Source organism: Watersipora subatra, chromosome 3 (assembly GCF_963576615.1).
Source record: "Watersipora subatra chromosome 3, tzWatSuba1.1, whole genome shotgun sequence".
NCBI lineage: Eukaryota > Metazoa > Bryozoa > Gymnolaemata > Cheilostomatida > Watersiporidae > Watersipora > Watersipora subatra.
In genome coordinates this window covers 24,695,139-24,831,013 of record NC_088710.1, presented here as the reverse complement: position 1 = coordinate 24,831,013, position 135,875 = coordinate 24,695,139, and the positions used below count along the sequence as shown (strand labels likewise).

Below are 135,875 nucleotides of genomic sequence, written 5' to 3'. Positions count from 1 at the left end.
ACAGCTACGCTTTTATACTGCTGTAAGATTAGTATGCTACAAAATATCATTAATTTTTTGGTTAAAGTCAAGTTTCAATTTTTTTGCAGGATTCCCATTAGCCTAGACCTTTAAAATGCACATTTTTGAATCATAAGAAAAAAGCTCTACAAAAATTGTTCATGTAATCAAATAGTGTGGTTTGCAAATTTTCAGGTTGTTTATCCAAAACAAAGTTAAACAATTAGAGGGTATGTTGTGGTTACCACCAACAAGGTACAGTCCTTGAGAAAATAAAATCTTCTTACCACCTTTTTAGTTATAACATGTGCTAAAACCTGGCTTTGAAGTGGGACTTATCTTATATGATATTTCCCACGACCGAACGAGCGGAGCAAAGTTTGAAAGTTTTTATAATAAATGAATGTGCACCCAACTTACGAAGATGACTCATGAACAAAGTCGCAAACCCTTGTTTCAAAATCTCATCAACAAATTTTACCACTGCTTTGTAGAGTCGGTAAAGTATAATAACAATACAAAACACATATAAGCCAACTTAAATATGTTACCAAGTCTTTGTAAATTGTTAACAGTATCTTAAGACTTACCCATCTAATCGGATTATACACAAATAGACAGATTAATTTGACCAAAAAACGCTACAAAACGCTTGAAAAACTTGATTTAATATAAGTTAAGACTGGTCTACGACACGCCAATAAAGCCGTGCAACAGATAGTAGAACTATTTAGCAGTGTGCATTTCACGAGAAAACCGCGCTCATTTCGTCAGTCTATGGCATTGTTTACTTGTAATCAATTTTATTCGAAGGTTTCTGTAATAAACGTAGACCGTTTGAGGCGTAGACCGATTTACAGGTACAAAATTGTGGTACACAGTTTATTAGCCTATGTTTTTTGTCCAATCACCGAAGGTTTCCGTAAACTATTTAAACGTTAGCCAAAATTCTTTATAGCTTATGTACAAGCTAAGGCCGAACTACAATGCCCTTTATGACGAGAACATTTTTTATTTTGCTGCAGTTTGTAGAACACTTCCAGACACATGAACGCTCATACTTGCTTTCTGTTAAATATCGCTATCAAAACTATTCTACATTCAACACAACAAACGTTCAAACTGTGTATAGTACACATTAGCTTGCCATTTTACTTCTAATTTTGCATTTCAGAGTTACAATAAACATATTTATTTATTGTTGTTGTTAAATTACATACATTACAGTAGGTTAGGCCTACATCTTTAATTAATAGTCCTTCGATCAAAAACAAGTGAAGCAATTCTATACTATGCTACTTACTATAATACAGACTATACTCTGCCAATTCCTGCTGACAACTACTTTTTTAACAACCAGCACTGCCATTGCTTTTTTCCATATTCACTTATTCCATTATTAGGTCATGGGCTGTATGACAGGGAAATTTCTAGTTATATTAATAATATTTACATATCATTTATAATATATTCACATACATGTACATGTATATGTAAATCTTTTCTCTGTCATTGAACCTAAATACATATTATGGCTTTTATATATGAAACATTTAAATCACGGCACTACAGGGTAAATCTTATTAAATTTTGAATTAATTTTGTATGTAAATATATGTATATATATATATATGAATATATATATTTATATATATATATATATATATCAGGACAGATAGCGCAGTTGATAAGGTATCGGGACCGTGATCATTAGGTCCTCGGTTCAAACCCCAACAACTGCACTTTTCTGGTGATCCTTGGACAAGACCCTTGCTTGTATAATGTCTACAACCTCTATGATGAGTGCAATAATCAAAGCCATGCCGGCTCGGACGTCGCCCGGTCAAACAAGGTCCTGCCTGTAGCTGAACCAGGACAAGGCAGTGAAAAAAAAGGGCTACTGGTTCAAAACGGATGAAATAGACTCGGACTGATAACACGGACCTCATGCAGTGCTACTTTATGAGTGAACCTCAAAAGTGGGGCTATATGGGAAGGATGCATCAACTGTGGATAAACATGCGCCATGAATTGCCACTAACCGCTAAGCAACTTGTAGCTCAGAGGAGTAACATAATTAAGCGGCACCTCATATGGGAACTTGAGGTAGATGAAATTAGGGAACAGTTCACCCAAGTAACCTCAACCAACGAGGAGTGCATATCAACACACACTGTCACGCATACACGATCATGTGTTGACTCACGGGTTGAAGAACACATGCACTTGGACCTTGACCCAAGGGTGAGAGAGCTTGCGAAAAATATCATCAACAAGATGCCAGCTGCTAATGATTATGGGAGCAGGGTACAACTACGAAGAGTTAGCAAGGCCATTCCTAAGAAGCTGTTAGAAGACATTAACATGGCACTGGAGTCGATCTCAACTGGATCAATCAGTGAGACTAATGCCTTAATCTACAGTACAGCAACCGTCATCTTGGAGGAGATGGATATTAAGCCAATGTCAACAAGGCTTCAAGCCATTCCATCCTGGCAGCTGAGGCTACAAAATAAGATCAAGAACTTGCACAAGAAAGTTAGTAGGCTCAGTGAGAGATCTAACCACAGTTTGGAGCGTCCAAAAAGAGAAGCCACAATAGAAACTCTAGAATCTGCCAAACAGCAGCTAGTAGCACTCTTGGCACGACTGAAGCGGTACACCAAAGAGCGGGATAACAAGAGAATGAACAAACTGTTCATCAATAATCCATCTAGAGTGTATTCCCAGTTTAAAGGTGAACTGCAGAGGCCAATGTCTGAGCCTCCCCGATCTAGCACTTCAAAGTTCTGGAAGGACATCTGGGAGAAATAGACTACTCATAACACCACTGCAAATTGGCTGAAGAGGCTTAAAGAGAACCACCAACACACTGTGGCTCAGCAAGGACTCACCATCAGCAAAGAGGACATCAAGTGCAGAGTGCAGCGTATGAAAAACTTGGCAGCACCTGGCCATGACATGATTCAAGCCTTCTGGTTAAAGAAATTTACATCACTTCACACTAGAATGGCTAAACAGATGGAATGCCTAATAGAACACGGTGACCATCCAGAATGGCTGACCAAAGGACGAACTGTACTTCTGATAAAAGATCCAAAGCAGGGGCCGATTCCCAAAAACTATCGACCAATAACGTGCTTGCCCACCACTTGGAAACTGCTCTCAGGAATAGTTGCAGAAAAACTGAAAGAGCACATGAGTCACTATATGACCAGTGCTCAGAAAGGAATTGGGCGCAACACCCGAGGAGCTAAACATCAGTTACTGGTGGATCGGACGGTCTGTCAAGACAGCAGGAGAAGGCAAACCAATCTTGCCATGGCTTGGATTGACTACAAAAAGGCCTATGACTCAATTCTCCATAGTTGGATACTTGAGTGCCTCAGTATGTACAATGTTCACCCTGCTCTTGTGGCATTCATCAAGATGTCAATGACCAAATTGAAGACGGAACTGGAGGCTAATGACAAAAATTTGGCGAGTGTACAAATTAAGCGACGCATCTATCGAGGTGACTCCTTATCACCGCTGCTCTTCTGCATATGCCTAAACCATCTAAGCAATATGCTGGAGGAGACTCAATATGGGTACCAGTTTAAGAGTGGCACCAAGATAAACCACCTCTTCTACATGGATGACATCAAGCTGTACGCTAACAAAAAAAAGGACATTGATTCGCTAATACACCTCACTCAGGTATACAGCAAGGACATCGGAATGACCTTCGGTATTGAGAAATGTGGAAGGCTAATTCTTAAGAAAGGCCATTCTATGCTCACAGATGGCCTAAGAATGCAAAATGGTACCATCAAAGATATAGAAGGGTACACGTACTTGGGGATTATGCAAAGCAACATCAACCACGAAGCCGAGGTACGTCACAAAGCCATTATCGAATACAAGAAACGCCTTCGGCAGGTCTTACGGAGCCAGCTCAATGCCAAGAACCAAATCATGGCAATAAATACCTACGCACTGCCAGTAATAAGATATCCAGCAGGCATAATAAAGTGGACTGAGGAAGCCATCAAAGAAACAGATATAGCAACTCGTAAACTGCTGACCATGCATGGAGCACTCCACCAAAAATCTGATACTACTAGATTGTATCTTGATAGGAAAGATGGCGGTAGGGGACTCAAAAGTGTACAGCAGACAGTGAAAGAGGAGGAGAAAAGCATCAAAGCATATGCAGCCTCCATGGCCATCTCAGATAAGTTGCTAGCTGAATTTCAATCGGCTGCTCTTACAACGGACCTACGCCCTGATGATGAGGAAACTGACTGGCACACGAAACCTCTTCATGGTGCTTACCACCAGCAAATATCTAAGGTTGGCGATCTTCACCAGACATATATGTGGCTGAACAAAGGAAACCTAACGGCCATTACTGAGTCGCTAATCGTGGCAGCGCAGGAGCAAGTGCTCCCAACAAGGCAACTCCAAACAAAAATCTATCACACTAGAGACGATCCTAGATGCAGACTGTGCAAAGATGCACCTGAGACCATCCAACACATCATCAGTTGATGCAGGCAGCTAGCAGGGAATGCATACACTGAGCGGCATAAACATGTCACAGGTATTGTGTATAGAAGTCTCTGTGATGAGTATGGCCTTAATAAACCACAACACTGGTGGGAAGCTCCTGGTAAGGTGAATGAAAATGACCGCGCTAAGATCCTCTGGGACTTCTACATCCAAACTGACAAGCATGTCCTAGCAAACCAACCAGATATAGTGGTGGTAGACAAAGAGAACAAGAGGGCTACTATAATAGATATAGCAGTACCCAATGACTACAATATAGCCAGCAAAGAAAAAGAAAAAGGTAGAGAAATATCTCCCTCTTGGAGAAGAAATTGAAAAATGCTGGAATGTAAGAACAACTGTAATACCGGTAGTCATTGGGGCACTGGGCGCAAAAACGCCGGCACAAAAAATGTGGCTTGCCCAAATACCAACAACAATCAACTCAGGTGAGTTGCAGAAAAGTGCGCTATTGGGAACAGCTAAGATCTTGAGGCGAGTGCTCAAACTCCCAGGTCTCTGGTAGGAGACCCGAGTTAGAGCAGAATTTACCACCCATACGGGGTATCCGGGATGAGGAAACAATTATATATATATATATATATATATATATATATATATGTTATAACATATCTCTCCCAGTTTAATATATAAAGAGACAAGAGTATTCGGTGGTCTAAGAGTGTACAAGTAGAGTCATTATTAAAGATGGTTGCTGAAATTTCAGTTAAGAACTGAGCTTCAAAATTTCTATGGTTTGACCTATCACAAAAAATAGTTTTAAAGTAACTACAATTGAAATCATACTCTATGCCAACCAATGTCCTAACTCCATTCAACATTTATATTAAAAGTGATCCCTAGTTTATTGTGGTTGCTTGACAAAATTTAGGTGGTGATAAAAATCACCGATTAGTGAAACTGTATGGTGCATTTACTTCATGAGATAATAAAATAACATAAGAGTATGTGGTGCACTCCAACATACTATGCATTGATTGGATTGCTTGCATGCAGAGGCTACTGCATATCATTATTTTTGAGTGAAATAAAAATATTGTTTTATATGATTTCACAGATAATATTTAAAGAGTGAAATAGCGCGAATAGTCTATTGAACTGAAAAATAAAAGAAAAAGCATTTGAAAAGTTGAAGGGCAACTTTGACTTCCATGCGATTGCCTTTTAAAAACTGTGGGATAAGTACATGTAACACAAGCATAGTGTGATAGAACTTACCTTCAAGCTAAAAGTGTTCTTGCTGACAGACAGCTGTGTTTTTTTGAGAATGATATATATTTTTTTTAGGTTAGTCAAAGGTAACTATATTCTACATATGAAGGTACATGAATTATATATTAGTATATGTAAATACAATACATGTAATTATTGACTAGCGCCTAAATAAAAATGTTTAAGATATTTATCCATTTATTTACATATTGTTTTTGAGTGATTAAAAGGTCTTATTAGTCCTCCCATCAACATTCATAAAAATTAAAAGAAGTATTTAGTACAAAAAGAATTTAATTTGAGCAAGCTGTAGACATAAAAAGAACAACCTATCGAGATGACAGCGCGATTAGACTTTGCTAGATTTCCAATAGGCAATTTTTGAGTTTAGTGTTCATATTTTAGTGTTTCCTTTCCCTATAAATTTTCTAGCTTCCTTGAAAGTTGGCAAACAATTTCATTACCAATATTATTGGGTTTTCTCATTCTATGCTATCTATAGTGTAAACAGAGAACTTAGCTGTGAGATAGGTGTGGAAGGAGATTGAATATTGCTGTCAGAAGTTTAGAATAAGGTAGGACCAATGCTGTAGGAAAGTAAACATATTTTGGTCTGTTGCTATCAGAAAGTTTTATGGTGAGCATTAACATATTTAATATTATCAACTAACAATAATCAAATCTTTATAATAAAATCCAGCAGTTTTTTAAATCTTCGCAAGAAAAATTATCAGTTTTTTGTGGCTGCCAGTTACGGTTTGATTAGTTTAGAGAAGTACAATTTTAATAGCTAACAGCGGTTTTAATGAAAACCCGGTGCTCATTAAAATGGGTTCAGACCAGTCAAGAGTCAAGTAATCTGAATAATACAGCAAAAACTATACTAATACTTTAGATTAATAATAGTAATAATCTAAAATGTTAGACTAAGAAAGGTGCTCATCAGAAAAAGAATAAATTTCATAAAATCTTTTGATAATTACTACCCTTTGATTACATTTTAACACAACTTTAGGTTAAAGTAACCTTCGTATAATATTCAATGTTTAATCGCCAGCAATTTAACATGGCTGCTCATCAATAAGTAGTAAAAATTGTTCTTAAAATGAACAATATAATAATATATTACTTTAGATTAAGAAATTAATAGATTACTTATAAATTTAAAAAAATAGATTAATGCTCATCAATAGGTAGTAAAAGTTCATAGAAGGAGTTCATACAAATTATGTGTATATTTACCTCTCTGGGAGTTGGCTTATTTTACAATATGATAGGGCCAGATCTTCTAGTGAACTTAATGGAGTGATAGACTCAGGAAGCACTTTAATAGGAGTTCTACTGAGATTCAACTTTCTCAGCAATTTCAGAGAACCCAAGCTGCAAATAAATATTATAAACAGATTTATCTTTCATGAAATGTTCATATCCAAAAGATCGTTTTTATTAGAATTGCTGAAAGATACAAATTTGCTCTGAACACAGCAGTAATACCTAGCTATACAATAATAATCTTTAATTAACTTATCAATTCATGATCACCAACTTTTTTACTTAAAATTTCATACAAATGAGCTACTAATAATATGTCTACCAAATGCTAACATATCAAAGGTTGTAGACATTTTACTTTAACTTTTAACTGTGTTTGAGTACTAAAGGAACTTGAATTAAATTAGTATGTGAACCATGAACTAAAAGTGATGTCTCAAAATTAAATTAATTTCAGCACACTGGCAGATCCTTGTGCCATTAGAGATTGTCATGTCTACTAAATATTCCTACAAATAGTGTTACATGTAATAACTATTCTTACAATTATTCCTAGATATGGGGAGGTGGTTGAGTGGTGCAGATGGTACCGTGATTAGCTGGAATTCAAATATTCAGATTTCATTCCAGTGCCGAGCAAAACCTCTTTCTAAAGCTTTTAGCGAGGCGACCGACACAGCTCTCAATATATTAAAGCTAAAGAAAACCTTTTACTAAAATACTTTGCACAATTAATACTCCCCAAAGAACTCTTCACAATCAGGTCCTTTCTTATTCTGAGATGGAAAAATAACTCGATCCAATAAAAATATTGATTAACCTACATGTAACTAATAAAATTAGACCAAAGCATACAATAAAATGTTTCAAATTCTTTGATAGTGTGGACAAGACATAAGTTTCATTTCATGTAACAAAAACATTCCAGGAATGAGAATAGCGATGTACTCTACCTGATAATTCAGTAAGTTTCAACATTGCTTCGGAAAAAGCCAAAAATTATGAAAGACCACACATGGAAGTAAAATATTTCTATTTGACTGTTTATAACTATGCCTAATTATTTACATGTACATAAGTTGCCTAACTTCTATCAAACCAATAAAATTATTGACACTTTTAAATAAATAGAACAAGAACAAAGAAATAAGTTAATTTCCAAACAAATGAATCCTTACAACCAAAACTAAAGCTACTGATGCAGCTAGGGATTCGTCTCAATATAACCTGATAAAGTCATTTTTTTAATAGAGATAAACAGTCAACAAGCTAATAACTCTATGAGTCACTGAATACCAAAGATCTATAAAGTTAAGTATTATGGCTTAAGTCTTGCTATTCAATAATGATTGGTTTTAGTCAGTTTAAACAGTGGAATTCAGAACTAATCGTAGTCCTTTAGACGTCTCATGAGAGTTGGGTTCAAGTTGAAATTATTTGATTGTTAACAAGAAACACACGTTAAATGTAGAGTTTTGACAAATAGGTTTGCTTTAATTATGATAAAATTCACCTGTTTAATAACAGCCAATCGTCTTTGCCGTTTTATTCAGGACGATACTTTGCGATATTTTACTATAATACTGTAGCAGACAAGAGAGCAAGTTTGTGAAGGTACATTAACTACATATCAATAGAAAGGCAGTGGATAAAAATGATGGCTAATTTTTTCGATGGATTGAAAGTTTAACTAGCAATTCTGAGATTATTAAAAGTGGCGATATGGTAGAGTTTGCTTCAATTGTAACAGTTCATGCTTTTAAAACAGGGAATTGATAAATACTGCTATTTTAACACTCGGTTTCATGACAAAGTAAGTAAGTAAATAGGATAAAAAAGACTAAGGTATCAACGAAAAGTAATCAGGCAAAAAACCCTAGACGTAGTGAGAGACAAAGGGTACACTTTTGTTGTAGTTAAAATCTATGCTAGAAATAGCCCAAGACATTGTGGAACCAAAGCATGGATGTACATGTGGTATTGATAAGGGAAATGATTCTATGTAGTGAGCAAAGATTCAAGAGTATAGTAAAAATAAAAATGGCGAAAGGAGGTTTGGAAACAATGGTAAAGATGGCAATGTTTTTAGATATTGAGCAGGAAGCCGAGGATATTGTAAGATTGGAGATTGCCACAATTGCAAGGGTAGTAGAGTTGCCACCACCATTTGGAGTTTACCCACCATCTAAGAGTTTAATGGTTTCTAAAGAGATTATTTGCAGAGCTAGTGGAATAGGTACAAACTAAAATAATATTTATAGATACAGAAGCATTATGCAAATAGGCTAGCGATAACAGCAATTACGGAAAGTACAGGAGTTGAGAAGGCAAAAGTGAAAGGTTCAGTAGGGCGCTGGATGAAGAAGAAGCTATTGTGATGCAAATGACATAGATCAAATAACATGTTGTAGTTTGCATCGTATTATGTAATGTATTGTGCAACACCCTTTTTGTCATGTAGCTAGAACTAATCCTTCAAGCCAGCATTGGTGAAAGTACACGCATAGTGTCAAGGTGTATCTTTGTGATTGCTCTAATAAACCAAAAGCTATTTTGGCTCAAAAGCACACTAGAAATGTCAGTGAAGGTATCCGAGCTTATCAAGAAATATGAGGATGGAAAAAGCGGTGACTTCAGTGTCTGGGTGGACTAGCTAGATTTAGTAGCCAAGCTTCAAAAAGTGGACGATCGCACAAACTTTTTACCACTATTCTTGTCAGGAGCAGCATTTGCCATTTATAAACATTTACATAAAAGATGATATCGAGGAAGACTAACCTAAACTAAAGGCCGCTTTGTTGACAGCTTTTAGTGTAGACAGGTTCAGTGCTTATATTCAGCTGCAAAACCGAGCTTTAAGAGATGGTGAAGCTGTATATGTATATTTGGTAGATCTCAAGCGTTTAACAACTTTGATGGGACAATCAGAATCTGACCCATTTCTTAAATGTGCATTCATGGCAGGATTACCTACAGAAGTGGCTACACAACTAAAATCTATTGCTTCTGTAGAAGACATGGGTCATTCGGAATTAGTGAACAGGGCTCGCATGATGATAACTGCAGGAAATGGCAAAACGACCTCATGTGCTGCTGGGAAAAGGAGGCAGCATGGGCAACGCTTTGAGGTCAGGTGCTACCGGTGTAATAAACTTGGTCACATCCAGAAAAAAAACTGTTTTCAGATGCAGGGAAATGCCAGTGGGGAAGTGTATGCACCGGCTCTTCCCCCAATGTAAAAAACTCGGTGCTACCATTGGTTTATGTATGGATAAAAGGCACAAAGATAAAAGCATTGGTGGTTAATGGATGTGAGCAATCAATTATACAACAACAGTAGGCACAGTAGTTAGGATTGCTACCAAAAGTTCCTCAGCGACAAATAATGATGTTAAATGGACATATCAATACATGCAAGGGTGAGGCAACTCTTGACATAGAACTGGATCACTCTTTTAAAATTACGGTTCAGTGTATGATTGCTCTGAAGCTAGTAAGTGGTTGCCAGATGATACTAGGAATGGATGGCATTGCAAAGCTAGGCGGGGTATCTATAGATAAAAATAGAGGTGTACTCTATGGAGCAAAACAGTTAAGAATGGGTGGCGTGATGCTACGTAACAAAGCTAGTCCTGTCAGTCATAATAATGACCAGCAGCCGCCATTAGTTATAGATGATATAGAGTTTAAAGCACAATTTGATGGTCACAAGTGGACAGTTGCTTGGAATTGGTTAAGTAGAGAGCCTATATTGTCCAATAAATGTGGAGAATACGCTATAAATGATACCGTCAGAGAAGAAAATGAAAAACAGGTTATGCAATGGATAGACAACGGATGGCTGCAGCCACACTAAGAAGCGTTTCATGGACCTGTAACTGGCATTATTCCAATGTTGGCAGCTACACAACCTAATAAAAAGACAAAGGTACGACCTGTAATTGATTATAACAGAGAACTGAATGGGCATGTCAGCAGTCATCCTGGTTTGGACACCGCAGTATCCCAAGACAAACTCCGCAAGTGGCGTAAGTTAGGCAGTGATGCTTGCATGTTAGATTTAAAGAAAGCATATTTACAAATGCATGTTGATGCTAGTTTGCAGAGATTTCAAGCTTTTATGTTCAATGGAACATTGTATGTCATGACTAGACTAGATTTCGGTCTCAATGCAGCACCTAAGATTATGTCGAAAATACTGTCAACAGTGTTGTCACTTGATCCTACGGTTGTTGCTGGTACTGATCATTATATTGATGATATTTTGGTAAATAAGTCAGTAGTGTCAGTCAAAGTTGTGCGCAGCCATTTGTTAAAGTTTGGTCTAGTCACAAAAGAGCCTGTCGATTTACGTGAAGCGCGTGTTCTAGGGCTTCGCGTGACAATCAGTAAAAATGGTATATGTACATGGCAACGCGACTCAGCTGTGCCAACAGTAGAAAGCATTTGTACAAAAGGAGATTTGTTTACTGTGTGTGGTAAGCTGATTGGTCACTACCCAGTAGCACAAGACACATGCAACGAGACACATGCAGCTACATGAAGCGGTTTGCTGCTGATGGCAAGTGGGATGATGCAATAGCAAAAGAAGTGCTGCAGATGATAGATGAAACACTGAATAGGGTAACGAGACATGACCCAGTGCAAGGCAAATGGTCTGTGAATAGAGATGAGTTTTGCAAGGTCTGGTGTAATGCGAGCTCTATAGCTATTGGTGTGTGCATAGAAATGGAAGGTAGCATTGCAGAAGATGCATCATGGCTAAGGAAAATTGATGACATTATGTATATAAATGTATCTGAACTTGAATCAGTACTTAAAGAATTAAATCTTGCAATAGAGTGGGGAGTAAAACAAGCTACAATTGTCACAGACTCATTATCAGTGTATAACTGGGTTAATTCCATTATCACAGAAAGCCATCGTCCAAAAATCCGTGGATTTTCAGAAATGATAATCAAAAGGCGGCTTGGGGTTATTGCGCAATTGGTAGAAGAATATGGCATCACTCTACAAATGTCCTTGGTCAAGTCAGCGGACAACCGTGCTGATGTTTTAACGAGGGTGAACCAAAAGTGGCTGAAACCACTAGTATCATGTGTGGGCATAGCAGCGGAGGAAGTTTCAAGTATTGATGAAGAAATATATAACATGCATCAAGTTCACCGTTTAAGAGTTGACAAGATGAGTTACTTAGCTAATCAGAAGTTTGGTGACAGAGCCTCAAAATATGTAATTGAAAGGGTGCTGAAAGAGTGTCCAATCTGCCAACAAATTGATTCTTCACCTGTGAGATGTGAGAGAGGAAATTTGGAAATCGAAAAGGTGTGGCATAGACTTGCTGTTGACATCACACATGTTGGCCAAATAACTTATTTGACAATCTTGAATTGCGGCCCTAGCAGATTTGCAATATGGTTAAAACTGAGAGATGAGACAGCCAACTCTGTAATAGCACAGCTGGTATGCATATTTGAGGAGCGGGGTCTCCCACAAGAGTTGCTATCTGACAATGGTCCATGCTTTAAAAGCGCGCAGTTGTCTAGCATCTTAAAAACATGGAACGCAAATCATTTATTAAGTGGTGCTTACAGGCCATCTGGTAATGGCATTGTCGAACGTAACCATAGAACAATTAAAAGAATAGCTGCGCGTTCAGAAAATGATGTTAACAGAATGGTGTTTTGGTACAACAATCCCCCAAACAGGCAAGGTATTGTACCTTTGCAAATGCTATACTCCTACGCAGTAAGAAGTCCTGACGTTGTTGGAGAGCCACAAAGATTTTCATGTGGAGCCTTAAGAAACCCGTACAAAATTAGTGACATAGTATATGTTAAGCCAGTGCATGCTAAATGTACTACTGTATGAGCAAAAGGAACAGTAACTGCGTTGGTATCTGATGTAGTCTTAGAGGTTCATGGCAAAAACAGGCACATTTCAGAAATACGGTTAGCTGATTGTAATGGCGAGGATACGGGCAGTGATAGGGTGTCAAGTGACAATGCTGTGGAAGTTAAATTTGATTTTGATCATCTTAACATCTGTAAAAATGACAATAGTTCTCAGATACTGAGAGTGACAGTGATCACAACAATGAAAATACTGCAGTGGGTAATACCAGGCCAATTAGAAATAGGCGACCTCCAGAAAGACATGGAGAATTTTATGAACACTAGAGCCATGTTTGTGTTGCAACGATTTGTATTGTCAGTTCAGATATACATGTATGTTATGCTAGTATGTAATCTATTAATATTTTCTGATTACGCTGGTTGTGATTTATAAACCAAGGGGTGATGTAGTTGCATTGTATTATGTAATGTATTATACAACAACCTCTTTGTCATGTAGCTAGAACTAATCCTACAAGCCAGCATTGGTGAAAATACATGCATAGTGTCAAGGTGTACATTTGGGATTGCTCTAATAAACCACACATGTTACTATGATACTATCGATGCTAAGGACTACATAGTAACAAGGACTGAGAACGAGTTTTTTTGGAATGACTGGGCTGAGGCATCTATAATTATTAGCTGTTGTGAATGTTGCTGAACAAAAACAAGATTAAATGCAGGAGCAAAAACTAGTTTGGCTGTTTTTCCTGTAGCAAAAAGAGGCAGGATTAAGTCGCTAAGTTTTAAAGACTGTCAGCTCTCAAATGCACACACATAACTCTGAAATAACTCTTAAACTTTGGCATTTTGCATTCACTATTTACATAATATGTTCAAAAAGACCATACATGTTGAGAGTTGTTTAAAAGGGAAGTTGATGAAAGTAGAGGGACGAGCGATAAAATGTAAGCAATTGAAGACTATAGTAGAAACCGGCAAAAAAAAAGTTGTGGAAAAATAGTATTCTAAGAATGACAAAATAGTGTGCCAGCAAATTTAAATGCTTTATTGAATATGGCGAAAAGATTGTGTGCATTTCATTGCTTGCTTTTCTCTTGTCGTTAGTACATTTTTCTTTGTTGCCAGCCATAAAACCTGTATATTGTGCATATCGTGCAGCTAGTAATGCTCCTTAAAGGAACCCCGAAAAATGATAACTTTTTATGTGAGAAATGACAATCCAACCCATATGAAGTCGCAGACAATGGTATATTGAGTCAAGAATTCATGCATAAGCAAGCGAGGGTGCTAAAAAGTAACTTACAATTGTTCTTAACATAAAAAATGTGTTACTTTCAGTAGTGAAACTTTGAAAGGAACTGGTACTGAGATAAAGTTGCATGAGATTGAAAGATAAGGAAACAGTGTGAAATGAGATCGGCGTTAATATGTTAGAATAAAGGGAATGTTTAGTAGCTTTTGGTAGTTGGTTTAGCTTTTGCTTGTTGGTGGTTAAAATATTCAAATTGAGGTTCAAAAATAATAATGACGGTAACACCAGTAAAACAGAAAGTGGTTTAAACAGTGGTTTAAGGGCTAGAAGTACACCCCTTTATCACAACTTTAGTAGAGTCAAGTAACCTGACAAGTTGAGTGAATCATAAAAAGTAATGAACATCCTTGCTTTCAGCTCTGCAGGTATGTACGGTTCATTGAGGTTCCTCGTAGTTCTGGTACCATAAAAAAAGTTTATACTTTACTCATAAGAATAAAAATAATAGAAAAAGAGAAGGCATTTTGTGTGATATCATTTGTAGGTTCAAGCCTTTAATTAAAGCCTTTAAATTTAAACACCTCGTTCATGAAAATACTGATGAACATCATCCAGGTTTTAGGTTAAACATTGCAGACTGCAGGAAAAGACCTACAAGATTGTTAGCAAAATCAAATTGTGTTTTCGTACGCAGTATATTTACTCGCTGAACAAACAAAAACCTGATAAAAATGGTGCCATCATTTATATTCATACTGAAATTGTCTAATCAATGTTATTACAACAGTTTTTGTTCATTTCTTAATTGTTAGTTCTCTGAATAGTGAAAAATATCAATATTTCAGCTTTTTTGCCAAATCATGGTCTGAGAATGTAAATAAATAACTAAAGATCTGTCTAAAATAAGTGATTCACAACATCCTTTCAAAACTCTGTTCATTCAAACATCAAGTGAGTGAGCTCTCAACTTCAATAGCTTGGTGCGATCATCTTTTTGCAACCTAATTTGTTATTTAAATTTGGAAGATAAGCTAAACAAGCTGCGGTTTGAAGAGATCCCAAGCTGAACTGACTTTAAGTTTTAGCTTACAGCTGAACAGCTGAACAACGCTGTTCATTTAATTTTTTGTTGTCACGAAAAAGGTGATTTTAACTCTATGGCTGGGGAAAAGAACAAAGTGTTGTTTATTGGTTCTGTGGGGAAGCGACTTTTCTGTCGCGTTCTGTAGACCGTTACAATTCTGTCGCTTAGTAACAATAAACAAAGGATATTAACGCTAAAAAACCTGAAATATTACTGACAAGATGTTAGTAAATGAATTACACTATGAAACGATCATCTGAGAGGCGTTGCTTTGTGCTAAAAGCTTAAGATGTGTTCAAAATTGCGACCCTTTTGTAAAAAATGGAAGTTGAGAAAACAAGTCCAAATGTGGCTCAACTTGGAAAACAAAAAAATACAAATTTATTTAATCCTGCTATCGTTAGTGATGTTTGGTCTGATTAATATGATACTAAACCATATGATGGTAGTGATGTAAACCTTGAAGACTTTGAATAACATTAAAAGTGAAATAAAAGTTGCTTTGTGAAATAAAATTACTGATTTGAATGTATTTTCAAATATTGTATATAGATTAAAATAGCAAAAAATGTTTATAAAACTGTAGATTATTAATTGAAAATTTAAAAAAATTGAAGAGTAACTTATAGGTTCTTTATAGTTATCTTGGTGTAAATAATGTTTGCATAGTTTTACATAGCTACTACTCTCTTGTCACATGAGTATTATTCTGTATATTTGATTTATGTTTCTCACTCTATCTGGTTCTTTATTGATTTTCTCTCTCTTTGTTTCTCTCTCTCTCTCACTCTCAGTAGAGTTTAGCTAATATATGTTTCAAAGTTTTCTCAAGTGTTCTGAACTTACAAATCAAATCATATATATATGTTATGAATATATTCACATATATTATGAATGATGCATTATTAACATATAAATAATGTCCTGAAAACCTAATAACTAATAATTCATGCGTATAACTTTTGTATGCCATTGAATTATCATGATTTGTGTTCACAGAGACTAGAATATTTTTATCATATTGGTAGTGTATCTTCAACAAAGTTTCTATAGTAACTAAAATAGTTACTAAATGTTATGATAATTTATAATCATTACTCAAGGGCATAGTGTCTTCAGGCAGAATTTATTGTTAGTAGCAAAGTTTTGAAATCATGAATTTAATTTTGGCAGCATATCAAGTGTGTAGATAAACCGTTTGTCAATATTTTGTATATCACGACATAATAGTTATTTGCATCAAGATTGTCTAAGATATTTGTATTATGCTGCTAATTGATTCTCAACAAAGTTTTATAACAGAAAGTAATAGTATAAGTAAATACAACAGTAACTATTCAGAAGGTTTTTGTCAGTATTCAAGATAAAAGTTTCTTCCGTAATCTCAAAAAGTTATTTGAGTGCTTTAAGAAATAATGATTTCAGCATTGTCATGGGTTGTATACGCATACACATCTTTTAAATATTCTTTCTAACTAAATTGGTCTATTTATCCAAAAATTTTCTTTGTAATCTTTATAAGTACTATATAATCATAAATCTTACTAAACCTTCATACATACTATAAAATTATTTAGTTTGAACAATAACATAAGTAGAAAGTTTTGAGCAGAGGATCAATGAAAATACTTTCTATGAAGGAAAATCTTTTTTAAAAGTTTTGCTTTGTGTTCTGTATTGGAGGTTCTGTTAGATATTGTGTTCTGGATTTGTAGGTAGAGTGGATTGCAAGTAGACATATCTTTGTGTAGAATAATTAAGTCTTATTCTTAGGTTTTTACAAAATAATAACAAACATCAATTCCCATATTCCGACTGTAACGTTGGCGACTTTTGTAAAATACTGCATATATAAAATTTATATCGTCAGCTTCATGGTTTTTAGATTACCAACACAAACTATACTTATTTTCTTAAATATAATTATTAAGTTATAGGCATCTGTAGTAGATCTTCTCATGAAAAAACGAAAGCATAATAATTTTTCATGCTCTTTAATATTACCAGTTAGACTTTGATAGTAAATAATTGTATCACTGCCTTGAAATAACACACACAATTTTGATGTCTACTCTATTGCAGTACTATAAGATTAGTGTACTAAAAAAAGTCATAAATATTTTGGTTAAATCATGTTTAAAATTTTTTGCAAGATTCCCATTAGTCTAGACCTTTAAAATGCACAATTTTGAATCATAAACAAAAAGATCTACAATAATTGCTCATGTAATCAACTAGTGTGGTTTGCAAATTTTCAGGGTGTTTACAAAAAAACAACAAAAACTTAAACAAATAAACGGCATGTTGTGGTTACAACCAACAAGATACAGTTTTTAAGGAAAGCAAAAACTTTTACCACCTTCTCAGTTATAACATATGCTAAAACCTGGCTTTGAAGTGGGACGTAACATATGTAAATACTTTCTATGTCATTGATCCTAAATACAGATTATGGCTTTTATACAAGAAGTATTTCAATCACGGCACTACATGGTAAATCTTATTTGTCACTTGTCAGGGAGTTTATTGATATTGTTGTAGCATGTGTCAAGTACTTCTAATGAAGCCAATTTTTTCACTTTTTTTGGAACCTACCGAAGAGAAAAATGACCAAAAACCTTAAAACATTGAAGGGGGTCGCGTTGACCCCTGTACACTTGTTAACGCAACAATGTGGCAGCATTTTGCTTTTTGATGTGTAACGCTACATACACATGCAGACAAATTCAATTAAATGTGACATAACCTAATGACTAAGACATATTTTACTGGTGGTCAACTGACAAATTCTGCACTGGTCGTTACAGTTTTTTTTTATTGCAAACGCTAGACCATCATCTGCCTACATCAACAAGTAATATACAGTTTAGTGCATGATTCCTCTTAGGCTGGGTTTGGTTAGCTGGTAGAGTGTAGGAATTGGGGCAACTCTAAGTTTATCACTTTTGCCCGGATGCCCGAGTCAATGAAAAGGTGACCGAGGTTACCCCTTAACGGTTTCTGGCTGTGAAGGGCTAAATTTAGTCTTTACAGTTAACACTCCGCCACAGCATCTGAAGCTGTTGCGGTTTGTTTAGAATCTACCGTCCCATTTTTCCCTTTTAAATCTGGCAAATTTGCTGGCAAGACTTCAAGCCATACAATTTTTTTATGCAAATCTTTAACTGGAAAGCTTGGCCAAGAGACCATGGTTGCTAGGAAGTCAGTTACTGCGGCGTCTGCCACTGTGCTCTGTCATAATGCAACTGGCAAAATTTTCCTATTTTATCATAAGGTTAAAGTCTAATTTATTAGGTTATTGTAACTTTTTGTTAAAAATATGTATATAATGACTTCATGGTGAAGTAAAACCTTAGGATAAAATAATATTATCAATTGATGGTTTGGTGACAAAAAACATAATTGGGAGGCAAGCTCAAAGTTTCGTTTTCACTAAGTATTGAGTCAATTATTGATTGCTTCGGAAGATGAACAGCGTATAAGAATAAGGCTAGCAATAGCAAATTTAAAACTATAAAAAATTATTTGTTCTATGTAGTTATTTATTAAAAATACTGTCTTCAAACAATTTTAATCACTAAATCCACATTTGCCATTTTTATTCTACCTATATTTTAGAACATCACAGATAATTTGGCCAACAATATTGGCTCTGTTTAAACACCCTTCGTCTGTGTGATATGTTGAGTAAATGTAGTAACCACATGTGGCTGATACCATTGGAATCATTTTGAATTATTCTGTGGAAATAATTGTAGTTGAAAGGATTTTGTGATCTTGCATTGCTTAACTTTTAATACTAAATCATTTGAGCCCATGCAACATTTGGGAGTACTTTACGATTTGCAGAGTATAACTTTTTTAAATGTTAAAATAATTGAACTCAGCGTTCATATTGATTATTTAAGCAACCTTTTCCAATTTGAAGAACTGTTTGTCCTATTGTCAAAAACCACCCCAATTCCTTTCTTTGTAGTTTTATATTATAAATATGATATATTGTATACATCATATTAGAATATACGTCTACAAGACGAAATTATTATTGGTGCAAAGAACACAACCATTTATACACTACTATATTTCATTTATACACTACAGAAATTCATCATGCGAGGCATGAGTACTAGTAGTTCAAAAGTCCTATCAATGTCGCGAAATGATCCTGATTTCTAGTAGTTACTGATACAAATAAGCTACTTGAGCACAAGGTGTTAGAATCATCACAATGAGCTGCATAAATTTTATGAAATATACAGTAATATTTTTGTTTTTTCGGGTCTTTGCAAATTTATTCATAAAGAACTTTAATATGTGATCATAAATCATCACAGATGGGCTAGAAAACCCATTAAACGTATATAAGAAAATACATAGATATGTAGAGTTAAATAAGTATCTCTCTGATAGAGGCTATAATAGAAATACATATTATAATTTACTCTCACACAAACTACACAACATCTGAACTACTAAAGCTTATACATTATTTATCGGTATTTTATACCATCTTTTCAGATACTTTTTACATTATTCTCTTCATTGTAATACTATGATTCTTTTTAAAGCCTAAAAAATTCAATTTTAAAATAATATTTTATGTAAAATAACATGTATCTCCCAGTTTAATATGATTTGTTGGTCAAACTCAAATGATGAGACAAGAGTATTTGGTGGTCTAACAGTATACAAGTTGAGTCATTATTAAATATGGTTGCTGAAATTTTAATTAGGAACTGAGCTTCAACATTTCTATGGTTTTGACTTATCACAAAAAACATTAGCTTTAAGTTAACTATAATTGAAATAATACTCTGTGCAGACCGAATCCTAACTCCATTCAACATTTACATCAAAAATAATTCATATTTTGTTATGGCTGCTTGGCTAAAATTAGTTTGTATTAAATAGTAAACATTAGTGAAACTGTATGGGACATTTAGTTCATGAGATGATAAAATAACATAAGATTATACAGTGCACTCCAACATACTATGGATTGACTGCAATGCTTGCAGAGGCTACTGCACATCTTTAGTTTGGAGTGAAATAAAAATATTGTTTCATATGATTTCACAGATATTATTTAATGATCGAAATGGCACAAATAGTTTTTTAAACTGAAAAAAACCATTCAAAGAGTTGAAGAACAACGTTTAAGTTCCATCCGGTCATCTTTTGAAGTTCAATTGATAAATACATTTAAAATAAGCGTAGGGTTATAACTTGCCTTCAAGCTAAAAGTGTTGTAGCTGACAGACAGTTGTGTTTTTGAAGATAATATTTTTGTTTTTTGAGGTTGGCCGAAAGTTAATATATTCTACATGTGAAGGTATATGTATTATATATTAGTATATGGCAATACAATACAGGCAACTATTGATTAGCGCCTCCATGAAAATGTTTAAGATAATTATATATTTATTTACATATAATTTTCTGCATGAATGACAAGCTATTATTAGTTCTCCTAACCAACATTCAAGTAATTTAAAAAAGCAAATAGTTCAAGAGTTTAATTTCAGCATGCACTGGGCATAAAATGTTAATTATTTTGCTATTTTAAGACAGACAACATAATGAACTTTTAATGAACTTTGTCATAAAATGCTCTCATCATTTCCTATCCCTATCAATTTTCTAGCTCCCATGAAAATTGGCAAACAATTTCATTATTAATATTAATGGGTTCTGATGGTCCACTCTCTCTTTAGTTTGTATAAATAACTCAGCTGTGTGATAGGTTTGGAAGAACATTAAATATTGCTGTTAGAAAGGTAAAAAAAGGTTTGATCACTGCTGTAGGAAAGTAAACAAATTTTGGTCTGCTGCTATCAGAAAGTATAATGGTGAGCATTAACATATTCAAAGTTATTAACTAACAATAATTAAATCTTCGTTAAAAAAACTTTAGCACTTTTATGTGGCTGCCAGTTACAGTTTGATCAGTTTAGAGAAGCCCATCTTTAACCAATAACAGCGGTTTTGATGAAAACTCAGTGCAGGTTAAAATTGGTTCAGACTACACAAGGTTTAAGTAATCTGAATAATACAACAATAACTATACTACTACTTTAGATTAATAATAGTAATAATGTAATATGTTAGATTAGGAGAGGTGCTCATGAGAAAAATAATAAAACTTCATAAAAGTTGTCGATAATTACTACACTTTAATTCTATTTTAACAGTTTTAGAGTAAAGTCACCCACTTAAAAATTCAGTATTTAATCACCAGTAAGTTAACGTGGCTGTTTATCAATAAGTAGATAAAAGTTGTTCAAAGAATGAGTTCATACAAACTATGTGTATATTTACCTATCTGAGAGTTGGCTTATCTTGCAATATGACAAGTTCAGCTCTTCTAGTGAACTCAATGCAGTGATAGACTCAGGAAGCACTTCAATCGGATTACTAGAGAGATTCAACTTTCTCAGCGATGTCAGAGGGCCCATCCTGCAAAGAAATTATTTTAAACAGATTTTTCTCTTTTGATATGTTTATATTCTTAACCTCAGTTTTATTAATATTGCTGAAAGATAAAGATTTGATCTAAACACAGCAGTAATACACAGCTATACAGTAAGAATCTTTCTTCAACCTATCATTTCATAACCATCAACTTTTTATTTGAAATATCATATAATCGTGCTACGAATGTCTACCAGATGCTAAACTATCCAGGGTTTTAGACCTTTTGCTTTACTTGTTCACTGTGTTTGAGCACTGAAAAAAAGCTGAATTATATTTGTGTGTGAGCCGTGAAACAAATTTATGTCTTAGAATTATATTAAAACTAGTACACTGGCAGCCCCTTGTACCGTTAGAGATTGTCATGTGTAATAACAATTTCTACAATTGTTCTTAGATATAGAGAGGTGGTTGAATGGTGTAGATGGAATCATGCTTAGCTGGATCCCAAATATTTAGATTTGATTCCTGTGCGGGTCAAACCTTTTTCCTAAAGCTTTTAGCGAGGTGACAGACACAGCTCTCATTATATTAAAACTAAATATTACCCATGCTAAAATATTTTCAGAATTAATACTCCCCCAATAAACTCCTCACAATCAGGTGCTTACTTATTCTGAGAAAATAAAAAATAAGTGAATCCAATAACAATATTTATTAACTTTTCAAACCGAGTTCGACCAGAGCATACCAGAAATTGTCTTGGTTCCTCTAATAGTATGAACAAAACATAATTATTTTCTAATCACCAGCAAGTTAACATGGCTGCTCATGAGTAAGTAGTAAAAGTTGTTCATAGAAGAAGTTCAAATAACTATGTGTATATTTGCCTATCTGGGAGTTGGCCTATCTTGCAATCTGTCAGGTCCAGTTCTTCTAGTAAACTCAATGCAGTGATAGACTCAGGAAGCACTTTAATAGGATTTCTTTTGAGATTCAACACTCTCAGTGATTCCAGAGAGGCAAAACTGAAAATGAATTATATTAAACAGATTTTTCTCTCATGAAATGCCCATATCCTATGCCTTAACTTGATTAAATTTGCTGAAAGATACAAATTTGCTTTAAACACAGCAGTGATACACAGCTATACAGTAAGAACTATTCTTTAACCCATCAATTCATTATCATAAACTTTTTATTTAAAATATCATAGAAATGAGCTACAAATGTCTACCAACAAGTTATAACCATAAAAGGTTTTCAACCTTTTGCTTTATTTTTTAACTGTGTGTGACTGTGCGTGACAGACTCTGGACTTGTCAGTAGTAATGATAGCAGCGGTGACAAGGTCACGGTACCAATATTGGTAGCCTTTGCTGGTTGGTTTAACTTTTGCTTGTTGGTGGTTACAGTATTTGAATTGAGGTTCCAAAAATACTAATGACGGCAACACCAAAAAAACAGAAGGTGAGTTTGGCAGTGGTACATGATTGCAAGGGCTAGAAATACAACCTATTAAAACAATTTTAGCAGAGTCAGGTAACCTGACAAGTTGGGTGAATCGTAACAAATAATGGACATCATTGCATGCGGCTTTGCAGCCGTGTGTAGTTCATTGAGGTTCCTCTTAGTTCTGGTACCAACAAAAAAGTATGCTTTTCTCACAAAAGGAAAGGGAACGGAAAAGAAGAAAAGAAAGCACATTGCGTGATATCATTTATAGGTCAATGCTACATTGACATCTGAGGCCACGTCAGTTGTAGATCAGGCATGCCTTTTGACCTACTTTACAGGAAATCTGGTCTACAACGCACAGCGTCTGTTAGACTAGCGGCGGGCATAGCCAAAATGTGTCTCTGCAAGCCGGGATGGTTGACTAAGCTGCAAAGAGGGCTCCTTAGACATGTCGATCCTCTAGGGTCTTGGAAGGTTGCCAAATGCCCTTTGGACCAGCTTCCCACCTGTCAGACATGCTGCTAAAAAAAGTTTGCTTAGACCCACCTCAGGGTGCTTAGTTTAGTGCAATCCTGCTTTGGCAAGAAGCCGAACCGGTCGCCGAGTGCGTCAAATATAGCTTTTACTACATTGGCCTCTCTACAGTCCGCTGTATTTTCCTTCAGGAACTTTCAGAGGTGTTGCAGCTCACTTTCCTTGGTCCAGGCATTGACTCTGGCTACCTCCAGGAACCTTTTGATGAAGTACTCCACATTTCCAGTTCCTGAGTGTTAAGGCGCATTGAGATTATGGAGCGGGGCCTGGGCCTTACGGGGCCGTTGCCATTTGTTTAAGGGCCTCTGCAAGCTAGTCCATTCTTTAGTTCGCGCTCCTCGAGTGTCGGCCATCCTTATTTTATTTTTAAAAACATGTCAAACTTCAGGAAACCAAGCTTATGCAGCACAGCTTATCAATCTTAGGGGAATCTCTTTTACACTGGAAAAACAATCGAACTTGAGGGCAGCTTTGCTCACGTAACTCAGCCTACCAAATTCTAAGAAATATTTTTTCCCACTAGAAAAAGCTCTTCAAGTTTTGGGGCGACGTTGCTCATGCAACATGGCCTACCGTGTTCAGAGAAATCTTTTTCTACCAATTACTCAAGCAATGCTGATGATGCTGTCACTAGCACAATGTTCGCAACCGATCAGAAATTATCTTGCTTCTAGACTCCGACTTGTGGAGCCGAATCCTTGATATCACTACTGCCAGCAGTGTAGATGAAACTCCTGGTGCAATTTACTCACCAAAAGGCAGTCAAGCAATAACACCGAGTTTTAAACTCCAACGATGTATACATGTACAGATATTTAAATAAGTAGACAGCAGCATACATGTAAGACAGGCAGTAAACCATATAAAAAATGCAAAGAGTGTGCGTGTAAAACCGAGTCTTCTTCTGTAACTGGAAGCTTTGGCGAAGCGAACATGGTTGCTAGGAAGTCAAATACTTCGGCCCCTGATACTGCGCTCTGTCGTAATGCAACTGTAACAATTTTCGTATATTTTTAATAAGATTATACTGCCCTGAGCAAGCAAAACACCTTATCTGACCATTTTTTTAAAATTCACTTTTTTGTCCTTATATCTATTTTAGGTTTAGATCTAACATGTCCTGAAATTTCATATTTCTGAGACCACCAGAAATGGCACTTTTCAATATTTGCAAAACGCCCTATCCACATTTACCACACATAAGGTGATAATCAAAAAGCCCTATCTGCGGATAGGGCGTTTTCATTGGCCTGAACATACACAAAGTCGGGCATGATGAGCAGCATTATGTAATCACATAGTATATAAACAAAGGGAAGCAAAACTGAAGCAGATATATTTGGTTGTTTCTAAGACAGCTTTAATAAGCTAGCACACTTCTAAGTGCTCAATACCATTGCTATATTTATTATCATAAAATATTTATTATGACAAGACGATCTCCAAGTGCCATAAGCCTAGACTCAAAAATCTGACTCTGATATTTGATGAGAAACTTGTTTTAATTACATGTCCATAGGAAGGTTTTGTTTTCTTAAAATACTTGCATTATTGCACTCAATTTTTTGTTTTAAATTATTTTCAATAAAAGCGTTTGATTATATTAAAACTACTATTTTAATTGCTTTTTTCATTTCATAGCATCAGGTTTGAATCAGGCTTAGATCTTTGATCATGTCATAAATTTTGAGCTGAAGGATGGCTATCACATGACTTTAATCCCTGTGTTGGCTGGATGAGTAATAAGAATTGCAACATTTATTATTTTGCTGACTAGTTGCAAATTAATATCATTATAGAAACTTATAATTCTTTAATACTTGTAATTCAGTCATAGCACATGACTTTGTGGCAAGCTAACAATGAGAAACCAGTTCAATTAAGCAATCAAAACGCCTTATCTGCGGTGATAGTGGTTTTGATTGCCTAGTGACAGCATAGTAAATTGTCAATTTAGGCAATCAAAACACCCTAAGTGAAATAACTCCTTTAATTTTGAAATTTCACTAAAAAATTTCCTAGTAAAGATAATTTGATATCTCACAATAAAAAATCAGAAAGAATAATTGAAATACTGCTAATACTGATGCCAGGCTCAAACAAAACGCGTTTGTGCTTGTGCTGAACAATTTACAAAGATCAAGATAGGGCGTTTTGCTTGCTCAGGGCAGTATAGTCTAACTTATTAGGTTATTGTAAAGTTGTGTTACAAATATGTGTATAATGTATTATCACTTCATAGTGAAGTAAAACCTTGGGATAAAATAATATTATCAATTGATGGTTTTGTGACAAAAACATAATTGTGAGACAAGCTCAAAGTTTAGTTTTCGCTCAGTATTGAGTCAGTTATTGATTGCTTTAGAAGATAAGCAGCGGTATAAGAATAAGGCTAGCAACAGCAAATTTAAATCTATAAAAATATTTTTTGTTCATATTTAGTAATTTATTAAAATACTGTCTTCAAACAATTTTAACCACTGAATGTGCATTTGTTACTTCTATTCTGCCTATATTTCAGAACATCACAGATAAGTTGGCCATCGATGTTGGCTCTGTTTAAACAGCCTTCATCTATGTGATGTGTTGAGTAAATGTAGTAACTGAAGGTGACTAATACATTCAGGGTTATTCTAAATTATTCTGTAGAAATAATTGAAAATAATCAGTGATCTTGCATTGCCTAACTTTAAATACAAAATAATTTGAGCCCATGCTATATTTTTTAGCACTTTATCATTGGCAGAAAATTAAAATTTTAAATGTTAAAATAATTGAACTCACCGTGCATAATAATTATTTAGGCAACGTTTTCCAATTTGAAGGACTGTTAGTGCTATTGCCAAAAACTACCCCAATTCCTTTATTTTGTATTTGTATATTACAAGTATGATATATTGTATGCATCATATAAGAATCTAAGTCTACAGAAACTTTATTATTGGTGCAAAGGACACAATTATTTATACACTACTATATAGGAATGCTAAATTGATTACATAAATTATAAACTCATTAGGCGAGGCATGAGTGTTAAAAGATCAAATGTCGTATTAAAGTTCCGGAAAAGTGCAGATGTCCAGTAGTTACTGATACAAATAAGCAACTAGAACAAAAGGTGTTAGAATCATTCCATTGAGTTGCATAAAATTTAAGAAATACACGGTAATGTTTTTATTTTTGTTGGTCCTTGCAAATTTCTTCATAACTAACTTTAATACATGATCAGAAATCATCACACATGGGCTAAAAGACCCATTAAAAGTATATAAAGAAACACATGGAGATGTAGAGGTAAATAAGTTTCTCTCTGATAGAGGTTATAGAATTACATAATATAATTAACTCTAGCATAAACTAAACAACATCTCAACTACTAGAGCTTATAAATCATTTGTTGTTCTTTCATACTATATTTTACGGACAGTTTTTTACATTATTATTTTTATTTTTAACACTGTGATGCTTCTTTAAGCCTAAAAAACTAAAGTTTGAAATAAGTTTGTAAAATAACATGTCTCTATCTACCAGTTTAACATGTCTTACTCTGGTGTGTTGTAGTTGCCAAATATGTTGAAATGTGATTACAAGCTCCTAAAATCTCAAAAATGAAAAGCCACTTTAGATCAGGGATCGCTAAACATATTATGGAAATGTTTACTTCTCCATATCCATTTCCATAAACATAAATATTTCCATAATTTTATGGAAATGGTAATGTAAATTTTATTTTAAAAATATGGAAATGGAATTAATATGGAAATAAATAATGGAAAAGGTATGGAAATGGAAAAAATATGGAAATTATGGAACTGGAAATGAATAATGGAAATTTTATGGAAATGAAAATAATATAGAAATGAGTTATGGAACATGTAACATACACGTAATCCAAAATATAAACAGAGGGGAGGTATATCGTATAGACTAGGCTACATGAATAGACAATGGTAACACACAAACAGCTAACATCAGTGGTATTACAGAAACTATTAAAGGGGTCTGAAAGAAACTAACTCAAATCGTCTCTGGACTTGGCTACATGTACAGACAATGGTAACACACAAACCCAGCTAACATCAGTGGTATTACAGAAACTATTAATGGAGTCTAAAAGAAACTATCGCAAATCGTCTCTGGCTTAGTTATAGGCAATGGTAGCATACAGCTTTGATGTTGTCTGAACCCTAAATAAAGTATATTAGCAAGCAAATATCGTATTCATATTATGTATAAATTAATCACATGTTCGGGAAAAGTTGATGATTGCGCACACACGCTCATTTGACACGCAAGCGCGCACACATATGTACACACCAGGGATCGCTAAACATATTATGGAAATGTTTACTTGTCCATATCCATTTCCATAAACATAAATATTTCCATAATTTTATGGAAATGGATATGGAAATTTTATTTTAGAAATATGGAAATGTTATGGAAATGGAAATAATATGGAAATTAATTATGGATATGTTATGGAAATGGAAAAAATATGGAAATGAATTATAAAAATGTTATGAAAATGAAAATAATATGGAAATGAATTATGGAAATGGAAATAAATTATGGAATTAAATTATGGAAATGTTATGGAAATGGAAATAATATGGAAATAAATTATGGAAATATTATGGTAATGGAGAAAACTATGGAAATTAACTATGGAAATGTTATGGAAATGGAAATTGTGACAAACACGTAATCCCTGTCGTAGATTAGAATCTGTTAATTTCTCTGACATAGTCATGATAGTTTGGTTATTGTCTTGTCAGGTGATGTTCTCACACGAATTGAAAGGCCAATAAAAAGCTTAAATTAAAACTTATTGTAGTACTAATTCATGACAAACTCTTCTGGTTTTACCGAAAAACCCTGTATCAAATATAGATGCTCGCTACTTTACAGTTTTGTTTCGGCTTGGTCTAAGCGTTATTTTGAATTACTCTGTAGAAATAATTTAAAAGATTCAGTGATCGATCTATCTGTCTATCTGTCTATCTTTCTATCTTTCTATCTGTCTATCTGTCTATCTGTCTATCTGTCTATCTATTAATATTACTTGCTAAGTTCAAAACCAACAGGCAGCAGTGCAGCACAAAAATGGCAGTTACCACGCTTTGATTGGGCGTGCCATTATAAACCCGTCGACTAATCATATAATGGAATACTGTATTTTCACTGATGTTCGATACTAATAATTCTGTAAAGTAACTTTAACATTTTCATGATGAAATACAATTATTATTAGTGTTTGTTGAGACTTCATACGATCGAGTATATCGCATGTATAATAAAAGAGTTTTATTTTTATATTCGCGTTCTATTAAACTCGGCAGCAACATGTTCATAAATATTACTTGTTCATAAGGCCCACAAAAATTTTACATTAAAATCGTCTCCCAGAAATTTTACTTATGCATGAGTATATATGGTAATTATAAATGGCATTTTTATTTTTATGGTTTTGAGTTCTAATAATGAATTTGTTCATTAACCTATATTTTGAATTAAGTACATAGATATCTTCATTCTTTCCCAAATTATCACAGAATTAGTGACATTACAAAAGCATTTGAGTGAATAGAAATTAAAATCCGGTTAGAGCTAGAAATAAATGTGGTAGTGAAGGAGTTGAGTGAACTATAATTGAAATCATACTCTGTGCCGAACGAGATTTTAACTCCATTAATCATTTATATTAAAAATGATTCATATTTTATTGTGGTCCCTTGACTGAATTTAGGCGGTATTAAAAAGTAAAGATTAGTGAAGCTGTATGGTGCATTTACTTCATGGGATGATAAGATGACATAAGATTATGTGGGGCATTCCAAAATACTATGGATTGACTGCAATGCGTACAGTTTTGCACATCACTAGTTTTGAGGTAAATAATAAAAATTGTTTTATATAGTTTAACAGATAATATTCACAGAGTGAAGTATCACAAATAGTTTGTTGAACTGAAAAATAAACAAAGAACCATTAGAAAAGTTGAAGAAAAACGTTTTAAGTTGGACTAAACAAACGTTTAGTTCTCCCATCAGACATTCAAGAAATTTTTAAAAAGGTAGATAGTTCAAAAAAATTTAATTTGATCAAGCAGTAGGCATGAAATGTGGAGTTTTTCGCTATTTTGAAAACAATCAACATATAGAATTTTAGAATTTTTGAGATTTTCAATAGGCAATTTCATGTTTAGCGTTCATATTTATATATCCATCAAAATTGTAGTTTTAATGAACTTTGTCATTAAATTCTTCCACCGTTTAATATCCCTATCAATTTTCTAGCTTAATTCCTTGTAAGTTGGCAAACAGTTTCAGTATTAATATTAATGGGTTCTGTTGGTCCACACTATCTTTAGTATGAATAAAGAACTCAGCTGTGTGATAGGTTTAGAAGAGTATTAAATATTGCTGTCAGAAGTTTAGAAAAAGGTTGGACCACTGCTGTAGGAAAGTTAGCAACAGTTTGTCCGCTGCTAACAGAAAGTTTTATGTTGAGGATTAACATAATTATTATTATTCACTAACAATAATTAAATCTTTATAATAAAGTCCACCACTTTTTTGTGGCTGCCAGTTACCCGTTGAACCATTTAGAGAAGTCCATCTTTAATCGACAACGGCGGTTTTGATGAAAACTAAGTGCAGGTTAAAATTGGTTCAGACTACTCGAAGGTAATAATTTAAGTAATCTGAATAATGCAGCAATAACTATGCTATTACTTTAGATTAATAAAATTAATAATATAATATGTTACATTATGAAAGGTGCCTATCAGAAAAAAATAATAAAACTTCATAAAGGTTGTTGATAATTACTACACTTTGATTTTATTTTAACACAGTTTTGTGTAAAGTGACCAATTTATAAAGTTCAAGGTTCAATTACCAGCAATCTAACATAGCGGTCCATTAATAGATAGTAAAAGTTGTTCTTAGAAGGAGTTCATACAAACTATGTGTATATTTACCTAACTGGGAGTTCGCTTATATTGCAATAGGACAGGTTCAGCCTTTCTAGTGAACGCAATGCATTGATAGACTCAGGGAGCACGTCGATAGGGTTATCATAGAGATTCAACTTTCTCAGCGATGTCAGAGAGGCCATGCTGCAAATGAATTATATTAAACAGGTATTTATCTCATGTAATGTTCATATCCTTAGCCTCAATGCTATTAAATTTGCTGTAAGATACAACTCTGCTCCAAACACAGCAGTGATACACACCTATTTTACAGTAAGAATCTTTCTTTAACCTATCAATTCATTATCATCAATTTTTTATTTGCAAATCATATAAATGAGCTACAAATGGCTACCAAAAAGTTATAAACATAAAAGGTTTTCAACATTTTGCTTTATTTTTTAACTGTTGTTTGAGCACTAAAGGAAGCTGAATTAAATTAGCATGTGAACTATGAAATAAAAGTGATGTCTCAAAAGTATATTAATACTCGTACACTGGCAGTTCCTTGGGACGTAAATTATTATTATGTGTAATAACTATTTCTACAAATATTTCTAAATAGGCGAGACATGGTTGAATGGTGCTGAGGATATCGCGATTAGCTGGAATCCAAATATTCAGATTTTATTATTTGGCGGGGCAAAACTTCTTCCTAAAGCTTTTAGTGAGGTGACCGACACAGCTCTTATTATATTAAAGCTAAAGATTATCCATGCTAAAACATTTTGCACAATGAATACTCCTCATAGAACTCTTCACAATCAGGTGCCTACTCATTCTGAGACAATAAAAATAATGGCATCCAATAATAACACTGATTACCTTTACAAACAAACTTAGACTAATCAACATGGTAAATTCGTTTAGTTTTTTTATTACAGTGCGCCCTCAGGCTATGATGTTGATCTGTTCCAGGTTTGGCATCGTATGGTAAAAAGACCATAGTGACCATTGTAATAATAACATGCAAAAATCCCCTAGCAAAAATCATCAAAATATTTATAAAAGTTTGTACATATTGAAGAAAACCTTTTTAACCCAATTCTTCAAAATGGACCGAGCGAGGCAGTTATCAAAAGTGGCCTTTCTCACACGTGACCATCTAAATAAAAATGAAATGTTATTTACTATACAGGACGTACATATCTTTGGGGTAATGCAACTTGAACTTGTACATGGAATGAGCAGAGAGAAGACAAAAAACTATGAATGATAAATATTTCACTGTACACTTGAAAATAAATTCAATATGTGATGAAGTGAAATTTTATTAGCAGGCTAAAAGAAGTTGTCTATTCCTGTCTAGTTTTTCTACTGGTTTTAAAAGCAAAAAGGTTTACCCCTTTTGGTCCTGAAAAACAGAAATGGCCAAGAAAACACAGATTTTCTGCTGGTCCAGATTGCTCTAAAAACGAACTAACTTGGTGCAATGTAGAAGATAGCCTACTTGATCACTTATTGAAGATGATGTTTGCTGGTGCACTTTAAATGCTGGTGCAATACAAAATGTTGCTAGCTAGCTAACATTTGTAAAAGGATGCAGAGAAGGATGTACAGTAGTTTGTCTTGAATGAAACATGCACAAAAATCAATGTGCCCATACATACAGAAGTTTGTAGGTATTTATACCGTCGAGGGTAGAGATTTAGCAAGTTCTAAAAAGTAATGTGGATGCGTCAACTATCTTGAGTAGCTAGTTGTATATGAAATACATACATACAATGATTTGTATTTAAGTAGTAGAAAACAGGCCCACCTGCAAAAAACATGGTTAAACAAGTAAATGAAACATAAAATCAAAATGAAAAAATTAAACAAAATGAATTAAATAAAGCATGAAAACATGCCACACAAAACAGATAAATAATGACATGCATTGTACAGTATTGTTTTTATGTACTAGTCCACACCAGTAAATTAAACACTTGAAATTTTTATGCCGATGTAGGTTTTTCTGTCTCTTCTATTTTTTGCCCAATCTCAAGCATGACCTCCAACTCCTTCAAATCGTAAGTTCTTCATTGTGCTTGCTTTAATGAATTTCTTGCTTTTAACGATAATTGCAATTGTTGATTGGTTGCGACTATATTCCTTAGCAATACTAACAATACATGCCCTTTCTTCATATTTATTTACATGTATGACATCTAACTTTGTTGACACGGAAATCATTTGTCCTTTGTCTTATAATGTTTGTATCGGTCTCACAATACATAGCTAACAAATTGAATCTACGCAGATACATTAACTTGTAGTTATACACATATGCTGAATAAAAGTTTATAGTAAAATGGAGTATATCGCTAAAATATGTATTTGGTCCTTCTGGTGTACTTTACACGAAATTTCCCACATGGAATGCTGACATGAGAGAAGGCGGTCATCGTGTCCCTTCTAAACATTGTAAAAATGTTTTCGGCGAGCAGCATTTTGGTTTCGTTGTTATTTCGACATACATAATAATCATACCGACTGCCAAATTTGAACTCAGGTGAAAATGTTTTTGAGTTTGCCAATGAAATAAAATTGGGATGCCGATGTGAAAATCTTACTGGGTTCAAATTCGTAAGGTGAAAAAAGTGTATATCAGAGTAATCAAATCCTGCGGGTGCACTGCAGTCTGAACAAATATTAATTTTTTTCTCAAGTTATGAGGAAATGCCATGTAACAAAAAAAAACATATTATTTTACCTGATAATTTAGTAAGTTTTATTATTGCCAAAAATTATTAAGGAGAAAACATATGAGTAAAATATTTCTATTTTGATTGTTTGTAACTGAGACTAATTTTTTACAGAAGTTGTCTGACCTCTATCATATAGTGAAAATTCTTGATTTATTTAAATAAATAGAACAAAAACAGAAACAATAGACCAATTTGCAAAAATGATTTCTCACAATAAGAAATACAGCTACTAATGCACCTAGTAATTACATGTAGTTTCAATAAAACTTGGTAGTCTAATAGTTAATAACTACAAGTTATTAACTATTAGACTACAAGTTAGTAACTCTATGAGACACTGAATACAAAATATTTATTAACGCATTCGCAACCGACTAACTTTCATGCGATCCACCTTCAATGCCAGTCATTTCTCAGAAAAAACCTATAATTTATGTTTTCATGTTTCAAATATGCAATTTCATGTGTTAGTGTTAGTAGTTAAATATTCATTAAAGTTATAGTTTTAGTAAAATTTGCCAGTTATTCCACCATTTTCTATCCTTATCAACTTTCTAGCAGTCTTGTAAGTTAATTGGCAAACAATCTCATTACTAATATTAATTAATTTGGTTGCTCGGAGATATCTTCAGTAAATAGAGACAGCTGGTTTATATGACAGGTTTAGAGAAAAGTTAAATACTGCTGTCAGATATTTTGAAAAAGGTTGTACCACAGCTGTAGAAAAGTAAACAAAAGTTTTTCCGCTACTGTCAAAAGGTTTTATGGTGAGCATTAACAAAATAAATATTATTAGCTAACAAGAATTAAATATTGTAATAAAAATTAAAAAAATGTTGTGTGGTTGTCAGTAGTGCTTTTATCAGTTTAGAGAAGCTCATCTTTAATCAAAAACAGCGGTGTTGTTGAATACTGAGTGCAGATTAAAATTGGTTGAGACTATCCAAAGGTTAAGTAATCTGAATAATACAGTAATAACAGTACTAACTGGTGAAGTAACCCACTTATAAAATTCAATGTTTAATCACCAGCAAGTTAACATGGCTGCTCATCAATGGGTAGCAAAAGTGGTTCATAGAAAGAGTTCATATTACTATGTGTATGTTTACCTATCTGAATCGAGTTGGCCTATTCTGCATTCTGACAGGTTCAGCTCTTCTAGTGAACTCAATGCAGTGATAGACTTAGGTAGCACTCCGATAGGGTTACGTGTGAGATCCAACTTTTTCAGCGACGTCAGAGATTCCAAGCTGCAAATGAATTATATTAAACAGATTTTTCTCTCATGAAATGTTCATATCATTAGCCTTAATTTTATTAATTTTGCTAAAAGAGACAAATTTGCGTTAAAAACAGCAGAGATACACAGCTATACAGTAAGAACTTTTATTTAACCTATCAATTCATTGATAGGTTACCTGACACCGCTTGATGCATATTACACATCTTACCAGTTGTCAACTGGCAAATTCTGCATTAGTCTTTACAGTTTTTTATTGCAAATGCTAGACCATCATTTGCCTACGTCAAAAAATAGTATACAGTTTGGTGCATAAATCCTCTTAGGCAGGGTTTGTTCAGCCGATAGAATGTAGGGATTGTGGCAACTCTAATGTCATCACTTTTATTAGCCAGGGTGATTAGGTCATTTAAAAAGTGATCCAGTTCACCTCTTATTGGTTTCTGGCCAAAAGAGACTAGATTTAGTCTTTACCATTAAAACCCGACTGCATTATCTGAGACTGTAGTAGTTATTTCAGAATTTATTGCCTCTTCTAAGCCAGACCACTTTTTCGGCACCTTTTCTAGCCATTCAACTTTGTTATGTAACTCTAAGTATCTGCCTCCCATGGGTAGTCGGCTTACTTGCAATGTTTTTATTTAAACTGCCTTTTGTATTAGGCTATAATCTGATCTTGCTATACCAAAGTTGGACGTTTTGCTACTTTTAAGGTAGCCTCCATTTCGTGGCCAAATCTTCATTTTTATGCTTCATCCTAGTTGGCCACGGCCAAAATCAGTTAGTATTTGTAAGAGTATTCAGCTGACTCAGCAGCTACTAAATGGAGTTACCTAAGTTTCCTGTAGCCATATTGTTTTCAAAGTTTTTTAGAGTCATAATGAGGTCTTTTGAGTAGTAAGGTTTGTAAAAAAATGGTGTGATAGTTGCAAGGAAAGTCTGTTCACATCTGTTTTCCTCCACTTTGACCTTTAGTGTATTATTGCGCCAATTTTCTTTTTCTGCATGGTTCACTGACACAGCAACTCTTTGTAGTGGTTTAGCTTCCTAGTGATCCTTGCAAGTCGCTGATTGTACCAGGCCATCTCCCAGGTCAGCTTGCTGGAGTGGCTTTGAACCAACATAAATTCTTTGAGGAAAGTTGCTTGGCGTTCGCTGGAGTGGTCGGAGTTGCTTGTCCCTCATTTTCTCTTCCAATTTTTTGTCTGCAGTATCTACGTGAGGTTGTGATGTTGTATGTTTGAATGTTGCCCAATATGTTCTTGCCTGCCTTTTTAAAATTTAAATAGTGAAGCTTGTTTCAGATTGCATCTTCTAGATTACAAGGTGGCCAGAGCCTCGGCCAACTTCACAAGATGTGATTGCAATGGTTTGAGGTTTTTGTTTTAGATAGAAACTGGCCTTTTTTTCTGCCAAGAGGGTATGTCTGACCCAAATTTTTACGAGATGGCAAGTCCATACGTACCCAACTATGTTACCCAATCTCAGTTACCCCTGAACTGTTGGCAGAATGCGTGAAAGGCGAGACAGGGTATCTGTCCGGCTTTTTGCTTTTTGGGTGCGCTAGAAAACTGCTCCTCCGATGGTATTGTGATCTTGGCCATTAGTTTTCCTAATTTGGGAGTCGTGGTCTCGCAGTCGTGATGGCCTCATTGGAGCCTTGGTTCTGAAGCGCTGGTGTAAGGCTCTCGACAGGCAGTCCTTTTTCTGCCAAGACTAAGCCACTAGCTTTCTGGGGGACAGTCGGCAAGGGTCAATGTTGGCTGTCAGGCAGGCAGCATCTTCAAGTCTTCTGACCACCCTCTAGCATGAGGAAAATGATTGTCAATAGGCCTGATTTACTGGTTAATACTTCATTACCTCACTCAGTAGCTTGGTGAGTTCTCAGGTAAGCCAACCACTGATTACGACAGACATGTTGACACCAGCAAGAACAGACATACACATCAAAGTTCTGTACTGCATGCTCTCTGCACCTGCATGTAATTGTGATTAATTCAATTTTCAGGTATTGGGCTCCTTTGATGCAGCTTCTATTTGGTGTTAGGAGCCACTGCTAACTTGGCAATCAGTCTTCATTTTCTTCTCATTTCTTGCTGCAATGCGGCCAGCTTTATACAAAGTCTCTGCAGAGGTAGCTGCTTTAGGAATGGCAATCAAACGGGTTCGGTCTCAGTTGTATTAAAACCTGGACTGGCTCAGCAACCAACTCGGCCGTCTGTACTTCATTCACCTAGTAGGGTTGTTCATCAATTTCTAATGGCGCCTTGATAGGTGAACTGGCAAGCATGTTTAAAAGGCACAAAATAAGCCGGTATCTGCTGATCTATCATGAGCGTTTCGGGCTGATCAGGTGTTATGACCTGTGACCCCAATGAGGCTTCATCTCTGGGCTAGCATGCCAGGCTGGTCCTAGGTTCCCAAGTCAGACTGGTTTTCCTGAAATTTCTTGTTCCTTCTCTATTTCTTGCTCTTGTTTCCTTCGGGTCTCCTTCAGCCTGCCTTCCAGCTCTTTGCTGAAAACAGGGGAAGTGTAGGTCTCTGTCCTCAGCCTAGCCAGCTCTAACTCAGTTTCTTCTTCCTGTCTTCTAGTCCTTGCACCTTTTCATGATGAGCCGTTTTTGTGGCTCTATAGTGGCTGATGCCTGTGCAAGATCTTCATGGCAGGCATGGAAAGGTTTCAGCCTGCTCTCACTTTACACTGAGGACTGGGCCTGTCAATCTACCAAGCAAGTATGGTTTGTCCAGACCTTTTCAAGTTGGTAAAGCTAAATCAACTTTGCCTGCAGTTTAGAGTTTTTTTTTGCTTTCTTCTGTTATTGAAGAGTCAGACCTAGTCTGTTGGTACTGTACATACATTGAAAGCTTCTCGTAGTCTCTCAAACTGTGCACCCTGGTGAGTGTAGAATTGCACTGGTAAGCGATTGTAGCAAAACACCTATTCATCCAGCGCATTAAGCACCACTAAAGCTGTAGTCTTCAATGGACAGTGGCATCCTGTAACCTCTGTTAGCACCAGGATCAACTTATTCCCTTTCGGAGTCTCCGGCATCAACTTTACCAGGCCGATTGCCTCCTTCTACCAGAGGGGCATGACATAGGTTGCATGCCTGCCTTCGGCTGTCTTGGCGCCAATGCGTTATGCCGCCTGTCAGATCTCACCGCTTTTAATCAGTCTTTTTGGTGGCGAACATCCAAAGTCATTACCAAGTCAGTTGAAGCCGGCTAACAGTTTTACCCACCTCAGAAAGAGCAAGAGCCAGAGTCTACCAGACAGTCGTCTTCCTGATCATGGCTGACCATGGGGAAAAGTTCTGCCTTCCAGTATGATTTTAGATTGTAACCTAAAAAAATGGATCCATTTTATGCAGCTGTCTCAGTTCTTGGTCTTCTAGCTCCAGCTACTTTTGAGTCAGTAGCTACCTTCAGTCATTCTCTTTGGTGACTGCATTCTTTGGCCGGTAATCAATGCAGAAGCGTCACACTCCATCCGGTTTCCGGATGAACTTTACTTAGGAGATCCACCACCAACCAGTTTGATGAGTCCTAGGCTCAGTGCATTGTGATGTTATACGTAGTACACATATTACATTCCAATGTCATATTATCTTGCAGATCATAACCACAAAATGCACTTAAAGTCATTGTAGGTACCTATCGCTACTAAGGTAAGCATAGTATTTTGGTACTATTTTTAATGATGATGATTTTCACCAGGAGGTGATTGCATCAGATAATGACCATGGGTTTCTATACCGCTCTATGTATGTCTAAAGCCCGCAATATTTTTGCATACAAAAATTGACACGTGAAAAGTTGGCATGCCAATTTTGCATGTCAACACTGAAACAAACTGAAATCATATATATTATTTATTAATACATAAATAATATATATGATTTATTTGTTTATTGTAATAATAGCGGAATAGAATATATATTTAGCCATTACTTGCAAATGATTTCACAATTACATTTAAACACCTGTGCTTTTTTATTTCTTCTTTTAATTTATTTCAACAAACACCTTTTTCAGTTTATAAAATTTTCAACTTTCAGTTGTTTGAAAACCTTTAGTTATATTTTTTTTTAATTCAGTTGTCTTGCACACAAAATTTTCTCATTATATAAAGTTTGAAAGTTACGGTTCTTTGACAACGCTTGAAAACTTTTACAGTTGTTTTTATTTTCCCTCTTAATTTATTGCAATTACGCTAAACATTACTTTCATGATATTTAGTTTGAAAATTAGAATGTTTAATGTTGTTATATGTTAAATACAAATCAATTTTCTGTCTAAAAACCTATTTGTTACCCGAGCAACACCAGGCAGCACAGCTAATAAATGATACATAATTAATAGCAAAGATTATGTCCAGATAACCAATAATCAGGCATATAACAAGTGTATGACATTAAATTATCACGATTTATGTTCACAGGGACAATAATCTTTTCACCATATTTATATTTTTAACTTTACCAAAGTTTTTAGAGTGACTATAGTTGCTAAATGTTAAGAGAATTTTCAATCTTTATTTAAAGCAATAAAAGCTACAGTAACACAAAACTCATAAGCAGTATTAACATATTTTTCAAAGCTGTGGATTTAATTTTGGCTGTATGTCAGGTTTTTGGTTTCACAGTTTGTTGATATTTTGTATATAACTAAGTAATAGTTATTTACATCTGGAATTTCTAACATATTAATATTATGATTGTAATTGTATTCAAACCTAGTAATAAATTTAGTATTATAATAGTTACAAACTATTTATAAGGTCTTTGGTACTAACTATGTAGTTGGTCTTGAGTCAGTATTCAAAATCAAAACTTTTTTGTGATCGAAAAAGATATTTTGAACAAATATCAAAGTATTTTTCAAGGCTGCCACTGACTTTTGTGTACATATTTTGTCCAAATTCATTGTAACTAAATATGTCTATTGCCCTAACATTTGTCTTTTTGATCTTTAAACATACGATAAAAATATTTTATTTGAACACTCAAGTTGATGATAAGTTTGGTGCAAAGCATCATTAAAATTAAAGTATATCACATAAGAGAAAAATATTTTTAAAAGTGTTGTTTGGTGTTATAGAGCATTTGTAGGTAGAGGGAATTGCAAGCAGAGGTGTCTCTATATGGAATAGTTAAGTCTTATTCTTGAAATGTTGGCTGCTTTTTTTAATTTCACAAATATAAAATCTATAGCGTATATTAAGGGTGTTTTAAATTATCACCAAAAACTACAACGATTGAAAAGGTATAACTACATGTATGAAGTTATATGAATTTGTGTTAAATTTGTCAATAAAAAACAACATTTTGAAAAGCAACCTCAACTTTAATAGATAATCGTATGAATTATAAAAACTGTAAAATTTTGAAACACAAATAAAAAGCTCTATAATAATTGTCCAGTTAAGCAAAGAGTGTTAGATGCAAACTTTCAGGGTGCTTACACTGAAAATAAAAAAATTAGGCAAATAGAGGCCATGTTGTGATTATTACAAACAAGATACAGTTCATAGAAAAGCAAAAACTTTTCTCACATTTTAGTTATAATTTAAGCTGAAACTGAGCTTTTAAGTAGGATCTATTGTATGTAAAACTTATTTATGGCATTGAACCTAAATATAGATTATGTATCTTATACAAGAACTTCTACCATCATGGTACTACAGAGTAACTCTTATTTTTCACCTGTCAGGGAACTGATTGATCTTGCTGTACCTCATGTAAAGTACTTCTAATGAAGTTAATTTTGTCACTACCTCGGGAAACAACCGAGGAAGACCCTGATGACGAAACTCTCGAATGTGGGCACTGACGTCTGTTATCCTCAAAACCTTCAGATTTTTTAGTTCGTATAATCTACAATAACAATTTACCAAAGCAGGTTCAAGTACTAACTGGTTCAAATAAATATTTAATTGTAAACAAAGTCTGAGAGAATCCGTCAAATTGCGCAACAACTATCTCAAATCAACTTTTCAGTGCTAGCTAAACATAAATGAATGTATTGGTATATCAGCCTACGCAATAAAACACATATAGTTCTGCCCATTGTTGGAAAACCGTGTTACCTCCTGTAACTTTGCATTTTTTGCCTCCAACTGCAAATTTTTTATTATATGGCTTTGAAACTGTGTATGTGTATCTCTAAACTTGTTACCTAACTGGTGTAAAAATTTCTGATAATCATATTTTCTTAATCTCTAGTAATCCTTTGTTAACCTGTTAAACCATCACATTGAAGGTTAACAATAGCAGTCTATTTAGCTGGTAAAACATGTTATCAGCTGCTAATAGGTTTTGTCTGCAACTTGACTCAACAATGCTGATGGTCCATTGTGCATAACTCTACTACTCTATGTTAGATTAACAATTTTATAGTGAAACTCACAAGTTGCAAAGTGGCAAGTCTAGTTAGATAGTTTATTACAGAAACAGAACAAAGCAATAAGTTGAAAGGACATCGAATGTTTTAAAATAAGAAACACAAAATGTGACAAAAAGGCACCTGAAAGTTCATTTGTTAATTCTGTCTGATGCCGGTTACAAGTTATCCATTGTCTCTCATACAGCTCTTGTTTCCAGACTTTTTGGCTTGAAGTCATTGTAGATAATTTTAGCTGACAGTTCTTAGGCTAGGGTAAGCTCTTTCAGGGGTGTGCTCTATACGGTAATGATATATCACTGGGTTAAAAAACATCAAATGCTCTTCAATTCTTTGATGAAAGCGATTTGTGTCATCATTCTGGTTTCCACGCTTCTCTGGGCTAGCTATAACACCTCTAGATCACTTTGCATCCGCTACAATGCATGACGTTTTAGCATATCCAAAAGTTGCCAAAGAAATCTTTTGCAGCTAATTCTCTCACATTTTTTGTCGTCCATCAAATGATAAATGTAGTGAACCTGAATAGCCATAACGACTTTTACTTCTGTTATAGCTTAAAACTAAGCCAAGACATAAATTAATCCCAAAGTCTGCCAAGAGCAAATCATTAATTACTCTTTGTCTATTTCAAATAATGGGAACATACAACTAGTTTTTGCAGCAAACATAAAATCTAACTTTAGATTTGAACAGAACGGTTACAAACTGTCTCAAGGTAAGCGTTCCATTGTTTCTTGAAATATTAAATGATTTCTTAATAAAGTTTGAATACTCACTCCTCATTGACGTGAAGAAAAACATTTTATGTTGGCATCTCGACATTGAACCAGACGGTGAATAAAAATTTTTCTCTCAACAAAGCAAACACTCCAGTATTGCAAACAAATTTTCATGTGATGTCTTTGGTTTTTTAAGTGTGATCAATGATTTACCGACTCTCAAGGATAGCCGACGGCTATCATATGGGCGGGGTTTAATGGTGGAGCTCTGTTAGGATTGTCCTATCCTTGGTTTTGGAACAAACACAACTCTCGCAGGGCGGTCGCGTTGCCTTGTTAGGCTTTGGAAAACACGACTCGCTGTTATCGTTTCATTAGTTCATTCAGTCGGTAGCCTCCGCGGTTCACAATAGCAAACCTTAAATTTCTACTATGTAGGGGTGATACCTAACCAAAATAATGGATCCATGCAAAATAAAACATTTTAAATTACCTACCTTTAGTAATTTTAAAATTGGTAAAGGTCGTAGTATATGCTTAAAGTTGAATATCATTTACCCCAACAACGGCCTTTTTTTCCTAGTTTTTGATTAATATTTTGCCACCCCTAATACAAAATGACAAAGTCTTTCATCGTTTTCACATGGTTTTACCTGGCCAATAAGATGGGACAGTAGACAAAGCATTGCAGTGTAGTTTTCATACTCGACATCTAAATACAAAACCGAATGTGAGCAATTTTACGATTGTGACTATTATTACCACGAATGCTTGCGAATGGCAACTGACTGATCATAATGGTGACAATATTGGGATACTATATTCATTTGACAACAAAATGAATTTAACAGATAAGTGAAAAAACCAGTATAGTTCATCATATTTGTAAAATTACAAGGGGCTTTATTCAGCATAGTTGTTTGTTTGGGTGCCATGTTCGGGTTTATCCCAACAAAGCTCCATCATTAAATCCCGTCCATATGAGAGCCGTCGACTATCGTTGGGCGGCTGTATATTATTGGTGCAATTCAGTTCTTAGAGAAGCTACAAGGTTCACGCATTGGAAGTTTGGTGCGCTCATGTGGAAGTTTTTTGTCTAGTATGGGTTTTTTTGGTTGGTTCACGTCTTTGTTGAAGTTTCCTGAGAAGTCTGCACATCTTTGTCGACTCACTTTGCCATATTTATCTTCTAATGTAACTTGGAAAGTGTAATAATAAAAGTTTTATGTATTTGAGTGCATCCCCTCATACCATGGACTTTAAGTGCGGTGTTAAGTGATAGAGTTATGCATTAGACACAATGGACCATCAGCATTGTTGAGTCAAGTTGCAGACAAAACCTATTAGCAGCTGATAACACGTTTTACCAGCAAACTACACTGCTATTGCTAACCTTCAGTGTGATGGTATAACAGGTTAACTAAGGATTACTAGTGATTAAGAAAAAGGAATTCTTAGAAATTTTTATACCAGTTAGGTTACAGGTTTAAAAATACACATACATAATTTCAAAGCCATTGAATGAAAATCTTGCAGCAGCAGGCATAAAATGCGAAATTACGAGAGATAACATGTTTTACCAACAATGGGCAGAATTATTGAGAAAGTGCAGGTAGACCCCGCTTCGGTTTTGCAATGCGCCTTCTTTTAAAGGTGCTCTGGCGGAGCAGGCTTCAACCCCATTTTCAGACTGCTGTATCTATTGCTTAGCTTTTGTTTGTAGGATAGCTTGGTCAAGTTGGGCCTAATCTAGCTCGAGCTGGGTAAGAACTGGTTAGACACAGGGGCGGCAGGCTATCACCCGACACTTCCCCATTTAGTGCACTATTTCTATTTAGAGCTCAGGTACGTAGAAGGGCTAGCTGAGGCCTGGTGTGGTGCCACTGGGCTCCATAATACAAATAGCTAAACTATTTCATCAATGGCCTTTTCCCAATAGCAAGATGGCAACCCAAATTGTACCATATCTTGCATGGCTTAGACTACCCACGGCCCATCTCCCATCACCTGGTTTCCATCCTTAAGCTAGGTCATGGGGCAATTCCTCTAATTCACTAATTCAATTATTGTATGAAATGTTAGCCAGTCATTGCGACTAAACAGAGGTGCAATCTCTTAAATCTGTTTCCCTTGTTATGCATGTAACTCTTCAAAGATTGAGTATATTGTTTTATATGCAGAGGCTTTGCATGCTTTCAAGAGAATTGTCACGCAAAAATTAACCCTGTTATCTTTGATGTGCACGTCTGAGTCCAATGGCGAGAGAACTTTAACAATTGGAGGTATGTCAAGCTACACAACGCAGATTGGGTTGGGAGGCCATTGCTGTCACCACCAGGGGTATTTTCTGTTGAATGAACCCCAACCTGCTGCTTTAGGCTCAGGTGTTCTAGATCATTAGACCACAATTAATTTCTGGGCTGACTGGTTGTCTGGCTCATTTCAAACACTAGCCTTCAGCCACTCTCAAGGGGTGCAAGGGGCTATCTTGTTTTGGGGTTTATGCCTTGGTCAGCCACAAACCTACTCAATTCCAGCTAATTTACTAAATTAACAATTGTATTTGGTATTATGTGGCTCCTGAAAACATTGGTGTTGCTGCACTCAGTTCTTTAATGTATGCTTCCACATAAACGTGCATAGATAATGGCAAAGTGGGATGTCCCTTGATGCCTGCGATGAAGTTTACTGATTTTAAACTTGCATCTTCTGCAACGGTCTCTGTAGTTTTTCAATGCAACCGCTATATCGTATTTGGCCCATACCAACAAGTAATAAATAGTAAACACAATATTCTTAGGCAGGTTTTGGTTAGCCGGTGAAGTGTTACATTTGTGGTAACTGCAAACTCATCACTTTAGCCGGAATGCCTAAGTCAGTTAGAAAGGCTCTGGCCAAGCCTTTACCGTGAACACTCAGCCGCAGTATCTGAGGCTTTGCTAGCTAGTTCTGAATTTACTGCCTCTTTTAAATCTGGTAAGTCTGCTGGCACTTCTTCTCACCGGTCAAGTTAGTTATGCAACTCCAAGTATCAGCCTCACCTCGCTGGGCAGTTTACTCGTAATGGCTTTATTTAAACTTCCTCTGTTTTAAGCTAAAATCTGGGCTTGCCGGGTCAAAGTTGAGCCACTTGCTATTTTAAAGCAACCTCTATTCCCATGCCAAATCTTACTTTTCTCCTCTATTGTGGTTGGCCAGAGTCAACATCACTCTGGAATTTGTAAGGGTATTCAGTTGACTCCGCAGCTAGCTAAATGAGTTATCATAAGTTTCCTGTAGCCATATCATATGGAAAAATTTGTAAAGTCATACTGAGGTTTTCAAAGTGTTGAGGTTTGTTGAAGAATAATGTGAGAGACCAAAGGGGAGCCTGCTAACATCTGTTCTGCTCTACCGTGACCTTTAGTGAACTTTTCTGTCAAAAAAGTTCTGTGTGGTTTACTGATACAGCAACTCCTCGTAGCGGTCCAGCTTCTTGGTGACCCTTGCAGTTTGTTGATTGTACCCGACCAGCTCAAAGTTAGCTTGCTGGAGTGGCACTAGGTCAATCAGAACTTTGCAGCATGAATGATTGGTTGGTTTCTCTGGCTGCTCTATTTGTCTCCCTTAATTGTTTTGTCTGCAGTATCTATGTATGGGTGTGATGCTGAATGGTAAATAGTTGCCCTGAGCATCTCTAATGTTTTGGCTGCTGTTTTCTCTAAATTTAAATGGGCAATATTTTTAATATTACATATTTCTAGGTTCTGAGGCAGCCAAATAGCTGTCAAATTTCTCAAGATATGTTTGCAGAGGTTTAATAAAGTTTTCTTTTTAGGTATACAACTGGCCAAGCTTTTTGACCAAGTACGTATAGTTGGCTCAAGATTTTATGACTTGGCTTGGCTCAAAGTACCAGAGTTGCTGTTTTTTGATAACCCCTCAACCATCAAGTGTTAGACAGGCACACTCAATTATCAGGTGTGTACATCGGTGGCTCATCTAGATCATTCGGCAACATATTTTTGTGAGCTTGTGTGAGTGCATCATTCATGACTTCCATTTGGCTCTGCAGCTTAATCATTTGCGCCTAGGTTAGATAGAACTTGGCAAGTAGATAAAAGTACTGTAAGTTAGCTGATCTGACAATTCTATGCCTTTATTAGCTGGGGGAGCAGCAGGTTTCACCAATTGTAGCCCATATCTGGAAGCTGGGCCTTGAGTAAATCTCGATGCCCCAGTTTTTTTGTTTCAGCTCGTGTGCGTACTTGTGCGCGCGTCCATGCACTCATAGATGCGCATGTGCAAGAACAAGTTGAAGACAACATTGCTTGACTTATTCTATTTAACTGTGCACTTCAACAAGTTTCTGTATTACTTGTATACAACAAATTAGGCTTCCAAACCATTTAATGTAACTGTATAGTTGCATATGTGTGAGATGTTCTATCTCAGACTGACTCTACTACCGATTCAGTCCTTCATAATTGAGGGTGCCTTGTTTGCGGTAAAGCTTGGAGATACCCCATGTTATGGGCCCATGCTTACTGATGCAGTTAATACAGCTGATTTGGCTGATACTGTTGATTGGCAGATACTAATATTTCTAAATTGTGAGTTGTAGCTCATATTCAGTATCAATTATCAAATAAAAAACTAAATTAAGATATTTAACGATTTGACTAAAAAATATTTGACAGTAGTTATAAATTGTTGCCAAACAAAAACAAGATGAAAAACTATTTCTTAAATTTATGTATTTGAAGACTTGACTATATGAAAACTTTTCAGGCACTATATACTTCTTCACTTGCTCAAAGATAGCCCTTGCTTTTTAACTCACAACTAACAGAAACAAAAACAAAGCAAGCACTACTACAAAATGTCTGTTTACTTTTTAAAAATGTTAATACAACTCCCTGACCACTATTGATACTGTTTTAATTTTTTATAGCTGGATCTTCTTCCAAGTGCATTCTCATGTTCTTTAATATTACTAGCAGGTAGATGCAAGCTGTCACATAAATCTTTTCTAATAGTAATAATGTTATCTGCAATGTTTCCGGTAATATTGTAACTTAAGCCTTATGAAGATATTAGAATTACTGTTTGTTCCTTGTCCACCAAATCTTGTTTGTGTACTAACAGTTGCATAACATTCTTCCATTATGGTGCGTTGATAATTTTACACACTCTGGACTATGTCTAAACCATTCCACTCATTTCTAGTTTTCAAGGGGCATTTTTAACAACGCATGGTCATTTCAGCTGTAGTCTCGGCGGCAACCATGTGTAGATAGTCTATAGTTTGCTTTTTTTCTGGGTGACTATTAGGTCTACTAGAATTCAATTGTTCTGATATCAGTTTAGTTTATTAGCCAATCCGTACTGAATACATCACCGTGTTTCCTAAATAGCTGTTCTACTAGCTCTTGGTTTCTTGTATTCAAGCTTTTGGTCCACCATTCTATATGTGGTTCTAAATGTTTGCACTCGATAACCTCAGTTCCTATGTTGTACTGTTCTTAGTTTAATTATCATCGGTCATCCTTCTATGCCTAACTTTGGTAGCGTTTCCATTCATCTGATGAAACTCCATCTGGGCTCTTCATTGGTCTTGCTTCAAAAATGTACTTCTATGTACTCCATTAAGTTGTCTGATTGAGTCTTTGACTTCTTAGTTAGTATTTTATATTTCCACTTCATCTACAGGCACAAACTGTTTGATCGCTATTTCTTCTTTAAACTTGTTTTTTGTAACCAGAATTATCATTTTAATCCCAGTTTTCTGTGCCCTTATGTTATGCTGCAGCTACCATTGGTTTTTGCCATCTTTCTATTATTTTTGCTAATCCATTTTGTGTATGAGTTCCGCCAATTACCCTGCTTTCAGAGTCTATCTTCCATAAGTGAGTAGGGGTGTCGCTTCAGTAAGACACCCTCCAACATAAGTTTGGGTGTCCGTCCAGATTACAACATATTACTGTTTTTCTATCTGTAGCTATTGCACTCTTTTCCAACCATATTATACACCGGTGCTGTCTAAACAAGTCCAGCCATAGCAGAATATTACTGCTTCATTCATGCTAGCAGAACCTGTCGTTGGACGGCAACGCCTCCAATGGTCATTCATATGTCTCCTTCTCAATGCATTGCTAATGTACTCTTATTTTTCAGTCTTCTGCTATTAGCTGTAAGTCTGAATATATAGTTGAAACTTTTTGCAAGTTTTTTGAAGCATTTTAACCCTTTGGCAGGGAGAGCAACGAGATTGCCGTTTTGCGATAATGGGCAGAGTGATTACTATGTCATCACGCGAACATTTTTTATATATTGATTTTTGGTTGGTTCATTACCACTTTTTGTATAAATGTTTTTTGCAATGGTAAGCTATGATATAGTGGTCTCATTTAGCAAAAGAAATAAGCTGTTTTTAGAAATAAAAAATGATTGTTTTGCAATACTAAACAAACAAAAAATCCAAAATAATAATTTTTTGTAAACAAAATCAGAATTTTGTTTGTAGCTTGCGGCTGCTTTTGTTTCTGCTTTCTGAATGTTTTCCCAGACTGTAATAACTTTTTACTGTTGTGGCAACCTCCAAAAAATTACCCATGTCTTTCTAATGCTGCTGCAAGGGGGAGTAGTGATGGTACTAGATGTGATAGTATGATATCAGCTGATTGTGATAACCTCTCAGAGTTAGTAGCCAGAACTAATAGTAACAGCGAATCTAGTTCAGATGGTGACTGGCCCGATTTTGCATCAGAATCTGAGAATGAAAGCGAGGAAGAAGCTAGTAATAGTTCTAATGATTATGGAGGTCAAGATGATGCTAGTGTCTGTACTATTAGCAGACATCTGAAGAGAGACAAAGCTCACCAAAGTATAAATTTTTTGGAGTAACTGGCCCGGTATTCACAGCGGTAGGCGCTAAACCAGTGGACTATTTTGAAAGATCTTTTGAGCCGGTTAATCCAGATGGTACATATGTGTCGGAATTCTTAGTCACAAAAATCAACAAATACCACCAGTACTAGTTGAAGAAGCACCCTGGTGCTGAAAGCTTACTCCAAAGTACCTCTATGGAAAGATGTTACTGTGCCCCCAATGAAAGCATATATAGGAGGTTTTTTAACTTGGGTATCAATAGAAAACACTTTATTGAATCCTACTGGAATACCACAAATTAGTTTAGAGACATACTAATGTATGGATATATATAATTCACCCTGAACACGTTCACGTTGATAATGGACTTTTTTCATATCAGTCACAAGGATGCAGAGCTAGCTAAGGGTTCAGAAAACTTTGATCATATAAACAAATTTAGACCAGTGTTCCAGCACCTCAACAAGACATAGAAGATACATTAAATTTAAGCATGTACTTGGCATAAAAAGTAAAACTTCTTACAATCTTGAAAAAGAACACCATTTAGAAATAACAGTCGGCTTAGAATTTTCCAGATTTCCAATTAGCAATTTTCATATTCAGTGCTCATATTTAAGTATTGATTAAAATTTTAGTTTTAACAAACTTCACCATTAAATTATTTTACCATTTTCTATTTCTTGACATTTTAGTTTCCCTGAAAGTTGGCTAACAATGTCATTATTAACATTAAGGAGTTTGGTCACTCGATAGAATGTTTGGTTAATATAGTTCACTGTGTGATAGGTTTAGAGGAAGCTTATACACTGCGCTCATAAGTTATACGCAATTGGGCACTGCTGCAAGAAAGATAAAAAATAAATAATTGTTCTACTACTGTCAGAAAGTTTTAAGATAATCATTTAAACATTTAGTATTTTTAAATAGCACAAATTATATCATCATAATAAAAATTAGCACTTTTTGTGGTTGCGACATATGCTTCGATCAGTTTAGAGTAACCTTCTTTTGGTTACTAACAGCGGTTTTTATGAAAACTCAGTACAGATTAAAATTGGTTCAGACTACTAAAGGATAAATAATCTGAATAACAAAGTAGTACTTGCTTTAGATTAATAAGTATGGACGTACTACAGAAATAACAACGTTTTATGAAAGTAATATTTATCAACTACAGCTTGATTCAACTTTAGTGCAGTTGGAGAGTAAAATAACTTTACAGGATCTGATAATATTCAGTGTTTAGTCATCAGCAAGTTAACATGGCTGCTCATCAATAAGTAGTAAAAGTTGTTCATTAGAAATTCATACAAACTATGTGTATATTTACCTCTCAGGGAGTTGGCTTATGTGATGCACTGACAGGTTCAGCTCAGCGAGTGAACTCAATGCGGTGATAGACTCAAAGTCCTCCCTAAAATTGTTACCAGCGAGATCCAACTTTCTCAGCACTTCTAGAGAGCCAAAGCTGAGAATAAAAAATAATAAACCCACTCTCATAAAAGGTTCGAAAGGGTGGATTGAGTGGTGCAAATGGCAACAGGCTTGGCAAGAATCCAAATATTCAGATAAGATAAATGTGCGGGACAAACTTTCTTCCTAAAGCTTTAAGCAAGACGACGATCGCATTATCATGGGATAACTATGAGTAATGTAAGCAATATGTGATATAATTTATTTCAAACTACAAGTGTTCTAGCTGATTATAGACTTATTAACCATACTAGACTGGACAACCTAATGCATCACGGCTCAGCATTGTGTCCTACTTAAATAGCCACATTCTTTGCGGCATAACGTCGATGGTTTGTTCGCTTTGCCTAGTCCAGGCCGTAGTTGTAAGTAGGAAGCCATGGAGAGTGGAGCAACTATACCGGCACTGAAAATTATGCGAAGGTAAATTTTACTCCAATTGTTTTCAAGTGTGGTTGTGAGAAGTATCTAGATATACAGAGCAAAGAATCTTGCGAATTTTTCCGAGATATGTACAACAAATAATAGTTTCTCCAAAATCTTTTCCTAAAGTTCATTGCTGGCACTAATATTTGAAAACTTGTTTCGCACAAAGAGGTACCAAGCGCGAAATAGACAAAGTGTTGCCCATTTCATGAAGTTTTTTATCACCATGGCAGGTGGACATAGGCTAATAGGTGAGTATGGTGATGGCTGTGCTGTATTTGAGAGTGTAGTAAAACCCAACCAGAATGATTTTTACTTTATGGTGGTCTCATAGGGATGCAGTCATTTACTGATTATTTAGCAGGGCCAGAGGAATAGAATTTTTTGCTGCGCATTTGGATGTTCTAATTCTCCAACAAAAGGTAATGAACTCAGTTTCCACATTTTTCCATTGAAAGAAAAACACCTAGACAGACGTAACAAGTGGATAAACGCCGTAAAACGTTCGGACTGGATGCCTTCCAAATACTCCGTGCTCTGCAGTGAGCATTTCCCAATAGACCCTTATCGTAGACTTCTTGGTACGAAGATGGTTGCCATACAAAAGCCTACTGCTGTACTAAGGGTATTTGATTCTCTGCCAAAATATCAATGAACGACTCAACCAAAGCATAGACGACTGTTATGCCGACCAACACCATCTACAATCTACATCATTTTCACCAGACCGAGATGAGCCAGTCCTGACACCTTCACTTTGCTATGAAGAGCCAACAGCTGCCAAGCAATCTGAAGAGATCATTCCTGACCCTCTACATAAGCGCACCTGAGGTAGAACAAAAATCACACCAGAGACACGTATACAGAATCTTTTAAAGAAAGTAAACACGCTCAACCACAAGCTTCAAAGGCTTCAAAACACCACACAAATCTAAAAGAATTTGCTTGCATTACTGCAAAAAGTATGGCTTTTGTTTGTTTCAAACTTTTCATTACATATAGATCAACTGTTTAACATTCAGAACTGCTACAACCCTTATGGAAAGGGTTATAAAAGTCCACTCACAAGAAAAAACTGCAGATATATCAGTAACAAAATTGTTGGCATCATCTCCTACCTAGAACAGTGGAGCTTGCTAGATGGACGCTCTCTCGACACCAGCCAACGTAAAACTTTTATAATTGGATTCAAAACTGCCGCTGCTTTGTACCTTGGAATTGGGCATTGCATTTTTCAAACATTCCGCGAGGCCAAGTATTTGCTTCCGTACAAGCTTGGACAGAAGCATATAGAAACACTGTTCTCAAAGATTCGGGCCAAGGGAGGTTTCAACAATATCCAGATGTCCGTAGCTTCAAATCTGCATTGAAAGCTCTACTAGCGAAAACAGATATCACACCTAGCTTGAGTGCTAACTGTCTTGATTTTGATGCTCAGATCACTCATGCTCCCTACTTCTCTCATCTAAACAATGAAAAAGTCATCTAAAGAGTGATGATGACTTCCATGATAATTTGGAATCAAGCGAATGGCTGGAAAACGATCTGCCAAAATCTGTATCGGACATAGTTGAGTACATCAGTAGGTAAATACAACCAATTCCTCCACATTTTCTACAAAACAAGAGATCTGGCACACATTGCAGCCTTGCTGCATGTGCTAAACTGCATGACTGCTCACATTGTGGTGCATCATCAGGGTATGTACATATATGTATTTTGGTATTAGCTACTTCACTTATTGTTAGTGTATAGAGCAGATATATAGAAAGCAGAGTAGGTTGAAGTATGACTGCAACAGATCAGTGAGATGTAGTTAAAATTATTTTACAGTTGATAAATATGCTTTCTATAATAACATTAGCATATGATATTTATTTAGCAGGTTATGTGGTATAAAGCTTAAAACTCAACCGCAATGGCTGCACCAGCTTTATAGCCTCCTTTCCAGATTTATGCACCAGGGATGATGCGACACTAATCAGTGTAAAAGATAGAGGTGGTCTGTTTACACCTCATCCTGTCATCACAAAGATATGTCTAGGCTCTAAACTGATTATACGGCAGTGTGTCAGTTTACAAGGAGTCACTGCAGACATACACAAGCTGGTGGTCACTAAGACTCTTTCATTGGTTTTACAAAGGAATTTGCATCAGGAATTTTCATGCTCAATTCACAGCGCAGCGTTAGTTAAAACTATCACATCCAGATTTGACAGAATTAGAACTCACCATGCGACTACAAAGGTAGCAGCTAACAAGATTAATCTTAGATCAAACCTCAGCCGACGGGACGTCTTTAGTCATGTGTAGCCTGTCACAATAATTATGTCTAGAAATGTGTACTATTTGTCATTTGTTTTCTACGATTTTTCTGATGCTGTTTGCATAACAGCTAAGACCCAACATTTATACTCATGGCAGACTGCGATCAGTGTACCATTTACCAGTGTGTATGCATCTGAAATTAGTTTGTACACCTAGCTATCTGACATGTTAGCCCATAGCATAGGGCAACATTGATAGTTTTGCAATATTTTTGAATAAATCAAAATACATTTTTACTGGCACTTTACATATGAAATATTCAACTTTATGTTTCCAAATTTGCAGGGTAGGAAATGCGTAGTGTATAAACTTTACATCTAAACTTTTAGGCCAACATCTTGTGTACTTTAGTAGTTATGTCAAATTACTCGTAGCAACAAAGCTGTCTCCGTCATTCTTTCAATGTAAACAATGATGACTCGCTTGCCTGACGAGCTGCGAGTGAACAAAGCGTTGACGTTACGTCACGAAGAATGTGGCTATTTATGTAGGACACCGTGGCTTCGCATTGCCCAGTCTAGTAAAGTTAATAAGTCTATGTAGCTGATAAACTGATGAAGTTTTGGCTATCATTTCTTTGTTGGTCCACGCCAGCGGAAGGTGAGATATCCTATATGCAGAGGCATATAGATTATGTGGGAGTAAATGTTAGTGTTTAAGACAATGATTGATTGGCACCTCTGATTAAGTAATCTAAATAATACAATAATACTTACTTTAAATTCAAGAGTATGAACTTACTAAAGGAATAACAAATGTCATAAAAGTTATGTGTAGTAACTATACTGATTTCATCTTAGGGCAGTTGGAGAGTTAAATGAACTCACGGTCTCTTATAATATTCAATGTTTAAGCACCAGCAAGTTATCATGACTCTTCATCAATTGGTACATGTAGTAAAAGTTTTTTCTTAAAAGGTCTTCATACAAACTATGTGTATATTCACCTCTCTGGGAGTTGGCTTATCTTGCAATGTGACATGTTCAGATCTTCTAGTGAACTCAATGTAGTGATAGACTTAGGAAGCACTTCGATAGGATTTCTAGAGATATTCAACTCTCTCAGCGATTTCCCAAGAGAGCCTAAGCTGCAAATGAATATTATAAACAGATTTATCTCTCATGAAATGTTCATATTCTTAACCTTGATTCTATTAAATTGGCTGAAAGATACAAATTTGCTCTAAACACAGCAGTAATATCCAGCTTTATAATAAGAACCTTTTTTAACCTATCAATTCATTATCATCAACTTTTCTATTTAAAATATCATATAAATGAGCTATACATGTAAATGTCGACCAAAAAGTTATAAGCAAAAAGGTTTCAGATGGTTGGCTTTAATTTTTAATTGTGTTTGAGCGCTAAAGAAAGCTGATTTAAATTAGCGTGTGAACCATGAAATAAAATGATGTCTCAGAATTATATTAATGCTAGTACACTAGCAGTGCCTTGTACCATAAGAGATTGTTACGCGTAATAACTATTTCTACAATCATTCTTAGATGTAGGGAAGTGGTTGAGTGGCACAGATGATATTGTGATTAGCCGGAATCCAAATACAAAGATTTGCTTCCTGTGTGAGACCGACCTTCTTCCAAAGGTTTAAAGCGAGACGGTGGTCCCAGTTTTTATTATAGTAAAGCTAAAGATAACACATGCTAAAATATTTTGAACAAGAAATACTCCTTCACGAACTCCTCACAATCATTTGCCTATACACACCCTGATATAATAAAAGAACAACTGCATCAAATGATAATATTGATTAACTTTACAAATATAATTAAAAAAAAGCATACGATAAATCGTTTTCAGTTTCTAAAATAGTCTGAAAAAAACAGGATGTTTATCTTAAACTATCAAAACATTGCATGTAACGAAAATGATAATATACTCCATTTGATAATTCAGAAAGTCTCAACATTGTTTATAAAAAACCAAACTTTGTCAAAGATAAAACATGTGAGTAATATGTTTATACTTAGTTTGTTTATCTCAATGATTAATTTTTTTACCAGAGTTATCTTACTTTTATCACACAATAAAACACAACAAATCGATAAATTTAAATAAAAAGAACGAGAACAAAAGTGTTAAGGTTTTGAAAAATATGCCTGTTTTAACCATAAAAACATTCTGTTTAATAACAGCCAAATAAGCTTTGCCATTTCACATTTACATATATTTTTGCAGTGTCAACTCACTCAACCTAAATACATGAAAAACTCATTCACAGACTCATATTGCAAATTTATAAAAAACAAGTGACAATTAGGCAAACGCTGCAGCCTCAACTTAATGACTGAGATGTTATATATATGCAGGATGTAAAATTTTTTACTCAAACCTATGGATTATAAAGACTCAGCATCTGACAATGACTATTTCTTCTAACAGTCATGCGGTAAAATAATTCAGGTGAAATGGCCACTAATTGTGAAAGTGTCTATAGTGATAATTAAGACTTGACACAGAAATGCCTTTGGATCAGAATGCATTCCAGAGGTGTTACATACGCTCTTAACCTCTATTTAAATCCACTATCAACTCAAAACTTTAGGGAGAAATGTTTTACAAAATATTAAACGTTTTGGTATACAGTGGGTGCTCCTACAAGATAAATCATCTATTCCAGGAAAGTTTGTTGTAAGGATTTTACGTTTTAAGAACAGTAAAATACATGTACGGCCAAACCCCCTTTTGGCTGTAAAAAAAAACAATAAACTAGACTTTAGTTTTTAATTGGTAAGCTGTCTCACAACTGCAGTATTATTGGTTTGCATCAAAAACTTATCTCATCAACTTCACTGGTTTTATAGACTATGATTGAGATACTTTTACAATAAGTTGATTGGGTGTGCACCTTCAACATACATTTACAAAGATTTGCCATTTGCTTCTAAACAGCAAAGTCTATTCTGGAAAGTAAAGCTAATAACATATATTGTATGCATCTACGAGAAAGCAAAACAAGATTTTTATTATAAAAATGACAGCGTCTACCAGTTCGTTGTCTCTCTGTAGCCCGGGATAAGGTTAAGATCAAAATAACTTTTGATGATACTACAATTAGTGACATTCACATTGGTAGTTTGCGACCAATGTGAATGAGATCGACGCGGTAACGTCGGTCTACCTCCATTTTAAAGGTCGATTTAATGAAATTAAGACCAATAAAGGCTAAAACATCAGCTAGAATTTGATGTAATTTTTGACTTAAAACACATGTAAATTGTATAATCCATTCCAAGATGTCTCCAAACTCTTCCTTTTGGCTGTAAAAAAAAACAATAGACTAGACTTTAGTTTTTAATTGGTAAGCTGTTCCACAACTGCAGTATTATTGGTTTGCATTGAAAACTTTTCTGATCAACTTCACTGTTTTATGGACCATGATTGCGGTAATTTTACAATAAGTTCGTTTACAACATCATTGCTGCATTTAGCTTGAAAGATTTTAGCTTTGTAAATATAGACCTAAAGTTTTAAAAAGTATGAAGTACCTGCTCTTCATAAAATTAAATAAGTTATTCTATTTATTATATTTTACAAGAATTTTTAATGTAGATTCACTATGAAAAAAATTCTGGACTGAGGAATTTCATAGAGTATGACACCATTTTAGCACACAACTAGTGGGAAACTGTAGCTAACAAAATTTAATGACAACGTAAAAAAAATGTTTGTGAAGGATGACTGAAAGCTTTGATATTCAATTTCAATTCTCGCTTTACAAATACTTGTAGAGTGAGTTATCATCACAGTAAATTTTCACAGTATTCAGCATCAAATAAAATTATTCAACCTCTTCAGCCATATAAGATTTAACCATATCATTATATTTATTGTTCTTGTTTCTTATATGTTGAATGTTCTTTTAATGTGGAGTGTAGGAATTTTGTTTGGTAATAAATAGCATAATCGGTTTTTATATGACGAACCAATAAGGATATATTCAACAACAGCTTCAGAGCGGAATAATTTCAAAATGATATTCAAATCATTTTATCAAATCTGAACCTTCATTTAATAATGAAAGAAATAGCTTTGATCTAAAATAAAAGTTGTTGTCAATGCTTGTGGACCATTGTGAATATAACTGTGTGGTAATTTTCCCCTGATGGTTACAAAAGACAAAAATTATTTTTGTAATTTCTCTATATTGTAAGGTTGGCATTGTTTATTGATAAATAAATTCTGGAAGCAGTCATCCGCATTTACAAAACAAAGCAATAAAACTTATTTGACAAAATGTATTGATAAAATTGATACTGCTCTCTCAAATCACAAAAATGATTTGGTTATTTGACACAACCAATCAGACTTTGTTTTAAAAGAATAATACCCTGCCACTTTTGACCATAATTCAAGTTGTTTGCTATATTATTATCTAAAATGAGTCTGAATATAATTCACAAAACTTCTGGTTAGAATAACTTAGACGATTTATAAACTACTGTAGCGAAAAACTGACTCTAAACCATGAAAATATGTTATTTAAATTTTTTGGTATCTTACACAACGTGCTAATCTCTCATTATTAAATAAATCGCCTATGTTTTAAGTGCTCAAAACTACAATCAAAAAATCTTTAACTGCAATGAGAAACTCCATTATAATAAAACCAGCCATTATCAGTATGAGGTGAAATATCAAAATACATTCTAAGAATATTTTGGATGTAGCTAAAGTGTAACAGTCAGACTTGGTAAGGCTCTGACATGGTAAGCATAGCAAACAATGAACTGAATTTCATGTTTTAAATACCTGTCTGGGATTTGGTGGATTCCGTTGCTAGACAAATCAAGAACTTCCAATGAAGTAAGTTCAGTGACTAGCTCAGGAAAAGATTGGAGGGGTTTATAATATCTTTCAGGGTGTGATATCCTCAATACCTTTAAGTTTTTTAACTTTACAAACCTGAAATAAGGTAATATAAATAATAAGAATATAATGAAAAGTAAGTACTTCAATAAATACTATATTCACTCTACTATACTGACTTGATTTCTGATATATTTTATCTTAAAATACCTCAGAGCAATTGGCTGCTGCAAGTAAAGACATGACAGACGCATTTGTTATCAGATCTGCTTCATACAATGGATCCATTTTTAAATCAATTACATTTTCACTACATTCGTAACATTCAAAAATATAAAACCTTGTGTGTTTGCTGCTAGAATTAAAATATTTAATTTTAGTTTCCTATTTATCTATATATTCTAAACGAATACTTTTATGTTATTTCTATCATATCACAGTCAGACCAGTGCAAATCTGTGACATTGATGTTACCTGTTAAATGAGAACAAACTATTTATGCTTTTTCATTTTGCAACTAAAGAGTATGAAAAGCTTTAATTATATTTCTTTTTTATAAAATATGTAAAAATAAACCCTCTTTAGAGCAGTTATCAATAGTTAAACTACAATTTATGTATGGTGTATTCCACAAACTGCATCATATTCCTAGTGTCACTCAATGAGAGTACACGAGGCTGGTAATTTATTGAACTATAAGAATGCTAAATTGTGTTCAAATAACTTTGGAAGTGCACATCAGTAGTTTTAATACGAATTAACAACTTTCAGATTTCGTTTTAAGCTCATCATCCTATACATTAACAATATTTTTTGATCTCATTCACTTGAAAAACATGAATCACAATCAAACAATATTTTTCATTTTTTAAAAGTGAGAATAACTGTCTCATTAACTCATCACGTGCATTCATACACCATAGGAAATATGCATTAGAACTGAACCGAGCGAGACTGATGTACATGTATGTCCAGTTAAAAATCTCATTTAAGCAACTTACGAACCACTAGATCTTTGGGTAAACAACTAGTAGAAAACTGTAATATGATAATAAATATTTACTTATCAACTCTAATGTAACATTAATATATTGGAACAGAAGAATCTGGAAAACAATTAATTTAGGTCTTATAATTAAGTCAACAAATAAGGCAATCATTCACGAAGTTTAAGTACACTGAAGCTTTTGACTCTATGACCAATTAGGTGGGACCTCATCAAAATTTTTTAAATTTTTGTGGTAATATTTTTATGAATTATGTGTAAAAACCTGTCTACAGAAAAGAGTGAAAAAACATTCATTTTCATCAGAATACCTACTTCATAACATTATTGTGAAACTCAAAGTGTAAACAATAACAACAATTTTATCATAGACTACATGTAGGTCTATAGTTTGAGAAACCATTAAAATTTCAGCTTGCACTGTAGAAAGAATAAATCTTTTCAACTGTTGATTGTAACTTTGGATCATCAATGTTATTTGTGAAGGAAGTGTAATTGTTCATGAACTTAACTTATGACCCCTATAAAAATTCTCCAGAAAACGTAGAGCCCATTTACAGGGAGAGATCACACATACCAGTATTAGACATGAATCAAGCACAGAACAAATGAATAAAGCAAATAATATATCATTACTAGGTTACCATAAAAACTCTACAGATGTATATGCACAATAATTATACACTACTACTTGTGCTTACTGTACTTGTGCTCATGCAGGTGAAAGTCTTATGCCCTGAAGGTACCCAGTTAAAGCTGGAAGAAAAACGGTCGCTCTAGTTATTACCCAATTTACTACTCAAGGTCCACAGCTACAGCACTCAAAATGTATATAACATTAGACAACCAATACTCAAAGCCAGGGTTAGGACTGTTGCTGATAGTTCAACAGCACAAATTCTTTTAAACTTTCTAAACTTTGCAATTTCCATTCTTTTCTCTGATGGAATCAGCAACATTTTAATTTCTTTGATAGTCAAAACTCTAAGCATTTGACCGGTTGTAAAATGCTTTAATGTAAAAAGTTTTATAATCATTGCAAAAACATAATAAAAATATGAGGGTTACTATTGAAGTTCAATAAAGATTTGAGGTGTCATCGTCATGTTACAGTGTACTCTATTAAGGTTTGTCACTGATATTTGTTCATTCAGTGCTGTTGGATCTTTTTACAACTGAGTTTTCTACTTTTTAAATATATGCAACAATATTTGTTTAATTCATCACTCTTTTAAGAGTTTGACTTCATCATTGGAGTCGAAGAAAGTCATAAACTGTGTATGAGATATAATCTTTACGAAGGGTGTTGGTAGAGTTCAAAATTGTTGAGCAAAGTTGACTCAGCGAGTTTTTTTTAACACAGACATTATACTTGATTGAATGGTTAAACTCAGACTTGAACTCTACCCATGAAAAGATTGGTAAGTCAATATTACTCGATTATTGGAGTAAGTCATATTCGGCAGGTTTGCTGGTGTAGTGTCTCTATTGCCAAAGGTGGAAATATATCATTCATTGTGAGGGTATCATTAGGCGGTGTAATCAAAGTGAGGTTCAATAGTTTATATGTTGAGTCATATGAAGATGTGTTTTCAGTCACAACCAATTTGATCTATTCTGGGTGCTGAATTGTTTCATTGCTTCTCCTCTCTTTTCAGACGTGATAAGTAACACTTTTGGGATGTGGTAGAGTTCAATAAACTTGGATCAAAGCTTCATTTCCTTTACTTCTGTAGGATTTTAGCCACCACCGCATTATGCACCTCCTCAGCTTGCAATATAGCCTGTCTATCTTGCAATAGTTTTCTTACATTCTGAATACATTTCTTTTACTCTTTCAATGTCCTCAATGTACAAATTTAGCTATCGGCTTACTGCCAGCCATCTTACCAAAAATTGCCAATTTTTCTTCACGATATGAATACATGTACAAGATTTTTTACTTCGAACTCTATATAAAAATCCCTATCATTCTCGTGGTGTCACACATCTGGCGATACTGGGCCTTCCCAGCAAGCATCATAAATTAGCATATTAACATATCATGTTGTCTAGCCTGGTAGGTATGTTTCTCAATACTAGTGGTGGGAGTCGATCACAAGTGTTGGTGTCCTTTTCAACAAATAGAGCTTTAGGTAAGTTAACCAGAGTCAACTTAAGTTTCCTGCCGACTGAGTAGCCCTGTGGTCAAATCATGTTAGTGAGCAGTTAGGGAGAGGTTATGTGTGTCATATATCCACAGTTCACAACATCTCAGAGCTTGGAAAAGCCCCAACTGGAATGCAGCCCCTTGATACAAATGTATAGCTCTGGGCACTTAAAATACATATTACACTATCTCATCCAGCACATTTGCTATGGTAAAATCTCTCCCATTTAGAAGGGCTATTGCATAACTCTATAAGGGAAGTGATTGAATTGTAATGTGTGGAATATAGTTAATGATATTTTTGCATTGCTTATGCTTACGCTTGTTCATGATTTTTCTTGCTTGTTAAACAAGTGCTTTGCACTTTTTACTACCTTACAGGATGAAAATATTTGATGGATATAAAAATTCGCGACTTCGCGAACAGTCAATTCCGCGAATTATTAGATTCTGGGAATAATTTAGTTCTATTTTGTAATCACAAGGGAAAATAACTACTGCCTAAAATTAAAAACTAGCCGCTAGGCATAAATACTAAACGTAACTGAGTTCTAAAATATTTTTAAAATCATCGCCGGAGCTTCGAGTTAGCCCCATCACCAATGCATCACAATTCTTTACAAAATAATTCCAGGTTGTCAAAAGATACCATGAAAAATGGCATTATTGCAAAAAATAGCCGCTAGGCTGAAGTACTAATTGTAGCCGAGTTCCAAAACTTTTTAAAATCATCGCCGAGGCTTCGAATTAGCGCCATTGTCAATGCCTCGAACTTCTTTACAACATTATTCAAGGTTTTCACAAGTTATTCAGCAAGGCATTGTCATCGGAAAAATCTCCCATTTAGTCTTTTTACATTGAAATCAACTTCATCAACCTCTAATACGGAAGTTGAGGATGATAATGATTCTGATCTGAACATTATGGTATGTATTTGATTTGCATTGCAGATACGTTTTTCTATAATTAACTGCAATAGTTAATTCTTGTTTAAAAACTAAATGCTTTCATTAAATACTTAAGCTATTGTTTTTGTAATTCCTTTACACTTATTAATATTTTTTTTTGTGTTTACTGCAGATTGAGAATGAAACAAAACTTATTCCGATTACGAAAACTAGAGATGAGTAGTAATATTCACCAAGGCAGGAATATTGGCAGAGAAACAACCAGTCAACCTAGAACTCTTCATCAACAACAACTCCTTGATATTGCTGCCGCAAACATGATGATATTATATATTCTATTTCGTGTATAGATATATTATGATTTATTACAAACTTAAGTGTACAAATAAAACATTTCAAATACAAATAAAATTTTACAAATGATGAATGGGGTAAATAAAAACAGTTTAGCCCATATGGCAGTTGTCTGGCAATAAAATTAAACTGATAATTTTGATAAGTAAATACAAGTGTGTATTGGTGCTCTCTGACTAGTTATTTTGGTAATAGCAGCTCTATATCGCTGTCACTGTTTTGGGTAGATTTTGAAAGCGATTCTCTCGCTACTACATGGCTAGAAAGGAAGTTATCATCACAACTCTCCTCGAGGCAAAGTTCTGCCGATTGGCCAAAAATTTGTGCTCGTAAAGGCGTTTTTGTTACTTTTTAAAAACAAATATATTCTCCCTGTTAGCAGCTGCGGTCACTTCTACCTCAATTTCAAAACCTCCCCGAATGATTGGTGATCTTCTAGGAATGACATATACCACCCTTGCAGTCATTGTGCCTCCGTGTATGATGGAAAATATTTCTCCCTCACACTGAAACAAAGCGGTAAGGATGGAAAACAAATATTGTGTTTTACCGAAGAACCAAAGTAAAATTCAATTATTAATTTAGTAAATGATTTTGAAAAAAACTCATTACTCACCACAAGTTTTTGGTTCATCCAAGGCCTCAAAATCGATGAATAATTGTGAAAACCTCTGAACGCAGCAAAAAATTTATCGCTTAGCATAATCGACTCGTAGTTGTAAGCTAAATAGAAACCGAAACACGCGGTGTGCGCATGCGAAGAGTTAACTCTATTGCTAGCCGCAATAGAGTTAACTCTTAATAGAGAGTGATTGTGTTCGCCCGCGAATAAATTAGTCCGCCAATATACATGAAAAAGGCAATTTGCGCAAAACTTAACTCCGCGAATAAATTCATCCTGTAGGTTATATAATTTTGTTAGAAAGCCTAATAGGCTTCTGCCAGATTGTCAGTGTCACTTGCCTTTATCAATAGAAATAAAAAGGCTGTGTAGTTTTATAAGTAGTATAACAGTTAAATACAAATACACTAAAATGGGAATATTTCGATATCCAATGGTATTTAGCCGGCCAAACTAATTGATGGCCACAACCTGACAAGGTTACAAAGTTGAATTGCAGACAAATGGTTTTCAACTCTGCTTTTAAACTGGATCATTCATTTAGAGCGCTGACAGTCTTGCCATGTTTTAATCTTTCGTTTAACTTTGTTCTTTAAATGGCAGTCAGCACTGTTTGACCACCAAAAGGTGCATTCTATTTTTTTGGCTCAACTAGTGGTTTCCGCTGATTTTAGAGCAAATCCTTTGTCACTTTCTTCTAATTCATGTAATTTTTAGCATTTTTAAAAACTGAGTGCGAAACTGAGTAGAATCTACAGAACTGTGCTGATTCCTGGTTGCTCAATGGACATGTCCAGTATAGTTTGTTTTTGCATGGCTTAAATAGTGAGCCTTGAGTTTGGGTCCTCTATCCATTGTTGTCCAAGTTTTTTTTCTGGTAGAATTCATTCTTCTCATGGCTTTGATGATCATCTGTTATGGTGGTGAGTGCATCATTCTGCTCCTATTGCTGTGTAGTGTCTTTGGTCCAGTTGTTTGTGTCTTTGTATCTGGAGATAGCTCTATACTACCTTCTTTTTAATATTTGAAGCCTGTTCAGTAGTTGGACAGAATTTTCTGGATGTCCCTTCCATGCTCTAACCTATGGTGCCACCCTTGATAATCAAGCAGTTGCAGCTTAAAAATGATTTTTTGTGAAAGATCGTTTTGGAGCGCATAAAGTTGCATTATTACAAGGTAGCTAGTTGTGACATTAATTGCTTACATGATGATGTGCCAGTGAAGCCTGAAAGGCAGTAGTTATTGGTAACTCACACCATACTGTCCTGAAACTAGAGTTTGAAATGACTTCCATGGCCCTAATGATGCAAGTCTGTACAAGGCTGCTTTGACCGATAGACAATCTTCCAAAGTGAAGGTATGTCAAGGTGGTTCATGTCCTCCATTGGAGGGTTGATATTGGCCATACATTGGCATTGGTGGCAATCCTCGCACTCCTGCTGGCTCAGTTTCTGCTAGTTCAAGATATATCTTTCTTTTTTGTAGGGTATTAGCATCTTCATCTACTTATTTGGTAGTCTTTGAAGGAAGGCATTTTAGAGCAGCTAAGCTAGTGAGTTTTGTCCTCTTGTGTTTTAAACTCCTACATACTGCTGAGGTTTGAAATGCAAAATCATAATTACAATGGCTAAATGTTCTTTGCGTGACACAATAGGTTCACTCATCCGCTGACAGCATTTTAAAATGCTACACAAGAACCCTTTCTTAGCTTTTCTGCCATTTTGATATTAAAGCTCTCAAGGCCATCACGCTAGCATTGGTTTCCAAGTTAAAATGGCAACTTTAGTCTTTTAATAAATCTATGGTGATAATTTTGCAACTCTAGAAATGACCAGAAGGCTATTTTATGTCGCGGCCAAGGTCTGATCAAAGTAGCAGCAAATTTTCCATCATCGATTTTCAGCCATTTCCTACTCACTGTGCGGCCAAATAACTTAAAAATAAAATACATTGTTAAAGCTATAGTTTTAGATTAGTGGACTTCAGTTAGAAAAAACAAACACTTTTGAAATATGTTGTACTACGTAGCTGTACCACTCAGCGTTGTCAGGGTAATAAAAAGTCTTTGAACAGAAAATTGATTTATCCTTAACATATAGCAACATTTACCATTCTAACTTTCAAACTACATATCATGAGAGCAGTTTTTTCTGTAGTTGAAATAAATTAGGAAAGAAAATAAAAACAACTGTGAAAGTTATCATACTTTGTCAAACTGTAACTTTCAAACTTTATATAATGAGGGAATGATTTTGTGCAGAATGGGTTCTTTTCTTTGGAGGTATTAGACAATGTCTAATTTATTCTAATTTGTCTAAGATTAATAAAAGAAATATGACAGAATATGGTAGTATTTTGGGGTTGAAATTTTATTAGAACAGTTTCTGTCAAAAATGGTTGAATGACAAATTAATATTAATCATAAATGTTGGAAACTAACTAAGTAATAATAGGTGACAGTGATAGAACAATGAATAATGGTTAAGCTTCTAACAGATATTAAGCTCAATTTATGTTTAAAAAATGCAAGTTGCAATGAAAACGATAACGTAGCCACGGTAAAAACTTATATTATAAACTTAAAAAGTTATACAAAGTTTATAAATGGAAAAAGAGAATGTAAATCTACCTATATATATATATATATATATATATTTCTCAAAGTATGTAAATGTTTGTAAATATAAGAGATTGAAGAATAACTGATACTAACGATAAATCTTACAAATAATCTTACATTAATCTTAGAAATGATTTTTGTAAAACTTGAAAATAATTACAAATGATTACTAATTGGTTAGGTTTAGAAGGATAAATGTGTAAGCTAAAACACAAAGTGAGCACGGATAGAGAATTTTTTGAAACACGCATTTAAAGAACGAAATATCGGCTGTTGAGGAAAGGAAAAAGCGCTTGGTACTATACTATATTGCTTTTAAAATAAATGATAATTAACAAAATGAATAACATTTAACAAAATAAAAACAACTGTTAAGGTTTTCGAAATTTTTCAAACAACTGTAACTTTCAAACTTCATATTATAAAGAAAATGTTTTCAAACCACTGTAAATTTAAAAGTTCATAACTTTTTGTGACGTATAGCTTTTAATAACGTAAAGTTCAACCTATTCTTGCGGAACTGTTCTAGCATTGCTAACCGAGTTTGTTGAGATCCGAAACAGTTTTTCCCATTAAAATAAAATTATCTAGATTTTAGTCTGTTCCAAGGTGAGAAAAACTTGGGTAAATTCGGAGTTTACTTTGGTAAAGTATGTTTTCTATATTTTACTCCATAAGCTGTACTGTATTTGGCATGCTATAAATAGAAACGGGTATATATAGATCATGTTTAATTTTAATAAAATGTTTAATATTTATGATGCTGGAACCAAAAAGCAAAATTAAAAATTTTATATGGGTGGGTTTTAAAACATCCAAAGCTTTAAAGTTTAAAATACAATACTAAAAGTTGCAAAAATAGATAATGAAACAGCAAAAATGCAACAGATATTTGCATCAAAAATCGTAGGGAAAAGAAAATATAAACAGCAATGGCCTGCTTACTTTACCTCTTTAACTTAACAACTTTACATTTTTACTTAACACTGGAATTTTCAAACTTCATATCATGACTAAAAGGTTTTGTGCAGGATAACTAAATTAAAAATAAATAAAACAACTTTGAATGTTTTCAAATCACTGTAAATTAAAAGTTCATAACTTACAGTAACGTACAGTGGAACCTCAGTTATCGAACATAATCGTTCCAAAAGGCTGTTGTGTCTTACCTGTTAAATTACGTTATGTGTCAGATTGATCTAGCATTGCTAACTGAGTTTTTTGAGATTCGAAACAATTTTTTTCCATTAAAATAAAATTATGTAGGTTTTAATCGGTTCCAATATGAGGAAAAACTTTGGTAAATTTGGAGATATAATTCGGTAAAGTATGTTTTCAACATTTTACACCATAAGATGTACTGTATACTGCATAATACAAATAGAAACGGGTATATATAGATCGTGTTTATTTTTAATAAAATGTTATATATTTATGATGATGGAATAAAAAAGCAAAAGTAAACATTTCCTACGTTTGGCTTTTAAAACATCCAAAGCAATAAAGGCTAAAATACAATACTGAAAATATGCAACAAATAGTTACATCAAAAATAGTAGGGTAAATAAAATACAAACAACAATGGCCTGTTTACATTACTGTGTAATAAGTATGCTCTCAATTATTATTAGATGTTGAAAGGCTATCAATTATTAAATGATATATATACCAATTATACTCTGACAGCCCTGTGGACCATGAGAGGTCTACATGTGTAATAAGTATGTGATCAATTATTATTAGATGTTGAAAGGCTATCAATTATTAAATGCTATATATACCAAAACTCTGACAGTCATGTGCACCATTAGAGGTTTACATGTGTAATAAGTATGTGCTCAAATATTATTAGATGTAGAAAGGTTGTTGAGTGGCACTGATGGTAGTGAGCTAGCTGGGAAACCAAAACTCAGAGATCATACAATGTTCAGTGCAATATTTTCTCTAACAGTATTTGTGTGACTTCAGACAGAAAAACTGACAAGCACGATTCTTATTATAGTAAATATTAACTATAATAGAGTAAACTCACATCTGTCACAACCTTCTGGTAGCATATGACTAATTTCAAACCTTTAGAAAATTCTATTCTTAGAAATTTATTAATGCAATTTTTACCTTTGTTCGATATCTAATGCGTTATAGTTGAATTATACAAAACAAATTAACTGAATTACCAGCTGGAAAGAGTTTCCAATTTGCATTCAATAACAGAAAGTTCTTCAAGAGAGTTTGAAGGCAAGCTTGGCCATTCTAGAGAGAGGTCAATATGGCAAAGCTCCAACTTCTTGAGGCTGGTGAACTCTTTCAGACTAAAATACATTCCAAACAGCCGTTTAAACCTGTAAAAACACTGGGAACTTAAGCTATACCAAAAAGTACAAAAGCCTTTTGTTTCACATCTCCAATATCCTACCTTTCTACTGCAGAAGTGTTTCGCAAACGTAAATGGGTCATGTGAGGGGCAATGTCAACAAGTGACAGGTGGCAATCTCCATCCATTGTTAGGTGAGTTATATGATTCTCTCCAATATCTGTTTTAATCTCTTGCTCATCTATTTGATGTTTACTCTTAAGGTCTTTAAGCTCACCATTCCATTCTGGCTCCCCAGAGTGTCGGTAGCCTATTGTAGTTGCTGGAAGTGATAAAAAGAGCAGCTATGAATTAAATAACTTTAAATATGTGATTGCTCCTTTAATGTCATTCAAATACACAAAATTTTCCTTAGCCAATCATGAAAACATATTTTTTATATAGGTCATCATCAATTTTATTGCTAGCAAACTCGTTGTTTGTGATTTCAAAGATGCTTGTTGTTAAGAAATGTGCCATTCATTGAATCATCCGCGCTGAATCTACACTTTTTATCAACAAACTAAATTTTTTTTACTATGCTTCAAGTCCCAACGAAAGTGACTCAGACTTTTCTGAGCATCAGATAGTTAAAAATTGGGGCAGACAGCTCATGGTTACAGCTGACAGGCATCAGCAGAGTTATACTGCAAAGAAAGATAGGATAATTGAAGCAAATCTATCTTTAACTTTGTGTATTATATGTATATATACTAAACTAAAAGTAATAATTTTCCTTGTGATGGATACATTTACTAATTAACAAAATTATACTTTAGGTTTTGTTACGATTTGAAAGTAACTGCATCAAAAACATAGTTAAACTACCAAAGTTGTTTTTTTACAACCAAACTAGTTCTTTGTATACCTCAATCTGATGTTTCAACATATATGAAAGACTGATTGGAAAATATGTGGAGGCGGGCAGCATGAATGTCAATTTGTTCGAAGAAGCGTGAAAATTATGGGCAACATTAGCATCGCTTCGCGAGTAAATTAGTTAAATTGATTTTCTTAATGTTCTTAAGACCAAGTCAAAAATTATAGTGCCACCATTTCGAATGCTACTGCTGATTAAATGATATTATAAGGGAATGGTTAAAATTGTATGCTATGACGCTCAAATATAGGTTTTTGTGTTGGTGTACAGTGTTACCATATTGAAATGCATTTATATATACACCAAACATTCAAAGGGTTTAATACCACATGCAAGTTGCAGTTAAATTTGTAAGTAGCCTTTTCTAGAGGTAGATACCTGCTGTCAAAACTAATTAATCGTATGGCAAAAACCTATAGTTGTTAAGCTTTGTATAGATTAAACCTATTCAGATTGTCTTAGACAACATTCAAAACTTCTAATTATTTTTAAAATTTAGCTCAAAGTTTTTTGTATTCAAAATACTTTTAGGCAGTTTGTAAAATAAACTAAAGGTATATCAAGATAAAATATTTGAGATTATATGTGGTTTAATAGAATTTCAGCATCAGGACCGGAAAATGCGGTAGAAGCAGACATATTATTTTTATGTAATCCATATCAACCCCCTACTTTTTGCCATAGATCTAATGAATTGTTTGACAGATGCTACTACTGGTAGCAAGCAAAGTAACATACACACATTTAATACAAATATTTACTGTAAAAAATATAATTTTGTAAAAAAGCCCAACAAGTTCAAGTTAACAGGCTTTGGTAATCATTATACATGTAACTGATGGCAGATATTTAATAAACCAGATAAAATTTAAAGAGGCACAGTTTTATTTTCAATAGTATTCCACATATTTTAAGGTCGCCTAAAGAAGAGTAATGTTAAACTAACTAGATTAAACAATTGGATCTTACGGTCGTTTAGAACTTTCTTAATTAATTAATTCTTGCTAAACATCTTACAGAGCAACAGCTAAGGCAAATGTTTGCATTTACTATCTTATTCAGCTTTTTTGACCTGCATCATGTTTTAAAGCATTCAGTAAAAATTATACTTAGATAATAATGATGACGTATAACATATTTTGTGTGTCTGATCGAACAGACCTGCACCAAGTTCTGTTTGACCACCTTACTAATAACTGCATAGATAAAAACAAGCATCATCTTCAGAATAATTATTATGCTCAATGTTCAATAACTGCACAGTAGCCTGGTCTACAAATTTATAATGTTTTTAATTAAAGTTGGTTTGTTGAGAGAATAAAATTTGTACAATTCAAAAGATTATATAAGCCATGTCATATGCACAAATTGTTAAGTTAACTTAATAAGGAACAATTCATTATACTGTGAATATTTCTCAGTGTATAAGGGCTTTTGGTAAAATGTTGAGAAATTTATAACCATTAAAAACTCATGTGGTTAGAGAGCAGAGAATGATGCAGCTCTAGTTTTTAGAGTTTTACATCTCAACTAAAATACCAGTCTGTTTGACTCAATTAGTGTCACCGAACCTGTACATGACATAGCAAATTAAATGATGCATTAGTAATGTTTTGTGTCAGTTTGTAGATATAGCCAGAGTGTGTCTGTAAAGCTGTGCTGCATATCAAAATAGACTGAAATGCTCTGACCACCCAAAAAAATCAGATTTGTTGTCAGTTGAAATTAAAATAAAAAATTAAAACCGTTGAGTGTCTGGTGCTTCTTTTATTCAATTTTATCATCCGGTTCTAATCAGTTTTTGACATCAAAAACAAAAACAGCAATAATCAACTACCATCACCCACAACAAGGTACGCATTGCTCTATGTCAAATATGTCCTCAATAGTCGCCATAGGAATAATAGCGAGTAACAGTAGCAACATTCTTTGTCTCCTAACTCAGCGCTTATATTTGACCCAAAACGAGTGTTGTAGTTTGATTTGCTACTTTATACTTCATTCTCTGGCCTGAGACAAACAAAAGATCACCCTAAATTGCATTATGGGCACTAAATCTTCTAAGTATCCACAGGGATACGAACACAAAAATAGAAAATCTGCTCCATGATACTTCATTGCTTGTCGATTAAGTGAAGTTAAATTGATATTCATAGGTGAGATTAGTAAGTAGGGTTTACATTCATTTTCAGTGCATAAAATCATTTAAAGTTTGTGGAGTACAATATTGACTCATATTTACACTATTTACAAGTGTGTGCAATATGTTAGAAGGCATGTGAGAATATATGCTTGAATGCACTAGTGTAGGTGAGAAATTAGACATAAATGTGTATGTGCGAAAAAATTTATGAATAGTTGCAAGTTTACATGTGTGCATACATAGTGTATGTAGGCACATTTGTGATAGCTCATGTATGCATGGTTACACATGTTTACATACATGTAATTGCATCAGCATATATATTTTTTCATAAATAATACATATATTTATATGAAAAACTCGTATATGTAAATACAGGTATGCTTGACTAATTTAGATATAGATTTTCATGTGTTTGCATAGATGCAATAGCAAATATTTCTACATGCATTTGTACTCAAACATTTGTGCAATTATACCTGTGTATATTTATGAGTGTGTGTATGTATACACTTGTCCAAAGCGGTTTTACATGTTCATATTGGTGGACTTATCCGCAGGTGTATGTTGGCGTGTAAAATTATGTGACGGCAAAGCCATAGATTTTTTCTTTAAAAAGCAAATAGTGTAGAAATTACCTGATTTACTAAAAACATTGCATATATATGTTTGAACATAATTACCATGATATTATTATAAGCGCTGACTGTTAGCTAGATAAATAAACTCTTTTGTTAGCAAATTAACTGGTTTATCTGGATGTAATTACAGGTACCTATTTGATTAAAACTAACTTCGAAAGAAAATGGGTATAGTTCATTATGTATTATAAATATAATTTTTGCTAGCAATATTGTGCTATCATTTTAATCAGCTTAACATTTTACTTTAGCTGATGTCAAAAAATACCACAAATGTGGTTTTAATTGAGCCCATACACCTTTTTCTGCAGTTCCACTAAAATTGTGAGTGAATACATGCTGGACGGTTCCTAAATAGTGTCACAGCTTACTACATTACTATCAATGCTAAACACGAAATAATTACTCTCAGTAGTACTGTTGCTCAAGGAAAATCTACTAGCAACCCAAAGGTCTTGATTAGTGAAACTGATTAACCTACACAGTTGTCATACTAGATATATTAAAATATCTTAATTCTTAGGACATCAGAAAGTGTGGGTCAGCATTTCAATAAGCTTCAAAGATGGCAGTGTTGTTCTTTTGTAGCAAGTTTTTGCTAAATTACAAAAACATAAAATAGTTCTTTTGTCTGCCAACAGCATTTATTGTTGTGCAGATTTTTTCTGCATCTTAAAAAACTTTCAGGTAAAATTCAAAGGAAACTTTAGCTTTTACAGGAACAATGCCGAGCGTAAGTCAGCAAAACATTAATTGGCACACCTTAATTTCATTAGTACAGGCAATCATATCCGTAGCAAAAGAAAAATAAATAAGAAAAGAAAACAGTTTAGCTTCGCGATGCCAAATAGGCAAATTCATGCTCCAGCTGGCTCGGGCTAGCTAGGTCAGGCTGACTGAGAAAAATACCTTTTTTCAGGCTTGCTGGGCATAAATAAAGTCAATGGCACTCCACCACGCCAGAGGAAGGAGGCCCAACCAAGTGGAAAAAGCTGTCATGCCATTGGAATCAATAGGATTTGTTTTATTTCTTTAAAAAATAGCCTGTAGCCAGAATTATGCCATTTTAAAACAAGTTAAATCAAAATGCATAATTGCAGCTTGGGAAATGCTCATTATGTGTTTTCCAAATCAATTATCACTAAAAATTATTATACGGAAGATACATGTTCACTTACCAAGGACTTTCATTACTCACTTTTTTCATTTGTGTGTGTGCGTGCGTGCGTGAGTGCGCGCGCATGTGTGCGTGCGTGCGCGCGTGCGTGCGTGTGTGTGTGTGCGTATGCACGTGTTCTAAATTACTAAGCGCGTGTAAAATTCATGAATATTTCTCTCAGTTTGTGTACATACTGTTACCAAATAATCAAAATAATATATGCTCTCAATTCCATAGCTTGCTTGAAGTCTAGCTCATCTTTTATTCCAAATTGTGCTATTTATGCTGCAGGTTCATATTTGATGAACTTCAGAAGCAACAGTTGTGGCTATACTGTTTCATTGTGAAACACTCGTCTATGTAAGCATTGCGCTTTAAAATAGTTTACACTTGCAACAGCTGAATTGTGAAAGGATTTCATGCTAGCAACATTCTTACCATATCAAACATAAACTACCTTGACGGTAGAATGAAACTGCACAGCTAGCGAGCTAGTCGGGCGCTGGTTGCCAGGAACCTTTAGCAACTAATGCTTACGCAAAATGTATAAAGCTCTTATTTCACCTGGCTAAATACTTATTGACAACTTCAGTTGTTTATTCAGTCATTTGAAGCAACAATCATCAGCTTCTGACGGCAAAAACTTAATAGTTAAGGTATTGATTTAAGCCATTGATATGAAAGTTCAATCTATTGTAATAGACCCTATGCATAGATTTATGCTAGCAACCTATTGATGTTCTCTACTATAAAAGAAAGCTTTTATTCGCTTCAGCCAAAGAAAACAGAAAAGCTTTTGTTGATTTGATTGGGGTATGCTTAGTGAGATTATTTACTGTGTTAGAACTAATTGATGGGCAATTGAATCTACAGTGTTTTTACCTTCTATTACTTTCTAACTGTTACATTACAGCTTGTCATTGGCAGGTGCCCTGTTTGTTTTTGCCCATTGCCAATTCAGGTATATAAAAATGGTTTCATTTTTTAAAAACTGGTCAATTTTGATTTGAGCTACAATAACTTGGATGAATAATTAAATATTAAACTAATGACATATATTCCTGTCATTTATGACAAGTTTTGTGAATGTGTAATGAACTAAAAATGTAGGAATGTAGGCATTTAGAAGAGTTTAAACCATAGATATAGTAAACCCTAGATTGGCGAATAGCTATCATTACAACCGAGCAAAGGTGAGGCCTATAATTGGCTTATGTGCATCTCAGCATCAAAGCCTTCAATTGAGCAATAAGTTTAGTAGTGGAAGCACGCTTGGCATGCTAGTTTTTAAGTCATAAACGTAACAATAAGACCAAATTCTTAGTGAAATGTCATCAGAAGAGACCACAACACCCCATGTATATCCTGAATTGCCCATAACAAGACAGAACTTCAACTCAAAACAAGAAGTTCTCAACAATATCATAAGCTATCTATGCCAATTAAAGACACCAAACTGAAAGCTGCTAGTGGAAAATAATAGGAAAAACATCATCATCTCATCATTGGTTTTGAGTCAGCAGCCAAATCTGTACATGGCATTGCTCAATATCTTTTCAGCAACTACCCTTACATCAACTACTTCCTAACCTTTAAGATCAACCAGGATCACATTGAGATTCTGTTTTCCACAATACGATCTAAGGGTGGCTATAACAATAACCCGGATGTGCACTTTGAGGACTGTTCATAAAAGCGTATATCACACCAAGTACCAATGTTAACTGTATTGATCTGGATGTGAGCAGGGCTGAAAAAACTGGCCAACTCCTGCTACATTCTCTGGTTAGAAAGAAAAAGAAAGAAGAGACAAAAGCTGAGGAAGGTGAAGATGAGGAGTTTGGCGATGAGGATTTTTTTCTCACTCAAATGTGATGAATGTATCAAGTGCTTGACCGATGTAGAAGTAGTGGGAAGAAGGAATAGTGATGAAATAACCCTAATCTCAGTTAAAACAGAGGAAGATTGGTGACCAGATTGATAGGCCGAATATGTGATACTGCAGAAAAGTGCCTACGTTCACACATGGAGAGCTATGGTATCACACAGAGATTTTAAACAAGTAACATCCCAGACAATAACTTATATGTCTTATTACATAACCTCAATCAAGGTTTTACATGTACAGTGCATGCCAACAGTCTACTCAAAACTATAGTTAATCGCTATACTAAAATCAGAATACACTATGCCGCTTCAATGCAGGAATCTAGTTCAACCAAATTTAGACAAAAACTATCTCGTCTAGTTATTTTCACTCATGTCTAATGGGTGTTTAATACAGTGGTCCAGTGTAACTGCTTCTAAATCCCATTTGATTCATTAGTTTGCAATTAATTTAATTTTTATTTGGTCACTCTTTGTATTATCAATGATATAGAAGCTTCTAAATCATTGATATTATTCATTACCATGTGTGTAAGATTCTTGCCTTTCTCATCCAAAGTCATTACAGTCATACTTCGACTTAATGCGACTTATACTTACGAGCCTAATGCGTTCAGAGACTGAGCTTGTATGTCAATTTACTCGCATTTTGGTGCAATTTATTTATATATAGAACAATTAAATATGTATTGATTGGTTTCCATACTCTAAAAATGCAAATAAAACACTCAAAACGATATATTGTAACAGTAAAAACATGTTGGTTATTGTCCTAACTTACAAAATGCTTTCAAAAAGCAACAAATAAAGAATAATGCAAGGAAATGTGATTAATTAAAATAGGAAATTAAATACCTACGATAGCAGCAAACGCTAGCATTTGCCAAAGAGGGAGATATAAGTTATGCTTTATTACAACATTTGACTTTGCTAAATTTGGATTTTATCCAAATCTTAAAAGATAAACTTAAAAGCAAACCTAAAAGCAAACTTTAGTCTTTAACTTAACGTAATGGAAATTTCTTCGGCGTTCATAGTTTTACTTTTCTCGCTGGTTAGCTAATTTTTCTTTTGTTTCGCTCTCACGACCAGCCGGTCGTTTTAAGAGAAACCTATTATATATGTAGGTATTATTATTACATATATATATATAGTCTTGATAGATAGCACTCGCCTATTTACGTAGCATCGTTTCAGTTACGCAGTCATCAACCAATTGTTTGCCTTTTATCCAAAGCCTGAGCAGTCTCTCCATCATTGGTCCTGAAAATCGCTGCCTCCTTTAGAAACTATGGTTAGTCTTTTGCAAACTAAATGCCTTGAATATGATCCTTGTGTTTGATAATTGTGGATGTATTTTTGTCATATTGCTGAGCTAGCTCAATCATGCATACATATTTTCATATTTTTCAAAAATTTTCCATTTAATATTAATTGTTATCATTCGCTTTTTCTTTGCGTTATCTATCCTTTTACTGGCAAACTTTCCATCTACACACGGTACTTTTAATTCACATAATTCTGCACTGAAAATCGCGCACACAAAACATGGTACAAAAGTATAATCTGAGCAGTTGAAAAATACAGAGTGATGCTGTTCTCATAAAACACCTCCGACATACTTGGCAACTGACTCATGTGCTCGTATCTCAAACATGGTTCATATGTTAGTGCTGAAACTTGGTTAAAAGCTGGCTCGTACCTCAAGTTTCTCATACGTTAGGGCACTTGTAAGTTGAAGTATTACTGTATACAAGTTTTACATATTTTCAATAAAATATGCAGTCTCAGATGCACAAACTATCGAAAATTTGAGCAGTTTTTAGCGCTAAGTCAATAGGAGTTAATAGATCAGATGATTTGCTTTGCACATCACCATGACGTTGCGTCATGCTAATTATAGGCCTCACTTGTTTTGATTATTCGCATATCTAGGGTTTACTATATCTATGGTTTAAACCATTTTTGCGGATACAGTCAATTCACCTCTAAACTAATGACAAAATTGTAACACAAGTGATTTAGTACAACTCTAGGATTATGAGATGCAAACTTCCGGGCCAGCCTCTAATGATACCCAAAAAGCGCTCTCGGTCCATCAAGTGGATTTGATGTATTGGGAGTGCTGCATGACAGAAGTGGCCAGTTAACATGGCTGCACACAAATTACTTGTTACTACATACAAAATAGCCAATCAGCTGAAAGGAACTACAGCTTGATATGGTGTGCTTAATACAACAATCAACCAGTTGATAGTGTTGTTTTTTAAGGAAAGGTTTGACTTTTGTGAGATTTATATTTATTATCATATCTGTTAAAACAGTGTGCAACAAACTTGTAGTTGTACAAAAATGTGTAACAAATATGAAGTTCAGCTACATATGTTGTTAGTTGCAAAAATTTTCAGTTTAGAGTATCGACCTATTGATAAACTTGTAACAACAAAAATGATTTAGAGGAACATTATTGATGGTATGGTTAAAACTTCAGTAATTTTAATTTGCAAACAATTACTCTTTAGAAATTAAACTATTTAAGAAAGTTGGTAAATGCCAGGACAGTCTCTATATAATACAGCTGGTAAATATTTTGACTATCAGCAGACATATATCTAACATATTGTTGCATACAGATACTGATTGCTTAATGTTGTTTATTTCACTTGTTTCACTCCAACGATATATGTCAATGCCATGTATCATCAAGTACATCTGAGTTCCTTCAGACAAATGAGCACACAGTCCTGTTTCAGAACAGCGTTTGACAAAGCTACAAGCTGTGTTTGACACGCTAAGGCTGGATCAGAAGGCGAATTTGCAAAAGGTTATGCTGGAGCAACCTATTTTTGCCCTATGACGTTAGGTATGGCTGTTCATCCGGTCAAATGAAAAAGAAAACAACACAAAGTATGTAAAGAATAATATAAGTAAAGTACATAAATCTTTATACAAACTAACTTGACTATTTTTTGTAGCAAGAGCAGTTTTATTGGTTGTTTGCTAGTCAGCACTCTGATGGATAAATGTTTTTTAATCATTGTAACCAATGTTCCCAAACTATATATATATACTCTAACTTTTCTGAACTTGTTTATTTTTTGACTGTATAATTTTGAACAATCAAAATTTGGTCTCAACCAATGTTTAGATCTCTCATGCTGTATCTTGTTATCTAGAACGCGTTGCTGCTTCTTAGCAGGTTGTCGGGTAAGTTTTTCCAATGCTGTGGCCATGACAATTTGTAACCAAACACTGCCTTTTGTGGGCTGCCCATATTTATCTATAGGTAAAAAGAGATAATACTGGTTTAGTAAGCTCTACAATCTTGTATATTGACATTATTAAATTTCATAAATATTTTCAGCAGCAGGCATTGCCGTAATCAGATATTCTCAGCTGCATGTAAAATTACTTAACAGCTGGTAAGTCGTTTTATCTTATGCTTTTGTACATAATGCTATGTACTTTGGAAAATATTTTATCGTTTACAGACCTGAGAAAGACACTCTAAACAAATGTAGTAAACTAATATCTATGTGTAGACATGCTAAGAAACATTTTTTTACGAAATAGCATTACATACCCTAGGACACTTATGTATTCGCGGCATCTAACTTTCGCGTTTTCGCGGTGTCATCCTCTCGCGAAAGTTTCATGTGCAAAACTAAAATATCATAACAAACGAGGCAAAAAGGGAAACTAAATAGCTTTGTTCATTGATACTGTAGAATGGAATTTTATAACGACATTTACTTTAACGTTTTTAACGACCACTATAGCATCGTTAAAATATAAACCAACAAAATAATTAGACTGTCAAATTTTATTTTGTTATTATTTTGCAATTAATTATGATTAATTTCCCATTTGGAATGATTTATAATGATAGGAAGTTGATGTCAATGCACACGCATTAGTAGCGTTATCGTTTGCTGGGGACATCAATCAATGCAGTGAGCACCGTGTGTTGAAAGAAAATAAGACACATGCACTGACACTCGCAGTACTACACAAGCAGCATGGCTCTGGAAAGGTTTGGATTAACCACTGACACCTTTTCAATAACTTGTAATTTTTTGAGATTTGTTTTGTTTTAAGTGATGTGACTGACGAGACATTTTTAAATTAAAATAGGCAAAACATGACCACAGTTAAAACGCTCAGAAAAAAGACATATTTTTCTTTTGAGCGTTTTAACAAAGATCAATTTTGAGGAGTTTATTTTAAGTTCATTTGGAGGCTTTTACGCTTTCGATGGGACATGGCCAAGCGGGTGTTTGATAAAACTTAATCCTCTGCAAACCTTTTTAAAAGTCGTTAACAAAAATATTTTGCCTCTGATGATGATAATAATGATGTCTAAGAACTACTAGAAGTTGATGTTTGTTCTATGGCTTGGAACGAAGTTATATTCTACAGCGATAAAAACCGTGTCCATGGCCGTTGGGCAAATAACTTTTTGAATAAATGATGTTGAGGTCGAGTTATCTGAAGGAATTTATCATTGCGTTAGAACTGACCAAACAAATCCGTTTGAGTTGACCTTGTGTTTGAGATGGAATGTTACATTTTATCTGCGGGCGAGTTATCTGAGTTGGACTGTACTTACCGTAAAAGATTTGGGGCGGCTCAGCCGGCCAGCTGCCCCAGTGAAAACAGGGCTGTTGATAGTCCAAGAAACAAATGGCAGCAAGCGATCAAATTGCATTATCGACCTTGCCCAGACCATTCTACCTGCGGTTCACAATTACAAACTAGTCTCAAATTGATTTTTTTTTATTGGTGAACTGAACCTGAGGAATCTAATTATGTTTGTTCCACTGCATTTATTTTCGCATCACTATATTTTCGCACTCATCAGAGCTGAGAAATTAAGTTGCTTCGAAATTTTACTCTGTGAGCTACTCACGAAACTAAATACTAGCAAAATATAAGTGTCCTAGGGTAATAGACCCTCTCCATCTAACTTTTCATACCTGAGCTTTTATTTCCTTTTACCAGCTAAAGCAGAATTTTGTGTAAAGTCCTCACTAAGTATTTTATCTGATGAGTGTTACAGACCTTCTGTGTAATATGAAACTTTTAGTAATTTTTGCTTAGTCGAATTTTGATAAATCTTTCACCAAATTTATATATATATATATATATATATATATAATCACTTGCACTTGCTCCTTGGCTGCTAATCATGGCAGCCCAAAAACAAATGCTCTTAAAAAGGCAACTCTAAACAAAAATCTATCCCATTAGAGACCATTCTAGATGCAGACTGTGCAAAGATGCACCTGACACCATCCAACACATCATCAATGGATGCAAGCAGCTAGCAGGAAACGCATACACTGAGAAGCATAATCATGTTGCAGGTGTTGTGTATAGAAGTCTATGTAATGAGTATGGCCTTAACAAACCACAACACTGGTGAGAAGCTCCTGGTAAGGTGAATGAAAATAATCGCACTAAGAATGTCTGGGACTTTTACATCCGAACTGACAGGCATGTCCTAGCAAACCAACCAGATATAGTGTGGGTGGACAAGGAGAACAAGAGGGCTACTATAATTGATATAGCAGTACCCAATGACTACAATATATCCAGCAAAGAAAAATAAAAGGTAGAAAAATATCTCCCTCTTGGAGAAGAACTTGAAAAATGCTGGAATGTAAGAACAACTGTAATCCCAGTAGTCATTGGGGCACTGGGCGCAATAACACCAGCGCATAAAATGTGGCTTGCCCAAATACCAACAGCAATCAACTCAGGTGAGTTGCAGAAAAGTGCACTATTGGGAACTGCTAAGATCTTGAGGCGAGTGCTCAAACTCCCAGGTCTCTCATAGAAGACCCGAGTTAGAGCAGAATTTACCACCCATACGGGGTATCCGGGGTGAGGAAACAATTTTATATATATATATATATTGCAGTATTTACAAACACACACGCACGCACACACACACACACATGTGTGTGTGTGCGTGCGTGCGTGCGTGTGTGCGTGCGTGCGTGCATGTGTGTTTGTAAATACTGTTTTTAGGCACATAGTCTTCTACATAAATATGTGTGATCATCATTGTTTGTATTTCTAGTAAACCTTGTGTTTAGTTGTAGCAATTAAAATCTAGCTATGACAAACTGCTTGGAACTGGATTTGATCTCAGCCTTTAAACCCTTAGGCTACACAGAATACATTAAATAAATTGGGCGGACAGTCATTATACTAGTTAGGATACTAACGCTAAAGCACTTGCTTAGAATTAACAACTAGCCATGTTTAGATGCTTAGACTTGCCCAAAACGTGGATAAAGGTATTTGCATAGTCTAAGCATAATATAGACTTGAGTGGCCCACAGTATACTTTATTAATGATCTTTGCATCAACACTATACAATGGTGCCGTGTTGATGATTTATCTTTGCACTTTTAAAGCTTTTGCCAAAATGAGAGAGGCTCATGAAACAAATCCGATTCATCTTTGCAATTATTGTAAACTGTTAACCAAGCAATCAAGCTATCAAAGTTTCCTGGAAAGATTTTGCCAAAGAAATTGCAGAAAGTGGTTGCGTTACCACTGCCTAGAGCCAGAACTTGCAAATGCAAAAAACCTCCTCACTTAAGCCATGAACACGAAAAGATGGTAAAGCACACAGCTGTGTGATTCACTCAAAAGCTGACTGCTCTTCCCAACCCCTAACAAGGCACTCTAGTTGTCATTTTAGTATTTACTTGCACTGTTTGGCTGTTCATATGACTCAAAACTCTGATCAGTTTACTTTACCAATAAAATACCTAAAAACATTATTCCTGAACCCCTTGTAGTCAGCTTTATGCTGCTCTTTATACAGGTTTTACCAAATACCTATATTACCAAAGACCAACGACCAAAGACTAACTAAGTTATTAGCAGCTGCAGAAAAATGATGAACACTCGTTTTAGCTGGGCTATCAAATTGAACAAGGTAAGCAAAGCTCTTTGTTAAATGTGTAAACATGTACTCACTCATACGATAGGGTTGATGACGGTGATCAGTATCCATATTAATTGATTGCAGTTATAGTTCACCACCAGGCAGTTGACACACTCAGCAGGTTCTGGTGGTTAGTAGTCATTTGCCTCTTTTGCTTACATACTAGATATAACACACATTGCTCCGCTAAACCGTCACTGGCCTAATTCGTTTTCGTTGATTAGCTCTGTGGATACCCGTTTCACTTGCCTTGCCCTAAGAAGAATAATGCTTGAGATTTTGATTGCAGCTCTTGATATGCTCAGTGATTTGTATTAAATCTTATAGAATCATAGCTGCTAGTAACCTATTGTTATTATGAATAGCCAGCGACAGATTGCTAAAGAGCCATCTAGGTGGTCAGAAACAATAGAGCTTTCAATCAATAAATTGGGACCTGTTAACCCCTTTATCTGCATCAGTAGCTTGATTATATAACTGGTAACCCAATAGGGTGTATAGCTAGAAGCAAATTTTCTTGTTTTGAAATTTCTAAATACAAACAGAGTTTGCATGAGTTTTCATTTGGCCGTTGCTCACTAAATTAGAACTGATTGTTGAATGGAATTCTTTTATAGCTGCTATTCCATGACTGCAAAAATACAATTTTCATGGTCTATTACTAGTCATAAAGAGTTCCACTGTATCGATCTGGTAGATTTAAAAATCTTACTCATGGCAACAGTACTGAAGCCACATGAAGCGCAACATTCTCTCAAACCACAGAAATCAGCACTATCTCAGCCAACAGTTCAGTGTTAGGTTGTCTAAAGGAAAATTTCTATTCATTCAAAGATAACTTGACTGTGCACCACTAGACTCCTCAGCTGTGAAAGCAATTATCTTGTTTTAAGAAATTACCGGTTTCTTCTGAAAACCCTGCCATCATCAAATTGTACTATAAACTGTTTGTAGTGTCAGCATGTTTTATAACTTTTCCTCCCTCATATCTTGAGTCCTATTTTTACCCATATACTTATGCCCTCTCTGTTTTGATATACTGTAATTTTAGTTTTTTAGGAATGATGTGTAGTGTTGATCTAAAATTTCTACCTTGTAGTAAGAATGAAGGAGGTGGGAGGCCTTTACCTGAATGTGTACATCTAAGTACGCTCATGACATCGTAAAGTGTTTGATGAGACGTAATTATGTGCCTTAGTTAGATTTTTCCTCACTGACTGTATCATACGCTCAGCCATTCCATTTGATCTAGAAAAATGTGAGCTAACAGTTATATGATTAACAAGAAAAGCTTCAATAAATATTTGAATTCAAATGAGGTAAAGTATAATGCATTGTCTGATACCAAGGTTTCAGGTTTGCCAAAGTCCAAGAACTGTTGTTTTAGCAATTCAATTATCTGCTTGGATGTATAACTTTTATGGGTATGACAAGTAGGCCATCTTCAATATTGTGGAGGACTGGGATTTATACCAATTATTACGCACATATATATATATCCTTACTAGAGCCGGCCGTGGTGGCCAGGACCGCACCGGATACCCTGGAAATTTTGTTGACTTCGATAACAGACCTAACCAGAGAGCTGGCCAAACTGAAGTTGTACATCCATCAGCCGCAACCCATTTTAGGAAATGGGACCAAGGGAAAGGAAGTGGCTAGATGCTGGGTATGCAACCAGGAAGGCCACCGGAGGAGAAGCTGTCCACAGAGGCAAACAAATCAGGGAAAGCTCCACAAGCAGAACCAGGGAAACGCCTACCGCCCGCAGCGGTAGGTCTACCTGCTGGCTGCAATAGGGCACCAGGACACACAAAATGCAGAAACCTAGAAAAGCAGGCTGAAGGGAGCCGGGGTTTGGCCCGGAAGGCTGGCAGCATCTGGCTAGGATGGCTGCCCCGGCCCAGAAAGCCCAAGTAGAGACGATTCCCATCTACAACCCCTACCATAGTCTATGGGGTCTGGACGGGAGGGAAAAGGAATGCGAGGCGAACCCTCAGGACTTGCCACAGGTGGCCAAACAGGCACAGCGGCAGTACCTCCACCAGATCCAGAGGCAGGGCGAGGGACGAAGGGTTTATGGACATGTCGAAGAACCTGAGAAGCCACCCGGAGGCCGGGAGAGACCAGGGAGGAAGGGAGGTCCAACCAGGGCCGAGCACCCCAAGAGATCTGTACAGCAAGGGTCGGACAGAGAGCAGATTCAGTGGTAGCTGAAGCTCTTGAGAGACCAACGCAATACAGATCGGGAAAAGGGGAGCACTCAGCACGGGTGGAACCCTGCCATCAACTTAGACAAGTTAGGTCAGAGAAAGATGGCCCCGCAGGCGCTCATTTTTTCAAGAGATCCGTATCAATCGGATCGGGATAGAAAGAGGATCCAGCAATGGCTGAGAATCTTCAGAAATCAGGGTATTACAGATCCAGGGGTGAAGGGGCTGGAACGGAGCTGACCCTCCCAGGGAATCTGTGCCCAAAAAGAGACGAGGGCTGAACCAAGGCGGCCATCTCCGGGAAAGGAACCCAGGCCAACGTATGAGTACGGTGTCGGGTCTGACAGGCTGGTACGGGGAGAGCACAATACGAGCTACTCCTGAGGAAAGCCTGGCGGACCAGCTCGAAGAGAGTCCACCACCGGACAGGCCTAGGGGACGCCCAAGGAGAAGAAACTCAAATGGGACGTGTAACGCCGCCGCGGTGGAGTAAGGGTTACCAAGAATTGGGGCCTTGGAAAAACCATATAAGTCGAGCTACTTCCTACCTGGAAAGGTGGAGAGGCAAGACTTGCTGTTCCTCATAGACACCGGCTGCAACACTAACCTGCTATCCAAGAAGGTGTTCGATAGAATGCCGGGGAGGGTGAAGATGCAGCTCAAAGAGAATGACCGGTACGGGCTCATGGCAGATGGTAGGAAGCTCCAGTTTTATGGACTAGTAAGGCTATCCGGAAGGATCAGGGACGTAACTATCAAAGAGAACTTCCTTGTAAGCCAGATCAGCAAAGATGCTATTCTGGGAATGCCTTTTCTGATCTCCCATAAGTGTCAAATTGAACTTGGCCGACCAGTCATTTCTCTAGGAGATAAGCAGCTTACTTTTACCGACAAGTATGAGAGACTGGTAGTGTCCAAAGTTTACACTTGGAAGGTCACTATTCCTCCTTTATCATAAGCAAGAGTGGCAGGAAGGATTTCCGCCAAAAATTATGTTCCAGTGGGCATGATAGAGGGCTCTGATCCGCGCATACTTGTAGCCTATAGCCTGAACCAACCTGAAGAGAGGTGCGATGTCGCCATATAATGCCTGAACCCAGGACATCAACCCATAGAGTTGGGCGCTGGGCACGTCATTGGCTCGTACACAGCTGTCGAGGAAAAGGACGTGCAGACGAATCTCTGGTCCGGGCCGGAACACGAGAGCCTCGACAAGTCAGGAGTTAGGTGTGCCACTATACGGTTGGGGAAAGCCGTCCCGGGTCAACTCGTTTAGTTGTACAGGCAGGCCCTTCCAGGATGCCAGCACGAAAGAGAGAGGCAGAGCTTGGCATGTCTGCTGACCAGATATCAGGATGCTGATCAGCAAGTACGATGGCGACGTGGGAAGGACAGACCTGGTAGCGCACAGCATACCTCTGATGGAAGGTGCCAGGCCGGTCAGACAACCCCCCCAGGTTAAGACCCCTCAAAGAAGCAGAGGCGGATAAGCAGGTACAGGAACTGCTAGAAGAGGGACTGATCGAGCCTGCCAATGGAGCATGGAGTTCTCCAGTCGTTATGGTAAAAAAGAAGGATGGCAGGTGGAGGTTTTGCATCGACTATCGACAGCTGAATGCCGTCACCCAACAAGATGCATACCCCATTTCAAGGATCGACGAGAGCCTGGACGCCTTGGCAGGGAGTCAATTCTTCAGTACGCTGGATCTAACCAGGGGGTACTGGCAAGTACCGTTAGATCCAGAAACCCAGGAAAGATCTGCCTTTGCCACAAGAAGCAGATTGTGGAAGTGGAAGGTACTGCCCTTCAGGCTGACGTCGGCCCCTGCCACTTTCCAAAGACTGATGGAGTCTGTACTCCAGGGGCTTCATTGGAAAACCCTCCTGTTGTACTTAGACGACATAATCGTTATAGCTCCGGACTTCGAGACCCACTTGGCCCGTTTGGAGGAGGTCTTTCAGAGGCTAACCGCCGCTCAACTGAAACTGAAACCTTCTAAATGCGAGCTCCTTCAGGAGAAAGTGCGGTATCTTGGTCATGTGGTGAGCCCAGAAAGAGTGTCCACGGACCCAGAGAAGGTAAAGGCAGTTATCGAATGGCAGATTCCTCGAAACATAAAAGAACTGCTCGTCTTCTTGGGACCAAGGGGTACTACAGGCAATACCTGAAAGATTAAGCCACCGATACCAAATCACTCACGCTCCTGACCAGCAAAGGAAAGCCATGGATGTGGAGAGAGGAAGAACAGCAGGCATTCAAGACCCTTTGACAAGGCCTGATTTCGGCACCCGTGTTGGGATATCCCAACCCAAAGAATAAATATATTCTAAACACCGATGCCAGTAACATGGGAGTGGGGGCTGTCCTGTCTCAGAACCAGGGAGGTAGGGATACTGTGGTGGCCTATTACAGCAAGACTCTCAGCTCAGCAGAACAAAACTACTGTGTGACGCGTAGGGAGCTCCTGGCAGTGGTAAAGGCCATTAAACACTTCCGGCCCTACCTGTATGGACAACAGTTCATGCTCCACACGGACCATGCCTCCCTGAGGTGGTTGTGTAGGAGAAGGGAGCCGCCAGCTCAAGTAGCTCGGTGGCTGAAAATTCTGTCAGGATTCTTGTACCAACTAGAGCACCGGCCAAGGGCCAAGCGCGGGAATGCCGACGGTCTGAGTAGACAGGTCTGAACAAACAACTGTCGACAATGTATCCGAATCGAGGAACGATACGGGGGCACTAGCAAACAGGCAATGCTGAAGGGGGAATCAGACACAGTAGCAGCAATTAAGTTACCGGGGGAACGAAACTTTCGCCAGTTGGTGCAGAGTCAAGTGTAAGGGACACAAGCCATGGCTAGAATGTATTGGGCAATACAAAACGACCAAGAACTACCAGAGGAGGAGTTAACCCTGGGGAGTAACGAGCTCCGGATCCTACATAGAAAACGGGAAGCCATGAGGTTGTCGACTAACGGTGTCCTAGAAGTTAGGCTAGCAGCAAATGGCCACCCCCTATGCCCCCGGGCAGACCGGAACCGAGGGATTTGGGAGACGCACAGACTGGCCCATGCAGGGGTACACAAGGCCGTAAAAAGGCTATTGTTGAGTTGGTACTGGCCGAGACTGAATGCCGACATAAGACGACTCGTCAAGACGTGTGAGATCTTTCAGGTGGCAAAGATCGGCGGGAACCATGCAGCAAAGAGCAAACACCGGCTATACGCCGGGCGACCCTGGCAAAAATTAGCGGTTGACCTGGTGGGCCCCATGCCGGAGACGGAAAGGAAAAACAAATGGATACTGGTAATCAGCGACCATTTCTCCAGGTGGCAAGATGCCTTGGCCATCCCGGACGCCATCGCCCCGGTAGTCGCCACGGCCCTGAACGAGAGAATCTTCTGCTACTTCGGCCTGTCAGAAGAATTACACTCTGATCAAGGGGCCTAATTTGAGTCTAAGCTCATGGGCGAATTATGTGGTCTATGGAACATAGATAAAACGTGGACTACGCCGTACCACCCCCAAGGAAATTGCATTGTGGAAAGAAACAACCGGAGCCTAGGAGATTCCTTATGGGCCTTGCTCCTGTGTCGTGGACCTTCAGAGTGGGACTTGCTATTACCTCAAAAAATGAGGGTCTTCCGAGGCACTCCCCACTTCGCCACAGGTGAGACCGCGAACTATATGATGATGGGCAGAAAGCTGAGACTGCCAGACCAGCTCTCGGAACCCGTCGCAGCCGCTAGTCAGGCAGTACAGCCTTACGTACTGGGACTAGCCAGCCGGCTGGAAGAAACCTATGACATCCTCCGGGAACGCCAGATGAAGGTCCAAGTGAAGGATGAAGAGGAGCCCCTGTTGTTTGAGGTGGGAGACTTGGTGCTGCTGGTCAATAAGAGACGTTGACGAGGGGAAAACCCCAAATTACAACCCAAATATGTGGGACCATATACCGTCACCAAGAGTTACCCTAACAACACCTCCCAAATAGAGAGACGGGGCCAAATATCTATACAGAACGAAGAGAGACTGAAACCATACTATGCGTGCCCGGAAGCCGATGGGAGGGCCCCGGCCACCAAGGAGCTTTCCAGGAGACCAAATATGAGAGGTGCCACTGGATGGAGGGAAAGGAGGTTGGAAGGGCTGGTAGAGATGCTGCCCACCTTGGAATTCATAGGGAGGGAGCTCCCTCCGCCACCACAACAAGGGGAGATAGACCACCCCTTTACTGAAATGGACAGCGACACGTTCAGGAGACGACACCTGGAGGTTCCGGCCAGGAAAGAAAGGCCTACCCCAGGAGGTCACAACCCTACCGAAAGGACAAGGGAGGCAACAGAGCAACCCGGAATCCCCAACACGGAACCGGAGGAACCGAGTCTCGAGCCTTGTCCCGAGCCCCCGGTGGAGTCATCCGCGGGCAGGACCTAACTGAAGAGGAGGCAGATAACACCCCAGTCGGTGAGACCCCCACCTCCGGGGATACGGAGCAAAGGGATCTACTCCAACCTGACACCTCTAGACCAGCTCCAGCTGGAGAAGAGGTACGGGTAAACCCAGAACCAAGATGAGCAGAAAGCAATATTGGAGGAAGGTGGGACGGGAGACCACGACAAACGGTGGGACCACCCATCAGATACGGTCAGGCCGTATGCCACCGAATTGACCCTAAGGACGAAGGGTCGGAAGTAATGGAAGGAAAGGTCAAACTCATAGAACGACACCAGTTCACCAAAGCTATGGCAGAAAAATTGGAAAAATTATTAGAAAGCGAAAACCTGAGGACGAATCAAGAGTTGAGGTCCCAATACGCGATCTTAAAATAATCGATCTCTGAACTGAAAGGGATGTTAACCCCGAGTCAACACGTGGAAGAACAACCGAAATCGATTGCACTTGGCTGAAACGTCTCGGAAAAAGGGGCGGAGGCTGAGGCGGACGTAAAAATCAAAGAATAGAAGAACAGTATGGCAACGAATGCTTTCGACAGAGGACTCTGAACACAGATAAACACTCCTTTAATTGTTCCTACCCAGGCCAAACAATTGGGGGGAGAGTGTGGAGGACTGGGACATATACCAATTATTACGCACACATATATATCCTTGCTAGAACTTGCCTGAACTTCTTGAACTGCCTTTCTATTATATAATCCTATTATATCCTGTGCATCCTTTGTGTTATAAATAGACTGGTGGGCGGAGCTAGACCACTATATAAGCCAGCGCATTGAGTAGACAAGTGTGCTTGATATCACTCGATCTTGTGAACACATGTTGTTGAAGCTATCATTAATAAAACTATTACATACTCGCAAGAGCTGGTTATGTTGACGCTTGCCTGGTTGGCTCAACGATTACGCAAGCAGGCTCATTGTAACCATCAGACAGAACTACCAGGGTGGCTCTATAAGGCTAAGGATCGATCCACGGCTTTGTCTAGACTTGATAGGGTGTGCCATGGCATAAGAAATCAAGTCCTAAGGCAAGCCGCTAGTGGATCCAGACTAGCCTGATTAAGAGATCCATAGGGTAGGCCGGGGTTTGGTTTCGGAGCAAGCCTGACTACCAGGTCCTTGTCTCGGACTGACTTGACCGCCCTTGTTAAGTCAATCAGGCCTCGAACAAGGCAGGCCAGTTGCTCAGGTTGCGCCTCCATTGTTAGTGAAGTAAAGCTGACTCAGCTACCGGAGTCAGATCTTTTACAATATCGATTTATCTAAAGTGACCAAATATTTAATGCCTGCTGGCTGAAAAATGTTGATGGTGACTGTTCACATAGGGTAGTAAGAAATGTCAAATGGTTCAAGAGAGGCCTTATTGTTTGCTTTGGCCTTCTCTTTTAGATTCTCTCAAACATAAACTACATGTAAATATGTAATATAGCCAACATAGTGCGGTCAGTAAACGGAAGTTTTAGTGCTTCAATGCACTTAGAAGTTCCAAAGTGGCCTTTGTCTATAGCATTGATAATGGTTTGCCTGAGATATACAGTACTATTAACTAATTGCCTTTTAGCACACTATCATTACGCACAGTCAAGTCTTGTCTCATGGTCAAAAATAGTTTTACGGGATCCAAACATGATCGCCTATTTTTGCCAGCCATTAAGTATGTCTGATTTGAGTGTGTCTAAAGCACTAAAGTGGGTCTATGGTGGCTTTGATAAAGTGTTCACGGTCTGTTTGGTTAGACCAAAATTTCATTGTTATTGCATGCATTTGCTCGTAATCCCTACTGACTAAGTTTGGACTGTCTGGACAGTGGTCACTGAGGTGGGCCCTACTCAAAGTATTAACAATAAACATCATGGTGAAAGTTTTGCGGATCAGACCTAAGCATACAGTTGAGTTCAAAATCTCAATCTTTGTAACCTAGGTGTGAGGTCGCTTAACCTTTTATTGTTGATGCCAAGCAATAGTAAATAATTAGTTTTCATCATTTTTTTCAGACCCTAAACGTATTGATAAAACTTTGTTAACCTGTATTGTTTAGCTGGATGACCATTTGTCAGAATATTTTTCCCTATACCATTTTATGAGATATTACCGCTTGGTGTGATTGATTGAGTAGGATCAAACATTCTCAGTAACTGGCCACTACTAAGTAAGGACTTTAATTGTTCAAGTCACTTTCCTGGTTCAGTTCTCCAAGACCACTGAACATATTTTGTGTAAGATTTCTAAGGGGAGCTGTACTCTCAGCCAGATTGGAACAAAACTTGCTAAAATATGTAGCCATGCCTAGCAACCTACAAAAAGTCAACTGGGCACTTTGGAGTGGGCATATCAATAACAGGTTTAATTTTTGCTGGGTCAGGCTGTATAACCCATTGTCCTCTTATTTGCTTCAGTATTTAGGTTCTGGCTTTTCAAATCTACATTTGGTTAGATTGATTTTGAGAACACATATAGAAGTATAGCACAATGCTTTTTGTGAAGCAGCATCAAATAGTAAATCATCCACAAAAATTTCTACCCAATCAATACCAGAACAAATTTCACTGACAGTTCTATGAAAAACTTCCAAAGCCTAACTTATTTCAAATAGTAGTCTAAGAAATCTGTATTATCCAAAAGGAGTTGCAAATGCCGGTTAACTTGTTCTTACAGTTAAGTTCAAGTTGCAAAACCCCTGAGTTGCATATGGTGCGAAAAAATCCTGTCACCACGATAATTTTGAAAATATCTCAGTAATGGTTGGCAAAGCAAAGTGTTCTTGTCTAATACACCTGTTTAGCTCGGTGGGGTAAAGACAAATGTGTAGTGTTCCATCTGGCTTCAACACGTGCGCAGTGGGATAAACACAATCAGTTGGCATTTTAATCTTGTTTATTGTACCTTTAGATTCCATTAAGTCAAGCTTGCTTTTCAATGAATCTCCCAACCTAAATGGAACCCTTATACAGCTCTGTGCTAATGGTTTGCCACCCTCCTTGAGTGTCAAGGTAAGCATTCTAAGTAATTTGCCTAACAGAATTATTGGCTACAGCACATGTCGCTTCTACTAATTTTATAGTGATACATCTAAGGAGGTCTGAAAGGGTTGTCTTTCCTTGCTGAAGAACTACAAAATAATTTATTGTAAAATTGTGCCTTTGTTCAAGCAAGAGTGCTACTTTTCTTCCTACTTTGAGTGTCTGTCTACTGAATGAAGTTAATGCTCGGATGTTAATAGTGGTAGTAAGAGAGAAACCCAAAAAAACTAAGTGACACAGAGCAAGATACTGATAGAAACGAAAAAGTGGCAGCCACCCTTTAAACCACTCAGTAGCAGACTCGCGAGTGAGACGCCATTTAAATGGCAACTCGGCAAACTGAGAGTGCAAACAATCACAAAGCTGTCTGACCAACGTATTAGAACAGACTATGTTGGTTCCAAAAACCTTAGCATTGTATGTTAACTTTACCTATTTTCATAGCGCTTGTACTTTGTCACTTTTGGTTTAAAAAATACTCATATCAATGCCTAAACTTGCTTTTTTACATACTTTATGGCTTTCACTTTAATATAATTATATTAGTTAGACCACCAACTAATGTTGCACGATAAAGCGATATAATTCGATGTGATGATATATTTCAGTGGATGATTTTATATTGGGTCATTTTTCAAATCGATATAAATATCGAAGCTGATATTTTATCGAAATATCAGCTTATTTTATTTTGCAAAACTGGAGTTGTTCATTCTCCTTATTGTAATAAGATGACAACTCCTGTTTTTCAACCGATATTCATCAATATCCTCTAATATAGTTCATGTTAAAGTCTAAAACTATATACCAAAAGAAGACAACTCCAACTTTCGATATTTTTTGAACATTTTCTAAACATTTTCGCACTACCATCAACCATTTTTTTTCTTCAAATATTTCATAGGTATAACTACTTCTATTCAGTTTACTTCCCACGGTCATTTGCGAAAAGCATGTTGTAATATATGATCAATGTTTATTTATGATCGCTCAATAAATAAAAATACAATAAAATATTCACAAAATTTCAAACAGTCATTTGGCACTATGTAAGACTCGTTTAGACGTTTCATACTTTATAGTTGAACAATATTTGGTCAGTTTAGGTCTATTAAATATTTACAGAGTGAGTTAACAGTTTTGATTGTGTCATAATAAACAAAGCCCTGTTTGCGGTTGCCATGCAAATGGTTTGGTTCATGGGCACTAGAGGTGGAACGAGACAGGATTTTTAAGTTCGAGACGAGACTCGAGACTCTGTCTTGTAAAAATTCGAGACTCGAGACACGAGACAGTAAAATAATGAGCATTTGGTGATGATTCCACTACACAAGTGCTAGAGTACTTGGTATATATAAAATTGATGTATATTTTTTTTAATTGAATTTTTACCTGGTGTAAATGATTTAAATACAACATTTTAATAGTGATATGCATGTAGTTTTTCTAAACAAAAGTGACACAAACAGCTCTAAAATACCGAAGTTATATATTTCTAAGAATCTTGAGCTTGATTGATAATAATTATTATAAACATATTGCTTTGTAAATGTATATTTTTACCATCTATTTAATAGGTCTCACTTTTTACTGTAATGTGTAATGAAACCGATAGCCGTCGCTCTACAAAGAAATACTGCAACTAAAAGAACACATGATAACACTTTCATTCTTATCGTTTCATTAATGTTAAGTTTTGTTTGTGTATTAACTTTAGTATGTGAATAATATTTAAGTTGTACTCATGAAATTGTATGAATTACTGTATACATGTCCATGTATATTCTTATATTAACAATAACCTCATTGTTAACCAAACACGAACTATGATTGGCACGGCCTTTCTTTCGTTTCTCCGTGTCCAGGCAAGTTTTACCCGCAATTGGTAGTATATAAAAGAGGCCCGAATTTTTTGAAGGGCGGTTGGTGTGTAGACATGATACGATAAAATACAGACATTTTATCCGCAATAGTCTTATTTATTAAAGTGAATTCTCCAGAGGGTAAGTGGATACGACCCGGTATCTGTTTTAAGGACACAGAACCGAATTACAATATATTAACAGGGCCGTTGTCTGGACTACATGATTAGACTCGGTGGCCAACATAATCAATAGCAACGGGTAGTAACGGACCGGGTATAACTTTAAAAGGTAGTTGCCTGCAATCCATTACAATATATGGAGTTGTTGCTACCGCAAGAAGCCATGTTTTAGCAACTGTGCGCTAGCGCTTTAGTTCTATTTCCTGTCTCGAGTTTGGCAATAGTTAAGTCAAGACGAGACCGATACAAGACGAGACAGGTTGATACTCGAGACGTCTCCTGTCTCGTTCCCAGGCCTGTACTCACTGGTTGCAAGATGGGGCGGCTAATGTTAGGCGACTAGTTATGAACACCTGGAGTGTGGAGGGGGGCGGTGTAAGCCCCCAACAGGTTTCTCTCATGTAGGGCCTCAACCGAGCCGCGAATTTTTCTTCCCAAACAGGTTTACATACGGCAGTAAAATCTTGGCTCCTGATTGGTTTTAATAATTGAGTTTTAGTAATCAAAACCTACCTTACTACATTAAAAATCAATAGTTATAATTAGAAAAGAACACAAAATTCCGAAATTTTACTCAAAATGGCTTAAATTAATGAGTTTTAAGTGAGCGCCTCTTACATTTTAACAGCACTTTTGGGGATGGTAACATAAATTGTACTATGTTATTTAGAATTTTTGGTTCCTTTCTAATTATAACTACTGATTTCTAATCTAATGATGTAGGTATTAGTTACTAAAACTCAAGTACTAAAACCATCAGGAGCCAAGATTTTACTGCTGTATGTAAACCTATTTGGGAAAAAGATTTCGCAGCCGGGCCTCTCGTGTGAAGTTTTAAAAAGTTTTATCGGAATGTATCAACATTTTTCTATTTTGTGAAACTTGTTTTGTTTTAGGTGCTGTGAATGACTAAACATTTTTAAATAGGCAAAACTTGACCACAGTTAAAATGCTCAGAAAAAAAACCATCTTTTTCTTTTGAACGTTTTAACAAAGATTAATTTTGCGGATTTTATTTTAAGTTCATTCGGAGGTGTCACGCTTTTAATGGGACATGGCCAAGCGGGTGTTTGGTAAAACTTGATCTTTTGTAAACCTTCATAAAAGTCATTAACAAGAATATTTTGCCGCTGATGATGATAATAATGACGCCTAATAACTACTAAAAGTTGTTGTTAGTCTCTTTGGCTTGGAATGAAGTGATATTCTACAGCGATAAAAACCGTGTCGATGGCCGTTAGACAACTAACTTTTTGAATAAATGATGTTGAGGTCGAGTTATCTGAAGCAATTCATCATTGCGTTGGAACTGACCAAACAAATCCGTTCGAGTTAACCTTGTGTTTGAGATGAAATGTTACATTTTATCAAAAGGGCGAGTTTTCCGAGTTTGACTGTACTTGGCCGTGAAAAATTCTCAAAAATTTGGGGCGGCACAGCCGGCCAGCCGTCCAAGGGAATACAGGCCTGCTCGTTCCACCTCTAATGGGCACAGACACAAAACTTATAATACCGGACAATAAAGAACAACAAGAAAAGTTTGTCTTCTTGTTTTACTTCTTCTTAGTTTTATAAAAAGTTTATTGTACAAATGTTTAACATTTTAACCATGATTCACGCGCATAAATACTGATACTAAAAATTTATAATGTATTAAACTTGATTTTGACAGTTTGGGACTATTGTGGTCGCAAGTAATTATAGTTTTTTGCATTGGTACAAGTTGAGAATTTTTTTCGTTAGCAAAACTGACTTCTAGACTGGTTTTTACTCATTAATTTCACTTTAAGGTTGGAAAATGTTGTGATTTAATATTCTTTGATGTGGTTTGACATTGAGAAACAGATTGAAAAACATATATGAGTTATGAATAGATATAACTCATTCTAAAAATGTCTTTTTTCCTAAAGCAGGAGTGCGTTGAAAGTAATGTAGTACTCAAAAGGTCACATAATGCTTTTTTCCTATAGCTGTACCACAACGTTTCAATGGAAATACAACATTCAATTAAACTTTGGATTTTTGACATGTCACTGTGATGTTATCATATGCCTTAACTCGGGGTAAAGTTACGTGTTTAGGCTATGCATTAGCAAACCTTTAGTATAACGATGTTTGTCAAATGCAGGTCGATCTTTGCCTTTCCTCCCAGTTGCTGAATCTTATCTGTTACAAATAAAAATTACATGATATAAAATATAGGAATTTATTTATGGAATAGTAAAATATTAGTAATCATACTCAACATGAGATAAAGCAACCTAAACACTCCATTACTCACCAATCAAGCGTTAATCCCTAAAATTCTCATGAAACATGTTATAATTTTTAATTTAATGCTTGTATTCGTATTAGTTGCCTACTAATCCACATCTCGGTAATCTATTTGATACACATACCATAATTTATCTATCTGTTTTCTTGTACGTGATACATGATTTCTGATCGAAATCTATCTTACAGCAATGTCATTCTGTTAAATAGGTATTACCAGCTGTAGCAGTTTTTTCTTTTACTGAGAGGGAATAAAACGTTGGTGAAGCGCTGTTTTTCGCGCTCAGTAACTTTGACTATAACTTCCTTTTCTCATTACTTTGCTATTTGGAGTATTGCAAAAAGCTTCAAAAACATTCGTTCTTGCCTATGCCGCTTTTGAATGCGTTTCTTCAGCTACTTTTCACCACATATGATTCTGAATGAACTACATGTATTAGCAACCAAACAGTTTGAGTCAGAAAAGGGTTTGTGTCATGCAAGTGCCAAGTATTACTGGTACTTTGCCAACAAACATTATGCTTTTTAGCTAAAGCTTTTTACAAGCTAATATTATATAGTACTGTCTCATTATAGCTATTAATAATGCTTGTAGCTTTTTACAAAGCTTTTCTATGACCAAACATATAAATACTTGGGTTTTCTGTTATCAAATCAGCTGTCTCTGGAGTGTGCAATAAACCATTTCTCTAATTTAATACTCTATTTAATTGCTTCTGTGCAGAAACATAACAGAAGCTAATTGGCGACAAGGATTTCTCTCTTGAACAGTTACAAAGAGTTTGGTTCAGATTTTATCATTGATAAAATCGATACAAAGAGTTCTAGTTTATTACAAGAGTAACTGTTCAAAATTGCACCACTACAATGACAGAAGTAGCAGACCTGATCAAGCTAATGCAGGAGCAACAAGAGGAATACAGACGTCAGCAAGATGAAAGAATGGAGGAGAATAAGAAACTGATGGAGCTACTACTACAAAACCTACAACGGAAACAAGAAACAGCTGCAACCGCTGTTCCAGCCTTCCCAGGTTTTGACCCAACAGCAGAGCTACTAACAGATTACATAGACAGATTCAACACATTCATTGCAGCAAATTCTATTCATCAAGACAAGATTGCTGGCACTTTTCTCACCAACCAACAGCCTACACTCTACAAGCAGCTTAGTAATATGGCAGCTCAGCTTTCAACACCCAAGCAGATCAACGACCTCAACATGGATGAAATACTGGAATTTCTCAAAGACCAGTATGACCCTAAGCGCTTCATTGTTAGAGAGCGTTACAAGTATTGGAGTGACATGCAGAGGAAACCTGGAGAAACTATTCAAGAGTTAGCTGCCAGAATTCGTCAAGATGCAACTACATGTGCCTTCATAGACATTACAGATCCATTAGATGAGGCTCTCAGAACAAGATTTATCTGCTCTGTAAACAATGAAGCAGTTCTCAAATCTCTCTTCAAGGTCAAGGACAATGAACTCAACTTCAACAAAGCTATACAGGTAGCACAGGAAACAGAAGAAGCAGCTAAAGTTGCCAAAGAGACAGTTTATGGAAACTCGTCTAAAGTCAACAAGGTTGCTCAACAGAAATCAAGATACAAACCAATCCAGAAAAACAACTCTACACCTGACAAGCAGAAGGAAGGAAAGCTATGCTACAGATGTGACCGAACTAACCATACAGCGGATGACTGCAGATTCAAAGCAGCCACCTGCAACTTTTGTTCTAAACAAGGTCACATAGAAAGAGCATGCAAGAAAAAGAAATCATCTGCAGCAGAAAAACCAGTAAAGATGATAGAATGCACATCAACCAAGATGGTGAAACTTGCTGAAAACATCAAACTGGAGGGAGACAACTTCACACTTGAACTGGACACTGGAGCATGTGACAACTTCATCTGTAAATCAATATGGGAGAAGCTAGGAAAGCCAAACCTAAAACCTACTACAGTTAACTACAAATCAGCCTCAGGACATCTCATAGAGACGCTTGGCAGATGTGAGCTAACTGCCCAATTGGATGCACAGAAAGAAGTCAGACTACCATTTGTGATTAGTGCTGTACAAGATCTCAACCTACTAGGAAGAACTGCTATACAGCAACTAGGCATCTCTATTGATGACAAGCTACAACAGAACCTTGTATCAACAATCACAGAGAACCAGCCAGATGGGAGGTTACAAATCAAGTGTAAGGAGATGTGCAAAGAATTTCCAGAAATATTCAAAGACGAGCTAGGATGTCTCAAGAACTTTGAACTAGAGATAAACTTCAAACCTTCAACAAAGCCAGTCTTCTGCCGACCCAGACCAGTTCCTATTGCCTTGACAGAAGAGCTCAACCAAGCATACGAAGCAGGTGTAGCTAAAGGCATATGGGAACCAACTCAATTCAACCAGTATGGAACACCAGTTGTACCTGTACGCAAATCTACAACAGGTCAAGCTGCAGGGAAGATCAGAGTATGTGGAGACTACTCCAAGACTATCAATAATCAGCTAGAAACACATAGGAAACCTATCCCACTACCAGAAGATCTAATCAGAAAACTAGGTGGAGGCTATTGCTACACAAAGATTGATTTAGCAGATGCCTACAATCAAATATTGTTGGCACCAGAAAGTCAACGACGACTAGCACTATCAACACACCGAGGAGTACTGCTACAGAAGAGGTTGCCCTTTGGCATAAGCTCAGCACCAGGGTATTTTCAAGAAATCATGGAGCAACTGACACAAGACCTCCCAGGAGTGGCAGTATACCTAGATGATATACTAGTGAGTGGAGCCAATGCAGAGAGCCATCTACAAAACTTACGTCGACTTCTTCAAAGATTAGAAGAAAGAGGGCTCAGATGTAGAAAAGACAAGTGCTGTTTTGCTCAACCTACAGTAGAGTATCTGGGACACAAACTCACTTCAAAGGGAATCACTAAAGGAAAGAAGGCAGATGCAGTACAACAGATGCCAGTCCCAACAGACTTAACTCAGCTAAGATCTTTCTTAGGAGCTACACAATTCTACAGCAAGTTCATACCCAATCTGTCACAACTCACAGGACCATTGCACAAACTGACACGCAAAGGAGAGACCTGGAAGTGGGGCACTGAACAAGAAAAGAGCTTCAGCAAACTGAAAGATATGCTTTCAACTGATAGTGTCTTAGCACACTTCAACCCAGATCTTGACATTGGAATCTCATGTGATGCTTCAGAAACTGGACTGGGAGCTGTACTATTTCATCGTTATCCTGATGGAAGTGAGAGACCAATAGCCAATGTTTCAAAAACACTGACCAGCACACAGAGGAAATATGGACAAATACAAAAAGAAGCTCTCTCAATCATATTTGCCCTAAAGAAGTATCACCAGTACCTGTATGGTCGACGGTTTATCTTGGTAACTGACCACAGACCTCTTCTCACACTTCTAGGACCTACCAAAGGAGTTCCAGCTCTAGCAGCCAACAGACTAGCAAGATGGGCACTGGTACTAAATCAGTATGACTACACCATAGAATACAGATCTACCCAGCATCATCAAAATGCAGATGTCCTCTCAAGACTGCCAGTTGGACCTGATAAAGAGTTTGATGCAAGAGAAGATGAGGATGATGTTGATACAGTATGCACTATTCACACTATTGGACAACAGCTCAACTCTACAGACTACAATGTTCTAGCAAAGGAGACAAAGAAAGACCCAACACTAGCCACAGTAATGCGCTACACAGCAGAAGGATGGCCTGGTAACAAAGAGATGAAGGAGACTCAGCTGTCACTCTTCCACAAGATCTCAGATTCACTTTCTATCACTGAAGGTTGTCTTCTATATGGCAACAGAGTAGTCATTCCTGTCAAGTTACAACAGGAAGTATTAAAGATCCTTCACCTTGGACACTTTGGAATGGAAAGAATGAAGAAGCTAGCTCGAACTGCTGTCTATTGGCCTCGCATTGACTCTGATATAGAGGAGACAAGCCGACAGTGCACTGCCTGTGCTGAACACCAGAAGCTTCCACAGAAGTATCCTATACATCCCTGGATGCTACCTGAGAAGCCATGGAGTCGTCTTCACTTAGATCATGCAGTGAACTTCATGGGCAGCCAATGGCTAGTGATGATAGATGCCTACTCAAAGTATCCATGCATACACAGGACGTCATCTACTTCTACCAGAGCTACCACAGACATCTTAGAGGAGATATTCGCACACTTTGGATACCCTCACACCATAGTCACTGACAATGCTACCAGCTTCACCTCAGGAGAGTTTCAGCAGTGGTGTCAAGAGAGAAGCATTGTTCACCTCACTGGAGCACCCTACCATCCAGCTACAAATGGCGCAGCTGAAAGACTAGTACAATCCTTCAAACAAGCCATGAAGAAATCGTCACTCTCACCTCAATCTGCACTACAACAGTTCCTGATGCACTATAGAAGGACACCACTTCCTACAGGATACTCTCCCAGTCAGCTGCTGAATGGAAGACAGATGAGATGCAAAATTGACACCCTATTGCCATCACCCGCACACATAGCACAGTTTCATCAATCCAGAGAAGTCAACCGATCGGCAGAAAAGACAGTTAGCAAGATACACAGCTACAATCTTGGAGCACCATGCTATGCCTTGTATCATGGACCTAGACGCAACAGACAACCTAGATGGGTTCCAGCCATTGTTACTAAGATATATGGAACTCGTAGTCTCAATGTCAAAGTGGTACCAAAGGGACCTACTTGGAGAAGACATGTTGAACAACTCAGACCAAGATACTCAACAGAAGAAGATCAAGACCCTGGAGATAAACCTGATATAACAGAGGAGACAAAACTGCAACTACCAGCCCCTACAACTGTAACAGAGCAACCTCCGTCTAGAAGAAGACCACGCAACCCTCGTCTACCTGATGGAGATGAGTATAGCAGAGACAAACCCCGAAGGTCTAAGAGAACCAGAAAAAACCTTTAGCTTAGTGAGGAGGTGTCATGCAAGTGCCAAGTATTACTGGTACTTTGCCAACAAACATTATGCTTTTTAGCTAAAGCTTTTTACAAGCTAATATTATATAGAACTGTCTCATTATAGCTATTAATAATGCTTGTAGCTTTTTACAAAGCTTTTCTATGACCAAACATATAAATACTTGGGTTTTCTGTTATCAAATCAGCTGTCTCTGGAGTGTGCAATAAACCATTTCTCTAATTTAATACTCTATTTAATTGCTTCTGTGCAGAAACATAACAGTTTGTGACAGGTACGTGTCAAAACAAAGAAATTAAAACCAAAATTTAAATGTCAGCTTATACACTCTTTTGACCTGTACGCTGGAATTCGCGGTAGATCTATAGCTACTCTTCATTTAACTGTGATTTTTGTTATTGAAAGTTGGAAAAATAGTTTCAAATTTAGAAATGTTGTAGTACCAAATGTAAATATCTCTAGCAGGTTGAAAACAATTTTAGCTACTAACTAATCAGCGCATCAAATTTTTAAGCAGAGCAAACTTGGAATATTCAAGACTCATGCCCACATGTATATCACTAAGGAAGCAACTCCAAATATATTGCTCTTACATTGTTTCGATATTGTAATAAATATGTTAGATTGACAGTAGTACTGGCTTGATTACAAACATCTAACTCTATCATAGTAAAATAATCCATAAATTTTATGGGTTATTTCACTATGATTTAAAATAGGTGTGACTTTAAAATTTGACAATGTTTAGGAGGCTACAACTTTTCACCTTCACTTTCATGCTGCAACCTGATTTCAATTTGTTTTCTTTAGTTTTTTGTATAACCATTCAAGAGTTAAGATTGACTTACTATTTATTATTATAACAGCAGATTCACTAGTTCCAACAAAATTATAAGAAGAAAATGCATAAGCAGGCTGCTGCCATACTTCTTGACCAACTAAAAGTTACAAAATCTTCTGATTTAAAATTCATTTGTCAATACCTATCTGCAATTTGCATTTCTCACAACTTCGGAACAATCTACAATAGCGTTAGTAGTGTTCTTCATTTATCTGAATATCTGTTTGCCAACGCACATTGCCGCATCAAAAATGTTTACTCCAAACGAATAACTCAGAACTAAACCGGACTCGTTAGCTTACAATTAGCAGTCATTTTTCAATGAATAAATCCACAGTTGATGATTTTTGCTCCACGGGATTTATTACTTAATTTACCGTATTAATACTCTACAACAAAAATATTTCTTTAATTTTAATTGATTTTAAGACTCCTTAAGACAAATTTAGAGACATTTAAGACAAAGAAGGAACCCTTTGACAGAACCTTCTATTAACACAACCCCAAGTGTGATATACTTGTGCATTTTATGATTTGCTAAAACTAGTTTTAAGCCATATAAGAAAACAAGTTATGTACTGTAGCAATTGGATAAAAAACTATATGATTATGATATATTTTTGAAAGTGTTGTAGTTGTGCACTCTTCTGTTTGGCTCTGCCTATTCTGAAGAATTGCGATTCTAAAATGATTTAATGAGTGTTCAATATTACCATAGTATAGAGTGACCACAAATAGTGATAAGAAAAGAAAATTATTGCCGGAACTGTTTTATGCATCTATCAAGAGATTCTGTAATGTGGTACAGCAACCTCAAGTTAAATGCTGTAATTCGTGTTCTTTAGCAGTTCTCATTTTAATATGAATGCATCTTTTCATTTCAGACCTAAAATCCTTGCACTGCCATTTGATTTGTTGGATGAAAAAACACCCTTCGCTACCTCAATCAAAAGATGGACTGGAATAACTTCAGTCTGATGCGTTAAAGCGTTGGGTACACTGTAAAAATATTTACAACTGTGATCATAGTTTAGTTTTTTCGTATCTGTGAATCATTAGTATATAATTTTTTCTGGTCTAAAGGTTTTGTTCTGACATATTTTGATGATGGGAATATATATAGAGTTTTGTACTTTCATAGTTATATTTTTATTGTGCTTTTTTTATTATACATGTACCATGTTACTATTGGGACCAAAATATCAAAATATACATCATTGCAACCATACCGTATCTATCAACATATGGAATCGAATCGACAAATCGAAATTAAGGACAATTTAGTAATAATCTTTGTATCTTTAAGGTGGAATGTTTGTTAAATGTCCTTCAGCTTTGAGAAGAAATGTCGTACAAAAACTATGGTTGGTGCATTATAGAAACTTTGATTTGTTTCGGATGTGCAATACTGACAAAATTTCGTAGAACTTGAGGAAGACATGTTCTGGTAAGTTTCAGCGCTGTACATCATATATAGTAAGGTTGTAGAAGATTGGTTAAACGAACATTCTGTGAAACCTTTCCTGAATGTATAAAAATGTCTACATTTATAGCAACGTATTTCTGACAGCGTTGCAGAAAAGTTGTGTAACGTTCAAAGGATGTCTACAAATAATCTTGTGACAGCGCTGTAATGAAAAGTTTCTGGCATTTTTTGATACGTCCCTGAAATGTTCTGGGAATGGATAATTTCTAGTTTGTTACCTACCTGACACTTGAAATTTAAACTGTCTTTTCACCAGCACTCTGTATGCCTGAGACAATCTTTAGTGTAACAAAAGCCATGTCTGCCCATTTATCTCAAGTTGCAAAAAATTTGCACCATGCTGGGTTTTGAACTCATAAGTTTTGGTAAAATAGTCTGACACTTCCTAAACAACTGTGCTAATCAAACACTTCTAGATATTTGAAATAGTGGTGGAGATACTGCTTCTCAGTGCTTCATTGACCCATCTAACAATCTCTTATGCCACAATAGACTGCTCGGGTATTAGTTAATATATTGGAAGGCCTAACGGCTGGACTGGTTGAAAAACCATCAATTTTTGTCAAATTGCATATTACAGCAAGTCAGAAAAAGATTTCAGAATTAACAGAATAATAGTACCATTTCATCTATTCAACATACATGTACAATGTGGGGTAGCTAAAACAGTTCTAATTAGTTTGCATTGTTAGGACAAAATTGAAGAAAAACTCAATATTTTAAAAAAAGCCTCAACTGAGGCAAATTTTTATACTGTATTTGTCTGATTTTGATGAACAGCACTGATGGATGCAACATGATTTTAACCAATCATATTTTGCAATAGCACCAGATATACAGTGGTGATATATGCTGTTATTTTAAATTATCAGTTAGCAGTAGCATAAGCTGTGTTCACACCACAACCATTTAAAATCAATACCAACAAGTGAATAGTAAATATTATAATAACTACACATACATGTACATAAAGTGTAGCAATGGTGTGATTCTCTTCTGTGTTTATGCTTATAAGAGATCAAAGTGGAATGCATATTGATGTTGTATTTCAGTTTCAAAAATATTGGCACATTTTGTATTGTCAGAGTTTGAGTTGGTTTGGTGAACAGACTAAATCCAGGTCTATCAGCAAAAACACAACTCCAACAAATCAGCCTGATGATAATGTACTATTTACCATCGAGTCTTTGCATTGAATGGCTACTGTTCCGCTGACATGGTTGTAAAGCAAAGAGATAATAGAAGGCTTTTTTCGATCGACTAGAACATTATTGATTTGGTTTGTGCATATAACTAGTTGAATCCCCGCATTGCACCAATAATAAAAAAGTGATCGCATAAAATTATAGATTTAATTGGCTAATATTATTTATCCAATGAATTTGATTAACTTGAGCTTGTTTAAATCTTTGCTATAATATGAGCCATGTGTACCTCTCTGAAACCTGGGAAAAAATTGTCTCATAATCTCTCATGCAAACATAATATTGTAACCAATCAGCATTAAATATTGGCAGTTGTATAAGTATGTGCGCAATTATTCCATAGTAATGCCAAGTAGATGAGTACCTTAATGAATAGCACAACTGTCTATGAAGATGGCAGTTCAGAGTTTAATGCCAGTGTAAGGCGGATTTTTTGTTTCTAAACTTTCATAGCTATAAATAGACACAAACATGACAGACCAGTAAACAAAAGTGCTGAGATTTGTATAAATACACTCAATTTAGTATTTAGTCATTTACATTTAGTCATTGACATACTTTGATAAATCGCACCTGCTTTAATGCCACGTCAGATTATTTAATTATTAATAAACTTTTTTGGAGATTTTTTACATGAGTATACTAGTACACTTACCAGATTCTGAAAGACCATCTGGTGGATTTAAGACCAACTTAAACAAAGTTTTTCAGAAATTTTGTCAGAAAGTATAGGTATTATTTGATTGTTTACAATAGTTTTTTTATGTTTGGGTTATCTGATTACCAAAGTGTTTAAAGATTATAATCGATAAAACTTGATTTTGATTAAATACCCAGATCACGGTCAGATGACGTCTATAACTGCAAAGAGTTCGACAAAACAGAGACGAAGAATGCTTCAACTTGAATGCGGTAGCCGCTATCAAATGTTGCAGAGATAACAGGAAGCACTGACAGTTCACACTCATTATTCTACTGAGCTTTATCAAAAGTAATTTTTAATAACATATACTACATATTGTGTAGGTTCACTTTTAAGTAGCAGTACAATTATTAAGTAATGCATGAAGGAGTTCGAGTGGCGCAGTTAGTTAGTAGTGAGTCTGGCTGCAAAGCCGAATGCCTGAGTTTCATTCTTATATGGTGCTCTTCATTTTCTAAGCATGGTTTCAGACAGACAAACAAATGAACTTGGTACTTATTATAGTAAAGAGTTTAACTAAAAAGTTATCCATAGAGTTAAAGCCAGCCTGTTCACATTTGTCATAATACGAGTATGAAGGTCAGTGGATTTGTTTATGAAATTCTAGTAAATCAAAGACTAGCCAGATAGTTACACAATATATGTAGGTCTGGGCTTTGCTCAAAACCATGAAAGCGCTAGATTTGGTGTGGCAACAGAATGAGATCAGCATATTACATAAAAATGTTTCGTGTTTTATTTTTAGTAGCACACCACTGAGCAAAGCTCTTTTGCTTCAGTTTATTAATAGGTATTTCAGCGACTAAATAATCTCAGATGGCCTACATTGTTGATGGTACGTGTTGTCTGAAAACCGGTATCTAGGTTATGCAAGGAGACAGATGATGAGCTCAACAGAATCGAGAGGAAGAAAGTGATGGTTACAAGAGAAATAAACAAACTTAAGAACCATCCTGCAGCATTCAAACAGTCTGGTTTAGATGTCAAGTTTGTTACAGACAGACTAATGACTAAGATGGTGTGTACATAATAATAGTCAGATATGTATGACAACTGAACCAAGGTTTAGATATTGTAACTAACCACTTACGTTTAGTTTTGAGTGGAAGTAAATAGTACATGCAGTGTATACATGTACATATACATATATTTAGTACTTACCCAAATACCTATTTATTTCCTATAGAGATACTTAACGGCATATCACTGATGCAAGTATATACTCAGATTTATACATACTGATCTGAACTACTCAAGTAAATCATATGCTTTTATATAATAACTTTACCAATTCACTCAAAGTTATTATATAAAATTATTATTTTGCTACAACATTTTTATGTAGTTATTACTTTTGTTACAATATTAAAAAAAAATTCACAAAGCAAAAATATTCAATACCATAAATTTTTTTTAGAATGCAAAGTTGAATGTACTCTCTCTGCAGTTTTTTAGCATCCGCAAAAAAACATACACCAGGATATATTTTTATACTGTTTCAGGTTCTATGAACTTAGATGTATTCTATTAGACATTAACTTTATTTCTTAGCCACAAAAAACTGCTTTAAAGGAAGTGACTAATATGGGAGACAGCTTGGGAAAGTGACTCAAGCTAATATACATATACAGTAGACATTTTTAAAACGTAAATAATCTGTTCCAGGAATGTTTACGTTATGCATGTAGAAATTTTGCATTGTGCAAATAGTAAAATGCAGGTAAATTGCATAATCTGTTCTAAGATCTTTCTAAACTAATCTTTGGGGCATAAAAAAAAACTAGACTTGACTTCTTAATTTGTTGGCAGTATCGTAAAAGGAATACTTGTGAGGGTGTGTTGGCCTCAGACTTATGGGTTTGACGTAAAGTCTTGTGCAAATAAGACTTCCGCTTCAAACTTCAGGCAAGATAATATATTTGTGTAGTATACACTGTGCACATTGCAATCACATGTCAAATACTCACTCACCATAGCTCAGAGCGGTTCTTTTATATCAAAAACCATGACAGAATGACTGATGGCCAAACATACGCATTGCCAAACGCAACTTGGTATCTATATGCAACACATGAAATTAGCAAAAAATATGCATATTATTTTTTAGAGACAAAATGGCATCATCTCACTCCACAGACATATGTGTCCTAACATTGGTTTTGGGAATAAATTTTGAACGCAGTCACAGGATGAGATGGTTCTTTTTAGATAAAGTTCATAGCAATGCATGTCAGCAATGACTGTCAGAATAGATAAATCCATAAAAATCGCCGTAGCTTGTGTAAATAAGTGGCTGTCTTGGAAGTGTTATCCGCAATCATGTGTCGCTATAATGAGATAATGGTTCTCAAATGAATGCCTAGCAGCGCACTCGCTAGGACTGACATAGTCAGGTCCACACGGATGAGTCATTGAAAATAAACTGTACATTTTCTTTGAGATAACTTAATATCTTACACCTTTATTCTTTGAAACTGGGTATGGTCGAACAACAACAACATTGCTTCAGAGTGTTGAAAGAGTTACAAAATATTGAAGATCTGATACCATCTTCTAAAATGTTTTTTTAGTTTGTGCAATGTTTGAGGCGTTTTGTGTATCAACAACTGCTTTGGTGCCTGTGTGTCTAATGAATATCACAAAATCTTCGGGCGTTCATATACTATGTTCTTGCGCAATATTAATGTATGTAATGTTCTTATGTAAAGTTCTTGAGCTCTGGGATAGTATATAAAGAGTGTGCAGTAATAATTGAAAGTAATTAAATACACAAAAAAACAGAATGTTTCATTGCTAGCTTAAATTTTGCTCTGCTGTTCAGGTTTCTAATTATTGCTACCGCAAAAAGAAAAAAAGCTGAAAATACAGAATATTTTGGTTTGTCTTAAATGTAGATAAAGCAACCTCCTTCGACTCAATCTTTTTTGCATTAGAGAGTCAATGGTACCTCAATTAATATTTAGATGCGAGATTAGAAAAGGTTCAGTTTGGACCATTATAAACCAAACTTGCAGCTTATATCTGTTGCTTAAAAGAAAGCTGAGTCGTGTTCAAGCAAAGATGTAACACACACAGCTGCAAAGTTAAAAAAACTTCTTAAAAACTTATCAGAATTGCTACACAGTAGCGATGATCTGCAGTAAGACAAGTTGCACTCTCTTGAAGAGCGGCGGGCATTTCAGCGTCCACTGTCAACATTTGGCACTGTTAGCAGACTACCACGGAGATGTGAAATATAGTTCATTCACACACAACAACAAGCTCATTAAAAACACTACATTAGAAAGTGTGAGAGAAAGAAAGCAAATTTGTGCACTAAATTTTAGCGAACTTTAGGTTTGTAGTTTACAAGCTAGCGTTTTTGAAATCCTGTTTCGATTACCTACTAAACAACTGAAAATTGTTAATGTTATTGTTAAATTTAAATGTTCAATTCTTTTTTTGTAAAGCAAAACAAATATATTACCTTAATAAAAAGTAAATAGGCTCAAATTACTATTATCAATGTTCCAAAAGGCAGTTAGAAAATAGTTAGTTTTACAAGGAGTAAAATTACTGTCTGGCCGGAATGTTGTATCCCTGAGTACAGTTGTCAGGGTCAAAATCAGATGAAGTTTTTGTGTCACCATCACAATGCTTAACTGAGTCGTAAGTCGGTGGTTGAAAGTCTTCAGTTAGTAGAGGCTAGCTTTTCATCAGCTGCTGTAAATGTAGGCGTGTCAGAAACAAGTATGTTAGTCAGAACAAGTATGACAAGTGGGAAGTCGGCTCTTCTTGAGATATTGTAGGTGTGTTTAAATACATTAAAGAAAATGGCTTTAATTGCAATTCACCGGTTGAGTAGTTTAGCAATGTGCCGTCCATGTGTCTAAATTGGTCTATTTCTAGTATCAAATGACAGTGGCATTCCAGCATAACCAATAGCCTGGCTCTAATTAACCTGTTTTCATTGTACCACACTTGTATGTAAACCTAACGTGCCATTGACACCACCTCCACTTGCAGACCTAATAGCTCACACTGTTTCCTTCATTTTAGTTGTTAATGTGGTGGAACACCAAGTTTCTATCCTTCTTATACAATTTCTAACTGGAGTTATGTTCCCTTTTTATCCTTTTGTAACCACGCCCCTAAGGGAGGCTGGTCCTTGCATCTCATTTGCATAATTTGATGTACTTAAGGCAGGGCCTCGGCTCTTTATGTTCGTTCAATATATGCAGTGCATTTGGAACCATACTCTTTCTGCTACTTTGCGTGATATCAGAACCACCCCAAGCATATAGCTATCTCCAAAGACCTAGTCTATGGACTGTGCTGTGGGGATAAACTCGTAAAAACACTGTCGACCTCGTCGACTTCCGGTCGACCTTGTCGACCTAGTATAAAACCCCTCTGGGTGCAATCCCTTGTGTAAGGTGGTTAATGTTGACCGGTGGAGTAAGCCGACCTAGTCGTCTCCGCGTGTTGGTCACGGGAAACCAGTACACAGCCCCTGTGAAGGGTGAATGCAGACCGGTAGAGTAAGCCGACCTAGTCGCCTCTTTGTGTTGGTCGCAGGAACCAACACATTAACCCAGGAGAGCCACAAAGGAATTCTGTTAGGGCCGAAATTTGAGCTCCACTAGCAATAAAAACTGATTGCTTCACACCGGCTACCATAGTGCTCACCATTGATTTGTGTATGTAAGAAGTTCAGAGACAAAAGATATAAGACATTGCTGGCTGTTCCAAATGAAAAGGGTAACTAGAATAACTCAGCGACCGACTTTTTGCAACACTTGTTACAAATGAGCTTGGTGGCCTGCTGGAACATTTATTACTTAACCATGCTGCGTTTGCGTGGCATATGCCACGCAATATATATATGCCACGAGCAATATATATTGCTCGTTGTTTGTGATGTCTACCTGCATGCATTTGTGATGCTGACTGCAAAACTTCAAGTTTCTCAATTTCACTAGTACAAACTAGTATTGGTTCAAACAATAGATGATCAACTGTGTTTCTCTACATGCTTTTCATAAATTTTTTCAATCATCATTTTAGGAACCATTGTGTCAGGTAGTGTACTTGGCGGCAATGACAGAAACGGAAACATGGCATTGGATTGGCCTGTTTTGCAGACCATTGAGGTTTGTCCACTTACTATGCTATGACTGCAACATGCCAGTTAAATGAACTAGTGAGAGCTTTTTACTAGATACTTTTCTATTAGCTTGGTATGCATGAATTATTTCTGATGATTGGTTAATTGGAGAATCCCCTTGCCTAGGGCATAAGGGTTTCTCTAGTTCAAACTGGCATAGCGACATACTCATCTATTACAAAATTGTTGTCATAGATGAGTACGTGATCTCTTGGTTGTCAGCTCTTTTCCTATGAAAAGCATTAGATTCTACTGTCTCCTTTGGCTCTACATTGCTTTCCAAATATGAATCTACAGGAAGTGGCTTGGCTGCCTCATGTGAGTTCCTTAGAGTAGCTTCAGGTTTATTAGCTTTTTAGCAATAACCATGTCAATGCTAAGCGCCTCGCTTAGAGCCACTACAGCAGCGACTGTCTCCACAGCACCAAAGCTGTCAAACTATAGTAGTTCAATCATAGCTTCTTCAGCATCCGCAAAACATGTAATTTCGGACAGACGTTCTATCTCATTTTTACTGTTTTCAATTACAGCATTTACAGAAGATGAAAACTGGTACAATTATCAATGGGTTCTGCCTTACTTTTAGCAGAAACATTATCCTGATTACTGCTGGAAGCAACAGAAGAAACTGGCTTAGTTGCTTGAAATTCTGCAGACATTTGTCCAAACCACCATTGAGGTAGCACACATAGGTATCCAGGAATTTGTTGCTGTTGCCTTGGTGGCTCCCTTGATTGAGGTGAGAAGTTATTGAAATGGAAAACCACTGTTTGTGGGTTTTAACTCTTAAATTTTTTTCATTGCGAAAGCTTCCATTTGCATTGTATTTATTTTTTTGTATTTGTTCTTTGAAAAGGGCATTAAAAAGACAAATTTCACGTGACCATTTAAAACATTGTCTCTCTGTCTCCCTATGTTTCTCAAAGCAGTTGTTTTGGGAAAGGAGTTTACTTGAACAGCAGTTCACAGTTGACAGCAATATTAACTTCAGGATTGTTATTTGTGAGCTTGGTTTCTACTCTATTCGCGGCTTAAAAAAGCTCGGAAAAAGATTTTTGTTCGGAAGTTAGTAGGTTTTCTCAAATTTTTAGTTTTAAGCTTTTTCTAAAGTGAAGCAGCACAAATGATTTTTTTTTCCAATTTCCACCCTAGCTCACAATATTTATAAACTGTTTGTAGTACTGTTTCACAGTTTCATTCTCACCCTGTTTAATTGAGGGATTTCCATAGCCAGTTGCTCAGTACCTTGTAAAGCCCTTAACCTGTTTTTTAATAAACTTTTTTAAGTACCATGACTAACACCATCATTTTTTTTTCACAATTTTTTGGAAATGCTTAGCTACCAAATTTTTTAGATAAGCTGGCAAAATGACGACGTCTTCAGTTTCACGGACATTATTCAATACAAAAACACGGCTCAATTTTCTCAATAAACGTTTCAAAATGTTCATCTATCGATTTGCCTGTGAAGGACACAACAACTTTCACCTAGTCTTTTCTATAACTAGTAAGCATAGTATTAAGTTGGTAATTATTTCTACTCTCTTGGATCCTACGGAGAGGGAGCTTGTGTTAGCTGACTCTTTCCTGTCCTCCCAATTATTCCTAAACCTACGGAGAGGAGAGGTTGTTATAGCTGGCTTCTTTTTTTCTTCGTAAATGTCTAAGATCTTACGGAGAGGGGAGCTTGTTAAAGTTGGCTCCCTTCTGTCCGTATTTTCAATTTTTACTGCCAAAGACTATAACATATCTCCTAAGCGTCCAGTTTGCTCATTCAACTGGCCTTTTTAAACGGTTTGCAAGCCTTCTGTATGACTCATCCAATTACTGGCAGGCCTCTTCATGTCGTTCTTCTATCTTTCACCTTAACGTTTCAATGGCACCTAGCTTTCCATCTTCCAACTCACTCAGTGTGATCATGATTTCTGTATTATTCTTGTGGCTCTTTACTGGTCATGTTCTACCATGGCTTCTGATTTTGTCTTCCTCAACTACTAGCAGTCTTCCTCCCAATTCTTTTTGCAGCTTCTGACACTAGAATGTGAGGGTGTGCTGACCTCAACCTTATAGGTTTGGACTAAGTTATTGTGCAAAAAAGACTTTTACTTTAAACTTCCAAAAAGATGATATCTTTTAGTAGTGTACACTCTGCATATCACTGTAAAAAAGACTCACTATGTATAGCTAACAGCGCATCTTCCATACAAATACTATAATGGCATGACTGATGTCAAAACGTAAACATTGCCAAACACAACTTTGTATATGTGACACAAAAAATTAGCCCAAAAATATGCATATTGTATTCTAGACACAAAATGACACGACCCGAACTTTACAGACAGATCTACCACAACATCGGTTTTGAAAATAAACTTTGAGCGCAGACATAGGATGATATTGTTCATTTTAGACTGTGTTCATGGTGATGAATGTCAGCAGTGATTGTAAATAAAAATAAATCTGTAAACATTGCATAACTTTTGTAAATGAGTTGCTTTCTTGGAAATGTTAGGGCAATGTTGCTATAATGATGCATAGTAACCACAAATGTTAGGACTGACATAATCAGGTCAACACTGATGAGTAATTGAGAATAAACTGTTTTTCTTCTTTGAGATATCTTCATTGCTTACGTGTTATTAGTTCGCATCGACAACTTGTCTCTTTTTTTGATCAATTTTACTAGTTTTATAGACAGTGATTGCGGAAGTTTTACAATGATTAAAAATAATTGGCACATATTCAACGTCTATTTACAGCAATTTGTTTATTTTTAGACAGCAAAGTCTATTCCACAAAGTAAAAATTAGTAGCGGATGTTTGATATGACTCCAATAAAGGAAAACAAAATCATACTTTACTTTAAGAAGAGCTGTGTCTACCTGTTTCTTATCTATCTGCATCCATGGCTCAAGGTTAAGATAAAAATAGCCTCAAATGATGCTCCAAACTCATTACATTTAGATTGGAAGATCAACGCTGTAACACCTGCACCAATGGAATGCTTTTAAGTATTTAGTAACAATTGCGCAGTTACCTATTCTCAGTTTTGATGACACACTAATGATTTATCACGATGAACTAAAATGTCATGGAATTTGCCCATAAAATAGATGTAAAGCTATATTTACTTCAATTTTTCACAAGTGCTGCAAAATATGGGACCTTTCAAATTGAATTTGAGAAGTTGTTCTTACTTGAAACTTTGCACCATATAAAATCTATTCTGTAGTGCATAGCGAAACATTGCATAATTTTTTTTACTCTTAGGAAGTATAAGTTATAGAAAAGTCTACTGTTACGTTATACAGCAACTAATATATATACATTTACATGCATATTACATGTTCTGCACAATACTAAGCCCTTACGTTTGTCAAACTTGTTCAAAAGACAAGCCTAATTATGAACAGTATCAAGTAGACAAACCACTGAGTAAAATAAGTAGAGATTAGATAGTAATAACTAAGCATAGACAACTCAGACATAGTCATAGAATGTAGTTAGTATTAACTAAGCGTATACATAGAATATAGTTAGTAATAACAAAGCATAGCCATATACTGTAGTAATAACTAAGCGTATAGACATAAAGAGCAGTTGATGACAGCTTGGCATAGACATAGAGAGTAGTTAGTAATAACTGGGCATAGACATTGAATGTAGTTAGTAAAAGCAAAGTATTGAATTAACGATTAGTTAGTAATGGCCAATTATAGACATAGAGTGTCATTAGTAACAACTGAGCACATATATTTAATGAATGACATGGTATAATAAAAAGATAACCAATCCAACTGTACGGTTATTCTTTATTCTTACAAACTGGTTCGCATGAGCTCTGAATATTATTTAAAATATTACTTTTATATTATAAACTGCTATAAGGTAAGCGAGGAATGAGCAGTATCATGAGTTTTTGAGAGTACGGTTGGTCACTGTTACAAACAATGCTGGCCAAAAATAGCTTGCAAAGAGCACACAACTTTAAAGCATATTTAATAACTTCTAATCACGTTTATTCTTAGCCAATATATTTTTGTTTAATTGTTAACCCATCTTTTCTATCTAAAATTTGATTCTTTTTTATAGGAAGATTGCTCTAAGAGTAGCCAAAAGCAGCAAAGAGTAGCAAGTAGCCCCAGTTTTGGCTAGCTTGGAGGAGATAAGTTTAGAAAGAGATAGTGATTTTGATAAAACTGATTAGGAACTGGAAAAGATAATAGAAAATGAGGTGAGTATCATAACTTACAGTTTATGTTACTCACTCAGTTTGTTTACAAGTATCTCCTTTTTATTATTTAATTGTAATGGACTGAGAAAACTTAAGACACCACTCTGGAAAAGGCAATTTGAATATGCAATGTGAATTGCGTATTTACAGATTGCATAGTGTATAGCCACAATCCACATTTTAAAAGTGACAATATTCAGGCCACTGTCTAATTAAAATAAACAGGACATATTATATCGATACTACCTCAGCTCCTTACATTACTTGCATGTGTGAATAAATGATGTTATGCCAAATACTTTTAACATGAATTGTCTGCTATGCATCTTTTCAAGTTTACATAAAATTATTGTCGAATTTTGTAGCATGCTGAACAGCGAATAACCTAAAATTTATAATAAGGTAATATTTGTTTAATTTAACTTTTAAAATACTATCTGCTTGATCAGCACTATCCTAATGTCTAGTGAGACAGTGCAGTACGAATTCTTGCAAGATGCTTGAAGTAGAGGTAGCAAAATGTTTATTTACTAAAATGGACATTAAACATTCATGAGATTATACTATTATAAAACTTGTAATATAGAAGCACAGAACTTACTCATTCAATAACTGCTACACTATTTTTTATAGCAACACAGATAATAATATATATATATATATATTATAATGTACCATTATCTTCCATAATATGTGTAATACTATTTAATACAACATACATGTATTGTAACTTGATGTAAGAAATGATATAAACCCCCCACATGATTGGGGACGGCTATCATATGGGCAGGGTTTAAGAATCGAGCTCTGTTAGGATTGTGCTAGCCTGGGTTTTTTTGGCTAACACAGTTTTCGTGGGGTGGTCGCCAATTGCCTTGTTAGGTTTTTGGGTCTAGAATTTCATTGCATTTATGTGTCGATTGCGGAAAATACCTGATTTCCAGCCAACCAGCAAACACGTAATTCTCTTTTGTTCATCATCATTTTTAGCGATATACTAGGATCCATGGAAAATACAACATTTTAAATTAACTATTTTTACCAATTTTGAAAGTTGTAGAGGACGTAGTCTATGCTTAAAGTTAAATATAAAATACCCGAAATCACTCAAACAACGACTTTTTTCCCTAGTTTTTGATAAATATTTTGCTACCCGTAATATAAAATGACAAAGTTTTTCATCGTTGTCACATTGTTTGAACTGGCCAATAAGATGGTTTAGCAGGTAAAGCTGTACATTGTAGCTTTCATACTCAAAATCTAAATCTAGAACTGAATTTGGGCTATTTCACAATGGCGACTATTAATATCACAAACGCTTGTGAATAGCAAACGACTAATCATAATGGTGACAATATTGAGCAACTAAACTTATTTGATCACAAAATGCAACCTACAGATCAGTAAAATAATCGCTATTGTTCATAATATTTGTAAATTTGCAAGTGGCTTTATTCAGCATATTTCATTGTTCTGTTGTCATGTTTGGGTTAATCCCAACAGAGTCTGATCATTAAATAATAGTAATCGAAGCTGTAATATAATAGTAAGCCATTAGTAATCGTCAGCACAGCAGCCAAAAAAATCTCTCAATAAAAATTAAATGACAGTATATAACAGCGTGATATAAAAAAACTAAAATATTACATGAATTAAGCAGGCGCCCATTACGTTTAACTTAAAAATGAAAGAGAGATCCAACTAGTTGGTGCCAATAAATACCCTGTACTATGCTGTACAGATGCCCTAGGAGCAAATAGCTAAGCAAACTGGTATAGCTTTAAGAAATGGTAAATACAATAAGTATACATTAAAAAGTTCTTCAACAGAATTTTTTGTAACAATAACTATAAAGGTGCGTTTACACCAGGCCGATTTGTCGGAGTTGTTTCAACTCCGACAAAATCGGCCTGGTGTAAAAGGCAAATCGGTTGTAAAAACTGCATCGTCTCCGTCAAAGACACAAAATCGGTGAAATGCTACATACTATGTTGGTCCGATTTTGACGGCCGTCCTTGTCGGAGTGAAATAATAAATTGACCAATCATATCTCGTAAATTTGCAAAACTTCGCAATTGCGCGAGTAATATCATTAGCAATCGTGGCAATCATAAAACATGGCTGTTTATTCCGTTGTTCCTAAAGATCAGTTAAAATTAGCATTGAAAACACTGAGCTCTGAGCAGTTAATCACAGAGTTACAGCCACGGTTCTACATATGGAACCATACGCATCCGGAGCATTTTTCACGGGCTCAAGGACAGTATGTGGATTTAGCCAAGTCGCTGAACAGTACAGGTTAGTAGGTCTAGCAATAGTGCGCAGTGTAGTGTTATCTATTGTGTAAACAGCTGATCTAGCAAAGGTAGTAAACATGTAGTAATTAAAAATTATTAATGTTTATGTTAATAGTTTGTTTATTACAACAAATTTAATAATGATCGCTTTTATTTGAACCCTCGCCAAACTGCAACCTATTTTCATCAATGCTGATGGTTTTATTAGAGATCACTTTCGTTGGTTTACCTACACAAGAATTCAATGTGTTAATTATTTATTTAGTTTTTTGTCCCATTTTAGTTCAAATTGTCAAAGCCAAGTATCAAGGGCTACGCACGTACTGGCTTAAAGAATACAAAAATGTACTCAGTTCCCAGAGGTCAGGTGCAGGGGCTGGAGATACTTATCAACCTTCTTGGCCATACTACACCAGCCTAATGTTTCTTGCAGCGACGGTGCATGTCAATCAGACTGAGTCTAGTATTGAGATGCCTAGTGAAGGTACGTAGTTCATATAGAGAGTTTTATTATTTGTACATGGTACATGTAACAATACCCACGCTACTGTATGACAAATCGACAACTAACTCATATTCGTCATCTTTTTCAGCACCCACAGACTCAGCCAGTCAAGCTGACATGAATAAATCCGATTCAGCAGTGTTAGCTGTACCAATTGCCTCGTCTCCCAGTCTCGAGGAAATGAATGGTGATAGTGCGCCTGAAACTGCAGTTCAGCCATCCCGGTCGCTCAAGCGCAAGAGGGCGGAGTCTGAAGAAACCAGAGCTAAAACCTTAAAAGCGATAACAGACACTATGATGACAGTGCAGGAAAGTAGGAACCCAAAATTGGATGAGTATGACTATGCTGGCAAGATGATTGCTGAGCAGCTCCGCCAAATCTCAAATAAACAAGTAGCCTCGACCACATTGTTGAAGATTCAACAAATTTTTCATGAACCTCGGTTTCAAGAGCAACCACCGGCACCTATATATGGCCAATCAACCGAAGCGGACACTGATCCGAGCTATTTAACATTATAGTACTAGCAAGTTTTCATATAATCATAAACTTATATTTTCTGCATATATGCCTCTTTTATGGGAATACCAAAATTCTCATGTACAACATGGTTACCTACTGTGCATTTGGTCCATAACCATACATTATATGTTAAACGTATCCCTTTTTTGCCCTTATTTCAAATATGTAAATAAAACAGTTTATAAAATTATGTATTTAAATCACTATGTAGGCTAAAATCTGAACATTTCATTTTTTTAATTTGCAACATTTCAAAAAATTGAAATGATCAGAATTCAGCCTACATAATTATTAAAAAATATAATCTAACAGCTGCTTTGTTTATATATGTGAAACAAGGACAAAAATAGGAGTAATTTAACATATAATTTATGGCCATGGACTAAGTTTACAGACTATATTTACAGTGGATAACAAAGTTTGTAAATGAGATTTTTAGTTTTTTAGAAACGTGGTTCAGTTTATTTTGCACACCACTGTATATGTCATAAGTGTGTGATAATATTTTTACACAGATCAATAGGACTCAAATATTCAATAAACATGCACTTTAGACACTGTCTGTACCATTGAGCAAAATGTTAACTGCTGTACGGTAGATGGCAAACACCGTAATTGCTTCCAAAAAATGAGCTCTTGTAGTGTTGGTTGATGTACATCGAATATAATAACTCATCAATCCATGACTGCGTTACCATTGCTTCACAGATCTAAAACATAGGTAATTCTCATTCACTACTGCAAGAGACAGTCTTAGATATGCTCACCAAACTACAGGTGAACCGTGTGAAAAATTTTGAAATTATTGCAATTATTTGTATCCCTGCACACAAATTGCTGATGAGAAATGTCAGAACACAAGAGATGAATTTCAAGCAGCCTAGTTATAAAATGCTTTAAAATCAAGCTCACCTGTATCATTGTAACAATGTGTACCCTCTCTGCCACCAGACTGCTCCATCTTTGTTGAGATAATCACAATACTGTTCCCGAACCATCTTAGCAGCTTCAGTTGGTCTAACGGGTCGAGCTTCAACACTAGGTATAGTGTCTGCTAGATTAGACGGTTCTCGAGGTAATGGTGGCACTGTTCCTTCAGGAGGATGGCAAGAACTACGAATCAGATTGTGCAGAGCGCAGCAAGCCAATACAATGGATCTAGTTTTATCTGGCTGAAGGTCAATGCGACGAAGTAAAATTCGCCATGTCGAAGAAAGAATTCCAAATGAGTTTTCAATTAGTCTTCTAACCCGTGACAACCGGTAATTAAAAATTCTTCTCTCATCTGTCAAAACCCTTTTCGGGTATGGTCGCATCAAGTGAGATTTTAAAGGAAAGGCCTCATCGGCTAGTATTACATAAGGTAAAGGTTCTTTACACCCTGGCAGCAAGCAGGCAGGCGGTACATTAATATTATTGCTGGTCAATGATGCCTGCAGCGTACTGACTTCAAACACACCTCCATCTGAAGCTCGACCTTGTGCCCCAACATCAACATACGTAAAAGAGTAATTGGCATCACACATAGCCAGCAAGATAATTGATTCCTGTCCCTTGTAGTTATGGTACTCAGACCCAGCACGCCAAGGCTTGTTCATCATCACATGTTTGCCGTCAAGGGCACCAATGGCATTTGGGAAATTCCATTTCTCTTCCAAATCAGTCGAGATGTTGAGCCATTCTTGCACACTAGACGGAGTTTTAATAAAGTCGTCTTTTAAACAATTGTATATTGCTCTTGAAGTCTCGGAAATTATTTGTGATAAGCTAGCAACTGAGATATACCATTCATAATGCAGTTGAGTTAAACTAGAGCCGGTAGCTAAATATCTCAGTGTTACCATCAATCTTTCTTCGGCAGTAATAGCTTCTCTATAGTGGGTATCTAGCTTCTTTATTTCTAGCTCCACTTTCGATAAAACTAAGCAAAACTCTTCTTTAGACAATCGGAAGTAATTTTGGAATGTGCCAACCCGGTTGGACGGTAGCTTGTCATCGCCAGTAGCATCGATTAGCTTGGGCACAGTTGAATAAAAAGCACCATGTATGGTACGTGATCCAGTAATTGGACCGACCCATGGTTTACCCTTTCTCAAATCTTCCTACAAATATACAGAACATGCAGTAGTACAATCATGTGAAAAGTCGGTTTGGGTCACAAACCGAGGAAAGATTTTCCCGAAAATTAATAGGCAATATATATATATATATGAGCAACCTTTATTGTGGTAATCAATAGTCATATTTTACAATATGTTTTCCACAAGGTACCACAGCTAGTAAACTAACTAAAAAGCAATGTACAACAAAAAGTATTGTTTAAACAAAAATTGGACAAACAAAAACTCCGTGAAAATAGTTATGCATATCTATGACAACAAATTTCTAGTTATGAAAACAACCAACGTATAATGTTAAAATAGGTAAGACTAGATGGTTAATGGTATTATTGGTCAGAGAATAGTAGGTGTAGTTTGAGTTTGGTTTTAAAAGATTTTACAGGTGTTGTAGGGTAGAACACATGTAGGCCATATATAAGATAAGAATGGATAAAATTATAGTAATATAGTCTGGCAATATCAAAGTTCATAAGATGACGAATGTTATAAAATAAACGTAGGTTAGATGATGTTATTTGACATGAATGAGATGTGGTCTGGTTGATGACAAAGCCAAGTAGTTTAAAAGTAGATTGCCTTGTTAGGGTACTGTCGAATATAGAAACTGTCAGAGGGAAATGCAATGGTGGATTTACTAAGATATAGTGATATTTCGATAAATATTAGCAATATTTTTTCTAACGGTTTGTCTAACCGGGTACAGTGACAATTAATAAAATTATGTAAATTGAAACATTGATGAAAAACCGTAAACAATATTGTTAAATTAAATGTTAACAATATGAATAGCTTAAATAATTGACTATACAATGTATATCCAAATTAAAATATGCGCACGTACCTGTTTTTCTTCGACTTCATCTAAAATTATAACGGCTGCAGCTGCAGCACAACATAGTAGTAAATCGTCGTTGTCTTGTTCCATCCTTGAAAATAATTACTTTTGACGAACTAAATTATTACTATTGTTACTATAAGAATTATGGTAAGTTGAAGCTGTGTGGGCGTGCTATGAATCAATAGCAAGGTTATCGTTTCCGTTTATGGTGATAAGCGCTCAAAATGGAATAGGTATCGATGTTGTATTTAATTGGTTATAATAGTGACCCATTTTGTATAATCGGAGTTGGAGTTGGTCCGGTGTAACAGCCTCTGCAAAAACGTATTTCAAATCGTAGACAGACTAGAACCGGTTCCAACTCAGATTTCGTCGGAGTTGAAACAACTCCGACAAATCGGCCTGGTGTAAACGCACCTTAAGGTTCTACCGAAACAATTTAATGCAAAATTTCTAGTATAGCTTAACTCTTAAATAGCAACTTTAGTTTTATAGCGTTATATTATAACGATGCTAGCTATCCAAAAGATAATAATAGAAGTAATAAAATCAAAATATCCATGTATCAAGAAGCTTAGTAAATATCGAGTTCCCCTAAGATAACTTGCCCCAGTTGAGTCTACTCGCCGCATTCCACTCATCACAGACTAGTCAACTCGCCTCAGCTCCATAAAAATCATTATTAGCAGTGTTCAATCAATGATATAAAACCCCCTCAAGATCGGCGCCGGCTATCATATGGGTGAGGTTTAGTGATCGAGCTCTGTTGGGATTGTGCTAGCCTGGGTTTAGGGGCTAACGTCTTTCTCACGATGTGAAGATAAGATGATGATATGTAATAATTATTTATTATTACATTGGTCAGACTCTGTGTAGCCCAGACTCCTATAGAGGAGGCATGCAAATACTAGGAGGGACGAGAAAAGAAACTGATGTCTATGTCAAGGACAAAGGACGAGCATCGGGACATAAAAAACACAAACAACGACAAAGAGATATACGCACAGAGACAATTTCGAGAAACTAAAGCCCATCTGAAGATGAATGGAAAACATTTTGATATCAGCTCAGTGTAGAAAACTGGTTGATGACAATTAGTCAGAGCGGCTGTACTAAAACTTTTTATTTCTGTTCATTTTTGACATCACAAAAGTGACAGTTCAAGTTAATTTTAGTTTGATTAGTTCTACCTGCAAAAGCTTAATATCACAGAAGCAAATACACTGTAACGCCATACATTTCATGAACTTTTATAAAGTGACTGAGTCAATGTTTATCCAGCAAAAACTATTTGCTTTATTCTTAAACCAAAAAACAAGGAACTCAATCATTCCTTTAATGAATTGATGTCATTAATTATGATTTTACTTAATATATAAATGCTACAGATCTCTAAAAGTCTGTAATGATTTCAATTTTGCACAGCTATTTCATGCATCATTTTCTATAGATTTTGGTCTATTCTAATACCTTGGAAGAGTATTAGTTCTTGTAATCATTAATGGTTTATTATTTTAAAAATACTATAAGTACATTTGATTGTTACATATTTATTGAGTAGCTAAATAGTGTGTCTTTAAAGGCATGATATACTCCTGCATGTCTGTGTACTTAAAAAGGAAGTATCTGCTGCCTATTTTGCCAGTGTCAGCTTTTTGGCAATCAGTGCTTTGGTTTTTAAAGTCGAGTCACTTGTGATAGCCTGTGATGACATTGCTAGAGATAAGAAAAATGAGTACTGTGTTAAATGGTTGTTATTGGCATACATTGGGAGGATGAATTGCAAAACGCCTCCATAAAGTATCTGGTGAATCGTGCCGTAATAGTTATACCAGGGAACTTTTCAACACACCAGCTATGATTTCATGTCTTCCTGCTAGACCAGTTCTTTCACAAGTGTTTCTTCTATTAAAATTCTTGACCTTGCTATTATCTGTTATTCAGGCATTCATAAAGTGACAAGATCTGCTGGTGGCTGTCCAGGGCTGTGATTGAAACTTCTATCATAATTAATCATTATTCCTCGAAGTTTTACCAAAGAAATGTTTGTACCAAACAGAATAACAGATTTATGGATCTGGTTAGTGATACACAAACATCCAGGGCCTATAAAGGGGCAGACTTTGCTGCAACAATTGTTCTCTGATCTTACAGATAATTCCATAGTTATCAATGGTCACTCCTGACTTTAGAGACTTTTAGAAAAACAAAAGTAGTAGGGGAAGTGTAGGTTTAACAGAATACTTAATATCAACACATGAAATTTTCACTTTTTTATATCCTGAGAGAAGGAATATATGTTTTAATACAAGCTTTTCTATGTCTATTTTATATACTCCAGGCGTCATTGCAGCTGTTCATTATAGTAATTAGTTTTTGATGTTTTGTGAATCAATCCAATTTCCCATTATTCCCCAACCGTGTGGGTAAAATTGAGCGCTACGCTAATATCAGTGGGATCGTTTGGATGATTCAAAATAATGCTTTTATTAGGCATTTATTCATTATAATAATTTGAAAATGGTACGGTAAATTACGTAGCTTTAAAGACAATAACTTATAAACCCAATTATATGCATAGCCCACACATAAAGTCATCATCCTCATCATTGAAGCCAGCAAAAAGCTCGTGAGCCCAGCTACTGCAATGCCTGCGTTTCACCCTTCCACTGTCAGCGTTATCTATTCAGTAGGAATCATTGCAGTCTAGACAGCTGCTAACATCTTCGTAGTCGTTATTGCTACTTACTGGTGTAGGAGTCTTCTCTATCTTGACCTGTTTAGTTTGTTTCATTAGATGTTATTTGGCCGTGTTTTGAGTTTTTTTTCTGCCAAATGAGCTTCATTAGTAAATATTCCTCTGTTAGTGTTCAGTTTTGTGAATGTGTCAGTTGATTTTTTAGGAAAGAGTAATATTTCTTTGGGGTGTTTATAAAAATATGTGTGTCTGGTAGTTAATGCAGATGTTGATGATTTGCTTAAAAAAGGTGAAGGACTAGGATTACCCGATTTTAGATATTGCACGCTTCTGTATTGTCAGTAGACGCTGCTCTCTCAAACATGTAATGAGTAGTTACCTCACATCTGTCAGGAGAATCACACTCCTCCTAAATTCACCTGTGGCATCTGCTGGAACTGAAGCTTTGACATAGGCCATACCCAATAAGGTTGCTACTTCGTCTAACGCCACTACATGGCTGGGATTATTATGTAGCTATACCTCAACTTCCTTGTCTTAGTAGGTGCTGCGTGAACACATCGTAGACACCTCCAGGGGCTGCATGCAGTGGCTATAGTGTGGTGGCAAGCAAAGTATAGTAACTTCACTGCCTTTGTATTACAGTAAGATTCTGTTTGTGATTTTTTGTGACCATCAAGTATCAGCAGGCCTGGGTTGTTTCGGGTAGACCCGGTGTGCTTGAGAACTCGTTCAAACCACATTTCAAACATGTGGGTTTGCATCTATCCAGAAAGATGTGTTACACGGAAAGAGTCTGGTGGGCCCCTAACATGAAATGGACCTCTATACAGGCTCGAGGACAAATTAGCATTAGAAATACAAACATTCCAACAGCATTCATGCACATTAATTTAGTGCTCAAGGTACCTCATTTAGCTGATGTCAGAGAGCCCACCTGTGTTTTTCTGCAAAGACAAACCACTTTAGAGGTTTTGGCTTGCACTGTAGTAACACCTATCTCATCCATGTTAAATATCCTACTTGCTGAAAACTTTTAGCATCCTGAATACTCTCCAGGAGGTCAAAGAATGAGGATACAGATCTTCTGTTGAACCCTCGGTCTCGTGATGTGGAGGTAGCCCCGGGGCTTCTAAGGGAAAAGTTATGACTACTCATAAAACTTCTCATCAAATCCTAACCAGCATATTTTGACTAATTGTGGAATGGATGTTGAATGTTATTGCTCTCAGCATATTGATTTGCCAAACTATGCAACCCAGTTGTATTTAGACCATACAAATCCCATAAACCACCCATAGACTTTACATAGGCTGCAAGCTCAGCCTCTTGATTAATTGTAAATGTAGTTGGTCTACTGCCCAGTCCTTGACTGGTTCCTTGGAATACTTTGTTGCCATTCTTAGACCGGCCCTCTAATGTGCTTTTTAGAACACCATACCTCTTTGCGACACTCAGGTATCCAAATTCATCTTCCTTTACTTCAGCTGTTGCTTTAAGCATAGAATCCTTATCCCATGACCGCCTGTTGGTTTTTCTTACATAATCTTGTGGCATATTGACACCTAGAAAGTGTAATGAAAGGAAGTTTCACAGCCTGAGGTAAAATTGGGATAGCTTTGGGTAAAATGGGATATAAATACCCAATACTCTTAGCCTATAAAGTTTATGTGTAAAAAGAAAGTCAATAAATGAATCATTTTTAAATTATATGCCATATGAGGCTTAAACACTGAAAAGGTTGTGAATGTTGTTACAGGTTATAAAACAGATAATTTGTGATTTATTAACTACTCACATGACCTTTGGTTTTTGAATTTTTTTTAAAAATATATGAAAATCTTTTGCAAGTTTTCTGATCATGAAAAAATAAAATATAACTGTGACATTCAGTTAGCATAGGTGACTGGTATTCTCTCTGTGTGAATTCGGGTTTGCTACCACTGTACTATATACAAAACATCGCCTTATCCCATTTTACTTTAATATCCCAACATACACCAACCTCCCTATCTAGACACTTGCAAAACTTAAGCTTTTTTTAAAACATACATTTGTGTAAAAGTGAACAAATTTCCCACCGTTTGTCATAAAATAATGTTTTCTGTCAATGATATTATCTAAGTGATACTGCAAACATACAAAAGTGAAAATATATGGCGGTTTCATTGAATATGCAATGAAGTATTGAGTGTTACTAAAGTTTTATCACTCTCAAGTACTTTACAGCCATGTTCATGTATAAATTAATGAAATGTTTAACTCAGTTAAAATCAATGCTCTTTCAGCCAAATATATCCTTAGATATATTTTGTTTATTATTTGTGTTGCCAATATTAAACAAAAAATTAGCTAACATGCAATATACATCAGAGTATACGTGGAAAAAGAAACCTAACATAAGTTTAATAGAAGCTGGTATAAGCGGATGTTAGAAGCACTGACATTGTGTGCTCTGCATTAGACATTTTTTGATGAAATGGAGTGTTTACTGACCAAAATTTAACTTTCTATCTTAATGAATACTGCAGATGATCTAGGGTAGACAGCTGTCAGAACTGATTGAATGCCTTTGCTAGTGAAATAAGTGAATATTGGGGATGGGGATATTTCACTCTGACAATGATGCAAAAGCATGTCACTTGACCTAATTTCCGTAAACGGATGCTGATGCTCTACCAAAGTATAAAAGTAGCTAGACATGAATATCAGTAACCAGAAGGTGCTGCTGTCTAAGGCAAGTGTATTACATATACAACTAGTCTTCGATTCTGCTTATCAGGGTTGAACGTTGAAATAGAAAACATATACACAAATATTTTTAGAAAACATTTTGATTTTTTACTTACAAAAATATTTTTAGGTATGAATTTGGTTTTACCACAAATGGTCAAAACATTTTTTGTGCTGATACAAATGGAGAAACATCCAATAAGATTCTTAATGCCAAAAAAATGAAAACAAAAAAGGCTCCCTTAGCATACAGTTGTATGGTAGCATTTTAATTCATCGTTATCATTAATATATTTAACCATTCAGTTTAATTTGAAAATTAAACTTCTTTAGTTAAATCCTGTAAGTTACTGAGTAAAAATAACGCAGTACCAGACTGCCAGCCGTGACACTCCAAAACCTCCCCTTATGTCACCCTTACTCCACCTGCACGTTTTACCAGAAAACACCGTAGTGCCAGACTACACCAGTAGGGTTACTCACGAGTCACCAAGACTCAGAAAGACTCTTAACAATCCTTTCTCAAATACGATAGCACAGAGTCACAAGCTACGCAAACGGAGCTTGGATTCCCAATGACAAACATGGCCGTTTTCTCTCGTCCGGTGGCGCATGCCCACGAACCCTTCCGAGCTATCGGCGGGCACCACGTGACTAATAACTCACATTTCCCCCAGCTTTTAAGAAGCTACCAGCTATCCCTCATAGTCATCCAAATACTGGGGACGCCGTCGCTCTCGCTGTGACCGCCTGAGCATTAACAGTTGAAGCTCAGGTTCATCAGGATCTAAATCCCCGGACGGAACCCCAGCAGTCTGAAGCTCACCATCCATGTTTTGAACTTCATCCTCAGCAGTCTGAGGACCGTCCTCCACATCCCCCTCCGAGACCTCAGCCACCTCACAGGGATGCAGCTGAGGCGGTGGGGGAGCAGCAGAACAGCGTAATCTATCTAGATTAGGCCGGCCATCTTCGGCCAGTTCACGGATGCCGTTTTCCCTACTACGGTCAGTGCCAAACCGCCATTTGCGGACATCCCTCACATGCTTCGGCATGCCATCCACGCACACGTTGTGCTTTGAAACAACTCCGGTAATCACTCCCGGTGCCCACTGCCTAATGCACGACGGAGTCGAGGGTTTCACCCACACCTCATCGCCGACAGCAAACTTGCCCTGACTGACCTCATCTAACCCACATAGATTGACGTCAAAAGGCACTCGCCATGAGTATCGGTACAGATTATTCGAGGGTACCGAACCCCCATCTGTACCCTTGCGAGGCGTGACATTATACCAGAACGTCGCCTCCTCGGAGCTAATTCTTCCCCTCTCGGCAATCCTCTTGATTGTCCGGTGATTCCTCTCAACGATTCCGTTGCCACTCGGGGCGTAAGCGGCACGAAATCTCAGAGAAATCCCCCACTCGTCAGCGAACTGTGCAACAGTTGCTGACCTAAACGCCATGGAATTGTCCATTAACAATTCGTCACACGGCCCTCGCTCAATTATGATCGTACGTAACTGAGCCACGATGTGCGCTGCCGTCTCACTTGGCAAGCGGCGCCAGATAGCGAAACGTGACGGCCCGCAATCAACCATGGACAGGAACACCTGGCCGCCATAGTGAGTCACGTCTATGGCCACCCGGCACCAGTTCCCCTCGACAGCCAAGCTGCTTGTTTCCACGAGGTTCTCACCTCTCGGAGCCGGGTCAACGCGCTGACAGGCCTCACAGCCAGCCAGCTCGCATTTGACCTGCTCCCGTGTCAAGTCACTGCGTACTTGCTGAGCAAGGTACAGTGTTCTCTCGACACCCAGATGGTGAGGCAAATGAGCCGCCCACACAGCATCCCCGAGGGTCTCGCCGGTGAAGATGGCAGCAGCCATGCTCTCGGCCTCGCCTCCACTCATCCCACAATGCCCGAGCCACTTCTTGGGCACCCTCGTCATCCTATCCGCCTTGTTCTCCACAGTAGGTACAAAACGCATAGTGACCGATAAGCCGTACTCGGTGATCATATCACGGATCACCCCCAGCCGACGCTTCACCAGCATCTCTGCAGCACCTTTCGTGCGAACACGATTGCGCCCGTCAATTGTATTTGACATCCAATTGACAACTGTGAGAGAGTCAACCGCCAAGGTGAAGGTCTTGAACCCCCACGCAATAGCCAGGTTAACACCTCGTCCCACAGCTTCCAATTCGGCAACATTGATGTGTGAATGGTCTGACTCCTTCCTCAGCCACGACGCATCCTCAACAATGCTGCCATCAACCTCGATTGCCACACCGAGGCCCAGAGAGCTAGCATCTGTCCACACAACGACCGAACCGTCCGGTCTTACGTGCCACGGACCCCTAACAGGGTCCTCCTGACATACCCTTGTGTAAAGCTCACTAGCTAGCGAGCGGACCTCCTTTTCAACAGGGGCATCCCAGGCTCCGTTGCATCCCAGTCGCTTCAAGAAGCTGCAATAGGGCCGCAACCACCCAGCCACTGGGTAATGACCGACAAGTCGGCCACAAAACGAGAAAAGCTCTCTCTTAGTCAGCCCAGCTGGCTCAAGATGAATTTCGGAGAGTGCAGTTCCCCTCGACATCTGCAAATGTCCACGAGCATTTCCCTTTAGAGAAATGCCCAACAACCGACCGCCATCAAGGCCCTCCGGCTCTTTCGTCGCCAGTCTATACTTAGCAAGGTGCTTCCTCAGCTCCTCCACGCCAAGCACAGACTCCTGCACCACTATATCGTCGATATAGTGGTCAGTCCCTCGTCGGACCCGCTCGTCGAGCGAAAGAACCTTGCCTAGGATTTTGGTCATGATCCTAGGCGCACACGAAAGCCCGAAGCCTAAACGTGTCAGCGCATAAGGGACCCCCTTATACTTCACGACCTGGTATTTCCACAGGTCCTCCGAAACATGGATTTGTAGGTACGCGGACTTGAGGTCAACTACCCCAAGTCTGCCACGCAACTGTCTCCACTTCCGGATTTTCTCGCCGCACACAGCGACCGCGTCACCTCCCGTGTGACTCTCGACAAACGCGTTCAGCTCACGGTAGTCCATGACCGGTCGCACTTTGTCCTTCGTTGGTTGGAACACAGCCAAAAGGGGGATAATACCCTCAATGGGCCGACTCCACCTTTTCAACCAACCTTTTGAGATCCAGCTCTCAATTTCAGCACAGTGCTGCTCATGCAGGTTAGGTGCCCGAGTACACTTGTACTCCGCGACCCGGGTCTGCAATCCTTTCGGAGATTCCCCGGACCACCGCCAGCTAACGGTCCATCGGCCTTGGGCAAAAGTGGCAACAAAATCGGGGTCGTCGACGCGCAGTGACACCAGATCACCACCCAACCCCGACAACGGTGCCACCCTTGCCACCCCGCATGCGCAGCCAGCCCCAGTATCCTGCCCAGCAGGTACTCCACAGCATCCATTCTGATAGGGTTTCCCCCACCTGACCGAATACTTCGCATCACTTCCTCTACGGACAGTGACACCTCCCATGTGGTCAATGACGTCGCCACCCAGCAAGCAGTCAACCCCAAGATTGCACAGCTTGTCCATAACGAGTGCCGTAACACCGAAACAGTGTCCCTGTACACCGACGACCACCCGACACTGACCCTTCACATGAGACGCCTTACCATCCGCTGTCAACAGCGGGTGGCTCGGCCTAAGTCGGGTTGAGCCTGTCAACACCTGCGGACTTACCAGAGTCCTCTCGCTTCCAGTGTCAACCAGACACTGAAAACCGCAACCATTCAGAATTGCTCGAACGACCGGCATACGACTGCTCGTCGTAGGCTCGCCAGTCGCCCCGGACAGCCAAGGACTGTCCCGCAGTACACTCTTACTGCTTACATGTGACCTCCAGCCTCCCCCTGTCACGCCAACGCCACCTCGGGTCCCTCTGATGTTATGGGACCCCTCGTAAGCCTGGCTTACACGGTGTCCATATGAGAGGATGCGGCGCCCCGAGTTGCATCCTCCTGATCAAAACCCGGCTCATCCTCCGTGAGCCCTGTCGCCGCCCCAGGCGGTGGCCGTACAGGACAATCCCGTACAAAGTGCTCCGTGCTGCCGCACCGGAAACACCCGACCCTCTTGCCAGAAGAGGTCTTTTTCGCCCCCGTACCAGACGAAGGCCGCTTAATACGTGGGCAGTCCTTCACCCGGTGTGGACCCCCACATCGAAAGCAACTGTCTTTGCTTCCCGGCTGCTTGCTAGAAGCAGCCCCCAACTGCTTGCCAGAAGCAGTCGCCGGCCGGTTACCAGAACTGGCCGCTGAGCTAATTGTTGAGGGGCGACCCTCAACAGCTCTCCGGGAAACCTACTTTCCCCTCACTCGGTTCAGCACTGAACCAAAGTCAGCAGTATACGCCTGATCGTGCGTAACTGCCCACTCGTAGACTGACTCGGGCAGCCCTTCATAGAACTAGGTCCTAAAAACCAGGTCCTCCAGCGTCACCCCCAGTCTACCGCCGAGCCGCTCCAAGCGGTCCAGGTACACGTCAACTGTCTCCCCGGATTCGAGTCGACAGCTGACAAAGCGACGCCATGCCTCCTGTCGAGGCATGGCGTACTCGGCAGTCAAAACTGCCTTCACGACATCCCACTGGGATGCGTCGCCCACCCTCATGTGTCCATGCACTCTGGCAGCAGTGCCATCGAGCATGTACGCAATCAGCGTGCACGGAGCAATGTGCTCCAACTCACACAGTCGCTCGTACTGTGAGAGCCATGCGGTTACCTCAACCGCATCATCACCGGCAAATGGCTGCATCTGCCGGCTCAGCCTTTCTAAAATAGGCCCTCGTGCCTGGTTCATCAGATTCGCTAAAAAAGCGGCATCTAAAACCAGCGGCACTGTTACAGCGCCCGCGGCGCCCTCGGGTGGCTGACCACCTCCGCCATCGGTAGATGGCTCAGCCTTTTGGCTGCTCCCGGGCTCGCTCATGGCCCGCTCGTGCTCACCTCAGCCCAGCTGAGTGGCACCACCTAACAACAAGGCAAAGTAAATACAAACATATAAGCCGAAATAGCTTGTAAGTTACTGAGTAAAAATAACGCAGTACCAGACTGCCAGCCGTGACACTCCAAAACCTCCCCTTATGTCACCCTTACTCCACCTGCACGTTTTACCAGAAAACACCGTAGTGCCAGACTACACCAGTAGGGTTACTCACGAGTCACCAAGACTCAGAAAGACTCTTAACAATCCTTTCTCAAATACGATAGCACAGAGTCACAAGCTACGCGAACGGAGCTTGGATTCCCAATGACAACATGGCCGTTTTCTCTCGTCCGGTGGCGCATGCTCACGAACCCTTCCGAGCTATCGGCGGGCACCACGTGACTAATAACTCACAAATCCTTCTACAATTATAAAATTTACATGCAAGAAAAACAGTTTTGGTTAAAAGCATCAGAGGGAAATTTTGGTAATAAATTCTCATAAAAGAACTCGCTTGTCCGGTGTGTTTTATTACTAATATTATTATGTTATCATCCCACGAGCAAACAAGCGGAGCGATGTGTGCGAGTTTTTATGATAAATGCATGTGCACACAACTTACGAAAATTATTCATCAACAATGAGACGAACCCTTGGCTAGAAATTTCATCAAGAAATTTAAGCATCGGAATGTAAAGTCGTAAAAGTATAATAACGATACAAAACACATTTAAACCTATTTAAATATGTTACCAAGTCTTTGTAAATTGTCGGTATTATCTTTAAACTTATCCATCTGATCGGATTATACACAAATAGACAGATTTATTTGAACGAAAATCGCCACAAAAAGCTTGAAAAGCTCGGTTTAATAAAAGTTAAGACCAAAAATTGAAACGCCAATAAAGCCGTGCGACCGATTGTAGAACTATTTAGTAGTGCGTAATTCACTAGAAAACCGTGTTCATTTTCCCAGTCTATGGTACTGTTTACTTGTAATCGAATTTATTCGAAGGTTTTTGTAATAAACGTAGACCGTTCGAGGCGTAGACCGATTTACAGGTACGAAATTGTGGTACACCGTTTATCAGCCTATGTTTTTTGTCCAATCACCGAAGGTTTCATTATTTAAAACGTTAGCCGAAATTCTTTACAACTTACGTACAAGCTAGGGCCAAACTACAACGCCCCTTCATGACGAGAACATTTTTTATTTTGCTACATTTTTATACGAGCGAATGCTCCTACCCGCTTTCTGTTAAAGATCGCTTTATCAAAACCATTCAACGCAACCAATTTTCAAACTGTGTATAGTACACAGTAGCTTGCCATTTTACTTCTAATTTTGCATTTCAGAGTTATAATAAACATATTTCTTTATCGTTGTTGAATTACATACATTACAGTAAATTAGGCCTACAGCTTTATAACACTTTTATAACAGCTTTTATTTTGCTGCAGTTTGCAGAAATCTTCGAGACGCATTAACGCTCATAGGTTTTCTATTATTGCTGTATTACTATATTAACAATATTGGTTATTTTAATAATATCAGTGCATTTTACTTATAATATTGGCCAACATTGCATTTCTCCTATTGCAAGAGAGAGATATAAACGTAATATTTTCCTTTCATTGTTGTTGTTTGTCATGACCAAACACTTTTTAAATAAATTTTCTAAAAACCTATATAAATACCACAACTTCTTGATATTGCTACCTATGACGTTTTGAAATGTAAACAAAATTGTGTATTGGTTTTCTATTATTAATATATTAACAAAATTGATTATTCTAAGAATATCAGTGCATTTTACTTCTAATATTGGCCAATATTGCATTTCTCCTGTTGCAGGGGGAAAATATAAACATCTTTTCCAATCATTATTGCTTATTGTTGTATATAATAACACCCACACCCAGTACATTACAGCTACCATTGAAGTTATCCTATTGCACTGCAGAGCCATTTGATTGCTAATATTGCATTTCTCAACCATTAGTACCCTTTATTTTTTGCCAATATCTCTGGCCATCTCTTTGGTCGTGGGCTGTATGACAGTGGAATTTCTAGTTATATTATGATTAAAGTTTCCCATATGAGATGGTGAGCATTAAATGCACTGATCTGAGTAAAAATCATATTTTGAGATCTTTGGTCTATAAGTTTTGTATCTGTAAACCTTTGTAAACTAATTTTAGATTACATCATGGAAAAAGGCTTCGTAGCCAAGCAACAGAAGCGTAATGATGTTATCCAGCTATTGACTGCTGTTATAGCAATATCTGCTTTGGTTGTCTCTGTCTACTCTCAAATAAGTTACCAGTTGTTAAAGAAGGATGTTGATAATTTAACCAGTAGACTAGATCAGCTAGAAAAAAATGGAATACAGGTGAGAAGTTATCAAATATGTACATTAAATTACTAAAATTGACCTAAGTAATAGGCAATATTACAATAATGTATTCTGAACTGATACAATTAAGAATGGGCAGCAGAGCCTAACAATTTTTAATTTTTTTGTAACATTGTGAATGGTCACATGAGACTTTGTTTTAATTTTAAAAGTAGTTTTGTCACACATGTTTGAATATATCAAAGTGCAGGTACATATAAATGACTAAATACTTGCAACTCTATATAACATACAATATGATTATGGTGTATGTTCAAAGTATGTTGTGCATAATATAGACAGTGAACTTAGAACATACACTTGTGCCTAGCGGAGATTCTTCTTTAGCAAAAATCTTGGTTTTATAGAGAAAAATCAGTAAATTATCTCGCATTAAATGATAAAAAATTTGTCAAAAGATAAATGAATTTGAGCTGTTCACTTATTGGATAAGAAGCTGTTTCAAATGCAGAGGTTCATAGGATTGTGATATTAGAAAACTTTATATGTAGGTGTCAATGATGTCTCCAACTGATATGGAACATGCCTTACAAAAAAGATCAGCAGAAGACGAGGGTGTCAGTGATGGTGTACTAAGTCAATTATCACCAGGTAAATTAGCCAAAATGTAACAATCACCATAGCAGCATTTTAATAAATATTTGGTATTCAGTTTTTATGTCAAGGGTGTTAGACTTAATAACATAGTTATTAGTTTTTTATCTTCCTACAAGATGTTGAACAGCCCACAACAATACTTTTACAGTTGATTTGTTCAGTTCCTCAGCTCTACGCTAACTATATATTTTTTTTCAACTTAAATACTGTTATTTTCATGGTACCATGATGAAAAGGGAGTTGTGTTCTCAATGCGCTACTAACATACCTAGACAACTCTCAATTGATTGATAAGAAGCATAGAGATGCGCATTAAAGGAATTATTAAATGACCTTGATATATCATAAACTGACACTACTTGGGGCCTGTGAGCTAGATAAATTTGTTTAACTGTAAATCAATAAAATAACTGTAACCATGTTTAACTGTAAAGCTTAAACAAAACTATTAACTTCACTACTAAAATCAGCGTTGGTCAGGAGAGCAAAACTTCTCCATACAAATAAACTTAACAGTAGTGAGAAGTAAACCTATCAAATAAACAAAGACTTGCTATCGATTAAGACTTGATGATGTCATGACAGGTGTAATCAGAGCTAGATATGTAATGGTTATTAAAGGTATAAATGTTGATGCCTAAGAACGTTGTTGTATGTACGTGTATAATGAAAATATTTTAGACAGGCAGAAAAAGTCTTTGGAAACTTTAAATATATCTTATTCTTATCACAGTGCTGGTATGTTCTGTATTGCTTAAAGGCTCCCTAGACACTCCTGGAAGTTTTTAAAACTTTTACTCAAGTCTTTATTTGTTTTTACTGAAAGCATACTTAGATTATTTAAATTTCTTAAAAAACTTCAGCAACCAAAAAGAAACAAAACCTTTTGTAACATATTTTATCAACAGGACAATTTTCAGACTTAAGAGGACCTCCAGGAAGAGATGGTAGGGACGGTAGAGATGGTAGAGATTGTGAAGAGTCAGACCTGACTGGACTGAGAACGAGAGTTGAAAAGTTTGTAAACCAGACCAAGTCAGTTGTAGCTCGACCATCTGCCAGGCACTCTGATAATGGTATGTTTGCAATAATAAACAAGTTGGACACCATTTAAAAAAAACACTGGATTTCAATGAAAAGAAAAACCATATTATTTTTGAGATAATAAACATCAATATTATTTGTAGAAGAACTCCTACAAGAATTTAATCAAACAATTGCTCATGGGTTGCTCAGTCTCCTCCAAAGTAACAACGAAAAGCTGAAAGAAATTGAACAACAAATGCAAGAAGATGATGAAAGGAGGGAACCCTCTTCGGCTGGTTAGTTGAGTTTTTCTTCTGTAGTACGCTGTGAGGAATTGATGAGTTGGTATCAAGAAGAACTTGAATTTATTAAAATTATTATTTTGAAAGCAACATGAAGTTTGCTCATTGTAGATTTAATAGGTGATCTATTATGGAAGACTAAAATATTCTTTACGTCTTATTTTGGACAAAAGATTTAGGTGCTACCCAGGAATTTATGAGACTTAGATCTGCAATAATGAAAAATTGTAAGCTATGAAAACTTTTGCAAAAATTGGAACCCCTGTAACACTGAAATTAAACAATTTGTAGCTGATGTACAACCAGCTTCTGGAGGAGGAAGTTCGTATATTAGATGGGGCAGAAAATCGTGTGGTAACACTTCACAGCTTCTCTACACAGGTTGGTTACAAAATATATCTACTACCCGCTAGTTCCTGGCAGCTAACTTTATCAAGCAGATAAGATGACTTGTCATTCATCTATTTTATCATAATTTTGCAGAATCATTAGAATATATTGTTTCTTATGCTTACCAATGATTTCAAGTGCTGATTAATATTTCATTTACTTAAATTGCATGATTTCTTAATGTATCCTACAGGACTAGCAGCAGGGCAATACTATGATCAGGAAGGAGGCTCATCTGTCTATACATGTCTACCTTCAGAGCCAGAGTATAACTCATATCTAGCTAGCAACACGGGTAATTACATATATGGAGCAGAGTACCAGACCGACTCAAATATATTTCCTAGTCGTATGCATGATCAGAATGTACCCTGTTCCAGATGCTACCTTCCTAGCAGATCTACAACTATTATGATACCTGCTAAACGAACTTGTCCATCATCTTGGAATAAGGTGAAGAACCATATATCATCCTATATAGGCTTTTTTGCATATAAGCTGATATTAGAAAAGAAAATTTCAAAACACTTATTTTGTTTTATAAATTTGGTTGA

At 36.6% G+C, this 135,875-nt stretch overlaps 4 protein-coding genes across 4 annotated transcripts in view; 2 read left to right on the top strand and 2 right to left on the bottom strand.

Annotated features, from left to right (window-relative positions):
- Positions 1-36,159: 36,159 nt before the first annotated feature.
- LOC137390463 (leucine-rich repeat-containing protein 40-like) lies at positions 36,160-70,385 on the bottom strand. Its single transcript, XM_068076791.1, has 9 exons — positions 70,337-70,385; positions 67,673-67,892; positions 67,434-67,568; positions 53,718-53,858; positions 49,875-50,012; positions 40,253-40,423; positions 37,405-37,485; positions 36,979-37,063; positions 36,160-36,279 (listed from the first exon to the last, which is right to left on the bottom strand). Exons 1-9 carry the CDS (start codon positions 70,383-70,385, stop codon positions 36,160-36,162), a joined length of 1,140 nt encoding a protein of 379 aa, XP_067932892.1.
- Positions 70,386-86,958: 16,573 nt separating this feature from the next.
- LOC137390459 (uncharacterized) lies at positions 86,959-87,402 on the top strand. Its single transcript, XM_068076788.1, has one exon. The coding sequence runs from the start codon at positions 86,959-86,961 to the stop codon at positions 87,400-87,402; it is 444 nt and encodes a 147-aa protein (XP_067932889.1).
- A 38,916-nt stretch (positions 87,403-126,318) lies between these two features.
- On the bottom strand, positions 126,319-129,420 carry LOC137390458 (uncharacterized). Its single transcript, XM_068076787.1, has one exon. The coding sequence runs from the start codon at positions 129,418-129,420 to the stop codon at positions 126,319-126,321; it is 3,102 nt and encodes a 1,033-aa protein (XP_067932888.1).
- A 3,444-nt stretch (positions 129,421-132,864) lies between these two features.
- Positions 132,865-135,875, top strand: part of LOC137392099 (uncharacterized) — a 3,744-nt gene continuing 733 nt past the window's right edge. Inside the window, exons 1-6 of the mRNA XM_068078724.1 lie at positions 132,865-132,982; positions 133,498-133,597; positions 134,512-134,679; positions 134,791-134,925; positions 135,223-135,312; positions 135,515-135,774. Coding sequence (XP_067934825.1) covers positions 133,504-133,597; positions 134,512-134,679; positions 134,791-134,925; positions 135,223-135,312; positions 135,515-135,774 — 747 coding nt within the window. The 5' untranslated portion in view covers positions 132,865-132,982; positions 133,498-133,503. The remainder of the gene's footprint in view (positions 132,983-133,497; positions 133,598-134,511; positions 134,680-134,790; positions 134,926-135,222; positions 135,313-135,514; positions 135,775-135,875) is intronic.

Bases quoted from the DNA above. Each gene is read 5' to 3' on its own strand.
- LOC137390463 (XM_068076791.1), bottom strand. From the start codon at position 70,385: ATGGCGACTATTGAGGACATATTTGACATAGAGCAATGCGTACCTTGT. The intron at 67,893-70,336 runs GTGGGTGATGGT...TATCACTTCCAG, and splicing joins AGAGCAATGCGTACCTTGTT to CAACTACAATAGGCTACCGA. The intron at 37,064-37,404 runs GTATGTACAGTA...CCCTGTTTTCAG, and splicing joins GACTACGAGAAGCTTTCAAT to CAAAGAGCTGGAAGGCAGGC.
- LOC137390459 (XM_068076788.1), top strand. From the start codon at position 86,959: ATGGGCGAATTATGTGGTCTATGGAACATAGATAAAACGTGGACTACG.
- LOC137390458 (XM_068076787.1), bottom strand. From the start codon at position 129,420: ATGCCGGTCGTTCGAGCAATTCTGAATGGTTGCGGTTTTCAGTGTCTG.